Source organism: Nesoenas mayeri, assembly GCF_963082525.1.
Source record: "Nesoenas mayeri genome assembly, chromosome: 1".
Taxonomy (NCBI): domain Eukaryota; kingdom Metazoa; phylum Chordata; class Aves; order Columbiformes; family Columbidae; genus Nesoenas; species Nesoenas mayeri.
Window position 1 is genome coordinate 87,999,637 of NC_137541.1, and position 144,179 is coordinate 88,143,815.

Below are 144,179 nucleotides of genomic sequence, written 5' to 3' on the forward strand. Positions count from 1 at the left end.
CTCGCCCTCCGAAAGGACCCGCAGCACAGGGCCGTGGTGTCCCGGGGCTGCTTCTGCATGTGCTCCGCTGCCGTGCCCACTGTCTGGCTCGGCGAGTACACGGAGATGCAGCGCTGCGTTCCAAATTCAAAACTAGTCCCCACGGGGAGGGAGCCCGGCTCAGCCCCTTATTTGCGGGTTGCGTGCAGGCGGTCTCCCGTCAGCTCCGTGCCGCGGCGCTGAGCGGCTCCGCACAGAGGCTGTGCTGTGTCCCCGAGCTCCCCAGTGGCCTCTGGGCACCCAGCGAGCCTTTCCAAACGTCAAAAACGTTTAGGAGGCGTCTTGAAGATCAAGTTGCGCGTTGGCTTTCCGAGCCCCCTGTTGTCTCTTTCCCTCCCTTTGGGAAGATGCTTGCTTACTGCACGGAGCAGAGCCCCAGCACTCAAAGCCGTCCAGAGATCTCGGCGTCCTGAAGGGCCCCTTCCTCGCCCTCCTGTAGATTTCAGGGCAGAAAATAGGGCAGAGCTTGCACCACCTTCAAGGTAGTGAAGCCCTGCAGGGGAAACGAAGGTGGCTCGAGCCCCCCTCGGTCTGTCCGTCTCCCGACGATTGTTCCCCAGCACATGCCCTCAAGCGAGCCTGGGGATGGGACTGGGGCTGGGGATGATTTCAGTGGCCGACTGGTTTGAAAGCATGCGAGAGGGGACTGTGCGGGCGCGATCAAATCTACTCCTCGAGTGTTATTTGCGAAGCCCTTCCCGCTTCCCTAAACATGAAAAATACGAGACGAGGATGGGCCTGAGCCGTCACCTCTGTAATATGACGAAAGAGGGAGAAGCGTGCTGCACTGCCCAGGAAACCTTCCATTACTTTGTTTTCAAGGGAGGGCAATAGGATCGAAAGGGCAAAATACACCTAATCCCGCTACTTGCAGCGAGGACAGAATGAATATTTTGGCAGGTAAAGATGCCTGCCTTCTTTCGCTGTAGTACGAGCTCCAACGCACGACCTTTTCCTCTTGACTTTATTCGTTCCCCGCTGCCTCTGCTAAGACTAGCTAAATATACCTTCGAAAGAGAAACAGAGACCTGGTGTTTGGAAATCCACGTCCGATCCTGGCCGTGTATCCCAACCTTGAGCCTCTTTGAGACTTGCAATGTGATGCTAAACCTCGCATGGCCCTGCACCTCCTCGCCTCCGTGGGCTCGCAGGGTTGTAAGTGTCCGAGCCCCAGCGTGGCGGGGGAGGTGATGGAGGAGAGGGGCTAATCCGGAGCCCTTCGTCTTTGCCGTCCTCCTCGCGCCCCAAACTCGTGGGTGGGCAGAACTGCACGCATCTCTGTCCCCATCCAGAGGCTTTCAGGGGCTCTTAAGGCAACAATTGCCTTCATCCTATTTCGGCCGAAGCGAGCGTGTTTTGCTGAGGTACGGACTTAATCTACGAGTTGCAGAGCACCCTGTCATGTAATATTCCCCGTGGTTTGAGCTCTTTGGGATGAGCGAGAGGTTAAATTCCATGTTCATATGAAAATACCCCAGAGACAACGTGCGTAGGAGAGGCAGCAGCGACGGGCTGCAGTGGTTTTTTTTCAGACATCTCAGCGGGGAAAATTGCAGCAACTTCCCTACGACGAAAACCAATCTAGAGGGGGGAATTAAAAAAAAAAAAAATTTTTTTTTTAAAGAGGGTTGATATGTTTGGAGAAATGAAACCTTGAGCCCCCGGCACTGTTCCGTTGCCTTAGTTAACTGCAGCTGATCATTTTTATTCTTGTCTCGGCAAAGCCCGGAGAGTCCCGCCGGTCTCCCCGCGGTTTCAGCGGCGACTTGCGGATACTGGAGCCCGCGGCGCTGCGGTGCCGAGTGCGGGCAGCGCGTCACTTCTGCGGGGCTCGGAGCAGCCAGTCTGCCTCCCCTGCCCCTCCTAGTACTCAGCCTGGGCGGGAGGTCTCCGATACCGGCTTCTCCCGGAGTCCCAGAGGTCAGCGCCGCCGAGTATCTTTACTGCCTCTTCTACTTCAGGCGACTGAAGTGCCTACATCAAGGATTCGCGTTACGCCTAGCACACTCCTCAAACGTTGTTGTGTCCGAAATAAATTTTCTAAACAAACATTTGCCTCGCAAATACGGACATAATCTTCCTGGGCTTTCTTTTTAATGACTTCCATTGAATCAATGCTGCAAAGCTCTTTATCTTACAGCGCAATACGGAATGTGGCATTGTACACATATGGTTTAGTTTTTCCCCCTAATTCTTGCGACCTGGGCAGCTTTGAGCCGGGGAAGGCATATTTATATGTATTTGACTCCTTTCACATTCTAAGGCGCTGCAGTGTTATGGGATAGTTTGAGAGATCCGTTGAGTCAGAGATATTAAACTAAGTCTAGGACAAATACACTTTAAAGAGTATTCCGAGAAAGCGAGTCTGTCCTTAAGACAGAGCTAAAAATGCCCTGCAAAATCGTTTTTGCTGTTGCGGAAAATAGGCTAAGCACGGACAGATGACTTGTAATGGCAAACACATCAAGAATAAGAAAGAAAGAGAGAAAGAAAAGAAAGAGAGAAAGAAAGAGAGAAAGAAAGAGAGAAAGAAAGAGAGAAAGAAAGGAACGAAGAAAGAAAAGGAAATAAAAGAAAAAAAAAAGAAAAAGAGGTACATGTATAGCCGCTTATGAAACAGGATGCCTGCAAAGCTGCTGGACGTGGGTGCAGGCAGGGGTTGCTAATGCGAGGTCTGGCGTGCAAGGTGATGTGCAGTGCGAGCGGACCCCGCCGGGATGAAGGGAGTGGGGAAGGTGTCGGGCAGTCTGCCCGCGCCCAGGTACCGCCGCCCCGGAGCCGGCAGCCCGGCCCCCGCTGCCTTGCCACGCCGCCCTGATAGAGCCGAGGGTTCCCCGCCTGGGGAACCCCGCAGCCGGCACAAAATCACGCCGCCGGGTCCCCGCAAATCACTCCTCCAGGGCTGCAAGGGCTCTCTGTGCCACTCCCGAAACTCATCCCAGCTGGGAGTCTGCACCCAGGGGCTCGCCGGCCTCTCAAGTCGTGTGTGTGTCTGTGTGTGTGTGCGTGTGTGTGTGTGTGTGTGCGTGTGCGCGTTAAGCTGCCGTGTCCGTGCCTGGTTTCTGTTTGAATGCATCTAGAAGTGTTGTCTCTGGTCTCCACACTACCCGCGGGCAAGGCAGAGGAGGTGAGTATGAGTGATATAGCCCCTGGTTGTGACTCTTCTTCTGTGCTGTGTCTGAGCTGCCAGGCCATCTCGTCTCGAGTGTGATTTTTATCTTCGGCTGCTCAGGAACAGTTTGCTCCGCGTTCTTTCTTCCTCTGAACTTGACAGGGAAGTGTCGGTGCGGTTTTATTTCGTGCAAGGCGGTGCCTCTGAAAGCGATATATGCTTCTATCCAAATAAATATATCTGAGTGAACTCCACTCTCTGAACTCTGCCACTTCTTTCCAGGCTGAACTCAAGCTCCTTTTCTAGCTTGCAAAATCTGTGTCCCTGCCTGCCGGTCTGTCGCTCTGTCTGTCTGTCTATTTACCTTTGGGGTCGGGCTGTCTGGAGAGGCAACCTAGGTCAAACTAGTGAGTACTGAAGTATATGTCCAGTCCTTCAACAATTTGTTTTGGGTATGTTTCCCCTCAAGAGCTCCCAAATTCGTTCTTATTTGACTAATGAGGCAAAGACCTGTCTCCTTCCTGAACAACTAAGGCCCCGAAACCAAAACCCAATCACAGCAATCAAAATTCAGTGGGCTTCCTTAAAGGAAATGTATTTATATTTAGGTTTATATACGCGAACATAGACCGTTAAAAGCTCCCGAGCCGCGCCCGCATGTAAACGAGGTGTCAACCCCTGTATTTGTGAAAAGAGACAACACTCATCTTCTTCTAGCCGGATCTGAGATAGGTTACCTGTTTATTGATTCAGTTTGTTTGTTTGTTTGTTTGTTTTCTTTTGGAAATAAACACTAGCTGATTTCTGAAATCGTTTCTTCCCCTCGGTATTTGCCCCCTTTTTTTTTTTTTTGTGATGTAGCTGCCGTTGCAAACGGTAAATAAACGATTTCGAGGTCTCGGATCACGCTTAGAGGACGAAAAGAGTTCAGGCCGACAACCCAACTCTGTTTCTAGACAGACATAGTTTAGAAAATGTCAATATTCTGAAGAAAAACTGCTCTCCGAAAGGACGAGCCGCTCGGAGTTTAGCCGTGAAAGCCTGGAGGAGGGAAGCTCTGCAGCTGCGGAGATCCTGACCTCGAAACGTTTGCTCTGCAGCTCTTTATGATGATTATTTGTACCGAGTGCGCGAAGGTGGGGGTGTCGAGCTCTTATTGCAACTCTACTCAGGTTTACAGCCGCGAAGGGGACTGTGCTGTAAAGCCGAGGTACTGAGAGCCTCCGCTTTGGCAGGGAAACACCTCGAGAGCTGGTGGGACACCACGATTCATGTGGTACCGCCGAGGCGTGTTCTCTCCAGCGAGGCTTTGGAGCTTGTGCACCGGCTCAGTCTCGGTCTCTCAGGGATGGGGAAGTGTTTGCTAAATTGTTTTCCAGTGCCGAGGTTAAAACGAAAAGGCGGCCTTTGAAGCCTCACTTATGAGACGCGCCACGCAAAACCTAGAAACCGAGTCGCCAGGGATCGGTCGTGAAACTTAAAGAGGGGATGGAGAGCCTGGAAATCTTTGCAGCAACAAAGAGGATTAATCGCCTAACACGGACTAGACGGCGTCCACCCGAAACGTGCGTTTAAAAAATCAAAACGGGAAGAAAAAAAAAAAAAAGTAGCTACAATAAAAGCAGGTCACGTAAAACCTGCACTGTAGGAGCCGACCCGCATGCCCGGTGTCAAGGCGGAGGGAGGAAGGTATGACCCAGCCGCGTGGTATCTGCCGAAGCACAGCTGAGGGTTGGCACAGCTCCACCACCGGTGCAATGGGCATTGGGAGGGGAAGGGTCACCTCGGAGGCAGACCTACAACTAAAGGCCCGGGGCCCCGGCCCAGGGTGAGAACTGCTTTTGCGCTCCTGGTGACCCAGCTCGGCCTTTTTCAGTGCTGGAGGAGAGTTGCTCTCGGTTTCCTGAGCCGAGAACAAAGCGACGCAATTTCTCCTCCGCAGCTCTCTGAGGAATTTCTTCTCCGTCTCTGCTTTTACGTACGTGTCCACTAACTTTATCTTCGCGAAGGTTTCTGTTGCCAGGGTTCTAGTTACATCTCCTGAGTCGCCATCTGCTTTTTCCTTGTCGCGGGAAACCTTAAGTATTTCTTCTCCCCTGCTCCAAGTTGAAAGGCACGACCCTGAAGTTATTAAGGGGGCAAAAGGGACAAGTGCAGGGTGACAGAGGGTCAGGAGAGCAGGGTCGAAGCCATTGGAGCTGCCGCCTTTGCGGGCTCACCCTTTTCGGCCTCAGCCGGTCGCTGTGGGCATCACCCCGTCCTGAGGACTCAGGGACTTAAGAAACACAGAGGGAAAGGAAATATATTTCTCTTTGCAAACGGAATAAATAGATGGCACTGAGGGCCACCGAGCTCCCGAAAAAGTGACCCCAGAGGCAAGCTGGGCTTCGAGAGAGCATGGTTCCCCACCTGCTCTCTTCTCCCTTCCTGAGATCCGTGATGCCGAGGGCCCCGGGTCAGACATATCCCTCCTATCAGACGGAACAAACATTTCTCTGCCGCTCCCGGGACCTGCCTCTCTCCGTCCCCTGCATCCCCTATCAGGCCGAGGGCGTTTGCTGGTGAAATCTTCCCCTCACCGCCGCCCTCTGCTCCTTCCCTTCAACTCAGTTTCTGTGTTATATGGGGCATGTGCTGGGCTGTTAGAAGCCTCTGTAAAAGAATAAAGACTTAGTGGCAGTCCGAGCCTGAAACTCGTTTCCCTACACGTTATAACACACTCCGCAGACGCCGTTTAGTACCGATGGGCTTGGGGCTAGTAGAAAGACGAGTCTCGTATTATTTCTATTTGATCGCAAGAAAAAAAACCGTGTAAGGTGTTTCCTGTCTGCTCGAGATTTTGTACGGCCCTTTAGGCAGGTTATTTCTTTGGAAAACAGCCACTGAACCCATTGTCTTTATCTGATGCTTGAAAGATTGGGGAGGAGAGGAAGGAGAGAAGTCATTGTTAAAAACCACTTTGAAGTTGTGCAACTGTTGCTGCTCAAATTTTTTTCTCCAGTCTCCAGATGCATCAGAAATCGTTACTTTGATCTCGCGAAGCAGCAATTTATATTTTTTAATTTTTTAAGAAAATGGCTGGGTAACTCGGAGCGTAATGGCAAACATGCCGGGAATGAGGTCATCGGGCAACGCGGGGAGGGCCCGGGGAGGCGCAGAGGGAACGCCGAGAACGCGGGAAGGAGGTGGCGGGGAAGGAAGGGGCTTTTTCTCCAAACGAGCCTGGCTGCAGGAACATCTGCTCAGGGCTAGTTTTACATCCCACCTCGTTCACAAGGGATAAGCGTCTGCCAGTGCACATAGGGCTGGCTGGAGCGTGCGAGGACCTTCCCTTCCCTGCGCCTGCCAGGGGCTGGCGGCGGGGCGAGATGCCACGGCGAGAGACGCACACACGTCGGGTGATGAGGGGCTCAGGAACTGTTAAAGGCGCGGCTGGGGACATGGTGAAGGCCAGGGCTCGGCATGGCAGAAGGGCCCGTTCTCTTTTCGTCAGAGGAGACGGGAGAGGAGGGAAGTCCTCTGTTTTCTCTGGTCAATAGCCAACCCTTTTTGAGCGTTCCTAAGTAATGGTCGCCCCATACAAAACCAGGAGCCTATGGTTCCCTGCAATGATCCGAGCTCGGGGCTGCGTGGGGTGGCGTCACCAGAGCCAACCTGACACGGTGCCCTGCGCCGTTCTCTGTCGTCTGCCCCTTCCTACCCGGAGGCGCAAGAACGAGATTCCCGTTTCCTACGGTCACGGCCAGGGCTGGGCCCGCGGTGATGGCAAGGGCAGTGCCTAGAGTGCCCGGACGGGAGCAGCAGGCTGCCAGCTGCCTCTCCAGGAGGGCCTGAGGGGGCTCCTCGGGACACTCCCGTCTCTGACCGCCCCACAGTCACCTGCCTAAGGGCCTGACTCCCGGGAGAGTCTCACCCACGCGCAGGTCGGGAGTTTATTTTGCTTAGAAAAATCAAATGTGAGGAAGGAGCGGGGGGACGGACCCGAGAGTCACCGACTCCATCACTCTGCCATTTAAATACGAAGCAGCGCCGTGTTCCCGAAGGGCTTGCTGGCCGTGAAGTGCCAGAGTGGGCTGTGTTGAACCTGTCCTTGAACGCGGGTGGTTTTTCTGCTGGTCAGTCGCTGCCTGGCATTTCTGTCCCGAAGGTATCTACTCCGGTCAGCCTGCTCTCCCTCCAACCCACGGCAGAGTGTGAAGTGGCTCCCTCGGGACCCTGTCGTGGCCCCGGGAATTTGTTTCCAGACCCTGTCCGCGCTGGAGGGAGCTGGGCTCAGGGTCTGCCGTGCCTGGGGGCACTCTGCTCGGGATGCGCTGAGGATGCGCCCTTCTCCCTCGGCGCGGCTGGAGACGGACCCCCATCAGGATTTCGGTGTGAGGCCGCCTGGGCCCACGCGAGTCACCAGCGCCACAAAGACCTGTCTCCGACCCCCCTGCTGCGAAAGGGTGAGATGCCTCCAGCTGCCGGTCGCTGGCTAAAGTGCCCAGGCAGCTCAGAGCAGACACCTTTCCGCAAGCTGGATCTTCGCGTGGGCTGGCGTGTTTCACGGCGACGGATGCGCGGCCCGGAGCGATGGGCTGACACTGCCGCAGCCCTCTGCTCCCCTGTACGGTGCCGGCCGCTCGCTCCCTCCCCCGCAGGAAACCTCATAGCCCGGGTACGGCGGGGCAGAGGTGCGAAGCACACGCCACCGGAAAGCCGAGGTGCCCACAGGGGACAGACCCGGCAACCAGGCACACCGCCGCCTTCCATTACAGCGTCGGGGAGGGGAAATCTGTAATCTCCAGGGGAGTGGGCAGCCCGGTACCGGCTGCAGATGGCTCAGCCTTTGGAAATGGGACCGCAGTGACCCACAGGTCAAGTGACAGGATCTGTCACCACCGTTCCTAAACAGTATTTTTCAAACGGGAGAAACGGGGGGAGGACAAAAGTGCCAGAAACGAGACGCTGACACTGAGGAGTCGCAGGGAGAGATCAACAATTGGTGCCTATAGACCACATCAAAGGACTGCAGAGCAACAATAAAATGCCTTGAAATACTTCTTAATGCAATGTTTGCATTGGGCAAGTCCACAAATGACGCCGAATTTGCCATCAGAGGGGAAAGAAAGCAGCAGTTGAGGAGGTTTAGCCAACATTCCTCTGAAACCCGGCTTCAGAGGGAAAAGAGAGGAAAGGAGAGGGAGAGATTTTTATAATCCTGGAAGGCAAGAGGAGAAACCACATCAACGGAAAGCCATCAAATGCGGCAGTGGAGGATTATCAGGGCACAGAGGGATCTTAACAAATGGACCGATTTGCAATAAGATTTCTGTAAAGAAGAAATCTTCCAATCAGGATTGCTACGGGGACATTTTTGAATCTGAAGCTATTGTTCGGCCCTGCTATTTTAAGAGGCCACACTTGTCCCCCTTGCGCATGCCCGTCCCCTCGGGTGGGATCTGGGGGCACCCACAGCCGGAAGCTCGTCCTGGTCGCTGGAGAGCTTTCCCTCGGCGCGGTGTCCCGGTGCGGGACGTCTCTCTCACTGATGGAGAGGGAGGGAAGCGGGGGCAAATATGTGTGCTGGCAAAGGAAAAGGTTCTAGGTTCCGGTCAGACTCTGCCAAACAAGCAGTCACACTCAGATGAGCGCTTAATTGCTATTGTGTTTTTGTTTTCCAAAGACAGAACCCCTATTCCCCGAGCGCGGCTGCAGTGTGGCACAGGCTGGCTTTGTCTGGTTGCAGTGCGGCCGCTGTCGTCACGCTGATCCCGCCTGACTGCAGCCAAAAGTCAGGAGCACCTATTCAGCCGCTGCCACCCACGCACGAAAGAACCGCTGGACGCAGGCGGCTGAACACCCCCTACACGGGCAGCGGGTCCGAGCCCTGGAGCCGAGTCTCCTTCCCTCGCTGTCTGCTCATCCCTGGAGTAACGAAGCCTCTTTGCACTCCGACCTGTGCTGATCTGCCAGATCCTTCTCTAATGCGTTGCCTCTTCTGTCCCCTCCGCATCCAGCTCTCCCACCTCACCCGCCCGAGCTCCACCGCAGCCAGCCGGCCGTGCCAGACAAGAGCCGGCGCCTGCTGCGAAAAGCAGGAGCCCGGTGCGGCTGAGCCGCCCGCGCTGATTTCACACGAAACCTCTCGGTTGCTGCGCCCACCTCGGGCCGCCTCAGGAAGCGCTGCCGCGCTGCCTGCCCTCGCCCGGCCGGCCAAGGGGCTCCGCTCTCCCCTGCTGCGAGGATGTCCGTGCGATTCGGCCCCTGCGGACAGGAGCTGGCTGCTGCACACTCCACCCCACCCCCTCGTCTCCCCTCCCGCAAAACATTGTTCTGCGAGGGCCTGAAAGGCGATATTGCGGGAGGGGGCGAGTGCAGGCTCCCATGGCGGGCTAGGCACGCCGGCCGACGCCCTGCTCACGCCTACCTCCCCACCAACCCCTGATCCCCCGCTGGTCCCGGTCTTGCTTCTCTGCGGCTGCCGAGCCCCATACCTGCCTCACGCCTCCAGCCCGGAAAGTACGCGGGAGTGGGCTTTCAGCTCCCTGGGGGTGGGCTGCAAGCTCGATCCTCCGAGGATGCCACACGCCGGTCGCTTGACCCTGGGCGACTCGGTGCCCCCTCCGGGGGCAAGACGCGGGTCGGGGGTACATGGACAGGTAGAGGCCTTGCAGCCGGGGGAGCATCTCACATGCTGCCGGGATTGCGGCTTCGGGGCAAGGTCTCGTCTGCGGTATGAAGAGATACATTCACTCATAACAACAATATCGCGATAGAAAGTGACCCCAACAGGAAAGCTACCAGCACTGAGGCGGGAGCGGGGGAATCTTTGTAGGTTTCCCCGCGTTTTCTGCGATGTGTGTGGCAGGCGAGAAGGCTGCGCCGAGAGAGGGATAAAGGTCCAGCTGAACCAGGTGGTGCCACACGGCGGCATCACCCGTCGTCCTGTGTTCGCTTCCAAGGTTTCTGTCGTCCAGCCGGGAGAAAGCCCTGCGAAGAGAGCAGGGTACACGGCAAACGGGAGACCGCAAGCACTAGAAGCAAATGTTCCCGGGACAGCCCAGCTAGCCCAGCTCTGAGATAGCCCTGTCTCCAGTAGCGTTTTGGTTACTGTAAACTAATAAAAACAGTATTAGAAACTAAGAAAAACTAGCTTGATAATAAATCTGGGTAAATTCCCAGTGCGGAGCAAAAACGGGCGAGGTTTGCGATGCAGAAAGGGAGCCTGGGGCTGACAGTTCATGACCGTTTTGTGAGGGCCAGAGCCGGGATTCTGGGGCGCCTGCTTTACACTGCTGTCGTGTTTCACGTGTCGCGAAATACGTCGTGTTTGAAGTTCCGCGGGGATGTGCCATGTACATTGCCCACCGTGGAGGCCGGGGACCACTGTCCTGTTTTTGTGGTCGTGCCTACCGCTGATAGGGCAGCGAGATACACGCCTGATTTCTGTAGCAGACTGATCACATCCCGCAGCTACTGCTCTTTTGAATAGTCCCATTAAAGTCTGATCCGTTTAGGATCGACCCTAAACGGGATTGTTTACAGTATAACACATCATGTACGAGGTAGAGCAGCGCACAGACCTCTCTTGGTTAAAAGAGCTCTACTCTGAAGAGAAAAAAAAAAACCCTCTTATATTTATTTTTTTGACTGAATACACATTGAAATGTTGTGCGCACCTCGGCTTTCTTCCCTGGAAAAGCGAACTTTGAATCCCGTCTCGGTAACAAGAGGCCAGTTGTCCGCCCACAGCGCTCCATACGAGAACCATTGTGTGCGAGACCCGCAGCGTTTTCCGGTGAATGCCGCTTTTTCGGCGTGTGCGAGGTGTGGGGACAAGGAGGGGGCACAACAAGGGGAGAGTGTGACTGCCCGGTGGGTCCAGCCTGGCCCGAGGGGAGGAGAGAACAGACTGGGCCGCTCCTGTTCCTCCTCCCAGCCCTACAGTCTCATCTGGGGCGGCTGCAAGGTACCGTGACACCCTGTGCGGGTGAAGCCCCAGATCTCCACACCCATCACACTCAATCCCGCGGGTTTGGGAGCCGAAGGTTGCATGTAGGCTGGGGAAAAACAAACAAACAAACAAATAAAACAAAACAAAACAAAACAACTCCACCCTCCGAACTTCAAAACCCTCAATCTATCCAAAATTCGAATAGAGGCAATAATCTGCGAAGAAGTAGCTCTTCAACGCGCCGACATGTATATGCTGTTTGCTACCCGCGTGAAACCGATTTCTTTTTATTTCCCAGCAGAAAAGTGGATCCAGACGCCCTGCTGGGCAGAGTCATCTTTTAGACAAAAATTTCCCCTCCGGGACTCGCGCGTGGGCTGCCCCACGCCTAGCCCCGGCCCGGATTTCCCCGTGCGTCTGGCATCCCTCCGGCCGCGCCGCGGCAAGGCTTGGGATGAGCGGCATCCCAGCGTCGGCGGCCCGGCCCGGGCTCGGAGCAACAGCGGTGCTGACCCAAGCACGGCAGGTCTGAGTCCTTCGGGCTCAGGAAGATGCTTGTCGCCTGGTGGACAGCCTCACCGGGACCGGCTCCTGTGCTCTGGTTCTGACAATCAGTCTGGTTAAAGCTCCTACCCTAGAGCTTGTCTAGGTACAGCCCTGGAGGCGGATTTCCTCCGCTCTTTCCGAGTCCCCCTAACCCTTTAGATCTCCTTGGAAATCCCGTAAGGGAGGTTTATTTATTGGAAAGAAAAAAATACATCAAAGAGCCGCTCTGAGATCTCTCAGTCCCTTCCTGCCGGCCAACACCACCCCCGAGCCCACCTGCAAACGGAGGCAGGGTCAGGAAAAAAGGAGACCTCGAGGAAACACCAGCCACCCACTGCAGATGGGCCCCGGGGAGCGCACAGGGGGGCGGCAGAGCCCAGGATCCCCCCTTTCCCTTCGACACCAGCTTTCCCCAGTGAGCGACCTCGTCTCGCTTTGACACCTCTTCTCGCGGGGGGACATATGGCTGTCTATAAGGTAAAGTGGCTGGTGGCGAGCTGTGGACAGGCTGACATGTCTGATTAAACACCTATTTTCCTCCACGCCCCTCTCCTGCTCGGAAAAGCCAAGAGGACCACAGCCTTTTTGGGGAGACCTGCTCTCCAGTGGCCTTGCCAGCCTCTGCTCTCCGTGGAGGTGCCTCCTGCCTCTCGGCACCCGAGAGCAGCAGCCACGCGGATTCACCTGTCAGCATAATCTCAGCATAAGGCAGGGAGAAAATCTGCAGGGGAAGGTTTCTTCCCGAGGAGGAAAGGAGCGGGGCGGGGGGGGGATGGGGTGGGGGGATAAATATACTATAGAAAAGCAGGCGTCAGGAGCAGCCGAGAGAGGGTCCCAGGGCGCCCGTGGGTGTGAAGTGGGGTGTCCCGGGCAGGCGCACCCCCAGGCTGTGTCCGGGGACTGCAGCGCACAGGGACCGAGGAATAGACCAAGCGCGCCTGTGTGTATCTGCGGGTTTTGTGCATGCAGGGAAAGCCGAAAGCTGAGAAACTCGGCGACTCTGCTTTCACTCACACGGAGCGGGTTTGTCGGCGGCAAGTGAAGAGATCATCTAGACCCTTGCTTATCGTTCTGGGTTGTTCCGACGTTTGGAGTGCTAAGCTCAAAATGCATAGCTTTTAACCCTGCCTGTGTTATTCCAAGTTGAGAAGTCAGAAGGGTTTCTACCCGTGATTTTCGTATTTGTCTGCGGGGGGAACGTGTTTTGTTTGAATTATTCACCATAGTTGCCTAATTCCAAACTGTTCCACGGGTAGGATCCGAAGTTCAGTCAGGTCAGATTAGTGCATGCGAAGAAGCGACTCTCGGAGCTGGAGGAAGTTTCAGGGACAATTTAAATTCTCGATTCGCTTTCCCTCCGGGAACGTTGGGGCCGGGATGGAGCTGAGCAGACCGGGGGGAACATATCTAGGACACGGAACATTTTGTTGCCTTAAGCCGGGGAAACCTGCAGATGCGTTTCTGCTTTGCCTGGTCTCCTTCTTCTGTGCCGAAAACAGGAAAGCCAGAAATAATGTAAGCGCATTGGTTTGTGGTGCCGAAACAAGCGGTGGAGAAGTCCTGGTAAAATGGAGGGAAACTAGTGGCTGGTTTTTATAGTTGAAGTGTATAATCGGATTTTTTTTGTCTCTCTCTCTCCTGATAGAAAGCAGATAAATTTATGAAGGGAGAGCTAAGAGAATAATTACAGGGTGAAGGTAGTTAAATTTTATTTCGAGTCCCAAAGGCAAAACCTGACATTTTATTGCAAACATCTGGAAGGCTTAAGAGACTGGCATGGTGTTTGTTTAAACACTAATACATATTTTGATTCTGTAAAACACAAACAAAGACCATTTAAAAACACTTGAGACTGTAAATATTTTGTGGTGGTTCAATTCTCAAAAACCGGGGGAAGGGGAGGAGGGGAACGAATCGACGGCATAATAGGGGTATAATTATGAATTAGTTAATAATACGCAACAATACCGTTTGTGCAGACCATAAAAATAAATTGCAGGCATATTTTTTCGCAGTCACAATAACTGACCCCGCGCAGTCCGGGAACATCACCTCGCTGGAGTTTCCAAGCGGCGACTTGTGTTCGCTTTAAGCTCGGCTCTTACGAGAGCACGAGCCTCGAAATCCTCTGGTCCGTTTTAAAAGATAATCGACGTTGCATTAAAGTCCAGTAAATCACTCGCTCACGTTATCAGACAGACTTCAGCCTGCACTCGCTGTCTAGTTTTAACATTGTTTTCAATTACTAACTTAAAAAAAAAAAAATCACCGTGCTAGGTCTGGTTAAAGGACATTCAGTAAGGTTTTCCTTGCTGTGGAGCAGGGTTTGAAACTGGCTGGGCTCAAGTCCTTGCAAGCAGAACATCTGGACAGCACTCCCGCCCCACAGCCGGCTCCCCTTATTTATCTTTTTTCCCCCCAAATATTTCCATATATAAACAAATATTTTCAGGCTCGCTCTGCGACAACTAGAAATCAGGAGTGAATGATTTCTTTATAAACCTCGGGGCCTGGCCCTGCGACCCTTGCTCCTGCCACTTTATTCCAGAGAGCAGTTTCCTGGATTTAATGGGAACTACCCCTGCGAGTAAGGGTCTGGACTAAAGACCAGACAAAATGACGCATTCATCTCTGCCTGCCGGGGGTCAGAGTTGGATCTCAGTGGCTGAATTCAGATTAAGCCTAGGCCAACTCCAGATTTACACCACTTGCGGGGAGCGAGGACGCGGTCCCTAACACTGATCCGCCTGAGAAGAGTCCCGGGGACCTGTTGCCGGCGGCGCAGCGCGAATGCGAGATTTTGGTGCAAAGCCTGAATCGAAATCTCATCCCTCGGCTGGAGGAGCGCGGGTTTCTCTGGGCGAGCCCTCTCAGTGCAGGTGGCAGAAATCCCTGTGCTGGAGCAGCGTTGTCTTTCCTTCCTCCGCCCCATCCCTCGCCTTCTTCCCAGCACATCCTCCTGTGCCGAGGGCCGCAAGGTCGCCGCAGGGGCTGCCCATTCCCTCCGCTCGCACTGAGAAGCAGCAATGCCTTCGTGTTTATCGCTTTTGCACCTCGGGCAGAAGGAGGGCAAGTTGTGCTAAATCTCCCGGGCATCGGCGTAGCGGCAGGGAAGAGGGAGAGGAGCGGCTGTGTCTCCGCGCCCACCCCGAACACCGCTCCCGACCACGGGGAAAGGCTCTCTCGCCTCTGGCAAAAGGGTCTGCTCCCTGGGGACTGCCAATTAGGGACCGTATTGGCATGGAAACTCTAATGTGTTTCTGCTTGCTGCTGTGGGGGCTGTGTGCCGCTGACAGGGCCGGCGTGGTCTGACATGGGCTTACGGACCTCGAGCGCCGTCCTGGAGAGCCCCCAGGTAAGAGAACAAAAAGGGGCCGGGGATGCTTTAAACTGTCCACCCGTAAACCCCTACTTAAAGCCGTGGAAAACGTGTGCCTGGGCCCTTACATCAGCCCCCAAATTTTGTTTAAATCGCCATACTTTTCCGACACAATTTCCTCTCGCTAAAACTCTATCAATAATCCTGTTTTCTTGGGCTCCCTTTCTAAAATCTCCCTCCACCTCTTTAAAAGCCTTGATCGGTGTATCCGGGGCTTTTGGAAATAGATAAACGGATTTTTTTTTCTTTTTTTTTTTAATATTCCTTCGCCGGGGGAAGGACATATAGCCGGGAGACCCACTGGAAAACGCATATGCCCTCTCCGGGTAGCCGCTCCTTGGTCAGTCCCGCAGCCGGATCCCTTCCAGCCCCTGCCTCTGCCGCTCCCTTCTTCCCGCTGCTCCCGCCTCAGCACTGGTCCCCGCGGAGCCGGCGAGCGGGGCAATGTGGGGTAGGGTATACACGACACCCCCTGTGGCAGTCCCACTGTGCCCGGCGCTAAGCCCTCTGCGAGTGACCTGTCAAAGGCGATATACAAGAGGGGAGGGGAAAGGAACGGCGGGGAGGGAGGGGATAATGCCCTGTTGGGGGGGTGATGAGTACGTACAAACCCTGCTCCTCGGCCTAGATAACAGGGCTTAGCTTTTCCGGGAGTTCCCGGAAAAAAAAAAAAAAAAAAAAAAGCAAAAAAAAAAAAAGCGACTTATTTCTCGCTTTTCATCCGAAATCCCTTTCCGTGCGTGTGAACCCCGGTGGGCTGTTGTCACGCTGGCGAGAGCCAGAGCTTTAGGCCAGAGAGAGGGGTCTGAAGGGCCCCGCCATACCACGCAGACATGGGCACCGTGGGATCACTCTGGTGAAGTCCCGCCTGCCCCCTTCGCTTGTGTCCAACCCCATAGAAAAACCTCTCTTAAGAAAAACCTCCTTCTCCTTCGGCGCTGCTCGAAGCAGCTTTGTGGCTTCGAGGGGGCATCAGAGAAACAGCAGCGAAAAATAATCCCTTCCTGAAATTTGGTGTGTATCCTCGCTCGTTTTTCCACCGTGCCTCGATCCATATTAATTCTCTCCCTTATTTTATATATATATCTATATATCTATATATATTTTTTTTTAATTCTTAACCTATATTCTGTTCTCGGGGTCGAATTAACCCCCGTCGGCTTTCCCCGCTGTATTTTCCCTAGACGGTGTTTTGCTTGACTTTACGTATTTTTCTGTGGTCCTAGCAGCTAATGAAAACACAGGGTGCTTCCTTCACCTTCTCAAATGCAGCCCTTTTACCTTGACCCCGCGAATCCCCCGCGCCACTCGCGACCGAGGAGCATGGGAGCAGCTGCCGACCCGCCGCAGCCTGGAGGGTTTCAGGGCAGAGGGAACAGGCGAGCAGAAATAAAATGCTGAATATCATCCAGGCAAACGGCCAGGATCTTTAGCTAGTGCGTTTGTTTTCGCTGAAGCTGAAGTGGGAAGCGGGAAATACACACACATATATATATATGTATGTGTGTGTGTGTGTATGTATAAATCCCTCTTCCCAAAGAGAAGGCGCTCCTCTGCCCGAGGGTGTCTGGGACTATCTTCTGCCTCTCTGCCGGTGCCAGCCCACGCCGCCCGCTCAGCCCCGCCGCTCCACGGACACGCATCGTTTTGAAGTGAAACTCTCCCGATACGTTGTTGTTGCCGCGTCAGACATCGATTCCGCCGGCAAGCGCAAGTAATACATAGTATGAATGACGTTTTAAAAATAACCACTCACCCGGCACCCCCGGGTGCTAAAACCCCTCTCGGGTATTTTGCGTGGGGATCCGCTAACAGAAGCCCCTAGGGACCGGGGTTGCGGCGGAGAGAGTGCGGGAGTTGTTACCTCTCTGCATTTAGAGCTATGGGTTTCCTAATGGCTCCCCGTTCTTCAAACAGTTAATTCTCGCGGCCGGTGCTCCAGGACTCACATGGCCAAAATTCCTCGCCCTGAAGCCCGAGTCTCCCTCCCCTCCCCATTGGGTCGCAGCTTTTGGGTTTCTCCCGATCTCTTCCTCCTATTGGCCGGGGACATTTTTTTCTTTTCTCTCTCTCTTTTTTTTTTTTTTTCCTTGACAGGCGCACGCAGCCTGCCCAACTCTTGGAGAAAAAAAAAATCCCAGAAGTTTAGATCAATCAGAGAGAGACAGAAGGAAAGGGGAGAAGGAAAAAAAAAAAAAAAAAAAAAAAAAAAAAAGATGAAATCAAGCCTGCAACCCCTCTGAGCGAGTGCTGGGGACCTAGGCTGAGCACACCCTCCCGGCTCTGCCTACGGAGTATCTGCAACCTCATGTAGTGCCTTCAAGAGACTGAGGGCTGGTTCTTCTGGGGGTGCAGCTGGGGAGGAGTTGGGGGAGAAAGAGGCGAGAGGCTCTGCCTCTGGTCCCCGAGCTCTACACTCCCAGCCACTGGCCGCTCATCTGCCCAAGGGTCTGGGCTGGGGGATAAGATGAGTGAGAGGCGAAGATCGGCGGTGGCCCTCAGCTCCCGAGCTCACGCTTTCTCGGTAGAAGCCTTGATTGGGACAAATAAAAAGAGGAAACTGCGAGACTGGGAGGACAAGGGGCTGGATTTGTCCATGGAAAGCCTCAGCCCCAACGGCCAGCTAGGGGACAATGAAGACCCGACTCAGTGCCTGGACCTCAACCCCGGTTAGTGCAAATCCTTTCTGTTTGGGACCCCCCCCCCCCCGCCCCGCTCCCTCCTCGCCACTCGCCGCTAAGCCCTGCCGGGAGCTGCCCGCCGGGAGAGCGGCGCCGGGCAGGGCGGGCAGCGCCTCCCGGAAAACATCCGGGACTGAGGGTAAAGGAAAAAGGGGGGTGGGATTTTGCGGAGATTCTTTGGATTTTTATTTTTTTCCGATTTACGAGGACTTTTCTCTTACTTGCTACTGTTCTTTCCACCCCAACTCCATGATGTCTCGGGAGGGAACCCGTTTCCTACTTTTCCCTCTCTCCTCCCTCTCCGTGCCTGTCGATAGCGATGATCCTTCCCGGGTGCCTCGGGACACACGTTTAGCCTTGCTCTGGAGCTTCCCGACTACCGCGGGAGTGCCATGTTGAACGGGGGCATAGGAGTGGGGCGCGACTTACATTCCCGTAGGAGGGATCACCCCTCTCCTCTGCCGCGCGGCTTCCCGACACACTGGCCGCCGCGCCAAGTCTGCCCCGCGGAGACGGGGCCACTCTAACCGGAGGTTTCGGTGGAGGAGAAGGCGGGCCACTCAGATCAGCGTTGCGCCGAAGCGAGGGGCGCCGGCTCCGCGGAGCGGCGGGAACCGGCTGCACACGCACCCCTGCCCCACGGCGAACTCCCACCCGGGATCGGGCCCACCGGCGCTCAACGGCGCGGCCCCCGGTGGCAGCGCGGGGGGGACGGGGAAAGGAGATCTTCCCTCTTCACAGGGACATTGCTCCCGGCAGGGAAAAGGGCCTCAGTCAGCAGGAGGGGCAGCGGGTGAGGGCGACTCCGAGGAGTCCGGCCCCTGCTACCGAGCCCGGCGCCTCCCGGGAACCGGAGCATTTGGAACAGCGCCGGCGCCTCGGCCCCTTGGTCGGCTGCACGGTATTCGGGGAGAGAGAGGGAGCGAGCACGAGACTTTCCCCGTGATATTTTTATTTTTAATTTTAAACTTTTATTAGATTGTTTATTTTTATTTAAAAGGGAGCTGGTAGCTTGGAGTGATCATTTGGCTCAAGCGAAGCCCTCGATCTGCTCTTATCCTCCTGGCCGTTTCGCCCCGGCCTAAAGCGACCGTCCCGCAAAAGCAGTCGCGGACCCACGGCGACCCCGAGGGGTGAAAGGGCGCTGCCCCTCTCTGCCCCCGCATCCGCCCTGCCCCCTCGCCCTTCTCGCCGCCCCCCCGCCCCGCTTTCCATCGCCTTAAAATAGGACGGAGCGGACAGCCCCGCTATCACAATTATAGTGTACAGAGAAAGCGAATTTTAGGTACTTTCTCTTTACTTTTTATTTTAATATTTGAGTGTGTGGGGGGAAAGGTCAAACGATTTCCGTGCACGACCTAGCAAGAAAAAGGGCAGAAACTTCCTCCACTCGTCCAAGTCCACCCCGCTGCACTTGGAGAAGAAAACACCTTCTGTTGTTGTTTTTGTTTTTTTTTTTTTCTTGACGTTCTCCGCGCTCTCAATAAGCATCAGCTGCCCAAACTCCAGCATAAAACAAACAAGCAAACGAATAAACAAACAAACAAAAAAGGGGAAATAATTAGAGACAGAGGTGTAGAAAATATCTGCTAAATTTTTTTTTTAAGTGCTTTTGAAGTGAGCACAAACTAGGGAACTCCGGAGACCTCATCCCGTTCCGCTCTCAAGGACCGCATTTCAATTTTCTTGTAACAGCAGCAGCCTTTCCCGGTGCGGATCCTAAGGAAAGTAGGTAAAATCTGCTAGCTCCCTCCCACCGGAGCGACGGGCGTAAAGGAGAGGGTACAGAAGCGACCACTAAAAAAAGAGCTCACGAGTCTTATTCATTCAAAATAATAAATACGCGAACGAAACGACAAAAATACTTTCCAATAACAGAGCGTATATGGGCATCCGTTTACTTTTAAAAAATATTTCATTATTTATTTTTAGAACCGTTTCTCATTATTTTTTAGCCACAATAAGAAATAGTTCTGGACGGTCTAGAAGTTTAATTTGCCCATTTCTCCATGAATTTGGAATAGAAGACTGTAAAACTCCCCCTGCGCCAGACTGGAGAGTGAGGGAGAACGGCTACTAATGCCTGAAACCTTAGAAAGCAAATGTGATGTTTTTCATAAAGCAAAGGAAATCAAGAACAGTTTGAGAAATCATTTTTTAGAAGGTTGATAGACTTTAAATAAAGTCCGCGACTGTAATTTGCACAGTCACTTCATTAAACTTAAATCCTTCGCGGTGTACCTTTGCTGCTGGGTGAAAATTGATTAGCGGCTTTATAATGGCCACCAAATTCCATCTTTACAAGACCCAATTAAGAACAAAATTACACCTAAAGTATTTTAATCTTGCCAAATCTCCAGCGATATAGCAAAAAAACCCAAACCAAACCAAAACAAAAAACATAAAAGGTTTTTGTTGCGTCCCAAAGGTTCAAAACTCAAACTCGCTGCCCTTGTGTAGCGTAGTCAATAACACAGGGCTGCTCCTTCTGCTGGGGCGAGTGTGCTTACAGAGAGGCCACAAATATTGGGGAGTTTGGGGAGTGTGCGGTGGAAAATTACGTGTTGATTTTGCATGTGATAACGTAAATCCGTCTAGCCCGATTTATCTGTCATTTCGCATAAAACCCCTCAATGTCAGCCCAGGAAGTTCTGAAAGGCTGAAAACCGTTCGCCGCGGGCAAACAAACACCGCCGAGGGAAGAGTAAAACTTCGCTCTCCTTCTTTGCAGCTCTTTTCCATGTAGACGGGTATCGCGATTTCTCCCCCACACGTTGGCCACGTCTCGAGGGGTTTTTCCTCTCCGTTCCCACCGCGAGTGGCGCTCGGTGGCCCGGGGCGGGGGGCGGCCGGCGGGGCGGCCCTGCTCCGCTCCCGGAGTGGGGGGCTTGGCCGGCCTCTGTGGAGCTCTGAGCTGGGCTTTTACAAAACCCAGCCTTCGGCTGGACGTGGGAGGCAGCGCTTCTCGTTTGCCCGTTTTGGCGAAATCCGAAGAATTTACATCCGTGCCCGAACCCTTCGGCCACAATATTGGCAATCCCGAGTGGCTTGGAGTGCTCAAGAGACCCTTGCCGCGGCCGCATCTTCCCGGGAGAGGCGAGGGAGGTGTCGGTCAGGGGGTGGCGTGGGGAAAGGTGAGAAAAGCCAGAGGATAAATCTCCAAGGTTTGTAAAAAATATCTCTTGAACATCCGAGTTATTTACGTCTCAGTCATGAATCTTGTCGCCAGAGTTAATGTGCTGTTTTACGAGACTCATTTAAAAGAGGGATAAAGCTGGATTTTAATAACGTGCGGGTTTTAATCACGAAGTTGTGAAAAGGAATTCTGGATTACAGTGGCACTACCCCCTCTCTTTTCTTCCGCTCCCACTCGAGGCGCGCTGTGCGTGGGGCCGGGCAAGCGAGAGGCCGAGCTCGCCGCGGGGCTCGGTGGAGCCTCCCCCGGTCCTGCACCGCAGCCGGGCCGCCCCGCATCCTCCGCCGACCCTCGACTCTCGCCCTCGCCGCCGTTGCAGAGGGGAGGAGGGTGGTGGGGCGCAGGGGGCGGTGGGCACCCCTCTGTCCCCTTAGCAGGTTTGGTTTCAGAGGGCAGCAAAACAATGGGCTCGGATGTCTTCGGGGTATTTATAGATTAAACCTGAGCAGCGGAAAGGTCACCGGAGACCCAGGCGTTGCTTCCCTTGATGTATATATTATTTACCATCGTTTAGAGCGGTGGCTTTCGTCGGCCCTTCCCTCTCTCGTCTCAGGCGCGCAGGGACAGACCGAGGCAGAGCCGAGCGCGCACCTTTGCTCGTCGAAAGTTTAAGACGAGGGCTTTTTGGGGAGTTTTCTCCCCGCGGACGGTTCCCCCTCACCGCTCGAAACACAGCTTCTCCCTTAGGTAGGGGGTCGCTACACAGAGAGACGCTACACAGGCGCTTCAGAGGCAGAGCAAAACGGTGCGGCTAAAAATTTGTAATTTCTCGGCTTTGGGAAGGTCTTGCTCCTCGCAAAGGAATACGCCAGAGAGTTTGCAAACGAATTTCTCCAGTGCAGTCCTCATATCACAAATCACATCGGTGTTTTTGATCGCATATATTTAAAATGCACACATCAGTTACAAACAAAACAAATTTTCGCGAGTTTTTTTTTTTTTTTTTTTTTTTAATCTGTCTGTGAAGGCATCGCATAACGAATTGTTTTCCGTTCCGTGTACTTTTCTGAAGCTATGCTAACAAACCACAGCAGAGCTTTGCAAAGAGAGAAAACATCCCGGCGCATTTTAAGACCTACAACGTGTTTATTACAGTTGCTTATCCATAAGATTAAGATCCGATACCTTGACAAAGCCTTCCGTAGCTGGCAAGTGTAAAACCTCCCTCGCTTTCACCATGGCATGCAGTTTTTCTGCCTAACCTGGGAGGAGGTACGAATAACCATTTCAACCCTGCTCCACCGCAGGGTATCTACTCCTCCTTGCCCTCGAACAAACCCCCTCCAGAGGGGCAAACAAAGTTTAAGAGCGGGAGAAATGCGATTTTTTTTTTCCCCCCTTCCCTTCTTCTACCACTGCTTCTGAATGCAGAGTCCCACTTTTTGAGCAGTGGTTGTTAAACCCGTGAGTGGGGAGTGACTTAATTTGCTTCCAGACGTGGTTTCTCACTTCAGCTTTTGTTTGAGTGCTCTGTGGACGGGACTACGGTTTCAAGAGCCTGCGGAGAACTTTTTCTTGCCCCTTCCCTGACGCAGGGTGAGTTGTCGTACACCATCCTTCGCATGGTCCTTGAGGCTTGCCGATGAGCAATGCTCCGTAATAACGAGGTGTAAGACAGAGAGCGTCAGTTTTGCCTTCGGCAGAAGCGCTTGGGACTGGGATTTATTAATGCGATGTCTTTCTAACAAATGTATATGTGAGTGGGATTGTATGAATTCATTCCACCTGCTGGATCATCAGTTTCCCTCCTAAAGAGGGGATACTGAGCTCAGATCCATTGCTCCCTTGTGTATACGATGGAAGGAAACACGAAAATCTGACCCTTGTAATGCTCCCTCTGTACTCCGGCTACAGAGCTGATGCTCTTGCCCTTCCCCGAGGAGAGAGTTGCAGGAGGCAGATGGAGCTGTCCAGATGAGAGCCAGGAGAGCCCTGTGGGGGCTCAGGAAGGGGTTGCCTTGGTCAAGTTCGTATAAATCTGAACTTGGAGCCGAAGGAGACAGAGAGTGAGAAGGATTTGTCTCTGTGGTAATATGTGTCTTACTGAATTGGTGAACTCCTGCTGCTGGGCTTGTGAAACTTTTCCTGTGGAGAGGTAAATCGCTCATGCTGTATTAAGAGGGCAGGTAATAGAATAATAGAGACAAACCTTACAGTACAGCAGAGTATTAGAAAAAAAGGCAGTGTGTCAAACAACTTCTTCCCTTCTTTTATATGTGTTTTAAATCTGCAGCATTTTTTTTTTTACACAGGTTTATTCCATCTGCTGGGAAGGGGAAAACTGCTATTTCAAAGGCTTTTCTTGTCTTTGACAAGAACTTTGGGAGAATCCAAAGAGCTTCTGTTACAAGCAGAAGTCAAGTAATTCCTTACAAACCATCAATCACTTATCCCTCCTCCCACTTGGGACTGACCGCTTATATCAAATATCAGCCCAGCTAGCCTCTCCTCAGGCAGAAGTGTCCCGCTTTATCTGTATCTGTCTTTAAGGAAAACTGATGCTTTTTTCAGATGGAAAACTTGAAAGATGTCTTCCAAGAGTTCTACATTCAGGAAAGAGCATTTGCACTGTTTTACAGCACAGTCAGTGCCACTGAGGTCACCTCTGTTCACACAGAACATTGTTCCTGTTTTAATCAGTTGAACCCTTGTACGAGAATCTTAGCTTGCAGTCTTATGTCTTCGAAGTTTGAAGTGTGGATTTTCTTTAACTTCTTCTTTCTTTCTTTCTTTCTTTCTTTCTTTCTTTCTTTCTTTCTTTCTCTCTCTCTCTCTCTCTCTCTTTCTCTCTTTCTCTCTTTCTCTCTTTCTCTCTTTCTCTCTTTCTCTCTTTCTCTCTCTCTTTCTCTCTTTCTCTCTTTCTTTCTCTCTTTTCTCTCTTTCTCTCTTTCTCTCTTTCTCTCTTTCTCTCTTTCTCTCTCTTTCTCTCTCTTTCTCTCTCTTTCTCTCTCTTTCTCTCTTTCTCTCTTTCTTTCTCCTCTTTCTTTCTCTCTTTCGCTTTCTCTCTCGCTTTCTCGCTTTCTTTCTCTTTCTCTCTCTTTCTTTCTCTCTTTCTCTCTCTCTCTTTCTCTCTCTTTCTCTCTTTCTCTCTCTCTCTCTTTCCCTCTCTCTCTTTCTCTCTCTCTCTCTCTTCTCTCTCTCTTTCCCCTGCCTTCTGATCTAGATTAATAAGCCTTCAGTAGTTTAAAAACTGCACTGAAATCAGTCTACAAGCACTTGGAAAATTCCTGGACATACTGAAACTGGCTCATATGGCATTTACATGAGTTCCTGTTGCAAGTAAAATCTAAAATCTGAAGTGTGACTTAAATCACCCCAAGCATCCATATTGAGATCTGTAGTTTGCACTGGTGATGTAAAACCAAGTTCAATGAAAGAAGCTTAAATTTTCTAAAACTGACTCTGTTTTAGAGATCAGCAGAGTCTCCTGGAGAGGCTGAGCTTCTGAGTGCCCATTGATGGAATTACAGGATTTTGTGCTAGTCCTTAGCTCTCTGATATCCTCCTGCACAATACAATTACTTTGCAGGAATGGGCTAGGAAGTTAGGTTCAAATCTTGACAGCAAAAGCAGGGTGGATATATGCATGAGTGATCGGTATCTTTTAGCCCAGAAGCTGTGGGGTTCCACCAAGAAGAGCAGCCGTGGGCACCTGGGTGTACAGTGAAATGGAGGCAACTGGGGGCTTCCAGAGCTCTGGTGCCTCATCCTGCCCAGAGGAGCTCTGCATAGCAGGACGCTGAAAGGTTTGGCTTTTTTGGCTTATTATTTGAACTAGAGTTTCCACAAGTGGAGAGTACTGGGCAGAAATGCTGAGACTTTTTTTTTTTTTTTTTTTTTTTTTTAATTTTAGGAAAAACATGTGTAGCTTGTTGGTGCTTAGTTTCAATTCCGGTTAAAATAGGTTACAATCCCAACCTTTCTGCCTGTGAAAGATCTATTGTCTCAAAATACAATGCCATTGCATTTCTTGTTCTAAAAGCCATAGCATGCTTTGATGAGAAGGGCTAGGGAAAGATAACATGGTATTACGGTAAAATCAGATTGAAATATCTTTGCAAGGAGATTAAGAAAGTTTGAAACTCTGCTAGGAAATGCAGTGTCAATTCAAGTTCTAGCAACAATATTCATGCCAGGGGCAACTTTTCATTGTGCATTCTGCAGGATCAGAAAACAAAGAATGAGTAAATCAATCCAAGAAGTGACAAAAGCACTTATTATAATAATGTTTACAATAATATTTCCATATACCATTTGCTCAGTTGAGCTATTGATTTGACAATATTGTGAGGATGGTGAAAGGACTGTCCCGCCTGACAGTGGGTTACTCGGTGTTTGCTGTGTATTTGCAAATGCAAAGTTACAGCTGCTAGAGGGAAGGCTGCACTTAGCAAATGTTGCTTTTGCTGAAGAAAAGTGTATTTTTTTTGTGTGTGTGTGTTGTTGTTGTTTTTTTAACTTTATTGAGAAACAGCAAAACTTAGGTTTTGGCCAACCTTTAAATATTGTTTTTGTATAATCAGACTACTTGCCGCTTTTAAGATACACAACCATTTAAAATACGGGTCTCCAAACCTCCTTGTTCAAATCAATTAAAAAAATTATAAAATGAATTTGCATTTTAAAAAATAAGACATTTTGATTTAGATAATAATTAAATCTAGCATTTAGACATTCAAAACTGCGTCCCATTTTGTCTTCTCTGACCAATCAAAGTTATGTGCCAAATTCTGTAGAATTTCACGAACAAGTTTTCATTTCTCCAAAGCCATATTATCTTGGTTACTTCCATATGTATAAATAAAGAAAAAAAATCAGCTAAAATCTTTCACAGCAGAATTCAATCCATGTCACAGTGGACAGTTTCACTGCACTGCACCTACACATTCTTTCTAAAGCTTTTGCTTTTTAGGAAGGAAGTACAGGAGATATTCTAGAATTGTTAAATTGACATTTTCAGCAATGTCCACATTTGTAGCTCTTAGGAAGGAGCTTGGGAAGAAATTATTACCAACTGCCTTTAAAAGAACTGATTTACAGTTTCTAAAGAGTACTTAACCAACTGGTTATAAGCTGACACAAATCATATTATTAATCAGCACATTTATATGAATGCAGCCACAGCAACCTAATTGTTTGAAAATCAGTGGGCCAGGGCACACAAAACATGAATGTCTCACAGTTCTTTGACTTAAGTCAGGGACTGAATGCACTCTTGGTTAGCATTAACATTTTCCCTATCACCAATGAATTAACAAAACCAATCCTCTACTTTTAGGAGCTTGAGGAAATAGAGAACTGCCTGATGAAAAATCTACCCCAAAAGCAAGGGGAAAACTGAAGACACCAGAGTGTCTATGCTTGTAATGTGTGAAGAATTGTACATCATAGACTTCTTAAGAAGTTGCATCAGTTAATATCAGTATCCCTTATACGACACCAAAACAGTTGACTGACTATGTGGATGCTTATGGACAGAAAATAATTCTGAGAACATGTTGTAACATTTTGAGATGTGTGGTGTATGCCATGAATAGACTAAGGAGTCTTCAAAAATTGCTGTTTTATCCCTGACTTGCCTCCAGAGCAGTTCTGTAAGTTTGAATTTGCTGAGACAGAAAGGAACTTGACAACAGATGGAGAGATTAACAGATAGACTTTTTTTTCTTTAACCTACTTACTCCACTTGATTGTCCTCAATCCTACTCAGAGGATCTTGTTAAAAGGTCAGTTATTAAATATTGATAGGAGTTATTGTCATGACTTCTACAAACATCGCTTAGTTTGATGAAAAAATTATCCCAGTGCTGCCTTGTCATCCCTCTTTCAGCTCTGCATATAGATGTACTTTGCAAGGATAAAATACCAATGTATTTTATTGTGCTTTAAGCAATCTTTCTTACTAGGGTGGAAAAATAGTAGAAGAAGACCTGTGGAGCATGCCCTTGTACTCCCTCAGACCTCAAGGGAAACACTCCCACTGGCTTTTTTAAAAGAAAACTTCAGCCTTGAGGTTGTACTGAACTCTGCTGCTACCTTAACTTGTGATAAAATACCATGCAATAGCTGGGATTTGCAATCCTACATTTATAGTTGACATATCCTCTTGCAAAGCTGTGTATTGCCCCTGAATTTGTTCTGTTATTTATCAGGTATCTGCCCAATTAAAAACCAAAGACACTGGAAGTGTACCATTAACGTTGCAAAATACAGTAATGTGAAGCCTGCCTGGAAGCACATTAGGAGGCAGCTGCTAAACTGTGGCCTGATTCTGCAAGATGCTGAGCATCTTCCTTTCAAAGGACTTTATGGTGCTGATTTTCAAAGGTGAAGCTTTTGTGACCTTATTTTCAGTGGCCTTAAGGATTTGCAATTTCCAGGGAGATCTTAACCTCTTGCTAGCTTTCTACTGTGAGATGCCCTAAATAGACAGTGATAGCCAGAAATTACCCACCATGCCCCTCCCCTGCACAACTGTCAGGATTGGAATAATTTTGACTTATGTATGGGGATTTCTTTTTTGTCTGCTGGAATACTGTGCAAGTTTGTGTAAATAAAATAATAATGACAGTGAGGTTAATCCCTTGGTGATCACTTTTATGCTATAGAAGGATCATGTATTCCTCTGCTCTTCAGTTTTTCTGCAAATGCCTGATTGTATGAAAACTATGAGGTTGGATCAGATATCAGTTTCTGGATTATGCCCCTATGCAATTTCTAAGTGCTCCTGCCTTTCCATTGTGTAATACAATAAAATACTGCTCCATACAAGGCAACAGGGCCATTATTTTTAAAATGAGAAGCTGTTTTTCACTTCAGAAAACTTCATCTTTTATGCCAGAAGGTTGTAGGAAGCTGGGAAAATATAGAATACAGCACATGGCTGTGGGTGCCTAATGGTTTTTATTTTGTTCCAGAATTTTAAAGATAAATAGAAGATTTATTATTGTAGGATTTGAGGGTTTCCTGTGCCAAGCTCCTTGGAGCAAATAAAAAAACCTCTTCATTTACCATCAAACAACCCTAGCAAAGTCTCCATCTGCCTAGCAGCAAGCCAGTCACGTTATTCACTTCAATGCTTGGGAGTGTTACCCACATAAGACTGTAACATCACAGTTTGTTATGCAGGTCCCTGCAGCACTGATCATGCAGCAGAAAGCCTACACTTCCCTGGTAGAGACCGCTCAGAGTATTCTGTGCATCGTAATTCTGTTTACTCCATAACTCAGGAAATTGTGCCTGGGCTGGGGAAAGGGAAAGTGGCTGTGGAGGTGACTAGCAGTATGCTGTTACCGAAATGGACAGTAATTAATAGCTTTTGTGAAAACATATAATGCAGCTTTAGGAAAAAACCTCCCCTTCTGCCTCTTGGAATCAAAGATTCAATTGTGAAGTAACTGCTTATTCAGAGTGTTTCAAGACTGATTGCTTGAGTTATATTAAGGTGCTGAGCATCATTTATCCAGGGTAATTCAAGAATAATTGATTTTAAAAAAATGGAGAGAGGTTTGACTGGGTACATACAGGACTCAAGAGCAAGTAATTCAGTATGACTGGAGCCTTTAAAAAAAATAGCAGTTCAGTCCCAAAAGGGGATGAAAAATGACTGGGGCATTTTTTGCCTCTGTCCTTTTACCATGTCAGATGCCCTGTCCCTGGTTGTGACCACAGACACTGATTGGACTGGGATGTTCCAGGGCTTCTGCAGGTGCTGACTTGTCCTGGGACTGAGAGGTGGTAGAGGAATAAAAAAATTAAGGAGGAGTGCTGCCACTGCTGTACCTCAGCCCGGATCAGGACTGGGTGCCCCACACTGCTCTGAGGAGCTCCCTTGGCTGGAACACGGAGCATAATGCACTAGTGAACGGAACAGGTCACCACTACGTTAGCTTCATTTTCATGTTGAGTCAGGTGTGTACACTGTCCTCCTGAGGATGAAATTATGGTGAAATTAGGAAAAGAAAAGTTAATAGGGTCAAAAAGGAGTAGAAAAGCAGACAGAAATGGAGATCACTGTGGGGGAGGACAGAGGAGAAAGAGGCAGGAAAAGAGGTGGTTCAGGGCCTCTTCTCCTACCCACCGGCTGCCTGTGGCATCAGGAGGAATTAGAAACTATTTTCAGACACTATCCCTGCATCTGGGTAACCTCATTTTTGTTTGTTTGCTCTTTTCCTTTTCCTTTTCCTTTTCCTTTTTCTTTTTCTTTTTCTTTTTCTTTTTCTTTTTCTTTTTCTTTTTCTTTTTCTTTTTCTTTTTCTTTTTCTTTTTCTTTTTCTTTTTCTTTTTCTTTTTCTTTCTTTCTTTCTTTCTTTCTTTCTTTCTTTCTTTCTTTCTTTCTTTCTTTTTTCTTTTTTCTTTTTTCTTTCTTTTTTCTTTTTTTCTTTTTTTTTCTTTTTCTTTTCTTCTTTTTTTCCAAAATAATAGATGGCATGATTTCTATAAATGAAATAGACTGTTCAAAATAGTTTATGAAGGAAACTGAGTACATTATACCACACAAACACATAATCGGTTGGTATGGTTTTGGTATATAGGAGGTCTGGGGAAAAAAAAAAAAGGGAAAACCTCTCAATCAAGCAGAATTTTTCAGGAAAAAACCCCAGGGTTTCTTCTCATGGTCTTTGTTCTCCAAGTTTTGATGTGAAGAAAAACGATAATTTCAGGAAAAATTAGAAAGAATCTTCTAGATGAATTTTTCTCTCTTATAGTGAACTCCAGAAGATATTTTAGAATAATGTTTAAAATCCTATTTGCTCCTGTAGGTACTTTTATTCAGGACTTCAGCCTTTTTATAAACAATAGATGTTTCACGTGGAGTTGTTTTAAGTTTATTTTATTATACAGTTTCATTGACTGTACATTATTGATTTCCATTGTGTGCAAAAATCAGAGTTTTCAGTCCTTTATATTACTAATATTTAAATTGTTGGTATACAGAAGTTTTTATGTGCCTGAAAGAACATGGTAGTCATTATAGCAATGACTATAGTTATTTATTATATAGGTACACCTAGAGGCAGTTTGTAATTGCTAATTCAATTACTCATAACAAGTTTCTTATTGTTAAGGAAGTAAAAAACCTGTACTTGTGATAATCAGCTATTGTAGATAATTTGGTCACGTGAATTATCTAACTGATATTTCGTTGATTTTTGTGTCTTTCTTGGGGATCTAAGTAGAGGGAAGAGGAAGGCAGCTTTGCACAGCAGCAAAATTTATTAGAAATTTCTTGTTCTTTTAATTAAGACTTATGAATAGTATTAATGGTTTCTTATTACAATTATTTGTAGTTGAATGAGAATATTTATTTGTGAACTGACCCTTAATCATTATATTTATGAATATTCAGATAACTTCTGAGTATTCATGAAAATGCTTGACAATCATCAATTAAAATATAAATAATTACATCTCAGATACTTGTATTCACTCTAGTATTTACATAGTGATGTTTGCTGTGCGAAAAAGTGGGAGGAAGAAGCTTATTATTGTTATGGTCATCTAATGAAGTGTATACTAGTTATTTTGTATTTCTTTCCTGAAAAATAAAACTATCTCTTTTTTAGGCTTCCTCCACCCCATTTTCCACTTTCTTTTTTCTTTACTCCAGATTCACGGTTGTGGGTTTTTTTTGACTCATTTGAGTCAAGACTTTTCTCCTGTAAATCAGGATGCTTATCTGGCTTTATTTCTGAAGCAAGAGATGATTCCTGGTTAGCACTTGGGTTGTTGCATGTGCTTGGAGTGTCAAATCTTTGGGACAGCCCGATTATCTCCTTTCATTACGTTTAACAGTACAGTGGAGTGTCAATCCACATCCAGGGCTTCAGGATATTGCAGTTGTACAAAGAATAGTATTTTCAAGGTGGTGTTGGTTAGTCACCTTCCTTTAATAAGACAACATTCACACCAACCGTTTACACTGCAGTTGGCTAAACTTTTTCCCATGTACATACTAAGATGTGACTGTAATTGCTTATGCTAGACTTAGATTCTTCGAGCATAGGTCAAATGCTCTTAACTCTTCCCTGGTATCTCTATCATTAGGGAAACAGAGACTTCAGTAAGGATCTGTCGTCATTTTACTTGTGGTCTGATTTTGACATAATTTAATAATAAATTAAAAGGGATGGTCAACAATATTGGAGTAGGAACTCAACATTTCAGTACAGTTTCAATCCCCAAATGAAGGATAAAGAAATAGCAAAAGTTTCATGAAGTATAACAGGGGTTTTGTGTTGTTTCAGTGCACAATGAATTATAGGTTAAATCTCCATTTTATAAAGAAATATTTTGTGAAAAATAATATCGAATTTCCTGAGACATGTTTCCTCTTTCTCTGTCTAGGATGTGGGGAGAAAATCCCTTGCATCTTGTATATCTTAAAAATAAACAAGAGAAAAGAAAGTAGTAATTTTGCACTTGTGGATGCAGAGAGGAAGCTGAAGGCTTAGCTTGCAGAGTTTGCAGAGAAATTAAAAGTAACAGAACTTCCATTTCAAATTTTGGCTTGAAATGCATACTGATTTAACAAGGAAAGGACAGGAATCAGACAGTGATTGAATCCCTTACAAGTGATCTGTAAAATTGGAGATCTAACAGTTTCATTTTCTTCAGTTAAACTTTGGCTACCCTCGCATAGATATAATGGCTATTTTTTATGAGGACATGACTTTCAAAAGTAATTTTAAATATTTGTTTATTTGTTTCTCTCCAGAAGAGTCTGCAGATACCTATTTGGGGCCAGATTCAACAAGCAGCTGAGAACTCTAGCCCATCCTGTCTGTTATGTTATTTAAAAAAAAGCTTAACAGTGACAATGACTTATACCAAGTATCTAATATTCCCTAGTTTTAGTGAATATAGTTCTCCTTCTCTCCCTCTCTTTCTTTCTCTTTCTTTCTTACTTTCTTTCTCTGTCTCTTTCCCTAGAATTTATTTTGTTTAAGAATTGGGGATTTTTTTTTTTTTTTACAGGGAAGAAATAACTTCTGCTCTTACTAGTTCAGAAAAAGTGACTTTCTAATACTGAATAGGAAAGAATTCGTGTTCAAATTTCACTTGTTATATACTTTCTCCATATTGTGTGCATGTATAAGCCTCTCTAGGTAGATAGATTTACAATATGTACATGTATATATTATACTAATAATACTTTGTACATATATATATGTATATTAATAAGAATGTAGTCTAATATTTTTCTAGATCCACTGAAATAATGAATTTAAACATTTAACATATTTGAAATATTTTAAAAATATCAGTCTTGTCTGATCCTATTTTGCATTTACTGTTTGTCATGGAAACAAGTATTAGACACCAGTGTTAGGTTTGAAGATTAGAAGTAAGAGAATCATGCTCTGCAAGAGGTTTCAGGCATTTGGTAAGAAAAGCTACTTTCATTTTACTAAGGAATTTAAACACCTGCGTGTGTATAGGACAGCAAAAAAATGCCTTGCTTTTTAACAGGAGAAGCATAAGTTTATGGATTGATTTATCCAGTTAAGTTTGCACCAAGTACCTAATGTTTAGAAGACGAAGGCTGAACTGTCTGCTGCCTTTGGTGAGAGCCACTTGACAACAAGAACTTCACAATTTATCCAGCAGATATATTAGTGATAGCAAGGGTTTCCCTCCAGGCAAAAGTGGAGGTGAAATCCTCTCTTAGAAGGGCAATTCAAGGAATTCCCCATGTTAAACAGAAGTGCAAAAAACTCTTGTAATGAAAGACAGATTGCAAGCATTTGCCTAAGATTATCACTCTGCTAAACTGAAGCAGAGCAGCAGAAATTCCTGCATCATTTACATCCATGAGCAAGGCAAGGGCAAAAGCTGGAAAGAAAATATTCATTAGCGTGGGAGCAAGCAGTTGTGAAGAAGAAGCTGTACTTTCAGTCACTGCATCTCTTAACAGAAGAAAATAATTATTTAGTACAAGCCAAACTAAGCAAACACTGAGCTGTGCCATGGCCATGCCATAAATCCTTAAAAGGACACTCTCAACTTGGATTTTAAAAAATTATTAGCTCTGAAGTTGTCCAGTTTCTGCTCTCTTTAAATACTTTGGCTGGCATTTGAAAGTGTATAAAACTTTAATTTTTTTTCCTGGGATCTTTCCCTCTTTGTGTTTGCAAAGGTGGTTTCTGTTAGCCAGTTTCCTCCTTGCTATCTGAGGCCCTGATCCCACCAAAATGTATTCATGTCCCTTATTGCGGCGGGTCTCCCATCAAAATCCCTCCCAGCAGGAAAGGTGAGCTCACAGTTATGTGTTTGTAGGATCAGGGCCTAATTGTAGAGGAAATGGAAACTGCACAGACTTCTGTCCGTGGCACAAAGTAAACAATGTGGAGTAAAATATATTTCTTTAATACTTCAGTTATAGAAATGCTAGATGTGATGTGTAACTCTGGTAAGGGACAAACCCTTCAGAGAGGAATGTAATTTTTCAATTTATAAGTGTATACGTTTAAGCAGAAATAGCTATTAATATGGCATGTATTGAAATGATTGTAGTTGTAAGGTGAGGAATCAGATTCTTTATTGTCATTTTATACTTTTCTTTCAATCTAAAACTGTCAAGCCCTTTTGTTGTTTGCCATTGAACTCCAGTAGGACTTTGCTTTTATTTCTCTGGTGCATGATCTTGTTTTGCATATTTAGCAGTTTTAATGATGGAACTTAAAGATAAATCCATTTAGAAATTGCGGGTTTTATTAAGCCACTTGTTATGGTGGCAATGCAAGACAGAATGTTAAACAAAATGAAACTATGATCCCTCATACATCCTTATTCAGAAAAATAATTTTACTGAAGCCATTGGGAGCTGGAAAATCTATTGGATGCAATTCACACACTCACTTGAATCTAAACTCTTAAACTGTGTTTGAAAGTGAAAAAGATGTGTGCTTAAATGACTTATATGCTTTCAAAAATGCCATCAAGATTTAAACTATGATACTGGCATGCAGGGACATAATTAAAAATCTCATCTAGCCACAGCTTGTTACTTTTAACTTGTGATAGAGCTGGTTGAGACAAAGACTGCAAATGCGCCGTTATCTTACATATCTAGCTAAGTCAGTGCACAAATATCTATCAGGCCCAGCATGAAGGATGGGAATAATAGGGGACTGAGCTGTTAGGTGAGAAATCATTTTTCTTTCTGGGTATCAATCTGAGCGAAAAGTTGGGGAAAGGTGTTTTGCTTTTACTGATTTTTTTTACTTCAGTTGCAGAAAAGTTATGGAGAAGAGAGACAATCTTTATTACTTGTTCTCTCTCCCCACACAGTGGTGCAGCTATTTTACTAGGAGCCATCTGCAGAGCACAGGTGAGATGTTAGTGTTTAGATCTTATAAAAAAACCAAACCAAAACAAAACAAAACACGAACAACTGCATAGCAGCACTCTAGGAACATTTTATAAGAATTTTCCACTCCAAAGGCCTAGTTTTGTTCTTCTGGGCCCTGATCTCTTGATGACTTCCAAAGAGCATTTTGGTGAAAGAAGCAAGCTTCTTGCAAGCAGATAGACAAATGACTTGCATTATGTCCTGATGTCCCCATCACTGAAATGCCAGTTCCTCCTACCCCTTCCCCAATGGCTGTATCCTGTTGTTTATCAACATTTTCAGCGCCACATACTTGTCCCTTAATATACTAGCAATTTCTGTCCCAACTCCTACAGCCAGGCAAAGGGTAGCATTTTCTCTGTATGGCTCCTGGCTCAAGATGTTCTGCCTGGACAAGCACATCAAGCAAGTAGCTAAGTGAACCTCTTAGTTGGAGTGCTAATTTGGATCTCCCTTTTCTGTTTAGCCATTGATTTTCACAGAATTTGTAGAAATGTAATTTCTTTGAGACCTCTATCCCTCTGTCAAAGTTGGTTGAATATGAATTTAGATCAGTCAGTCCAGAATATTAAATGGAAAGGTAAAATTGACCAGCTGATGGTCTACTGTGAGCCTAATATCCTAAGAAATATAGCTAAAACATTTGATACACAGACAGACAATCTACCCCCATACATTTTGGTAGGTTGGACCAGATAACCTCTAGAGGTCCCTCCCAACCCCAACCTTTCTGTAATTCTGTGATTTTGTGTTCCAGTATGGCAGAGGGTGTGAACAGTAGGGAGCTGAACTTGGCGACAAGTCTTGCTACTTACTTGCAGCTTAACCTTAAACCAAACTCAGGACAAGTTGTATTTGATCCTGTTCATTTTGTTTCAGTCAGTATTTGAGTATCCACGACAAATAAACCTGTGTGTGTGAGAGACCCATTATCTGATATCTAAAGTATACTAAAGATGAAATAAAGAATGCCATTTGAATGCAAAACTACAGTCCTAGCTCTTGTTTTGAGAAGTTTTGTGGGTTAATCTGCCTTTTTTTCAAAAACAGTTTGGGGTTTTATGAATATCATTTTACTAGCTTGATTTTTCTGGAAAGAGATTTGAATTGTAACTCATTCAACTGTTGTACTGTAACATTACCTTAATGCTGACTCTGACAAACCATTCAGCAGCATTTTCCTGGAGATCATTGTGCCTTTGCCACTGTCTCTTCCATTGGTCTATTTTAGAAGCCTTGGCCACTTGTAAGAAAACATTTCCCTTATTTGGTAAATGTTAACATTTTTCTAATGGTAATTAGTACAGAATTAACCTTTCATAATTTTTTTCAGTGGTTTGATATAAATAGTTACGTCCTATGAGTGAAAATCTTCCTGGCAGGGAAATCCAGATTAAGAACTCATTTTACTACATAAGACTAATTTAAACCCCATATTAAGGGTTTAGTATAGTTTGTTGGCTTTTGTGTGGAACACTGGATATGAATTACCAGAATATTTATAGATACAACATTCCTCCTTTGTATCACCATCTGCTCGCCACCTCTATTTCTCTAGCTGAGCTTCAGGGTCTGTACCAGTGTCAGCGGAAGCTTTAAAATCTGCCATTAAAATAGCAACAACAGCAGAGATCTGCTGTTAAAATAATAGCAACAACATCCCTCTGTGGGATGCTAGGGAACACTCGACTATGTACAGACCTGATCCAGCATTCCTTTCCTGCCCTGGGAGCCTTTTTTGGGGGGAAAAATAGTAAAAAAAGAATGCATGGGCTGACTCTGTCTGTGTATAGCTAGATGGAAATGTGGAACTACTTTCTCCCATTGTCCTAGCTGAACACTGGGGAGAGAGTGGAACAATGCATGGAAATACTATGGAGGGAATATAAAGAGATACTCAGCATATGAATTCAATATTAACAGAGCTACAACCACCAATAATGTTAATTTATAGGTTTTTCAAATGACTCTCCATGTAATTGTGACTGAGCTACCTTCCATATGTATTATAGTTAATGGTAGCGAGATTACAGTTAATGGGAGCACTCCTTATACCTGATAGCAGTGGGACTGGACTTATGGGTCATCCTGAAAACACAGGTACAGTTGTGAGCAAGAAAAGAAGATATGAAAATATCAGTAATATCAGTAATAAATAAAAATTAAATATTTGGTAAACTTTTATCGAATTGTAAGGGGAAAACCATTACGGCAATATCAGCTGTTTTGATCCATGAGTGGTTCTTTTTTGAAAGGGTCTAAGTGGCCAATGATGTAAAAAAAGTTGAGAAATGTTCCTGGATAGCATCTCAGCATATGCACACTTCTAATGAATTCACATTGTATTCTACAACACAACCTTCTAGCACATTTTAATGTGTTTGACTAGCAGAACTTCAGGTATGAAAATACGATCATGGTGGCTAGTGTGAAGGAAAAATACGATCACAGCAATCAGATATATATTGAGAGGCTTTACTTTTAATATTTTGATGCTGCTTTGATAAAAAATAGCATAAGACTTTAAGGGGACAATCTGAAATACAGTATAATGAGGGGTTTTTTTATTAGAAAGGAAGTAAGGGGTTTAAAACTTTTTTTTTTTTTTTTTTTTTTTTTTTTGGTAGAAGAATAATTCAGAATTAAAGGAAACAAGGCAACCATAAAAAAGGGTAAAAAGGACAAAATCTCAGGACAGAAAGTGCCTTTGTGCGATTTCTTATCCTGAAGAGTATGTGTGTGACCATTTGCAATGGATGTTAACGGTGTAAAATCAATGGAGTCTTTAGGTGTCTAAATACCTTTGTGGATCTAGGTATTAGTGCCAGTCACATTCCCTGCTGAAGATGTTGCCTGTACATTATTTTGTGTAAGTCCTAGTTTAATCACAATAGCCATTAATGGGTCTTTGCTTGGTTTTTGACTGTTAGAAGGAGACTTATGTTAATAATTCCTAATGGCTGGCATCTGGGAGTGGGATAGGACAAAAGACATTCCCTGTGGCAGCAAAACCTGTGAATTTCTATCCTTCAAAACAATAAACTTATTTTAATCAGTTTACATGGAAGTAGAAGGAGGTAGATTCATTTTGATGCAAATATTTGTTGTATAACTAGGCAGAAAAACAGTTCTGTGCCTTGTGCAGTCACTGTGAAGAGTAATGCTCACTGGAGGCAGCATAAGGAATAAAGTCTGGAGTATCAAGACTCTTATTAAGTATCAGCTGTATGCCAATAAAGTGACCACCTGGAAAATATTAGTGATTATTGATTATTTCAGAACAGCAACATTGTTATTGGAAAAGTGTTCAGCCTCCAAAATGCTCAAGATCCTGCTCAGCTATATCATGATACAAATAGACACTTGCAGTTTGATGACAGAGTAAGAATATACACAAAATAATTAACAAAGAGCAACACAAAATGTCGGTGTATTAAACAATTGATTAATGTATTAACGATGAAAAAGGGTAGCAGGAATACCATCTTTGTATGGAATTTTATTTCCTCTTGTATTGTGCAGGATTTTTTACCTTACTTTCCTCACGTGTTCAGACAGTGCTGTGGGGAAAGTGGATGGTGTGAACTGCTAGTGTCACTACTATCAGAGGGAAAAAGGCTGCTGTAATTTGTTTTCATCTAAACTGTGCGAGTCTGTCAGCAAGACTATGTGGAAATGGACAGGAGACCAAAACAGGAGGAAAAAATAAGAGATCTCCATAAGATAAGGGAATCCAATTTATTATTTTTAATGACAGGCATATGGAATAGACACTTATCCCACAGTAGTAACAAGAAACAGTCTACCATTTAATAACTGTAGAAGATAGCATTAATTTTTATGGCAGGTCAAGAGCCTGATCCACAAAACAGATGAAACTGTGCTTTCATGAACTCAGCAGGCGAGACCAATACTATGCAAGCCACGACTGCAGTTGGACCAGTCTTTGAAGTTAGTTGTATCTCTCTTTGCAGTACCAGGCACATAAAGCCCAATAATATTAGGGAAAGAAATCTTCAAAAAATTACTGTAGAGAAAAGGGGAAAGAGAAATAGTGTAAAGGAAAACAAAGACAAAATCCACATTCTTGTGGCTATAAATCAGTTCCAGTGACCTGACTGAATTTTCCATTTTTGTTACTACGTGAGGTTGACCCAGAAAGACAGAAGGAAGAATACAATAGCCAACTGGGTAGAACAGCAGTGAGATAAGCATTGTCTGTGTAATTAATTCTTTTTATTTTTTGTTCAATAAAAGCAAAAATTGCACAGTACAAGCCATACAAATGAGGTCAGACCAGGCTTTATCTTTTCTGTGTGCTGATGACTGCCTGTCAGTAATCTACAAGAACTTGAGATGTGGTCTTGAGGCTTTAATTTGGTCTTGCACATCTAGTGCTTTTTGCTTCCTTGGTCTATTAAGGCACTGTAGGATTTCTTGTACACACTCTGTTTTTTTTTTTTCAGAGAAGCAAATCAGGATGAAATGCTTAGAAGAAGATTCCTGGCCAGAGACACCATTTTGTCAAGGGTGTACCTGCCTGGCTAGGAAGAAGTACCCATCATTAAACAGTTTATTTGGGTACATCAGCCATACTCTTTCTTGCTTATTCCTGCATACTTTAAGCTACTTTCTGTTCAGCTAGTTTCTTAATATCTCTTCCCCAACCGTTCAGCTTCCCTCTTTTGTTTCAGAATCCTCCTTCTTTGCTTCTCTCTAGAAAACTCACCATGCTTATACTCTTAGACCGTCTTGCCTACAGCAACATTACTGCTAATAATTTTCTCCAGATGTTGTTTGGCACAGGATCATCACATCAGGCACTTCCTAAGCTATTTACCTTCCATTAAAGAGAAAAATAAAAACAAAACCAAAGACAATTTTCTATCTAGACAAGCGAAAAAAATAAAAAGCCCCAAACACAGCTAGAATATGCAGAAACGGAAAAACAAGATATTAAAGATTCACAAAATCATTAACATGATACAATTAGCCTAATGGAAGAATTACACTTGTTAATAAATATAGAGGAAAGTAATGTGTGAATAATGTATGTGCAATACGTAAATATTCAATATTATTAATGTAAAATATCATGGCCGGGGACTTTGGCTTATTATCTGGTGAATTTCTGCCTTTCGTGTAAGTAAAGAACAGAATCTGGATTCACAAGCACTTTTTCCTCTGCTGACTAATTCCTGGAAATGCGACCCCTTGAGGTTCTCCATCTGTTACCAAGGTGTCCCAGAATTAGCAGGCTGCATCTTTAAGGCGGAAAGGAGGGGGCCAGTTCAAGGAGGAGTCTTGTTATCTTCCACATGTGATCATTTCACACGTATGATCTCACAGCAAGAGGGACATCCTCTCTTCCTTCTGCACCAAGTGAACTCCATGTGAGCAGCAGGCAGCCCAGCAGATCCGAGGGGATGTTGCTGGCTGCTACAAGAGCTACAGCAGCTCTGGTCACATCCACTCCTGGTGCAAACCGGGATGACAGAAAAGGAGCTTGCGTCTCAAGAGGTTCTCCAGCGGGAAAAATCGTTGCTACAGAATATACATTAACTTGCAACTGGGACAAATACATAGATGCAACTATATATCATTAAAGTTGTTTTCAAGCAAATTATGCCAGGAAGATGAGTAGCTCGTGTGTTCTCTCCCGTTCCCTGCATTGATGTATGTATTTGTCCATGAAAATTACATATATTTTAGAAATCATTCCATCTTGCCTTGATTTCATCTGTGTCAGTTGCTGAAAAGGTCAAAAAAGTCAGACAAGAGCTCTTAAGTGATTATTGCTAGTTGCTATTGGTGATAGAAGAGAGGAATTCTTACCTTATTATCAGATCTTTTTGTAAGATTTGATATCCTCCTCAGAAGAGTTAATCTAAATGAGTGACAGCTGTTGTAATGCTAGTAGAACTATACATTAGATTGAAGTAAGAATTCTTCATTTTTAACCAAGATGGTAAATGGGGCAAGATGAAGGGAAAGCAGCTTTTCCCGTTTATCTTTGTATATAAAGGAAGGCTGAATAAAGAGGTGGCTTCAATTTGTTTTTGTCCTTAGTCTCCTTTTCTTAGGCAGCAGTCATCTCAGAAATTTCCTCACAACATTCTCATTCTGTATCAGTCTACAAACATGGTTTTGCCAACAAATAGAAAACATTCTTCAGCTGAGCTTTTTATTTCAGCTGAGCTCTGTAATAATGTCCCCCTCTTCCAACCCTGTAAGATTTCCCATTGTGGGAGGCCTCAACAGTACAGAACTGTTTGGTTTTGGCTCTGTCTGTTGCCAGATGAAATTCATGACAACAGCTTTTCAAGTCTGTAGAATGCTGTCTGGTACACATACAAGTAGTGAAAATGGAAAATAATGTGAGTAAAATTCATTTCCACAAGTTTTTTTAGCCCATCTCAGAAACCTGTGTTCTTGCCCCATTTCTTGAAGCTCTTTTTTTTTTTTTTTTTTTTTTTTAATGTATTTTATACTTTGGACCAGATTAATACACTATAACATATTAGAAGACCTGAGATATCCAGGTAACTCATTGAATCTTTAGGCTGTGATAATTTTGTGTCTGAGATTTTTTTTTGGCGAAATACGGAAACCAAATGCTTTTCTTTTATCTTGACTAACAATTTTATGTGTAGCAACTGCAGAAGCTGAGCTATATGGGCATGTTTGGAACACCACTGCTTATGAGGCATCCTGTGCTACAAGTTTCACAGTCATTGCGAGTTTTGTCTCTGATCTGTCCCCCAGTTGCTTTATTTTGAGAATTCTGCTTAATTCCTCATGCCCAAAATGAAGAGCTATCAGCTGTCAGCAGGGCCTCATCAACTGTCTTCCTTTCAATCCACTAACAGATGAGCTGTAAGATCTTCATAGAGCATAAGGGCAAGTCCTCAACATATCTTCAGAATCATTACTTAATTCCTGCTCTATTTAATCAAATGTATTTCTACACCCAGAGACAAGAAGTCCACCGTGTATAATTTTCAAGCTTTGCAACTATCTAGGTTTTAAAATTTTAGTTTATTTGTTTCTTCTGGAGGAGAAACTACATCTTCTTTGTATGAACTTGATAAAAAGGTCTAATGACACAGTATTTGGTCCTAAAAGCATCTTTTCCTGCTGCTTTCTTTTACACTCAGACTTTTGATGATAGTACTCACTTCCTCTTTTTAAGTGAGTTATCCAAGAATCCTGTATTTTTATTATGGTTCTGTGGGAAAGAAGTCCTTAAAGCAATTTAAAAGTTGTTGGCATTTGGAAAGTCAACCTGAGATCAATAAAATCTTTTGGTCTCAAATCGCCCAGCATCTCTTCTCAACATGTTACCAGATGTTCCTTGCTGTCCCTTTTGAAGAAATTGCCGTATTATCATTTTTTTATTTTTTTAAAGCCTGTCCACCATCTTCCCTTATATAATGTTTTGTTTTTCACATTTTTAGTTTAACAGATTTGCAAGAAATCCAGCCCCTCCAGCTCCTGTGGATTTATGCGTTTTTAAAGTACCTTTCTGCTTATCTCAGACTGAAAGAGATCCACCAGGCCTTTCTCTTCACTGTTTCTTGATTTTTAAAGATGGAAAGCTTTACTGGTGACTTTACCTTTTATCCTCACCTTACAAGCTTCCCACAGAAGTTTGTTATCTCTGTTTTCTTTTAGGTGATTCTGAAAAGCTATAGGTATTTCTTTTGCCCTAAGATATAAAGATATAAAGAGTTCCATTCATTTGCTATCAATGTAATTTGTTTTAAATTGCATTCTTTTAAAATTATGTACAGGGAGTGAGTACACTGACTGATTACACCCAGAAAGATCAAAGGAACAGGATTTAACAAGCTACTAGAGACAGGGAACACATCAGTGCTGAATATACATCACCTGATTGACAATAGTAAGAGCATCTCCTGAGTTATGAGCTTACTGCCTTCAAACATGACCAACACCTAACAAGGTGACTAGCTTTAAGTCACCTTTTTACCTGTGAATCCTGATCACCTTGTTCTATCAAAGGCTGGATTCATTAACTGATTAAAATTCTCTTGCTTGTCCTAAATTTTATTTAAACATCTTTAAAAAAAGAGAAAGTGAAAGGTAAGAGGCTTTTTCCTTGGGGGAACAGTATGAATTATACACTCTTTTAAGTTAGCTTTTTAGAGGTCACCTATCAGAACATATCTGCCATGTTCAAACACCAGTCTTTTAAGATGTAAAGGAGGTATCTGATTAACAAAACTGCCACTCATCTTGCTTCGGATGACCTGAAGGGCAGTATGGTGTCTGTTCTCACATTGCATCTCAAGCAGCTTTCATTGTTGGTCTGCGAAGGAGCTTCTTATAATTGTACAGTTGTGTTTTTTTTTTTTTTTTTTATTACTTATTTTTTTTTATTGCTTGTAAAACTATTTTCCCTAAGCTGGTCAATCATTTCACATTTAAAGATGTAATTTGAACCAGTTCATCTGTTCTGCTGGCTTTCCAGCTGTTGCTTTTCTAAAATTTAAAATTAAAGGCTGTTATTGTACTCCTTTTAGCTGATAATTTTATGAACAATTTAATGCTGCCTGTTGCAATAGCAAGTATGCCCTTTAACTGATAGAGGAGATGACTAATCTTCAGAAAACTTTGCGAACTTCTTACTACACTTTGGTTACTTTCTTGCTTTCTGTGTTTAGTACTCCATATTGCTGCCCTAACATCCATTGAGTTAACTTCAGTCATTCTGAATTTCTCCTGTCCGTCACCTGTCTTAAATACCTTATTTCTACCCTTCTGATCACCAAGCACTGCTGTGTCATGCACCCTTTGGAGCAAAACTGCAAATGTGAGTGACGAGCAATTACTCGTTAACAGAAGATACTGACCACTAAAGTGGAAGGTGCTTGCAAAGTGGAGAGAGATGTTAGGAAAGTGGGGAAGAGAAAGAATTATTATTTTAAAGGCTCTGTTGTCCTGGCCAGTGGGGTTGATTGCTACCCTGCCTGACAGCCTACACAAGAAGCAGATGTTTGCTTGCCAATCTGTGGCAAATAATTCAAATCAAGGAAGAACAGCATTTAAAAGGCTGCCTGAACCTGACCGGCAGTGTGCCCAGTTCAATATGGTGTCTTGGCATGTTGTGTGCCCACTGTCAAGAGGAGGCTGTCTGCTCAGAATTTTATTTCGTACATGTGGAGGGGCCCTCACCATCCGGGGTAACTTGGCAGTGCAGAAGACTTTGGGTGTCCCCAAAGCTTTTGCTCTCTTTGAAAGTCAAGGCAAGGAAGGCACCCTGCCTCGCTAGAGAGATTTCTGCTGCCCAGACGGGGGAAGTGCTGCTTGTTATTAAGTCTCGAAACTGTGAGCAGTTGTGAAAGCATGTTTGGAAGCAGGATGTGCTCAACAGTGATATCCAGGGCTCAGAAGAGATTTTTAAGGAGTTTAAAAAGGAAATCAGACCTGATCAAGAGAGCTGGAAGATGGTAATTTAACAGAGGAACTCTATATAGTTTGAGGGTGTTGCTTTCCTCTGTATTGATTTTTCAAGAAAAAAAAAATGCATTAGAATATTAAAACCAGAGCTTCTGGAGTATAGTTTGGATGAAATCATGAAGTGGGAGAATGTGGCAAATTTGCCCACACAAAGCCTAGTGTAAGCTTTTCCTTAAAAAGTCACATCAAAGCCATAAACATTGCAAGATGTAAAGCCCAACAAATGTGCAGGCAGAAAAATACCTCTTTCGATCTGAGCCTACAGAGGAGGGTATAGGATAAGTTAGAACAGTAAATGCTCTGGGATGCGAAAGGAAATAGCAAAGCAACCTCATTCAGAATCTAATGCAAACATTAAATTACTCTTGCAGGCTTTGCTGCAAATTTACAGTCATATCCATCTATTTGAGGGCTGTCTTTAGCACGGAAGCCAGTGCAGACGTGTGCTCTTGATAATACCTCTCCTGTTAACAGAGATCCTCTGGATTCATGCCATTGCTGGGGGAAGGCAAAATGCATTATGGAATTTGGTCCATCTGCATTGGAGGAAAAGGAACTTGCTTTACATCTCAGGGTTTGGTTTTTTTTTTTTTCCAGCTTTATTTCTGATTCAAACTCCTGCTGGTCTTGGAGCACGAAAGAGCTGAATATAGTAGATAACCGATCAGTCCTGTGATGTCTGCATCCTTTTTGTAGTGAAACTCAAAAAGGACTTTTGGCTTTCTAGCTTTAATAGCATTCTTTCACAGGACTGGCTTTTACTTTTAATGCAAGTAAACACAAACACATTACATACTTAAACGCTGGATCTCAAACCTTTTTGACTAGCAACAGGGATATGCTGCAGATCATAGACAGCATAGACTGAGTAACCTACTGAGGTTTCCTTGTGGGTTTTGTAGGATTTTCTTGGTATTATGCTGATTAGCTACAGTATTTTACTGTTTTCTACCAATAAATGACATTAACAGCTTACATGTTTCTTTTACAGTGCAAAGCAATATGTATTTGCTGTCACATGGTATTAGGAAAAATGCACATATTGACTTTCTGTTTGTTTGTTTATTTGTTTGTTTTTTAATATTAAGAGGGTCAAAACCTCACACAGAAAATGGGCCATGAAGCCCCCTTGAAGTCATCATTATCACTCAAAGCCAACAGCTTTTTCATTGTTCAATGCTTTCACACAAAAGCTTCCAAGATGAATGAGCACAAGGACTAAAAGAGTTATTTATTCCTAATGAAATAATCCAAGGTGCCTGTAACTGTATGGTAAGCTTGTGTGGAGTAAGGAATGGTCTGTATTTGGCTCTAACAACATTCTTGGTTACTTTCACGAAAATCCAGAGAGATCCTTCTACCTTCTAATCATGATAAGTAACAGCAGTTTAGATACATGGAGTTTAAGGACCAAAGAGACCATGAGACTGTCTCATTACCTTTCCATGTGTCACAGATTACAGCATCTTCCTCAGTCGCCTTTTTATTTGTCTAAAGAGTGTCTTTTAGAAAAGCACATAGGCTTCATCTGAAAGGTTCAAAAGCAGGAGAATTCAGTACCGCCTGCAGCAGGAGTTATCACCCCACTGCTAAGAACATGTCTTCTTTACCTCAGAAAAGGGCTTCACCTTCCTGAATTGGTTCTTGTCATTCTTTCCTCCAGGAAATTAAAGAATTATTTTGTATTTCATGTTTTGTACTGTAAGGATATTCCTGCATTGTAATAGACTCACCCTGTCTTCCTTTGGTATATGAGGCAGGCAGAGCTCCTTTCATCTTTCGCTGTAACACATTTTTCTCCAGACCAGAAGTAATTTTGCTGTTTCTTTTCTCTATCTCATTGAACTTTAAATATCCTTGAGAAAATGTGTGCACAGGACTGTATTCCAGTAGCAGTACCACTACTTCAAAAAGCTATAAAAATCTAGATTAAACTATCTCAAATCCCACTTAATACTCTCCAGTTTAAATAGTTATTTGGTTTTTTTTTTCCCAGAGCATTGCACTGGGAGTTCATATGGTGTTGCTTGTCACTGTGACTCCGCACCCCTTTTCAGACACACTACTGTTCAAAACACAATCCTCAGTTTGGAGGTTTGGCTCCCATTCTTGGTTCCTAAATATATAACTTTGTATTTCCCTGCTTTATCATGCCCTGTTTAACAAGATTTATGTTCCATAGAATTATATGACATAGCTTTATTTATATCTTTATTCTTTGGTTATTTTATGAATGGGATCCCTTCCCAGCTTCCATGTTCTTCTTGCCCAGAAAGAATATCAGGCTCATCAGCAGAGCTTCTCCGCTCGTCCAATTCACTTCATACTGAAACCGTTCTAGCCTTCTAGCATTCCCCTGCATTTCCAAGATATATTCAAGACCATCACAGCAGGCCAGAGATCTCTTCAGCCAAGTCTCTTAGAATTCTTGTGCACAAGTGGTCTCAGCGTGCCAAGTTGAATATGCTTACTCTTAGGGAACTGATCTGAATTTATCTAGCATTCTCCTCTGTTACTAATAAATATAAATGTTCTTCATCATTCTTACATTGTGCTGTCTTACTTCTGAGCCCCAGGCATGAGTAATTGTTATTTTGTATTTACATTAATGTATCTGAGTGCACTGATCTTATTAATTCAACATTCTCAGTTTTATAGTCTAACAGCTAATATTTATTGCTGTCTTCCGGTGAAGAATGTTATGCCTATAAATTCTCTGATAACTTTAACCAATGTAGACTTCCTTGCTGGTTTTGGCTAAATTTACCCTTGACTCATTCAGATAACTTAAAACTCTAGCCAAAATTGCCTCCTTTGTCAATTGCTTCCCTCAAGCTATAGGTTCCTATGGTCCTCTACTTTTTTCCTTCACAAATCCAAATTGTACTGGGACACTGAAATGAGTAATTTCTAAATACAAATATCCATGCACTTTTAACCAGCTTTTGCATCAGACTTGAGAACAGAATTTGACCCTTAAACTGTTTACCACAAAAAGTGTTAATCTTCTTCCTCCTCCCTCAAACAAACTATTTTTATGAAAGTGATTATCTCAATGGAAGCTCTCACACCTGCTATCAGGAAGCCTTGGTGCGTGCTAATACTTTGCTGTAATATTAGAATTGCAGCTGCTTCTAGACTAGGGTCTCTTGGTCCTGCTGTCATTCATACAGACACAGGGCTTTCATTCTTTGGTCTTGTGACCTGGGGTTGGTGGCTACCAGGTCACCCCTGTTGTATGGCAGGGTTCTGCCTCCATCTTCAAGCTCTGGAGGAGATCCTGATGTTTGCTCAGTTCTGAGAACAAAACATAAGTTCCATAAGTTTGAATTCTTCCTGAGTCTGCTTTCCCACCTGCAATTGAAAATCAGAGTATTGCTATAAATGCATATATGTAATCACTTATGGGAGGGAACCATTTTTCTTCAGGTCAGTGCTAGAAGAAAATGACAGGGGAAAGGAAGAAATAGGAAGAATATTCACTTAAAACTGACTGCCATCTAGGAGATGTATGTTCATTTCTAGGAGTCCCCCACAGAAAAGTTGGTGAACAGAAATTGTGTCTGACATTCAAGCCTACAATTCAGAGTAGACAGAAAAGATAATTACCAAGAAATGAATTGGAGACAAGAGGTAGATTTTGGTTCTAGTAATACAAAAACATGGAGGCAGATTCAGGAACAAAATTCCTGGTGCATGTAGCAGACATCAAATCTGAATCCAAGGCTCCAGGTGCTTCCACAGTTAAAAACACAAAACATGCAGAGAACACAGAATACAATATTTTTCCACTTGAAATGGTTCAAAATGTGGGCCTACAATGGTGTGACATATATTATATTATATGAATGCTTTAAAATGTAGCATCATGGTTTCTATTGTAATCCTAGAGAGCTGTTCTGAAATTTAATGTACTTGTTTTTTGCCTGGGAGTGATTTTTTTTAGTTTTCAAAACTGAACTAAAAATGGTGCAGCTGTTTGTAAGAGACAGGATGAGGGTCCAGTGAACAGCCTAAAAGAGAAATCTGCCCCCTTTCATGCAGAACTTCAGGATGTAAAAAAGAACTGGACATTTTGCGGAGAGATATTTATATTCCAATCAGATTTGGTCCAAATTACCCCTGGCTTATGTTGATTTAAGGTTTTTCCAGTTTTGGCCCACCACTGCTGTGGTGGGCAGACTCCAGTCATAGAGCTCCTTTATCCTGCCATGGGAAGGAGCTTGGGAAGATGCAGCAGCAGCAGGGATTACTGCTGTTTCTCATTTTTCCTATGAGAAGGCAAGAATTAGAGAAGGGGAAAACAGGAGTGATACCAGAGCTTCTCTTGCATTCTTTTGAACTGTCAGTGCCTACACATATACATACATTTGCATTTGCACAGAATACCGAAATATAGAGAAAGATAGATTTTCTGAGATTGCTTCCTTTCCTTCATTAAAAAGAAAACACTTTCCGAATAATCTCCCATGAAAAACACATCGCCAACCCCCCTATTGAGTTTAGAAACAGGCACATGTTCTGCTCAAATTTATTAATTTTGCTTAAGAAAACAGCATACTCTAAAACTGATCTAAAATGTGAGATTTTCACAACACACACCGGCATTACCTCACAAATAACCAGCACAACCAAGGTCTTACCTTTAGCCATTAGAGATAGTTACAGTGTAAAAAGCTGAAAATCCTGATATTGACAAGAAAAATATAAGCGTTCCTAAGTCTGTCAGAGTAACAGTGGGCAGGAATGAGGCAGAGGACAGAAAGAAAAGGATTGAAATTTTGCACGTGCAAATATAGATTTGCCACCTTCAAGGTGCCCAGTATTTGAAACTTGAACATTACTCCAGTTCTTTCTGTACACATCATTGGTATACAGACAACTCTGGATGCAGGGATTGTGTTCACAATGTGGTGGCAAGAGATGGTGAAAAAAAATCAAGAAAAAAGTCAGACATCGAAATGTCAGGGGTGTGGGACACCAGGAGCAAAAAGCTTGATGTGGATTTGTAGTGATGCATGGCTGGACTGGTCTGATGCCTTCTCCACAGAAAACATGCAGGCATGCTGCATGACCAAGTTGACTGAGGTATGTGGGAGAGAGCGCAGAAGTGGTAAACTAGTTTATATAGGGTTTATCAAACAAATATGGACCATCAGAACAGCTGACGATTCTGTATGAAAATCCCCCACTGCTGTTGCTTTTCCAGTGATCCCGTGACTTGGGCAGTGAGCGGGCTGCAGATGAAATGAGCTGTTTTGGCAGCTCACCACTTCAGTCTTCTTGTTGGACCTGTCTTCCTACTGCTGCCATCCTATGCATTTACCTCATGAGATGAAGGGCCTTCTGATCTGCAGAAATATGTTGGGAGTAAATGTAATTCCCACTAGAGATGACAGGGTTCAAGGGCTCTTTTCAATACTCCTGGTTAACGCAGCGTGATTAGTCTGTTACAGTTTCTCTTCATTGACACAGTTGGTAGGTATTTAATTAGTTACTTAGGAGCTCCTGAAAGCTTTTGGAATTTGTTAATACTGGAAGTACATTAACCAAGGACTTTGCTACAGACAGATATCCTGGACTGTGAATTAATTTTACTGTATTACTTAACTGACATGGAAATCCTGGGAAGCTATTCTCTAGGGACGAAGTAGGTAAAATCAGATCAAGGTCATCTTAATTCTCAGTAGAGATTTCCATTTAAGTGGCTCAATGCATTTTAGCCAATCCACATTAAATTACCAACTGCATTGGTTTAATATAGTTTTCCTGAATGTCTCTATGTAGATAGACCCTTGAAGATGAATTCCTGTAAAGTGGTGTGAATATTTTTTTTTCCAGTTTTCTTGGCACCGATTAAAAAAATAAGGAGCTTACTTAAGGTAAAGTGAAATAATCTCCTCCTCACCTAGCTTGGAGAGGTCTCCATAAGGTTTAGGATCGGCTTTCTTAGTAACATTGCTTAATTAATTATTTCTAATAGAACCTTTCTAAAGCTCAAGAAGGAGCATCCAGGCAAGCTTCTGGTGATAAAAGATGGGCTCATGAGCAAGAGGGAAACCTGCTCAGACTGCATGTGGGTGGAGGGAGGAAGCTAAAAGAAACATTCTACAGAAAGCCTGTCTTTTGTATGTGCAGTTTGCTGACCTGATAAAGTAGGAGACGCATGAAAATCACTGTAACTAAAATGTATGGAATTTTTCATGATGAAAAAAAGAAATCGTCATGAAAGGAAAGTGTTATGAAAAATAACGTCATCATAAAAATAATGGAAAACAGGGGCTTGGGAAGATTGAAGAGCAAAACTTCTCCTGAAAAAGGAAGGAATCAGGAAAGCATAATTCAGGTCACATTGACTGTGTGAGAGAGAATTACAGAGCAAAACCAAACCTGAACTGGGAAGGTTTTCTGTACTAACTATACCAGTGCTAATGGCTCTAAATTGGAAGTCAGTTTCAGCTAATATGTTGATAATTTTTTCTTCTTCTGTTAAATGTTTTTAATTTTCTCGTGTGCTGAAAATATCTCTGAATAGGACCTTAAAAATGTATGAACTTTTACCACAACCAATTCAGGCAGCAGCACGAAGAATGCTGGAGAAAATTGCTTTTGGCTTGAGGGACTCAGAAGACAATGAGAAGCTTCTGAAACAAAAACCAAAACCCCCAAAAAACAAACCTAGTTTGAATTGTGTTGTGGAGTGGACCACGGGACCTGGTTATGGGAATAATTTCACACGGAAACCCAATCACCATCTCTCACTACTGGTTTGCATTGTGCAGCAGAAGATGGATGAGTATTTTCTGTGTGTTGGTGGGGAACAAGAACTGTAAAAGAACGAACTACTACATACTGCTCTGCAACGGGAGGACAGCTTCACTGCTTCAGCTTTTGAAGACAAAAAAGTTGGAATCCTTCCATCCTCCAGAAGAAGAAAAATTCAAGGGAAAGCCTGCCTGCCACACTAGAGCTAGGGAAAACAGTGTGACCCTGGAAATAACAGGAAATGAGCAGTTTGTAGCCAGGCTGCACAGTATATGGCCTGTACAGATTCTCAGAACTGAACATATTTTGTCAGTTTTCACAGAACAACTATTATCGGCTATTAATAAAGAACAAAAGCTATTTGGGATAACTACCACACAGACACTAAAATGTGCATAGGTTTAAATCCAGACCTCAGCACCTGTCTAGAGCAGTTGGGGCAAGAGGTGGACAGGGAAGTGGGGTGGAAGGACCAGAGGGAAGGAAACTCTGAGAACTGCTTTGAACCTTCTCCACAGAGTCCTCACAGTCTCTTTTGTACCAAACAGCAACTGAGCAGGCCCTTCTGCCAGTGGCACCTCTGTTTTCCTCCTTGCCACCTTCGTCTGCTTTTCTGCGGGGCCCCATACAGACCCAGGTAGTGCACTTCTCTGTTTGGGCTCCTTTGCACTGAACAAGTGTCATGATGATACTGGATGTGTATTTTGTCTAAGACTCATGAAACACATTTACAATTCATTAAGTTCTTTTGAAATTAGACTTTTTTCTCTGAAATACTCTTATGACATTGTTTATTTTTGCTACTTTTCTGCTTCCATTCAATCTTTTGATTTGGTAACATACCTTAAGCAGCATTTTGTCAGCGGCGATAACAGTTGTTGTCTTTTGTATGATCCAGGACTTCATCCAATACTATGTGTATTTTGCTGGTTTTCATCCAGGTGTCCTCCAGCATTTTATGGAAGGTGAACTCCCCACCTTGCACACACTAGCCTTCATACACAGTCCTGGGACTCCTCTTTGGAGGTTGAAAATCAAAAAATGAGGGCAAAAAACCTCCTTGGAAACAACTTCCTCAATCAATAAATCAAGACACATTTTTAAAACCTACCTGCAGGATTTTTTTTTTTTTTTTGGAAAAACCTCAATTGCTGTGTGTACTTATTTGTTTTGCAAGGTATTTTACAGATCTCTCAGTATTTGCCTTAAAAACCTGTTTTAATTGAACACAATCACAAAAAAACATTCAGGCAGAACACCGGGTAGACATTAAATCCCAATTTTTGCCTGAACAGCCTTTGCATGCAGTCACATGAATGACAACTACAAATAATTGTATGGCCAGAACACTATGCAATGCTGAGAATTCAGAATAAAGGATTCACCTCTGAAACTCTCAGACTTCCCATTTTTTGGTTAGACAAAAAAAATGAAAGAAAGGAAAAGAAAGAAAAGGAAGGAGAAGAGGAGAGGAGAGGAAGAAAGGAAAAGAAAAAAGATAAGATAAAAGAAGAAAAGGAAGAAAAGAAAAAAGGAAAGAAAGGAAAATGAAATAAAAGGAAAGAAAAAAGAAAAGGAAAGAAAAAAGAAAAGGAGACAAGAAAAAATAAAAGAAAATGAAAGAAATAAAATAAAATAAAATAAAAGAGAAAAGAAAAGAAAAGAAAAGAAAAGAAAAGAAAAGAAAAGAAAAGAAAAGAAAAGAAAAGAAAAGAAAAGAAAAGAAAGAAAAGAAAAGAAAAGGAAAAAGAAAGGAGAAAGAAGAAAAGGAAACTGTTGTTATGTCTATGTTGCACTTCTAAACTGTGCCTTGTTTCTGCCTTGGAGTCCGTAAGTGTAGCCTCTAATGACATTGCTCCAGCTGCAGGAATCTGCTCAGCAAAAAAGGAGGAGGAGAAGGAGGATGGCTGCTGGCCATTTTTGTTTCCTAACATGCATGGGTTGAAGAAAGAAGAATTCCTTGTGGGATTTGATTTAGATGATTTTGGCAGCTGTAAATTACTCACAGCATGCTGTGGAGTTTGTGTTATGAGATATTTTCAGTTCCATCGAAATCTCATGCTAAAAAAAAAGCAAACACCCCTCACTAAACTCGAAGGAAAATAAGGCAGCAGGACAGGAGATGGCTGCAGACAACTTTCAGCTGGCTTGTGCCTGCCTGTTCTCTAGGAGGAGTTTTAAGGAGCTGGATTCACCACATAGGGGATCCTGAAGAAATCACAGTGGCACTGAAACTTTTGTTTTCACTGTTAATGGCAAAGAAAGCACTTTTCTTTAGACTTTGCATTACATTTATGTGCACTTACAGAGAATATTGTCTGTTAGTTTTAAGATTATGCTGCAGCACAGGTTTTTAGAGGAATTGGGGAGTAACAAGTTAGTACTTTCTAAAACATTGTTTACTTCTGTGGTTATGTCCTGAAGGCCATTTAAGAGTGATTCTTAGTCAGAGGGCAGAGCTTATGCTTATAAATTGTATCTCCACAAATAAACAAACAAACAAAGACCTGTGCTAAAGTTAAAAATCTCTTGTAATCTTAGGAGCATTATGTGCAAATACCTCTATTTTGTGGAGGGGTTTTATTAGACTAATTTCTGGTTTAAAAAAAAAAAAAAAAGTGTATTTTTACAGCTTCCTATTTCTGCTTCTGCAGCACAGCCAGAATAGTGAGAGAAATGAGATTGTGTTCCATCAGGAAAGGTGTTGCTGCAACTAGAAGAATAATATCTATTTCAGTGGCGGAGAATCTCTTGGAAGGAGCTCAGCTTGAGTCTCAAATCCCAGGCCAGCTTGCAAGGTTACCCACCGCCCCCCGCCCCAACCAAGAGAAACAACAACAAACACAAAAATCTCCCCAAACTTGCTTTGCTTGCCATTTGAGCAATTAGCTGGATTTAACCTAGGAATGATTGAAGAGTGGGCAACACAGGTGTCCTTGCTGACCTTTCAGTTTTTCAGAGGAGTCATGCTCTTCCAGGATGTTTTACACTGTAACAGGCCTGTATGTGGCTGTACAGCCACACCAAATGGAGCCTGCAGCAGAGCACGACACTGAAAAATCAAGTGTTATGGTGGAAAGGGAACAAGAGCTGCTTACATTTCCTTCCATCAGCTGGATCCTTCCAGCATCTGTTCTTACTCCACCGGTCTGCCCAGTATCTACTTTATTTTTCTCTTTCCTGTATCACTGTGTATACTACAGAGTAAAATATTTTAGTAAGTGGGAATACACAAGACATTTCAGAAAAATATATGGACATGATAATATTGACATTTTTACAAATGTTGGTAAACAAAGCATTGTAATAATCAAAATGAAACAGGGAATTAAAAACAGTTTCAATTATGAAACAATAATAACACCTCTTTGATATTCTTATACAAAATTGGATTTTCTGAAGAAAAGCTATTCCATCAGCATTCTTTGACCAGCTTCAGTTACAATTTCATTTTACCATCACTATCTCAAGTGGGCTAGAACAAAAAGAGTCAATAAAACTGCTGGTATCTTGTATGAGTAAATTAGTGTTCATGAACTTCCAGCCTCCTTGTGGCCTTCCTTCTCTCAGTGGATCCTTTGCTGCAGGTACAAATGCACACCCACAGCCACACATCCCCACACACCCATCCCTGTGGCTGGCTCATGGGCAGCTGACCAGGCACCTTCTGATCTCGGTGGATAACATGAGCTTTGTATCATGGTCCGTCTATTTCCATCTCCACCTTCCAGTGTGTACAGCCTCATAAGGCACTGATATTACAGGCTTCTGCTCAAGAGACCGATGTTAGAGGACCATGGGATCCAGCTAAGCCTTCTGCTGGCGGTCTCTTAATCTCCTTTGACCAAGAGGTATTGGTGGAGGTATTGCAAAAAATTCTGTTGTTACTGTTCATTTTGTGTAAGGTGACGTGACCCACCCTCTTTTGAAGAGGAATTTTGAAGCCTGTGCAAAATGTTTTCTCCTGTTCCTCTGCTGGATTAAGAGCTGCAAAAGCTGGGACAGCTGGGCAGTTTTAATCCCTGGGTTCCTGTGAATGCTTTCTGATATTGGAGGCTTCTGCTGGTGGAGGAGAGACAGGTCATACCTCAGTTTGGGGCCAAATTATATAACAGGGGTGTCATGCAGTCATCTGTTCACTTACACATTTTCTTTGCATGTTTTCCAAGTAAATCTATAATGGCTTCTACCTGAGCTTCCACAGGATGGCAGGGGAAGTCCTGGCTTTGGCTGTCTGAGTTGGTCCATTCCCAAGGTCCTCTGCAAGATCTTGCAAGAAATATTTCCTCAAGTATATTACAGTAGAGAGCTAACTCTCCTTCAGTTCACTGTGTGATCAGAAAGAGAGCACAATGGAGAATAATTAGAAATCTCTAGTATTACTAGAGATTAATGAGGAAAAATGCTATCGAAGTTGGTAGGTGTAGCTCTTGTGATCAAGAAGAAAACTGGAATTACTTTGCACTGAATTAAGTGCACACAAAGAAATACAGTAGTGAGTTAAGATTCAATATTAGAGGAGTTTCATAAATTTCCTCCATAATCTAGCATATGTAGCTTTGTGCCAACCTGAGTGCAGCTGTCTCCTTCATGCAATGTGGGCAACTCACATAAGTATAGAACTTATACCTAGGGAGCACTGGGAAGCTGTTCAAACCATTCAGCAGTGTCAGAGTAATTTCTGAATTTCAGCTTGCCTTGCATTTTCCACAGTGTGTTTTTTCCTTTGTTTTTCTTTCCTGTTTTAATGTCTTTTTAATGTCTTTTAAATGTCTTCATGTTTATTTTGCCTTATTATTTGCTTTTTTTTTTTTTTTAAAAAAAAAAAAAGCTGTGCTGCTACAGCTCATTTTTGTCTTCTAATCTCTTCTTGCATGGATCTCTTTAGCCTTTTCCCATTCTTCTTTTCCTGCACTTTCTCCCCTTTCTTTCTGATGTGCAACCTGAAGTGTTGCTACCTGTTTCCTCTGAAAACATGTGGACTTACAGCAGTCTTAAGAGTTTTGGGGGCAAATATGAGCCAATAGGCCTTTCAGGGAATCCTACAATCAAAGCCTTAATTTTAATAAATAAAAAATATTGTAGCCTTTCCTGTGGCAGGAGAGGTGGCTCCTGAGTGCTTGCTTTGGCTTCCAAGCCATGAAGGAAATTCTTGGGAAAGTTTTCAGTGATTCAATTCGTTGGTTAGTAAGTCTGCACTCATTGAATTATCTTTTCTATGTGTGGGTAGATTTTTCTCTTTTTGCTTTATTTTCCTCCTTTTATTTCATTACAACTTTGGCTTTTGTTTTTGTTTTTCTTTTCTCCTCCCTTAAATTATTTTTCTCGCCATAACACCACAACATCATCTATTTCCACACACTATGTCTTTCCAGGTCCTTTTCATCTTGCTTCTTCCACCCTTTTTGTCCTTGTATTCTTCTTGTTCCTATTGACCCATCATACTTTGCTTGCTCCATTTAAAACTACTGAGAGCAGAGAGCCCTACCTGTCTAAGGAACAAGTTTTTATGATATTAAAAGTTAAAATTTGGAGTGTTCAATGTAGGAGGTCTGAAGGTTACCTTTCCTGAGACAATAACAGAATTGAACATAAAATTCACCTGTGTTTCTCCTGTAATGGTCCCTGCTGGATGCTCTGACTTTAGGAGCAGAGCAAGGAAACTGCCTGATGTGTCTGTTTGCTTTGCTGAGCACTCAGGTAGCAGGCAGCCACTCGTCATTGCCTGTGGCAAGGAAGTGGGGAAGAGTGAGAAGGGATATAGCCTGGGAGAAGGGATTTGCTGCCCAGATTCCTCATGTCCATGGCAGCTTTCAGATCTCTTTTCTGTGGAACCTGGCTTCTTCCTTCCACAGCCAAGATAGCCCTGTGCAGGGTGGAATGTCCTTTCTCAGCCAAATGTATGCGTGTGAAGACTATTGAACTGGTGCTAGCATTAACAAGGTGAAATTGTTTTAAGACTATGTGGTGGATCTTCCTACTATAAAGCCAATAGCGATGCTGTAAACAATAACTTGAAGTGGTTCGTGCAAGTCCTTCAGGCACCATGAGTGAGCCTGACTCAGCATTCTGTGCAAGGGTTTAGTGTTTGTATAGGAAGGCAGTCTGGTTGATGGTGAATCTTTATGGATTTAGTCGTACTTTGAGGTAGTAACTGCAAATTAATCATTGTCCCTGTAAGGGAGTGGCTCAGATTTGAGCAATTCTGGTAAGTGTAACTCAGTTTGGACTTTCCCAGGATACTTTCTATTAGAACAGCTAAGCATAGGCACAGGGAAATATTCCTGGCAGGGGTCTAAGGGCATTGTATGTAAGTAGATGTGTGTGTCTTTGCTCTTATGTACGTGAAACCCTTGTGTAAACACCCTCAAACCAGCCTTGGTCTAAAATAAATACGAAATTGTTCAAGCTCATTGAAGAAGCTGAAATATGCTAGTTTTCCATGAGAAATTCTGCACAGAGTTACTTTAAATTGTATGCAGAAATTAAAACATCTATTGAGATACTGGGATCTGTACTAAATCAGTCTGTGCTACCACAGAGGTTTTCGCTTTATGGTGGTTTGTACTATCAAGGCAACCATGCTGCATTATAAAGTTTGAAAGCTCTGTTCATTCTTAGGCAGACTGTGCTGGTCTGTGTGATTGGTTTGTATGAACTGTAACACGTTTTTTGCTCAAGACCTGTACATTTCTGGCAAATTCTTTCGAGTGCTTTGCAAACCTTTGAAATAAAAAGCTGTGGAGTATTTGAGTGCATAAATAAATAGGAGGAAATCACATGCAATAAATCACCAGGAGTGCACAGTCTAAGGATTGTGAAAGAAAGTGTGAAATAGTGATGATACTGTAAAAGAGATATAATAAAATCAGAAAAAACAGGGGGGCAGGTGCTAAGCAGCCTGAAGGCTGCTTTGCTCCACTCTAGAAGCTCAGTATAGCAGTTAAACAAACATTTTATAGCTGGAGGTACACATATTTTAGTTCCTCTGAAGCTGAGTGCTGTGCTACTCTCACTGTGAAAGTGAAATAGCAGCACATAGTCTGTGGGACTTGTTCAGTGGGTCAGTGTGTGGGATTGGGACAGAAGCAGTATTCACTGCATGTAGATTTTCATGTTCAGAGCTCCTGCTTAGTTCCCTGACAGTTTCTGAGCTGCTCTGCTCAGTCCTGTATACAGTGGGAGTGGGGGAATCACAGATTGATGCTGAACTCTGTGGAGCATCTCCTGACTTAACTGAGGCAACTGGGAAGTTGTTCTTGTCTTCTTAATACAATGCCTCCTGCAAGCAAATATTGGTTTTCATGCATTAGTGGAATGTCACAGCATATTAGGCTTTAAAAGTAAGAAACACAGAAGTTTGTAAGGTCGATTGCAGCTCTGGTCCCTGGTGCTTGTGTGTTATAGCGTGACCCCAGCACCACTGTACTTAATTTGTCAACTAATAAGACAAAGTGATGAGCTTCTTGCAGTTCATCCACTTCACTCACAGTTGCTGGTGTGCATGTGTGTTTATGGAAATTAAGCTTAAACTTGACTGTAGTAGTTTAATTACAGGGGCATCGTTATGCTTGAGCATTTTCCCCATTAAATGACATTTATCAGTGGGTGAGAGCGGTGAGCTCAGCTGTACTGTAACTGTTCCAAAATGGGTCTGGTGGGGGTAAGTCTGAAGGAAGGGTTGGAGGGAGAAGAATGACCTGACTGTGTGAAAGGTCCCATAGGAGAAGTCATAGAGATGTTTGCTGAGACCTGCAGCACTCTGGGAATAACTGCTGGCACTGAAAGCCTTTCAGTGCCTTCTGTGGGTGTGAAGGGAGGACAGAAAAGGTTGAGCAGGTCCTTGAAAGGAGATATTTCATTTTTTTGTATCATGTACTAGAAAAAGGGAAGAGAGTGCAGGGATGTGATACAGCAGAGGGGTAAGCTGACAAGCTGGGAAGTTTAGGCTCACAATGGTGTTTTACACAAATGCAACTGTGGCAAGACCGTGCAGTGATCTTGTAGTAGACATGACGTCAGTACTGACAAATCATATGAATACTGGTGCTGACAAATCTTAAGGATTTATCATAAAAAGGCATAGGTTTTGCTCATGCTACATCAGTTTCTTAATGCAGATACAGCCTGCTAGTTTTACATGTGTTTTAAGAAATCAAGTCAAAGAGAAAGGACTTTTCAGAGCTTTGTAGAGAAATGTATTATACAGCAAACCCAGAGGAAACTCCAGCTCTCTGTGTAAGATCTGGTCTCGCACCTCTAGGCATGGATAATCTTTGGTAATGACTCATCACAGATCTCACAGACAGGGTGGGCAGCTGGCAGAGTTGAAAATAAAGTGAGATGTCTGTCCTAGCAATGTTCAATCTCATTCCTTTTTTCATGCAGTTTTTCAGAAGAAGGATTTGAGAGAACACGGGTTTTTTTTTTATTTGTTTAATTATCTTCTTGTCTAATGGCTGTTAGTACTGTGTAGCACTCTCTGCAAGCTGACCTACACAGGGTTTTCTTGACTCTTCTATCACTGTTACAAGAAAAACAGCTGATTCTTTAGCTCAGATATAGACCTGAGACTTTTTTATAACCCCTAGAGGGGTTATAAAGAGTTAGATGAAAGTAGGTGTAAGTATAAACATTTTTGCTTTAAGTCTTGCTGCTCCTTCTGTCCTCCTGAGTTTGATAAAAAATGTAGGTTCATGTGAAAAAAAAAAAAAGTGTAACATTCCTGCAACAATTACTGGTATGTTTTTGTGTCATAAATATATGAATGTTGTACCAGGTGTTTTAATTACCTGTATGCATGTCCATTTAAAGTTAAGAGGGTGGAAAACACAGCATTTGGATCTAAAGATGATGCTGTTTGTTATGCACAGAGAATGGAAGAGCATTTGGGTAGGCTTTTAAAATCTTAGCTTTGCTTCAGTCAATTTATTTCCACAAAGCTAATTTCAGATTTGAAAACACAGCATTAGCTCTAGCAGGTCTTTAGAACATAGCTAGTGGGTTACAGAGTTTTTCAGCACCAGATCAGAATCTAGATCAAGTGCAGCTCAGGGTATATAACAGTTATCCCCAGCTTCATGGATGCATAGTGGTCGCTCTTTAAGATGAGTTTGATGAGTCTTAGTTCCTCCTCCTGCTGCACAAACTGGCTGCTTACTCTTGTCCTCAGCAGCAAAGATTGTCTCTTTCTGTGTGTTTCTTGGGGGTTTAGCATAATGATTACCTGAGTCCAGGTAGATCCTTATATAAGAGGTCCTAGCAGGGTCAAAATTGTTCCATGGCAGATGTGATGTTTACAGATAGCTATTTACACCAATTTTAGTGTATTTGAATCTCTGGCCTGGTAAATTATGAACATATTATGAGCTAATTTAGATAAACTGTGTCAGAGAAAAGCATTGGAGGGTGAATTCTAAGGGTGAATTTTTAATGCTTTTTTTCCCAGTCAGATAATGTTTTCCTGTAGTACCTTGTGGGTAGGATTGGGTGTCAGGGAAGAGGTGCACTCTTGCTGAGAAGAAGGCTTGTGGTGGACCTCCAAACAAAGCTTTGTACAGACTTGCTGAAGTCTTTTGAGAAAGACTTTGAAATTTGAGTTGTACCGGTTTCGTAAAAGAAGGGGAACCTTGCAAAACAACAACTAAAGAGTACCTTTACTGAATGGCTGGAGCAGCTGTAGCACCCTCTGGTATATATTCTTATTTCTCTTAAGTATAGCTGACAACACTTATTGCTGTATAGTGAGTTAGGTGCAGGGTAGCAAGGGAACAGCATGACGCCACATTCAGAGGTGGACCACAACTGGCTAGTTGCAGGAAGGGTGTGCCGATGCATGTGCCCTGTGCTACGTGCAGGAGAGAACCATGGTCTTTCCTGGGGTGAGGGAATGCTCTTTGTCACAGACTTTCCCGAAGGAGAGGATTGCTGTGGCTCAGGTTTCACCAGGAGGGACAACGTGTGCCTTCTGGTTGTGTCATGGCGTGGGGAGTGCTCTGCCACCTGTCCCTCCAGGGAGTGCTGCATGGCCACTTGCTGCTTGAAACCCAAGGGTCCTGAGCAGTACAAATCTTAGGAGTGTGAGGGTGGATGAGTGTAGTGGTAGTGGGTGGGGTAGATGTGACTGGGACACCACAGGTTACCTTAGCAATGTCCTGTGCTTCAAGGGCTTCTCTGCATGGCCGGTTCTTACCGAATCTTTTTGATTGCCAATCAGTGTAAGGTATCTTTTACTCAAGAGAAAAACAAAGCCGGAATCATGCTTGATATTGAAGTAACCCAGAAGTATTCATGGCCTATAAGTCCATGTGGAGATGCCTTGCTGGATTTAGAAACACCAGAGTTATTACACAAAGCATGTCTCATGGATGTGACCTTCTCTGGTCCTCCCACTCAGTAAACAGTGGATTCAGTTATTCTCTAGCTGTGTCTTCCCTGCAAGAAAAGCACATTTTTAACAGTAATATATACAAATGGAAGTTAGCAGTCTTTTAAATACTTGATATAATGAACTTGTGAGGGGTTTGCTACATTTGCAGAGAAAGTAATAAAGAGGCAGGGGATGTAAAAGACTTAATGTTGCATTTGCTTTGCTGACTTCTGAGGAAAATGTGTTGCTCCTATTTTCCAGTGGGGCAGCCAAAGTGCGTTTGCCTTTCTGTAAATATCCTGACTTGTTTTAGCAGTAAAAAGATACCTGTGGCTGCAAAACTGGCATTTTGCAAAGACACCTTGAGATTCAACCGAGGAAATAGCTGTTCGATTTCAGCCAGCCACTTGTATTGTATTGTATTGTTTCGTTTAGTTTCATTTTATTTTGTTTTACTTTTTTCCTCTATGCTTCAGTGGAACTTGCCTACAACTATACCATGTTGTTAGCGAGGAATACTGTGAGATGTGTTGTCTGCTCAGAGCTGGGAGAGGAGTCTGCAGGTGGTCAAAAGGCTTTTTAATATTCGTTTCTTTACACCTAAACACCATAAGATTTAAAGAAAGAACAGACTCTCCAGCCAGAATTCTGGATGCCTCATGCAACAGAGGATCCTGCTGAAGCAGTCCCACATTTCTCTATTATGTTAATATTTTCCTCTGACATGAAATGGAAGTGGGCAAGCAAGCTGCTGAGATGGGTTAAGAGGTCTTTACTTACCTGGGGCACACAGAAGGAAATAATCTGATCTGCTTGAGCAAATCATACCTGCAGCCTGCAATAGAAAGCAAGACTGATGAGAGCTGTGGAAAGGGAGAAGAAGAATTGCATGGCACTGAGGACACTAGCCTTGCTCACTGTCATTCCTTCTGCCTAACCTCTGAGGTGTTTTGTGAGAAGGTGTAAGGTGTTGGCTGGTAATACTTCCTGCACCGTCCTCTCTTTACAGCATTCACTGTCAAGAATCCCGTTCCAACAAGCTGCCCTAGTTCCCAGTGTCTTCCTTCTCTTTTCTTACTCTGTGCATTTGTTCAACTTCAGTTTTAGCCTTGTTCCCTTCCCTTCCCTTCCCTTCCCTTCCCTTCCCTTCCCTTCCCTTCCCTTCCCTTCCCTTCCCTTCCCTTCCCTCCCTCTCTTTCCCTGCCTTCCATAATGCCTCTCACTGAAAAGCAGCCCAGCTGCTTCTCAGACCCTGCTGGGCTCCAGGCTGGAAGGGGTGGGTCACAGTTTTGCTTTGAAGCATCACTGTGGGGCTTCACAACTATGAGAGGAAATTGCTGTGTCCTCCTGTAGCCACACAGTCAAGCTCAGCAGCATTAGAGAAAAGCTTGAGCTGCTTTTCACATCAAATTTTACCACACAGGAAGAAGGTGACCAAAGTGTGATTGAAGTGAAGGTGAAGAGATGGCGAGGAAACCATGCTGTTTTGAAACTGTCTTTGCTTTGCCTTTTCCCTCATGATGACTGGTGGATCTCTTATCAGTTTAGTGCTTTTCTCCAACCACCACATGCTGTAGGATGGGAAGGGCTGAAAGGAGCTTATGAGCCACAGATGGCAGCATTTCAGCAACAAAAAGGGCATGTAGAGGATGCACAAAAGTGCCAGAGATTATAAATTAAGTGATGAAATAATATGTTTAGACGCCCAACAAGGGATGTGCTAACTGGCTGCTTGTGCATTTATACTCCACTCATCATGAAACCCCAGTGACAGTTAAAACTCTGCTTTGCTTCTTTGGTCTTCCAAGAGACTTTAGAGCTGACCAGTAAGATAAATCTACAGCAACACCTGGAAAGGATGTGAGTGATCACCTGTATATCAGAAAAGTTGCATACTTTTTCATTAAGACCTTTCATGTGCAATATGCTCAATGGTAACAAGAACTTGTAGATATCTAAATTCTTGGTGTGTTGGTGTCAATGGCTGTCTTTCCATCTCTGGGCTCTAGTTGGATGATTTTGATTTTCCATTGTGTGTATTTTCTGCAGTAGCACACTATCAGTTTTTTCTGTGCCGCAGTTGTTTCTGATGGAAACCCCTAATTGCAGGAGGAGTTTCTCAGTATGCAAGCTCTAATGCTGGACAGAAGAGTCATGTTCAACAGGGCTTTTTGGGAAGCACAAGAAGATTGCAAAATCAATGTCTTACCTCTACATCTGTTTAAGAATGGTTAATGATCTTATCACTATATTTACCCTTCAATTTCATAGTTAACAGCATAGTGAGATATGTAGAACAAATCACATCATTCAGAGCTGATACTCCAAGATGCCCAGAACCCTGAGAAGCTGTTGTTACATTAATGTATATTCTTTTAGCTGTCAGGGATTTTTGCACACTTGAGATAGGCAAACTTAATTTTAAACTTATGTTATGAAGGCTAAAGTACAAGTTAATGGTAAAGCAATTTCTTCTTGTTTTCTACTTCAAAAATACATGGAATATTTGCATTTTTACCTGTAGTTGAGATTGAAAATTTTGAGAATTTTGCAGTTTTCCTTTCCACAAGAAAATTTCATCCTCATTTTCTAACCAGAAGTTCTAAAGTAATTTAGCAGAATACATGATATTTCTTCTCATCTGCAGTAAGACACAACAAGTCATTCTTCCTACTGTCAAAACTCTGACTTTTTCAGAGAGAAGATGACTGGAAAAAAAGCTCAGTAAATTCAAAATATGCATCTAATTTTCCAAGTGTACTACGTGCTTTTTAAAGGTTTTAAAAGAATGGATTATGAAATAGTTTAGTTCTACCAGTTTAAGAGTACATACTTCTTTCAGTGAAGTGGAAAAGGTTATGCACCTCTTCAGTGGATTTATAGATGAAGTGCTTGTGAGTTCTGTAAAGACAAATGAAATTTATGGAATTATTAGAGTAAGTTTGTGATTGCCGAATGTTGGAAGATGTGTGCACATGCATGCTGGTACATCTATTGTTTGGATAATAGGATAGACATGTGGGACAACTGTGCAGTGTAGGTGTTATTACATTTGGGACCATAGCTTCAGCAGGTGTAAATCAGGATGGTTCAGTGGAAGTCAAGAAAGTCCAGCAGTGTGTGCTTCTTGGAATCAGTACCTGTGACTGTGTGTAGGGATTTTGACTTGTGGGGTCACGCTTGGCAAAGTGTGTCGGGATGTGACTTTTGGAGCTTGAGCTCAAGACAGTAAAATAAAAGAGAAAAAGCCAAGCCACAAATACACGTCCAAAGAGCATGTATGTTAAGGGAAGAATACATGCACTGGGACTTATCCTCCAGGCTAAACAACTAGTTTCGTGCTGCTATTGCTCTGTGGAAGCTGTGAGATTGTAGAATATTGATCTTTTATGTAATTCAGTTGCTGGCAACACCTGCATTAACAAGTCATGCAGCCTGACAGGAGCAGATCTACAGAGTGAAATAGTTGGTGTTCAAGAGCTGATGTCCAGACTGTCTGGCTTTTGAGTAAGGTTAATTTAATTTAATTGCTGTGGTGGAGCTGGGGACAGCCAAGAGTCTCTTTCAGCCATGACCTCATTCCTTGTTGCACTGTTGCTTACACCCACTGTTGTGCCACCTCTGAGCATGGGTATGAAGCTTGTGCTTCTCTGTCCCCGCCACCTTCCTCATCCTGACTATCTGCTGGATTGAGGCGGAGTGTAACTCAGTGTCTCCTTCCTCTGCTGTACATTAAATGGCAATCTCTGGCTACAGGGCTTCCTCCTACCCTGGCTGCTAAATGCAGTCACAGCTTGGCTCACATGGAAGCATTGTCTTTGTATGCGCTGCACAGAATGGTACAGGGTTATTTTTGTCTGACCAAATGCCACGGTATGGAAGTCCACTCATCTGTCCTTTCTTACCCCTAGGTCTGTTTCAGCATCAGTTGTCTTCTGACAACTACAGCTGCTGTTGATGTGCTGCATACCTTGATTTTTCAGCTCATCTGGACAGTGGTTTAATTTTTATGTTCTTAAACATCAGTGCCTGGTACAACTCCCTGGATATAGAGTGAAGCATCAGCTTTTGCAACATTGAGCACTCCTAGAGTTTTAACACTTTCTGTGAATAAGCTCATCTTAAGCATCGTTCACTTTTGCAAGTTATCTGATCATTTTCAAGTTGTTAAGATAATTGTTTCAAATTGGTATGAGGTACATTATTGGTTTTAGTGGAAGGGGAGATTCCATTTATGGCTTGGCATGTGTGTCTGATATTTCAGATTTCAAATTAAATTTTTTTTATATGACACAATTGCCTTTCATAGCATGGGCTGGAATAAAGCTTCTAATGCATCCTTTCCAAGTCCATGCACCATACTCTCGTAATGCAGTGCTGTAGCATATTCAGTCTCTCGTGGTTCTGTCTCCCATTAACTCATACTAACTCCATCCCATTTTCTCACATCACTTTTAAACATATTTTTTTTATGTTCCTGGCTCAGCCTTGAAACAGCAGAAGTTAAAATCAGCATCATGCTCAGGTGCTTCTGGAGAATCTTCTCTCTCAACCCTACCTGCATGGCTACATAGTCAAAGGCAGGAAAACTGGCTGGTTTGGATGTGAATCAGGCATATGTGAAGCAAATAAAAGGAAGAACATGTTTATCGTTTGTGAAAAATGTCCCAGGCTCATTGTTTAGTAAAAACATCTGGTCACTCTGCAGAGGTGATCAAAACAGAAAACAAAATGTTGGGTTACAAGAAACTTCCCAACGGAAAGTACCATTGAAATTACTGTAATTTCTACTATGTGAGCTAGTGGCAGATCACTGATTTAAAAGCCAAATATATTTTTAAGAAAGCAATCCCATACATACAGTTGTGTGTTTTTGTGTGTGCGTGTGTATGTATGTAATAAAAATAGAACATATTCAGAGAGAGCAATTAAAATGTATAGAGTCAAGGAGAAGGTTAGTTATGAATAAAATCTGAAATGATTTGGAATACAGTCAAGAAGTTTAGACAGCAATCAAAATTGTACTAGGGCAGAGAGTCTTCCAAAGTCTGGTTCAGGAAAGGGTGTAGGGGGGTTTGAAAGACACCCTGGCTAATACAGCATGTAGATGAAAATAATGTAGTTTAATGATTTGTTGAACTATTATAAACCCAAGCATCAGTTCCACAGGACTAGCCTGATAATTACTGTTTTCCCAAAAGAAACTTGTAGATTGTGAACAAAACAAACAATTTAAACTTGAAACTTCAGCTTAATGGAGCTTCATTTTTATTGTAAAACCTTTCACATGGAAACTTCCTGATTAATTTCCTTTTGAAATGGTTTCATTTAGAAAGGAAATACAAGTAATACATAGAGTGGTATTTATTTTGTTATGACACTGAAGAAAATGAACACTCATACTAAAAAGGCAATGCATTTTAAAGTGAAAAAGGACTCTTTCTCCTCTTGTGTGCACAGTTACACGGTGGAACTCACTGCCGTGTGACAGCAGTGCCAGGACCTTGGTAGGACTCAGGAAAGTGTTGGACATTGCTAAGATGCCAGCTGACTCCCTGATACTGCTGTCATGATAACCAACATGGTATAGGGAAACATATGTAATGTATGTAATGTAACGAGTTGTATTCATACCTGCAAAAATATGGCAATATTTTCTGGACATTGCAGTAATTTTGAATTTCTTGGTGATTTCACACTGGTCTCAGGGAGAATAGGTACCTCTGCAACATTAATCTTGTGTCATATTTTCCTTTATTACAAATGATTGATTTTTTTTTTTTTTTTCCTGGCTGGCAGAGTGCAGTCCAAGCCGCAGAATCCAGAAACAGACTGTCCCAGAGCTTGTGTCCACTCCCATCAGGGCAGGGCCTGCCACAGAGCTGGGATCTGGTTTCAGACTCCTGCACAATTTGTGGTTATTTAGAACCAACATTTTGGTTTAGGCTGGTCTCTAAATATTTGTTGTATGGTTTTATTTATAAGAATAATGATTCCATATTTATGGGCTACAGCATATAGTGCATCTAATGCCTGATATCTTATTTTTTTTAGCTTTTCCTAACTTTCAAGTGCATTTCCACTCTTTAATTTTACACAAACTCTTGGACATTGGCCAGAGAAATTCTTTGTAGTCTGTACAGTTCAGGATCTTGGCCAGATTAAAGTTGTCATCAATTTCACCTCCTTCTTCTTTTAATAACATCCCACTTTCTCCTTTGTACTTCTCATCTTTTTAAAGGTTGCCATTCTCTGTTTTTCATTTTCTTGAATGATATGCTCTTTTATTTTGTCTCCTGATTTAACTGAATCTTATTTTTCTGCATACTCTTTTTAAGCCCTTTACCATTTTAAGTATGGGCTTTCTGAATATTTGCTACTGAGTAGTTATTTTGTGAGATTGTGCTGGTGATCCCTTGTCCTACAGCAGCCCTGACTGACAGCTGCAGAGAATTTCCTTGGGGAATTTTAGAAATCTCTTGGTTTCTTCTATACTGAAATTTCAAATTGCATTTTCCTCTAGATTCCTTCAGTATCTAGTCGGAGATACTGAAGGCTCCAGCTATTTTTTTTTTTTTCTGGAAAGACAACAGTAAAACATCAAACAATGACTCCAAGTTTTGCTACTTCAGTGGGGCTTGTTCTCCTGAAATGTGATTGGTAGAAGTCTCTGCTGGGGAAAGGTTGTGCTTACAACATACTTCTAAGCAAAGAGGTTACCTCAATCCAGAGATGGGAGAGTTTTTAGAACAGGTTTTTGGTTGACATCCATTTGATGGGATATTTTTAGTTGTGATGGATAGTCTAAAGCACAGACTGAAGAGTTGCAGGCAGTTTTCCTGAGAGAACATGGTGAGACTGGGTATCAAGTTTACGAAGAAATCCTGTTCTGTGACACTACTCAGAACACTCTTGGTCACCCAGCTTACACTTCTGTAATAAGAATTTGTATTTGCCAAGGATGACTTCAGAGCCCAGCAGCCAGCATCTCCATTTTTAGCTGATGCAGCTCAAAACTGGAGCTGGTTTCTTGAATGTCTGGTCCTAAAGTGTATGTTGGCAAAATGTGTAAGTTTTCTTTTTCTCAGTGTTTTAAAAAAGTACAAAAGATTGTGAGATTAAAAAAATCACTTTAAACTTTGACTCTGGCTGATATTCTTTCTCCTGGCTGGAGGAAGCACTAACTTTTGAGGGCAAATCCCCAGGTCTAAGTATACTAGTAAACCCCAGCTGCTTTGTACTTCTTTGCCAATGCTGAGAAGCCATAAACCCAATTTAACTTGCTGGTTAAACTAGACTTACAGCTGTTTTGCATTGCTGAAGTGAGGCAGAGCAGCTGGAGCATACCAGTGAATCAGGGTGATTTTTTATTTGCTGGGTCTTGTGTCCCTTTGTTGAGTTTAATAGTTGTGTTTGCCATGGAGATATAGATGTGTAGTATTTCCATGTCCTGCTGGCCTTATACTCAGCCCTTGTTTTGGTAAGGGCAGCCATCAGCTTGGGTGTATTTTACAAGCTTTGCTGGTTCAAGTAATTTCATCAAAACACCTTATAAAACTATAATTTAGGAGGATGAAGAAGTCTTTGAGGTTAAAGTGTCAGAGGAATTCTTCACTTCATTTTCTGCTTGTCTCTCATTGATTTAACTCGTGACAGTTTTCAAGTCCCTGGATTTGTCTGTGCCATATTTCCCCACATATGCAATATCTTCCAGTTTTATCTTTTTAAGACTTGCTGATATTTATGCCATTTTGTCCTGTTGTGGTTTCATAAAAGCGTCTCAGGCTGGAAATTACTCAAATGCTTCTTTTGGCTGAGATCGCAATGCAGCATTAGTATGTATGAAGTTCTGGGTCTAGACAAACTTGTACTGTTCTCAGATCAGTAAATTCTGATATTGGTTACAACTTGTAGTCACTAATGTAATCAAAAGAAATATTACTGGGGATTTGACTACATGATCTTCAAAAGGTCCCTGCCAAACAATTCTATGACTATTATCAGCAATAAACACACTACAAATTCTAGCTATATGTAGTTGGTAATGGGCCTAATGCCAGATGAAGGTACAATTAATATACTAGGATATGTGAAGGAATGGAAAACAGTTCAGGGGGACAAGCCAATATATAAGAAAACCTGCAGAACTCTTTTTGTGTTATTTGTTGTGTGAAGCATGTGCATATGGTTATAATCACCTGGGAAGTGTTTAGAAACCTTTACTTACAGCAAGAGCAATTGCCAGATCAGCTGTGTAAAAGGCTCACAACCATGCTAATCTGAATGGCTCTGTTGAACTCCACACTGCCTCATCTCTGCTGTGACTGCTGTCTTTACCATAGCCAGACATCTTGTGTAATTTTGAAGTTACAGAGATCTTTGTTTTAACTTCTGCCCAATTATTAATTACTGTTGGAAAACAGCTGTATGCCTGAAATAGTTGTACCAGCAGCCACCATACCATGGCAAGATGAACTACCACCCTTCCAAACTGTTCAGACTTAGCAAGTTTCTGTTCTTTCACTTTCATAGGGCCCTGATGTTTTATACCCAGATTCCAGTAATGTTATACTGCTATATGCATTGTTCCCATGCTGCTGATTTTGTGGAGTGGCAGTAGCCAGTTTGAAACTCAGAAATCTAAAAAGAACCATGAGATCTGTCTGCAACCAGCAGCAGAAACAAGGTGTCTGTTCTCTGTTAATTTCAGCTGAGTTCACAGGAAAAGAGAAAAAAGCAGTGTCCCTGGAATTTTCTCTGCCCATGCATGTCCAGGATTTTGCACCTTCTTTGTAGTCTGCAGATCCTGATTGCCAGCAAATCGACTGCAGGGGAGAGGGAAAGACCACCTGTTGCACTACATGTTCACAAACCTTGCAAACAAAAATAAACAGTTAAAAAAAAAAAAAAAAAGAAGCCTAACAGCTTGTAACAGCTGCCACATTCCACCCGGGAAAAATCTTTATGCTACTGGAATCTGACAGGATTGACATTAGATATCTACATGTATGCAAATTCCAAAAAAAAAAAACAAAAAAAGAGGAAGAGAATAAGTCTTTTGGGGTCCTCTGGGTAGGTAGTTGTTTATGTATGTCATATTGTTCTCACTCCTCACTCCTGCAGTTTGCATTCTTTCGTACAACATTTCTTGAATGCATGAGCTACAAACTGAGTGGTCCTTTTTTTTTTTTTTAGTGGTTAAATATGGGGCACAGTATCCCTGCTGTGCTCCAGCTGCAGAGAAAATTCTGCTGAAGATCCATGTATGAATTTGCTTAGGAAATTAATATCTTTTAGTGTCTCGCATACCAGTTTGCCTCTTGTACCGGACTGACAAAAAAGCAGGGAATGTACATGAAGAATACTAGGCAGCTGAGCTGTAGTAGGAAGTCAGACAGTAGCAGCTTGCTGTTTTGTACAAGCAGGTTCTGATCCTAGAACACATTGTGTTGGTGCAGGAGGCTGGTTGGAGTTATTTTCCATCATCTTGGGGCACTCAGTGGGGATGCTGACCTCAGAGTCAACATGCCTGTGAGAATGGTGTTTCCTTCGTATCTGCCAACAAGAAGCCTGGGAATTTCTGGATGAAAAGACATCATGAGCTGAGGATTTCCAGGGCAATCTGGAGATAGTAAAAATAGGAAAGGGATTAAGAAAGAAAAAATCTGAACTAGTTTAGTGTTCTCTTTGTAATCTCAGCAATGGCCACAATATTCCTGGGAGCTCTGAAAGTGACCCTGTGGTCTTCTTGGTAGGCTCAAAGGCTGCTGAAAGTATTGAGAAATTTCCTCTCCTCCAGGTCCAACACTGTTAAACTAAAGTAGCAGGATACGTGGTCAGTGTGGCAAGAAGGGATTTATGGGAAGCCATCTAGTAGGGTAGTAGAAAGGGAACAGTATTTTTGCACACAGACAGTGAAAGAGAGCTACGTTCTCTTTTGCAAGAGCCTGCCTCTTTTTGACAGATCAGGGGATTTTATGATGAGTGTGATGAAACACTGTCATGGGTTGCCCAGAGAGGTGGCAGATGCCCCATCCCTGGGGCCAGGCTGGATGGGGCTCTGAGCAACCTGATCTGGTTGAAGATGTCCCTGCTCATTGCAGGGGGGTTGGACTAGATTATCTTTGAAGATCACTTCCAACCCAAACTATTCTGTGATTCTATCAGGAAAAAAAAAAAAAAAAGAACATAAGGAACAGAGAAAATGAGCGGAAATGAATGGGTTTAGAAGAGATTTGCAAGAAGGGGGAAGTGAAAGAGGCAGAGTGATATGAACTGTGTGATCAGCAAGAGCTTTGGAGATGTTTACCTCAATAGCTATGGTGCAGCAGGAAGGGGTCTTCTTCAAGCAGACAGGTGACGGGAAGTACTTTGTAAAGAAGGGTAGGTAAGATCAGAAGGTGCAAGTTCATGGATGTCTGTAAAAGCAATGACGAACACTTTGTCCTGAGACTGTCTCAACTGAAAGTCCAGTGGAATACTGTAGGTTTAAAAGCCTCAGTTGCATCTGCTCTCACTTTCGCTAATTGCCAGCAATGGATGAGCTTGGTTTTGAACTGTACTTTCTTAAGAACTGTACTGTATCCTAGCCAGAGAAAAACATAGAACTGTTTCAATTGCTACTTACCTAAGATATGCCCAAAAGCACCACAGATTGCAACCTAGCAAGGTTGCAAAAGCAGAGAATCTTATATTGTCACTTTGGGGTACTGCATGGTTGGTTAGAGACTGATGTATCATTAATTAGTGAATGTCTTTTGCAATTTTTTATTTGTGCCAGCATGGCAAATTATATCCAAGAATGTGGCTCTCCCTCCACTTCTGTCATTGTAAAGAAAACCCTCCAAGACTCTGTTAAAGTCAGTGAAGTGACATTGGCATACAATCAGTCAGAGGGGGCTTCAGTCTCTGATATTTTTCTGCAGCATGCAATTTTGGTCAATTCCCAGGGTTCCCCAAGACTCCAGCTACATGCCCAGTTTGAGAGGCTGTCCAGGAAATGCTGGAATGATGCTGGGACAGCATCTAGCCAGGTGCCATCTATTGGCCATTTACCATACTGCTTCAGAGGATGCACAGTTTCTGAGTGCCTGAACTAAGCACAGATGATGTGGCCTAAAAGTCTTTTTAAATGCAAACCTACAGGTTAGTACCTCATGCAGGGAGGAGGACTTCATGCTGGAAGCTTTTCCCTAGGTCCAGTCTCTTCAGACCCCCTCTGTAGTTTTCCTATACTTTATTAGTACCTCAGAGAAGATGTAAGACTTTTGGTTAATGCTTCAGCTCTTACAGTGATCTGTGAAGTAGTCTTGCTTTTTGTTGAAGTAAAAACTGGTTAATCATCACTAAGAAAACAAATGACCTAAGCATAGAGACCCTTACTCAGGCTTACCTGTACCAACATTTTCAGGTGGAATAATTTGAGCTAGAGGAAACAGATAAGGGTCAGTTAGGTCCTGCATCATTGGGCTCCTGAAGCAGGGACTAAACGTCTCAGCCCTTCTGTACTCTCAGATTAATTCTCTCTCGTGGTCACAGAATAATCCCAGCAGGTTATCTCATATTATCTGGAATCAGCTTGTGTCTAGGATATCAGTTTTTGGTGTAGTACTGGTTGCCATGGAACAATCCTCTGTTGGTAGGTTTGTTTCCACTCCTTTAGAGGGTTGGACCTATTATTGTTCCAGCCCAACTTGGAAGTCAGTGGGGGACATAAAGGACCCCATATTTGAAGTGAATTGGGAGCAACATATACTGAACCTTTCTAATGTCCTACAGAATTTATGCTTCGTACAGCCAGATTGTCTAAATTGTTGGCAAAGTTCACTAAAAACATCCTTCAAGCAAGTACACTATCCAACGACATATTCACCTGCAGTTCTCATAGAAGATAAAGGCTTCCTGATTGCACCAGGGCTGTAAGCTTTTCATATACTATCAGCCAAACAGTTTATGTCCATACCACTGCAGCAGTGTGAATTTTCCAGAAATTTTCACATGTGGCAGGAGGTGGGGCTGGTGGTTCTCCAGGTGGCATCTTCAGCCCCAGCCACTTCTTTACTATGGCCCTCTGCTCTGGTGAGCACGCTGCTCCAGGAGATCCTGTCTCTCTGAAGCACTGTAAATATGACGCTCAGCCTGCACATCCTCAGGGTTATTAAAACGTTTCTGGCACTTCATTGTACAGAAGGAATTTTAGCTGGGGTGATTTGATCACATTTTTAACACAGTTTGTTACTTTTTGTCTCCTTGAATTTCCCCTTCAAAGATATCTCTTTATTTGTTGAAGTGCAGAGAAAACTTATAAATAGCTGTTTTCTTACTTCACTATGATGCTTGTATTTAGGTGATCAATGAGGACAATCTAAACTACTGTTTCTGTATCATGTTTGAAATCTACAAAGCTCTTCTTGAACCATTTGACCGAGTGCTTCACATCACTTTATTCCTCTGTCAATCCTCTATACAGTGCTAGTGCCAATGTGTTAAAAATCAGGTTCAAAACATAAGCACATTGCCTTGCAGAATGTATAGTGAATTATTTTGATGTAACATCGGTGTGTACTGTGTTGCAAAATAACACTGCTATTTGCAAAATTCTGGCACAGTTGTACTGTATGAGAGCTAGGACCACATATATACCATATCTAACTAATCCATAGATTAGCTATTTTTGCAAAGAAATGGCCATCTAACTCAACATGCCAACCTGGACTTTTAAACTAGTCAAACCTCATGTTTTTGTTTGTTTGCTTATTTTTTGAGCAAGATTTCTTCTTCGTCTCCCCCATAAAGAGAGGTGGTTGTCTCATGTTCTTTTCTGCAGTTTGCTTCAGTTACTTTCCTTGATAACCTGTTCCATATGTTTACTATCTCCCCTTTTTTTCCTTCAGTAGCCTAGAGCATTTTCCTCACCAAAAGCTGCATGGTTATTTTCTCAGGAAATATCATTGTTCCAAAAAATATGTTATAGAAGCAAACAAAACACATCTCCAAAATGGTGTTGCCAAATAACAAAATTAAAAAATGCTCATTATTTTTGATGATAAGGATATTAAAAGGAAAAAAATAATGTTGTTTAAAAATAACCATCTCTTCAATAATAGCATGGGAGGATATTCAATTTAGTGGAATGTAGTTTTCCACTGAGCTCATCTAATCTTGGATTGAAAAGAAGGGTTGAATTATTTTTTTGATTTCTATTTTATCATCTGTATTTTTTACTCCATTCCTAGCATTGTGGTGATGTTTGTTACTATTCACATTTTATGTGGAGGGTCCTTTTTTCAGCTGTTTCTAAAACTTCACAAAAATGCCAGATGTCATGGTGGGAACCCAAAGCCCCAAACCAGACCATAAATCACAACAACCTATAAATTTACATGCGTGTGTACATATATATATATGGCCATTACACTGTTCTTTAGCACCACCCTTGTTGGTTTTCCTCTTCCTGCCCTTTACCACTCACAGCAGGTAGAGCTGAAGTGTCTTACCTGGTATGTTTACTTTGCAGATTCAGAGCAGAGCACTGGGTCAGACACAGAGGTGCTGGCAGAAAGGACATCCTGCTCATTTGGCTCCCATTCGGACCTTACGTCTGGTGGCTCAGGCCCTCAGCCTCCTCCACCTTCATCCATGGAAGAGATTCAGGTAGAGCTGCAGTGTGCTGACCTCTGGAAAAGATTTCATGATATTGGAACAGAGATGATCATCACAAAAGCAGGCAGGTAAGATACCTCTGTCTGTCTAGTTAAAAACAAAACAAAACAACAACAACAAAAAGCAAAACAAAATCAACAAACAAACCCCCCCCACCCCAAGACCCCCCAAACCCAGGTCATAACAAAAGAAATGTTTGTTTGTTTGTTTGTTTTTTCTTCAAGAAAAAGAGTGCTTTTTTCTTCTTGATAAGCCAAAGGCATAAATATGTAGGAAAAATTAAATGACTGTCAGAGTTTCACAGCTGTATCTCCTACTAGCTTTCCTAAGACAGGTATAGTCATTTCATATTGCTGCTTGAATCAGTGGCTCCAAAGGAGAACTGGCAGCTGCAGGAAACTGTTGAGGATAGCCTTTCCTCTGAGCAAATAAATCAGGAAATGATCATTGTGCTGTTGGCTGTACTGAATTTAAGATAAGTTATGAATTTGGGGGTGAGCCATTTGAGTTTCCTTTCAAGTTCCTATAGCACTTCATGAGCCAGTTAATTTAATCCCAAATATAGCAAAATTCTAACTCACCTTTGCACCAAATGAATTTCTTCCTGCAGTTCTAAACAGATAAAATGTTAATGACTTCCTGTATCAAAAAAATGTGTGGGCTTAGCATTTCCCTCTGCTATTGCAACTGATACCATAACAGCAGATGTTAGGAAGAGCCACTAATAAGCCAGATTATTTTAAAATTAAAAACTCACCCTGCCATGCCGTTAGCCAAAGGTAAGATCTTCATTGCTGTCTGCTATTGAAAAAGGCTATAAATCTGTTCACCAAAATGCAACTTGAACCTAGCTGTAAATGTCTATATTTCTCAAACTATAAAGGATCCCAGACTTTTAGACAAGTTTGTGTTAACAGGTTAGCCCCTGTTTTCATCTAACGATGTTTTAATTCCACTTGATGTGGCACAGAAGGAAGTCAGCACCACGGACAGAGGCAATTAAACAGAGCAAGCCACGTGACTGTCCCAGGAGCTGTTCTGCCCCTTCCGCAGACGTGCAGAAAGGAATTTCCAAGTTTCGGGGAAAAAAACCCAGGGGTTTCCTATTGTTTATAATTTTGTTTCCTCTCTGAGCTCTCAGATTTTGCCAGGTCAGCTAGACTTGGTGTTTCGTGTTCTCGTGAAGTGAGCACTATTCCCAAGAAGCGCAAGTAATTTGAGCAAATTTGTGTTGAACAAACAACCTAGATAATCACTGACAAAGGTTATCAGAACCAGATCAGCTCCTGTTTTTAGATATATGATATAACTGGCACAGAAAACACCTTGTATCAGGACAGAGCAGGCTGCTGGTTTTTCCCTTTTGCCTCAAATGGAAGAGACAAAGTAACTGGAATTACAACATTTGCTATTACACAACACCTTTTCTCTAGACATGTCAAGGCAGATAAAGAGAAAATTATTATTATTATTCTCATTTCATGGGAGGTGAATTGACACCTAAACAGATTAAGCAATCTGTTCATCATCATTAAATATCCCACTGGAAGAACCGAGTTTCTTGCTTCTGAGTTCGTTGCCCTGGTGCCTGGGCCATGCTGTCTCAGAAAATCAAAATAATATATTGTTACTTGTTGGACTGACCATAATTAATTCTCTTGTGATACATGGAGTAGATAGACTTAACAGCAGCATAAAGCTCAAAGCCCACCAACAGCAGTGCACACTAAAATCCCCAGAGCTCAGTGGCATGAAGATGATCTCAGCATCTCACATATTGCTGAATGAAGAATCTGACCTTTCTGAGATCTTAAAAAGCCATACCTTGACTACAGGTTTCTTTTAAAAAGTCACCAAAAGAGTTGCAAGATCAATGCCACTGCAATTTTGCAAATAGCTGAACACAACTTCTTAGAAAAACCTTGGCAGTATTGGCAGGGCTCCTGGAGAAGGAAGTGTTCATGAAAAAAATACCAAAACACCACAACAACAAAAAACAAAAAAACACACTGTGAAATATTTGAGGAGATATAACATAAAGAAATTAAATACTTTGGATGACTTCAAAAAATGAAAAAACTCTATTTGGTCAGACTGATGCCCACATACAAAAAAGATTCTATAGATCCTTGGAAGTTTTTAGGAAATTACAACATTGACTACATTGCTGTTTTTTAAAAACAAACAAACAAAACCCAAGCAACTTTTTTTTTTTAAAAAACAAGTGTCTCTGCTGCCTTCAAGCTATAAACTCTTATTTGTTGCTTGGAACTGTCTGAAATGTGTATTTTGTCACTTTTCGTACAAAACTGTTGTTCTGACATTCACGGAACTTGCCATTTGTGTTGCCTTTCTGACAAATACAGCTTCCCACATCGCATGTTATCATAGGAAACAATAGATATACATCCCTAATCACACAGTAACAAGAGGAAGCTGATTAAGAATTACTGTGAGAGGTACATAGTTTCTTCCATGTGGGTACACAATGCAGCTAAACTACAGTTCCAGTGAAGTACTGCACCAGGAAAAATGAGCCCCATTTAGTGAAGAAGCATCCCAGAACCGAACATTCAGATTCACTTCCCCTGTTCAATTTTTTCCTCTTTGCTTCTACCTGCTCCCCCCCCCCTTTTTTTTTTTTAAGCTTTTGTTTTCTTAGATTTTGGCTCAAAGGTTGTGTTCTTCACGTTTTGAAGGAGAAGTCGATTAAATCTCTTTCCCTATTTATGCAGCTGTCAGAGGTGCTTAACAGCACATGGTAAGAAAGATACCTTAACTTTTTTTTTAACGATTCCAAAACAACATGTATTTTCATAATTTTTAGTAGGGAATAGATGTAGGGACACCTGTAAGGACTGTAATAATATTTGTCTTTCCAAGTTTTTTTTCTGCAACACCAGTAATAGCATTCTCAATTGCCTTTGCAAGCTCCAGCCTTGATAATTTTTTCTCTTACAAAAGGCTATGTATCACAGTACAGAGTCATAAATTACTGTGCAAATAATATATTCTTTACAATCCTAAATAATATTCTTTCTCCCTGAAAGGAGATGCTTGTAATTAGTTGAGTCCTGATGGCCAACTGGCTCACCACTGGCTGCCCACACAGAATCTATATCACTATTTTATATATATATATTTATATATTTATATATATATTATATATATATATATATATATATATATATATAAAATGTTTTTTTCTGCTTGATGATGTTCTTCTCCTTTACAAGATCCCACCCTGCAGGGTGAAACAGAAAGGCATCCTTCCCTTCCCTTCCCTTCCCTTCCCTTCCCTTCCCTTCCCTTCCCTTCCCTTCCCTTCCCTTCCCTTCCCTTCCCTTCCCTTCCCTTCCCTTCCCTTCCCTTCCCTTCCCTTCCCTCTGTTTCTCTCCTCATAGGTTTGTTTTCATAAAGAAATAGATTTTTGGCACCAGATTTAAATGCAAGGAAATACAAGGTATAAAATAGCAATGAGAACTTCAAGCAGCCCTGTAAACTCAAGCATATTATAAACACTGTGCACACTTAATCTGCAAACCTAAATCAGATTATTTTGCAGTTTCTCAACCTCATTTTTTATGAGTGTGAAATGACTACTCTGTTACTGTCAACAGATAAGTTGTCTTTTACTACGATTGAAAAGCACATCCCTTCATTTTAGGGTTTACATTTAGCAGATGCCACTCTTAAGCAAATTTACTCTTATTTAGGTTGTTGTTTACACAGTGTATAAATCATTACACTAAACGGTCATGAAATCTGTACATTAAATTTTGTCAGTCCTTTTAAACTATAATCTGACTTCTGCTCACTAAGCTATATGTACAGGAATATTTCCAATGTCTGAAGAGTTTCAAAGAACTGCATTTGTGGTTTGAGACAACCTGCCTGGTACCTCTTAATTTCTTGTTCCCTAATGGGGAATTGCCCTCTCTAAAACTGAAATGTGAAACAGAGAACAGATTTATATTGGAAGGGATCTTTGAAGATCTTCTGGCCCATGCTCCTCTCAGAGCAGGCCAACTTTGAAGACAGATCCAACTTGACAAAAACTTCACATGTGCTGGCTCAAGGGGCATGGATAAGAGTTGATATCTTGAGACTCCTAAGGGTTAGAAAATGAAGCTTTATGCTACTGAAAAAAAAAAAAAAAGATAAATCCAGTTTGGGAATAGGCATGTGATCCTCCTTCTTTGAACAGCTTTCTCCTAGAAAAATTGAAAAGTTTAGCTATACTTTTGTGTTAAATGAAAATAATAAAAAAAAATCAACAAAAAAATAATGCTGGCTGCCACAATTCAGCTACTTACTTCTATTCCTGAAAGTTCTCAAACATGGTTCTTAATATCAGTACACTACTGTGCTGGCAAATACTATTTTGATCAAGTTCTAGAGATCATTATATATAATTTCATATCAATTTTCTTCACATTTAGAGTTTCAGAAACATCATTCTTTTTATGGAAGAAGACAGAAATTGAGTGGACTGAGGCACATGGCTGTTACAAAAATGCTTTTTAATATACTTCAAAGTGGTGCTAAAATAATTGTAATAACTTATTTCATATCACACCATATTTCCTCTAAAGGGCTACTGTGTGTAAGTTCACAGTCTAAGTTTAGGAAGACTGTTTTCCTGCTGAGTGGTAAAGCTAATATATAAATAACTTGATCATCCCAAACTGTTGTTGATATAAAACCTCCTCTTAAACTATATCAGATGTCATCACCTGCTCCCTATGAAAACAGACGTCCTTGGTGTCTGTAGCCCCTGAATACAAAGCTAGCTGATACCCTTTTAGACGAAAGGCTCTTGACTCTATATTAACACAGCCGTATTCAAATGACCTGAGTGACTTCCAAACCGTTGAGCCTCCATTTTTCTATAGGGTTAGTGCCTCCAGGGGGCCAAGAGCCAGCCAAGAGGAAACACAGGGCACAGGGGCTTAACTAGGATTACACCTGAGTACCTCCCTAAGTCACTGCTACTTGCCTATTTCTTTACCATTTTCCCTTTTCTGCACAGCTGTGCTGCTGGACACCTGCTGTGACAGTTCCAGGCCACATCCTTATGGCAAAGAAACTAGAGTTACTTTTACACATGCAGAAAAAGAAAAACAGTAATAATTTAGAAAACTTTAAAAGGACACTGAAACCTTAAAGAAAGCAGTGGGATCAGCTGAGCCCTCTCTGGTCATTTTAGAGATTAGCTTCTAAGCCTGTTGAATGGTCTGCGGTAATCTTTTACAAGGTATTTCATAAGCAAAAACCCAATAGGCTATACTGCAACTTTACATTGTGCTGCAGATTTGGAGAGAGCTTCTTGGAACACACAGTGTTCAGTTTTCCCAATACAGTGCGCAGATTTAGACCCAAAGAGACTCAGATTTAATCCTGGGTTTCTCATCAACCCTCTGAAATGTGACCTACCTCTTAAGCTTCTCCCAAGCCACCTCTCTCCAATTAAGGAGAGCTAGATTGTAAAATGCCATATCCTGTACCCATTTGGCTTGGCAGATTTATTGAGCCATTGTGGCAGAAACAAGGTAATGCCCTCAAGCCACTGAAGATTAATCTGTTATTCCTTTTATATCCCCGAATTGTTCAAATAGCAAAATTGCACCATCCATTGCACAGATCTGCTCTCTCCTTAAAGGGTTTCTGCAGATAATTTTTCTGACAGTTTTATGTCTCTTGTAACTCTGAGTAGCTGTGCTCCAGCAGCTGTAGGGTGATGCTCTCCCACCCCCCGTGATAATCACCCTTTTTCAAGGCAGATGCAGTTACTAACAGGTCAGAACTTTCCTTCGCAGTGGCCTGAAATGGAAGAGCTGTGTGTAGAGCAAAGGCTAAGCACCAACCTCCTCCTTTCCACCTTCTTCCACAAGTGGCTGTATGTGCCCTGGATGGGAAAGAATAAAATAATTTCTCACGGTCGCATCCCTTCAGTGTGAATGTTTAGAGACATCTTTGGAGATGATAATGTAAACTTTCCTGTTTTCTTCCTCCTCCAAGCTGTGTCCACTGGTAATATTTTGAGAAACAGAAATGTTGGGCAGAGATTTAAATCTTCTTCCCTGACATTTCACTAATCCTCAATAGATAGAAGAGAGTGTGTCATAATGGTTTCTAGGGATGTATACTTTTCCATGACTTCTGCATTGGGATTTTAATTTCCCCTTTAATATCTTCCTTCCATCCAAACTACCTTCACTCCATAAGAATATATCTACTTATCAGAGGAGCAGGATGTAATTTCCTGTGAGCATCCAGTACTTTCAGAGTTTCTCTTACTTAAGACCTCTATTTTCTGGGCAGAAATCATGCAATTGAGCAACATACTCCTGTAGGACCTCAGCTAAAGTTTTGCTCATATAAGGGCTGAGAAATCGCTCAAGTACAGATCAACTGGATACTGGCAACTGGATTTTTTTTAAAGAGAAATGATATTGTAGCCACACTAACACAGACAAGTTTTGTCATTAAAATAGTTCTGAGTTGTTCTCTTCTGAAACAGTTATCTAGCTACAAACACCTTCAGAATAGTGACTAGTACACAGCAGAGCTAAGCTTGTGCTCAGAAAAGAACAGGCAGGAATTCCTTATTCATAATTTTCTTCCATACTTCTACTCTTCTTTTCCCAGGAGAATGTTTCCAGCCATGAGAGTGAAAATTACAGGCTTGGATCCTCACCAGCAGTATTATATTGCCATGGACATTGTTCCTGTGGATAACAAGAGATACAGGTAAGCTTTTTAGGTGCAGAGGTAGGAACATTGTGAAAACCCACTGTCAATGAAAACCACATGCATACAGGTATGCAAAGGTATGCTGGAGGAGACCACGTTGATTTACACCAACATAGGTGATTTGACCAGAATCGTAAGACATAAAACCAGAGGTTTAATATACTCTTTTCACTTTCGGATTGAAATCTTGCTTTTTTCAAATAGCAGTTTTTAATCAGAGAGATCCCTAGCATGTGTTTCACAATCAACATAAATAGCAATGACTGTCTGTCTGATGGAACTGATAACTGGATTTATCAATGGGGAGTCTGGAGCCTTTAAAACTACTTCAGCAGTAAAGGAACAGGCAAGTGGCAGCTCAGGTCTGGCCTGAACTGAATTGGGTGATTTTTGTTTTAAAAGCATTCACTGTCCAGCACAGCAGCCACAGGGGATGTGAGTCCTGACCTGTAGTACGGAGACACAGAAACCTTCTGGCGAATCTCCATCACCAAGCTGGAAGACTGAAGAAGAGATTTCTCTGCTATTAATGGGCTCCCAATCCTAAAAAGTACTCTGAAAAACTCATGATCCTCTGTATCCCAGAAAACTATCCAGATAGAGGTGATTTGTCTATATTAATTAAAATACCCCTGAGAGCAAGTCTTTTCCCCAAATAGTCTGGATCACAACACATTTCAAGGATTCAAGAATTGTTCCTCTGTTTCAAATGCTAAATATTACATTTTTTCTCTCAGATTAGGCAGAGTGTTTCTCAAGAAAATGCTTTTCCTGGGAAGAATCAAGGTAGTTCCAGATATTCAGCTACATGTTTTGCCCCTTTCTTTGAGTGCGGTTCTGGCTGCATTAACATGAAAAATAAATATATAAATAAATATATTTCTGTTCTTGTTAGTTTGTGCAGCCACATAGAGCAAACCAGTAGTGAAAGGAATGGATCCTCTCCTCTCCTCTCCTCTCCTCTCCTCTCCTCTCCTCTCCTCTCCTCTCCTCTCCTCTCCTCTCCTCTCCTCTCCTCTTTCTTTTTTTATTTTTTTTAATTTTCTTTTTTTTTTCCTTTTCATTTCTTTTGAAAATACATGAAACAAGTCACTGTTTGTAGGTAAGGACTGAAATAGCTTAGGAGATCTAAGTAGAGACTCAATGAAGGGCAGCACACGACAGAACTGAGAAGTGTGAAATGGCTTAGGCTGAAGGAGCTGTGTGACAAAGAAAAAGTGTCTAGGCAAAGCAGTGTTAGAGAAATGCATGGCATGTATAGGATGGCTAGATCAGGTTCACAAAATATCACAAAAGACCAGGAACAAAAAAATATTTTTTCCTCTAATCCAAACATTTGTGTTAATATATGGAATTTCCTATTTTGCACCATTTCAAACCAGAATTCTGTTTTACCCATTGTTGTAGTAGTATCTATTTGGTTTTACTCTTTCTGGGTGAAGACACACGTGTTTTGCACAGTGCATATATCCAGAAACCACAGGGAATTTATTAATATTTGCAGAGAGGGCTTTGTTTGTGTGTACTTTTCAGCCTCTTACTCTGGCTCAGAGAGGGTTAAGGAGTTTAGAAGGCACATGTGGCAGAGTTTTACAGGAAAAATAACTGCAAAGGTGGTTTTAATAATGAATCAAGCCTGAACAAGTGGCTCAGGGTAATCTGGGTTTCATTTAGAAGGTAGGAGGTTGCAATAAAGCACATTCTCCCCTGACTGCAAATGAGAGCTTGGGGTGCATGCGGTAGGGTGGCAGGGAAGGAGGAGCCCTGGAAACGTTCCTCCAGGGAGTGACTGACAACTTCACTTGGCCATTTTCCCTTCCTCTTTCAGGTACGTGTACCACAGCTCCAAGTGGATGGTGGCTGGCAATGCTGACTCCCCAGTGCCCCCGAGGGTTTACATCCACCCTGACTCACTGGCTTCTGGAGACACCTGGATGAGGCAGGTGGTCAGTTTTGACAAGCTCAAGCTGACCAACAACGAGCTTGATGATCAAGGCCATGTAAGTTAGAAGCTAATAGTGGTGCCTTCTGCCCCAGCCTCCCTGTTCTCATGCTCAAAAGGGTGATGCTACTCCTCCAATGCTCATGTGTCCTGCTGAGCATGCTATAGCCACTCTCAAGAGTTATGGAGCTTTTTTCCCTACTTCAGCACTTTTCTTCAAAATGTTGCCTGACCCTATAAAGCAATAGAGCCCCTTTCTCCCTGTACATAGCACAAATTTAATCTCATACATACTTGTAAGAAAAGGGTAATTTTCTTCATGCTGGTCCTTAACTCCATCCCTGCTTCCTTGTACATCTGCATGTAGTGTAGAATATTTGAAAAAAATAAACAAGTTTTTCTTCTTCTTTTGTTTTCTTTTTAGATAATCTTACATTCAATGCATAAGTACCAGCCTCGTGTTCATGTCATTCGCAAGGACTTCAGCAGTGATCTTTCTCCTACAAAGCCGGTTCCTTCAGGAGATGGGGTGAAAACCTTCAACTTCCCTGAGACTGTCTTCACCACAGTGACAGCATACCAAAACCAACAGGTAAAGCTCTGTGCCTTCAGGCTCCTTTTATGTTGTGTGTTCATCAAAATATCAGTGTACTCTCTGTGTTTGAGACATTAACTTCTCTAAGAAACATAGCTCAAGAAAAGTGTACATTTTACAGGCTCACTGTTTTTTCTTCTGCACAAAAAGAAAACGCTTGCTATGAGCTAGCACATAGACATGCGCTGTCTAGCTAAAAAATCATCTTGCAGATAAGGTGCCTGCAGTTTTTATTGTGAAGTAAGGAGGTGAGATCAACCATGAAGAGATGTATTGTGTTCACTTTTTCTTGCTGCCTTGTGGTACAAAATACAGTGTCCTGTTGTGTAAGGCACTACAAATTAGTCCAGATCTGTTATTTCAGAGAGAAAACACATAGGAGTTTTTTCACTGCTAAAATGAAGGAAAAAGTTTTAGACAAGAGGAATCTCACCAGTTTTCTGACAAAAGAAGCCTTTGAGCATAAGCAGCAGCAGTCCATGTATTGCTTATGAACTAAAATTCTCATGCAGAATACACATTTGATTCAGGTCTTGTGCAGTTCCCAATGGAGAGTGTCACTGTTGACTCCAGATACCATAAGAAGACATTGTCACAGCAGAATCCAATCTGCAGAGGCCTTGACTACTGAGCTTTGTTACTGATCTACCCTTTTCTTAAACTACATGCTATTAAGAAATGTAATCTCAGTCCACAGTAGTGTTTGATTGCAGAATTCCCTGTCTACCACTGTTTTCCCCTAAGATATGATGTGTCTTAGAGGAAACTAATTGCTAGGAAAATATGATTATTTGAGAATGTAAGCATTTGAGGAATGGCAAAAGACTATTGGAAAGGTCTTGCTGTGGATTACACGCATTTGCTCCCGCTTCTTTGGTGGCCAGTGAAAATTGGTTTCCTAGTTTTTAAGGAAGAGGTGGCCTGCTTCATTCCTTCTGCAGGCATGCTCATTGTACACATTGAGAGGTCCTTATATCTACCCATTCCCTTTGCAGTCCCCTTATGTATTGCTCATCTGTGGGAGTTCTCAGGAATTCCCATTAGACTTCATACCACCTCTTGCCGTGCTTTCATCTCAGTGTACTCCTCTTCTCTTGTTCATGTACACACATTCCCTGTCTTACTGGCAGGTGAGAGGGGCTGTGCACATCCCATTTCCTCTTAATGCCACTCTCTTTACTAGGATGGGGGTTGTGATAGCATTAGAAGGGACGTGTAATGTGATTTTTCCTAGCCATGTGAAACAGAATCTCAGTTTCTGAAGGTTTTTGTTGTGTTAATAATGTGTCTGCTTAGAGAGGTACTCTTATTAACTAGAATGAGGGTACAAACGGGCTTGGAATAAAAATAATCTACTATCAAGCCTGTTAGGAAAATAGTTTATACATTTTTTCTGCCATACATTGCAGAGGAGTCTTGAGTCGTAAATGGTGTTTCTGGAGAATAACTTCACGAACTCAGTGAGCATCATCATATCTGGTATTCTGGGACTGATGGACAGGCCCATGTCAAATCAGTTTAGGGCAAATTGTCATATTTAGCCTATTTGTAACAGTTGTGAATTGTAACCATTTAGTGAATTGTTACCATTTAGTGAATTATTACAGAGCTTTATTTTGCAACATATAAGAGTGCACACTTGCTGACAATGCTCCCACAACTGCTTCTGAATACCCACTCCTAACATTTTCTCTGTCCGATCCCCTTGAATAGACTTAAATCAGGATCCAAAATGGATCAACTATTCCAGCATAAAAAAATATTGCAGCACAATGGTGGATTTGCTGTCATTCCAGGACTGGAAATTTCCTGTCCCCTACACCCAAATGTGTGTAGTCCACAAACTTTTAACTATAGACCAGGCATGGAAAGAGGATAAAGAAAGGAGAAGAAATGACAGGAAATAAACCTGTCATTCTTCCCTGATGACCTGATCTATAAGACATAATTACACAGGTAAGGGAGGGATCTCGCGCATCGACACTGTAAGCCACCTCACTGTAAAGAAGCACTGAAATTTCTTCCTGTGTCTCTGAATTCCAAACACTTGGGAATTTTGTGGAAAAAAAAAAAAAAAAAAATGCCCTGCTCCCCAATTTATATATATATAATACCAGTAAAGGAGATTCTGATGGCTTGGAGAAACTTCTTAATTAAAAATAAATTTAAATCCCCTGAATCTGCCTGCGTGCCCTCCAATGGCTGTAAAGCTTTGCCTTATTGGAAGAAGTGTCTCTGGAAACAATTGTAAAATGTTAGCAAATCCACCACAGGGATTCCCTCTGCTGTAATTCCATCCTCCACAGAACATATCTGTCTCTGTACACACAAGTCCCAGGACAGCTGCAAAGTCAGGGTAGCGGAAATTAAGTTCACAAATTAAGCTTCTGCAAAAATAGGAGCTGCATTCCAGATCTGAGGTTAATATCCAGAGCAAGATCTTGGTTCTGACAGAAGCAAAACACCTGCAAATCCACTTCAGATCGGTCTGTATGAAACCAGTATGTTTTGAGAAGTTTCAGCAAAAACACCTCAAATTTGATAGTATCTGGAGATATTGTTCTCTTCCTGCTCCAGAGCCATGTTCTCCAGGACAAGGTGAGACTGGCAGGGAGAAGGTCTCGTGCTGCACTAGGTTCAGGAATAGCCAACAGAAGAAATGATATCATAAGCCTCAAGGTCAAAATCCCAATGTGATTTCCATATTTATCAACATGGAATTTGTGTTTAAAAACAAAGCAGGAAGGAAGATTCCCCAAAAGCACTCAGTCTGTCTGTCTTCTTCTTTGTTTACAGGAGGGGAAAAAAAGAAAAAAAAAATTGTTTCTAGACCAGAAACCCTTGAAGGCTCACCCAGATGCTGATGAGAACAGCAGCACTTGGTACATGTGACTGGGTGGCCAGCTGCTGTCTTTAGAGGCTGTAGCCTGTGCTCTGCTTCTTCGTTTCTCCTTCGCATTGTTTGAAAGTCCATGAGTGCATCCATCTGCTGGTTATCTAGTGTTGAGGCTGGGATAACCCAGATACCAGTGAAACCTGCCTGCTTCCCAAACCACATGGCCCTTGATGACTTATATCTCCTGCGGTTTTGTACCTGGGTCCAAGGTGTGCCTCTTCCTTGGGAATAGCTTCTCAGCCCCAACGCTGCATCAGGTTTCCCAAAGTGCCAGATCTTTCCCTCTGGCACCATTCATTTGCTAGGCAGATAATCTGTTCATAGTTAACAGAAGAGCAACTTTATATAAGTCTGAGGAAATAGGTACGAAAGATCATAATGTAGGTGGCTTGGGCAAGAGTGGTAATCATCAGTAATTTTCATTTGTTGAAAGAAAAAAAAATTGGAGAGATCAACTAATTCTCTTTTTCTTCCTTTGTAGATCACCAGATTAAAAATTGACAGAAACCCATTTGCAAAAGGTTTCAGAGATTCTGGAAGAAACAGGTAAGAGGAGCTTGTGTTTCCTGCTCATTTCTTCTCTGATGAGTGCACAGGGCATGTGTCTAAGGCTGAGGAAGGCGTTTTGTGATCCTAACTTGATTTTACAAGAGAAGTTTGCTGTAGACTAGTTCTTAAAGGAGTTGGAAGGACTGTTTTACCTTGCCTAAACAGAGCCAATGTGTAATGATGGCTCCCTGAGAAAATACTTCTCAGGTTAGCCAGCTAGACTGACCCTGTTTGTTTTCTGAAGTCTCCTTCAGTGCTGCTCCTAACTCTGCCTGGATCCTGCAGTCCCAACCCCTGACAGGGTTTTAGATATTCTCAGACATCATATCTGCAAAGACAGCTTACCCCTTTCCTGCTTGGTGACATTTTTCTGTGACTGTAGTTTTTTGCTGTCATATATTTAATTTCCTGTTCACTGCTACCTCAGTACTCCTTCTATTACCAATACTTTCAAGGCTTTTTTCTTTGGTACAAATGTGTGGGGTTTTTGTTTTTCATGCTGAATAATTAATTTATGTTCTTTTCTGTTATTCTGTTTTTCTGTACTTTTCCACTCGTTGTTGAGAAACACTATTAAAGCTTTTTTTAGCATCTCTGATAAGTTCTTAGTAAACTGTTCATATATTACTGATATGGTGCCATGATATTCAAAGAATAAGGAAAAATAAATGAACTTGCAAAGATACTCTAGAGATTTTGTTGGGGTTTTTTTTGTTTGTTTGTTTGTGTGTTTTTTTTTTTGTTTTTTGTTGTTTTTTTTTTTTGTTACTAAAATTAAGAGAGAGAGAAATGGAGGATTGCAGAATTGCAGATTATAAAACAGACAAATTGGTCACAGGCTAACACTCTGTACAATAATGAAAGAAGTAGGAAAATGGACCTAGAAACTTTTGCTTGTTCTTTATTATATGTAGAGCTGGCCAAAGGGAATTTTTAAATTTTAATTTTCACAGAAAATTCCAAAACTTAGGGCACAAATGCTTCATTTATATTAGAAGAAAAAATAAGTTTCTGATAGGTTTTCAGGATAGAAGTGCAAAAATGTTCTAGATTCAAACAATTTCAGCTTTTCTTCCGTGATGTCAAATTATTTCATTCTGTGTCACTTTTGTCAGGATTTTTACAGAAACATTAAGTAGAACACCTTAGACATTATTTAGAATAAGTTATTTTTTTAACAATACAATACTAAGACAGGAAATTTAAGAAAAAAACATTTTGTATTAGTAAAATACATTACAGAGTTATCACAAAAGACTAAGAAAGTTGAAACAAAAAGTTTCAACTTTTTCTGCCATTATTGGATTCAGCAGAGTGGGCAGCAGATCTAAATATTTCAAATCTAAATGACATGGGAATCCCTTAAACCAGTGTGATAAAGGCTTTAAACATTAAGTTAATTATACAATTAGACATATATAACTACATTACAAGAAGCCTAGGGTTGTAAAGCAAGGCTGTGAGCCTGCAGACCAGAGTGAAAGTTGTGTGCACAACTCTCATTTGCTGTCCTCATGGGCACTGTAATTCAGTTTTTACTTGCATGCTCCTCTTGTGTGTGTCCACGAGGATGACCACCTCATTTATGGTTTAGTACGGGAAGTATTCAGTGAACGGGCGATGGCTCCGTATTTCCCATCATCCATTCAAATGCCACAGCCTTGATAATCACAAAGAGGACATGTTATTGACCTAGTGACTTCCTAGCTCAGCTCCTCTTCTCTCATCTTACTGTAGCTATGCAAAAAGATGTTACTGCCTTTATTTAATCCCCACTGTGAGCATTAGTTCTGGTGCTTGAGGCATTTGTGTCTTTTACTCTGCTCTCCTCTATTGCATGGGTGAAGAAGAGCATGTGCCATGGGTACAAGGTCTTCCCTGTCTGCAGAGATACAGCTGCAGGGGAGGCTGGGCTTAGAAGAGGGATTGATGCAGTTCCAGGTACATGGTGGGCGAGATTCATGTGGAAGGCATTAATAAGGTCCTAGCCCAGTGAATTTGGACAGCTTCCTGAAAAGACTGGGAATTACTGATCTTTGTAGCTCATTGATTTAAGAAAGGGCAGGAAATTGCTATATGGCTGCAGCTGTGGGGAAGGCTCTCTGCTGATGTAAAGAGGAATTAAAATCTTTAAGGTATTACACATCAAAGAGAACCGCCTGAGGCTTTAGGAAGAAAAAACAGGCAAAGGTATTTGCAAGCATATATAGCAGTCAGGCGCTTGCCTCACAAGCAGTGGTCTGCCTAAAGCTGCACTGCTGTTGTCAACTAGCAGAGGACACTAAAGGCTCAGCTGCTCCCTTGAAAGAGGACATGCACATAGATGTACACATAGGGAGGAGAAAAGCACTAAGGCCCAAGCCATGTATGGAAAGGACTCTCCAAATGAGACTTTTCTTAACTCTGCTGGCTGGCTCCTCTTCCACTTGTGAATTTCTAATCTCATCAGGATCACTGGCCAACAGAATTGAAGACTGAGATGCTCTGTAGCTTCCCACATCCTCACAACAGCTTTGGTCAGCTATGGTGCAGTGGACTCTAGCTGGAGAACATCCCACTGAAAATGTAGAAACAGGGTAATAATTTGAGAAAAGGGCCATTTGTGAAGGAGGCAAGTGTAATATATGTCTAAGAGGTTTTCTGTATAAGGTCTTAAAAGGAAAAGTATGGCAGCAGCAGGGGCCACAGAATGCCTGAGGTTGCTCCAGAGCACCATATCCCAGAGTAATCTGGATAGAGAATTAGAGCCATGGTTAGAGTTTGCCAGCAAAAAATGAAGAAAAAAAAAAACCAACAAAAACCAGCAACAAACCCAAAACCAAACCCCCAAACAAACAAAACACCAAACCAATCCAACAATCTGCCCCCCCTGCAATCACCACCACCACCAAAAAAAACCCCAACCCAACCCAACAAACAAAAAACAAAAAAAAACCCCAAACAAACAAAACCAAACACTGAAAAAAACAGAACGTGATGGGAAAAGAGGGACTCTTAGGCCACTTCTTCCCTAATACATTTCCTTCTGCTTTGTGTTGAGGCTTTTCCATGGAATGGAGATGGATATTTTTTTCTTCACTCATTTCTTATTCTGACATTGTTTCACTCTTGTTGCCTGCTGCAGAAATTATAGGGTTGACTATTGTTTTTAGAACGAGTTTCTCCTTTAAATCTTCTACTGCCATCAGCTCACTGCCTTCCTTCTGAGAGCGATCTGACTTCATTATTGCAAGAGATTGCTAAAAAACTGCTGCTTCAGGACATTCCATCATGGCATAACTGCCTGTATTTTTCTGGGAGAGCGATCTTCTCAGGCATCCCTTCTTGGATCTCCCTCAGTAGTTTTCATAGTTGTCTCCCTTTCACAGCTGCCTCAGTCCTTGCACTGGGAGAAGGAGCAGTGAGGTGTTTCAGAGTGAAGGATGCAACAGCTCAGCAGCTGGACATTGTTTTACAGTCTTTGAACACTCAAACTGTGTTGACTAATGGTGGTCAGCAATCAGACCATGAACCTTTAAAGATTAGGGAGTTAGTCTGTGTTAGAAGGCCAAGTCTTATTTCTCACTTTTTAGAGATTCCCTCTATGTGATTTTTGGGTCCACCTTTGCTTTATCTGCAAAAACACAGGAAGCATCTGTAAAAGTGAAACAACAGAACTGGTCCTGATGGTGAAAGGATACCTAAATAATGTACATATGAGGCAAGTATTACTTGGTTGCTTTCCTGAACTTCAAGAGACTGAGAACCAGAGATTTTGACACATGGAGTTCATCTAGGCAAATGTTTGGGTAGTGAGGGTGCAGGTTTAATGCCATGTAGCCTATTTTTGGAGACTGAGTAAAGTTAATTTGACAGTGGGATGCTTGGGGGAGCTCCTTATCCAGGAGGAAGCCAGAAGGGACAACAGTCAGGAAACCCAGCAGGGCGATGGGAGAAAAAACCCTAAGATGAAGGCAAGCAACACCACTTTCTTTTCAGATGTGGGCAGTTGAGGTGAATAAAAGCTGTTTGTGTTGGAAATGCTCTTTGAGCTTTTGTCTAGTGTAAGAAAGCCTGGAGGGCGCTTGGAGCCAATAGTTTGGCTTCCCCAGTGAACAACCAAACGATGACCTGAATCCTGCCTGCAGTGGGAACGGGAAGGTCAGCCGTATGGCATGGATTATGGAGGTGCAGAGATAGCTTGTACATATTTTTTCATTTTTCAGACAATGGAACTGTTTCATTTATTGCCTATTATTAAAAGTTTATAGCACTAAAAATAAAAAAATGAATGAAAAAGAGAGAGCAAATTTTGGATACCTTTTAAAGGACTGACCTTATTAAAATAAAGCTGGCAGTGAGTCCTCTTCTGATACTTTTTTTTACTTCCTTCATAAAGATGGTGTGAGAGGGGAGAGTTTATGGCCTGATAGACAGTTTGAAGTCAATTTTTCAGTGCATTTCTTTGGAAGAGAAAGTGGATGCCACATGGATAACATTCAGCACACTTGGTACCAAGCAGCCCTCACCAAAGCCCAAAAGAAGTTGTTGAGCTGCTGAGACTTCAGAAATGCTGAAAACAGCATTTATTACTCTCCCCAAATGTTTCTTAATTGGCCAGGTGGGCTTTGTTTCCCCATTTGGGGCTGGAATACACACAGAATAGCACTCCAGTATTTCTGCTGACTAGGACAGTGCTGCTGTTCTGATGGTGGAAGTCTGTGGTGTGGTACCACACTAATACCATAAAGTGCTGTGGGAGAGAGGGTAGTTAGAGTTGACAGTGATGGAATTTCTCGATTCCCACTCCCTCACCCTACCTATTTCTTACAAAAACAGCAATGCATCACACACAGAAGAAAAAAAGATACTGAAAGATTGAGGACAGAGTTATAAAATCACTCACACAAAGGTGTTCTGACCCAAGCTGTTTTTGCATGGCTGCATATTGTTTATGAGCAATACTCTGTACCTGGGGTAGTAGGTACCTATCAGGGTAGTACATGAGGCTGCTCTTTCATGGATCTTATCTGATGCATAGAAGAATGTGAAAGTTCAGTAAGAATGTATTCTGCTTAGATATAATTTCAAACCCCCCCACAACATTTGTTCTGCACAGGTTTAAAAAAACAAAACAAACCAAAACCAAAACAAAAAAAAAGAAAACCCACAACAAAACCCCCCACAAAACCAAAAAAAACCCCAAACCAAACAACAGGAAATAAAGGATGATCTAGTATGCAGGGGCCTATATTTTGTGTAGGAGAACAGGACATAACTTTGAACTCTTATCATCCACATACTTAGGGTGTTTTAAAATGGATGTTCAACATGTGCACCCCTCTGAGGAACTCTCACTTGGGGCAGGAAGAGGAAAGAGGTAGTTTTAATCCAGCTGTGGAATTTGGCATCCATTCTGCAGGTACCTGTGGCTGCAGTGCTGCCCTGAGCATGACATGGCAGTCTGCGAAGCTGCACTGTTGCTACTGTCAGTGGCAGTGTGGAACGTGGAGGGTGACAGGAGCCATGTCTACAGCAAAAGGTTCTAGGCCTCTTGCCCTGGAGGTATCTGGGAGAAGCCTGTGGAGAAGGTGGATTGCTGGTGACATCCCTCCTTTCCCTGTTATAAGGGGCAGGAAAAGAGAGAGGGTCAATTTGCTTTTCAAGCTGCTTTGGTACACTCGGTGCTGCCCTTTACCCTTTGTCAGCTTGAAGGCAGAGTGGAATCCAAAACCCCGAAACCAGTATATTATTTCTAACTTACTCTTTTATTTCTTCTTTTTGTTATCTCCTGACTATTTTCTATTCTCCTTTTCTTTTAGAAGTACTTATTATATGGTACTTGTGAGAACTGCATTAATACAGAGGAATGTTCTTGATGTAGGGCTAGAAACTGTGAGTCAAACTGAGCTGTGAATGGTGTAGGCTGCAGTCAGAGGCAGGGGTAATTGCTTTAACCTGCCTTTACTGTTTCCCTGAGTCAGCTCCTGTTAGGGACTGGAATTTACTGGAAGGGAGTCATGAGAGCAGAGTTAGAAATTAGATGCTGGTGCAGAGTGTGCTTATGTGCACTGAGATCTAATGCCTGAGCCAGGCTGTGTGAACACTGGTTTTAGTGAGCTGGCCTCCCTGCTTTCCCTCACAATCCTTGTGACAGACACAGACCAGCTAGATTAGCACAGCTGGAACTTTCAGTCTGCCTTTTTGGATGTATTACTTGGTTTAAATAATCAAGGCAGGTCCTTTCAACAGCAGGTCTTCTTGCATTGTGACTTGCTCAAGGCATTTTATGCCCCCTGAATGTACCAGAAAGTCCTCCCTCAGTGGTTGGGCTGGAGATTGTTCCACTAGGCTGCAAAAAGGTATTGTTCTCTTCCTGACTGTGTGTGTCAAGAAGCAGATGGAGTCTGAACATGTTTGGCTTTCTCATACAGGGAGCGGAGGAAATCTTGAGGGTGGTACAGGTAATCGAAGAGCTGCTTGTGCACAGAGCCCGGCTTAGCAGATGGGTTCACATTCTGTGCTGCCTTGTTGTCTCTGAGCTCCATGAGCTGGCAGAGGCCACTCTATTAACCAAATAGTTTTGTTGTAATGTGCTCAGCGCTAGTGTGAGACTGCTATGCAGAGATGTCTTCTGTTTCTACTTCTAACAGCTTAGCAGCTAATAAACACCATGCGACAACCTCTCTTCTAAACCTCCTCTTAAAATACAGAGTTTGGTTTGCCAACTCCAATGTATTTAAAGCATCTGAGCTTCCGGGGAGACTTTGGAAAGTTAACTGAGTGAGTGGAGGCACGTGCAGAAAGACATTTTCAGAAGCAAAAGGCAGCTCCAGTATCAGCTCAACATCTGATGAGAGGCTCTGGGGATGTTAGAGCCTTTTGCATTGAAAGGCGATATGTTCTTGCATTTGACAAAGCATCTCTAGTTGTGTTCAGCCAGTGTGAGGGCTGTAACCTGCTGCTGGGGAAGAGACAGGGTAACGTGAAGTATGGGGAATGGAGCGAGATGCAGCTTTCACAGAGGAGAAGCTTTCCTGCTAACAAACTCTAGGGAATTGTCTCACAAAGAACATGAGGGTCTTTTCCAGATACTGCACCTGTGTTCCCGCTCAGCCCACAGAGTTAGAGACTCAGCAGAGCTAGTATTCTGTGAAAATAAAACCAAACCTGAGGTGCCAGCCCTTGAAGATGAAAAACTGCTTTCATTTAATTTTTTTATTTTTCTCGATGATACTGTCTTTGCAGTGAGTTAGGAACCCAAAGCAGAGATGCCACTGACATTTTTATAAAAAGCCTCTTATGCATTTCTAGTTGAAGACCAAAGCTAAGGAGAGTCCTTTTTTGACAACTTCCTATAGCACTTCAGAACAGTGTCTAGAACCAGGAGGTGGTAGGGAAAGGCAATTTACAAAATCTCTCTGATTCTGTATCCTGAATCCCAGACCTCCCTCATTTGCATGACAGCTTGCATCCACAAAGTGTGAAAGCCTGCTCTAGTATAAAGCATGCCTTGAGGTCATGTGTCCCCTGCAAAGCAGACAGAAAGTTTGTGATCCTTGTTAAAAAGAAGGCAGCACTGGAAAACTGTTAGGAGCTTTTGAAATTCTGCGCTGGGGAAATTTCGTTTTACTCTGGTGGTCAGCACCTGTGCAGGAAGGCTCACTTGAGGAATTCACAGATGCCAAGGTGACCTTTCAGTGGCTGCTGGCAGCCTGTTAAGTGAGGTCAGAGCCCTCTTCCCCCAGCTCTGATACCCTTGCCAGCTGACTGACATTCTTCTCTCCTTGTTTTATTTTCATTGCACAGGACGGGGCTGGAGGCCATTATGGAGACCTACGCCTTCTGGAGGCCCCCTGTGCGCACTCTCACCTTTGAAGACTTCACTACCATGCAGAAGCAGCAAGGTGAGTGTGCAAAGGGCTGTAGAAAGAGCAGGAGAAGAGGGTGTAAGAGCAGCAATGTGGTCTGCTGTGTGTCTGGTGGCCTGGGGAGTTCATGCACCTCATTGAGCTCTTGACTGCTGTGAAGGAACACTGAGTAGAGAGGATGGATGGAACCAGGGGACAAGCTGTGCCTTATGAGGCGTAGTGCAACCACTTCACCTCCCTGGTGTCCCTAGTGCACCTAAGAGCTAGAAGGAGGAGCAGGAAGGACTGCAGGGTTGGGAGAACTGGTCCAGGTACATGGCATGAGTTAAGTGTGAAGAGAGCACAGGGAGTCCCTGAGGAAATGCTCCAGCATGTCAGGCATGTTGTTCTCCATTTATATTTAGAGTTTGCCATTTGTGTGGCAACACAAGGGGAAGGGAGATGTATGTCCTCTGGAAGGTTTAGGAGGCCAGAAATGTGCCTTCCTATAGGATCACGCTGCCTTACTTTCAAAACCTGGTGGCCTTGCTGGAGAGACTTTCTGTTGGTAGGAGGCTGGGAGGAGTTATTGGGTAGGCCAAGTGATTTCCGCTTGTTTGTGCTGTGTCTTTTGATAGCTTCTGCCCTTTACATCTCTCATTTGTTAAGTAGGGCTTTCATCTCTAGTTTCAGGCAGTGTTACTATTTTTTTTTTTCTTGCATGGCTAGGACTTCCCCATTCATTTCTTTGCAGCTATTTCTAATTAAAAACACAGTGATCACTGGGAATGGAACTTTTTTTCTATTCTAATATAAATGCAAGAAACAGAACAATCAAAAACTGTGTTCAAATGTTTCACTTGTGTTGTTAAACAGTCAAAACCAAATGCATGTGCTGTGTAGCAGATTCTTCATCCTCTCACACTTGAGCTCGATGTCACCCCAAAATTTCGCACCAGGCCTTAAATCCACCTGAGGATGGCACGGTCTCCTTCAGAGGATGGGTAGCAGCAGTAGGTAGCGGCCAGGGCTGCCCATCACTGGGACAGGATCAGAGGTATCTCTTCTGACTGTCAGTCCCCAACCCTGGTTTCCTATGCAGATCTCTCGAGCCCAGGTCACCTGCTAAATCATTTTCCTGATGGCACAACACCAGAGAAGGACAGGCCACACTCTTGTGGCTGTGTTAGACTCCCCATACATGACCTTTAAACAACTGCCTAACCCTTCTTAAACAGCACAGCATGGGCCAGGAGAGGCTTTGCATAAGCTCAGGGGCTTGTGTCGATAAGCACTTGCGGTGGGGTATGTGGTCAGAGATGGGTTAAAGCAGGGATTCAGGAACATTTTCATCACTCACCTAAATAGAAACATAACAACCTCTTTTCCTGGTCATGATCACTGAAGCAGCCTCCCTCTTCTGTCTCATCCCCTATCTGGGCTCTCACCCTTCCCCTCCCATTGGTTATCAGATAACATCCTAGTGGCAAGTCCAGCTATTGCTTATGTGGTAAGGTAATATTAGGAAAGGAAAATATTTAATGTATTTTTAGCTTGTTTTAATATAGTTCATCAACTGAAAAAACAGGAAGCAAGCCAGTATCCTGTGACCAGTCAGCTCTGTGCAGACCACCACCACTGCACCACAGACCATGAGATTTAGGGCAGCCCTTAACTAAAGTTGTGTCCATGGCTCAGTCTCCAAACTTTGTAACTCATTACAAAACAATACTCTTAGCTTTTAATTTAGCCATGCAAAATGACCTCAAGATAAGGGATCATAAATATCCCCTCCCTCCATCATAGTGCTCAGCTCTCCAGTGACTGCTGTAACTAGCTGACCTCTGATCTCAGCGATAGGTGCAAAGCCAAGGTACAAACACACTCTGTTTTAATTTCTGGCTGCTGGCACAGCCCCCAAGGGCCAGCAAAAAGATACCAGTTTGGAGGCTTTGAAATTGCTGGCAGAAAGAACAAGAAATGCTGAGGTAGGTTTAAGCCACATGTGATTCTTCCCCCCAAACGTAAGATGACCAGGATGTGCAGTGTCCATCTCCTATTCATCTCTTTGCTTTCAAGCACATGAACTCTGTGACAGATAAGTAAATCACCAGTGTTTAACAGCTGACCTCAGTGTAAGTTATTGCACCTTGGATCCTCTGAGCTTTAGCCTGTCTTTTCATGTAAGGGTCCATTGCCTAGGACTCAACTCCTCTCCCCCGACCTGAAGTTTCAGTGCTCTGAGCTGCATGCTGTTATCTCATACCCCTGCATATTTATGAATTAGAAGATTTCAGGGTATCATTTTAATAGACACACACTTGAATTCCACATCATGTTGCTGTCTCTAAAGCTGAGTGAATATTTGGCATTTCCAAGGAATTGCGAGCCTTCATTTTATCACTTGAATTGTTAGCTGGGAAACTGCAATGCAGCTACAGGAGACTTTAGGGAGTGTGTCCCACTGCAGCTTCAGAGGAAGGCATGTTTGCTGCAGAAGCAAGATAAGAGTAGGAAAAATTGCCACATGCCTAGGAAGAAACATCAATGAGGAATGAGTTATGGTTGTTCAACCTGGAGGGGAGTGAGACAGTGCAAAATAGTAAAATAGTACTGGAATAAGATGCTGTCTCTGCTGGATAGGAAAAAAGAAAAAAAAAGAAAAAGGCTGCAGTCATATGAAGTCTTGTGACGTGATGGAACAGATCCTCTGTAGAAACTGTGGAATTCAGCTCTGATTTTCAAGAGATCAGTCCCTCTCACTGTGGCAGGAAAAATGATGCTTTCTGGGGTGGAAGTTTGGGACCTAGGCAGTATAAATATGATGCCTTTTCTTCTTTCCAGATGGATTTTCATGTGCTAAGGATTGCTATGGGTTCTTAGCTTTTATTTTGTCACTGGGCAATTTTTTCATGAAATAGAAATGTTATCTGCTATTTCATCAAGCAGATCTAACTGAATTACTGGATTAGGTTAGATATTTGACTGAGAGAAGTAACTGTAGAGGTGTAATAGATTTTTGGAGAGCATGTAACTTGTTCCCACATGTGCCAGCTTGGAAAAATTAGCATTAGCCTGTATTAAGAAATGAGTAGCTGACTGATCTCAAAGCTGATGTGATAAATGTGAAAACACCATCCAGTGAAGATAGTCCCTATGTTGCTCTGCAGAGACTGGTTTCAGTACTAACTTGTCCAGGACTAAATGAAACAGTGCAGTTGCTAAAAGGTACAAATCTCATAAAGACTTTAAGGTTGTCAGTAATGATGGGGACAGAGGTATGAAGAGTAATACAGATTGCTTGGTAACCTGTATACATTCAAATAAAGCATGACTTTTAGTTCAGCCAGATACAATATCATATGTCTAGGAAAAAAACTTTGGATGTACATACCCACTGAGCGTGCTGGAAAGTGTTGGCACTGACAAGAATTTGGACGTGTCAGTGGATAAGCCACTGCACAGGCAAGGGACAGTGTTCGTAATTCTGTGATAAAAAGTGACATGCAATCTTTGGTGTAGGAAAAAAAAAAGTGGTAAACACTGGGGAAACAATTTCCTAGCTGCAAATTGACGCTACAATATGATCTTCCACAGTATGTATTTTTAAAGAATGGAAAGAGATTGAAGAGGATTAAGCAAAAAAAAAAAAAAAAGTAGAATGAGCTATTGGATAGATGAGAGGAGATACCTGAGAATGAAAACTTAGCTTACAAGGTTAATAAAAAGAATATAAAATACTGAATCTTTATGGCTTATACTATCTTGCAGAGAGAAGAATACCTGGTAGCATTGTGTCATCCATCCTCAATAGACTCTTGTGACTGCAGTTTTCATGTTTCTATGACACAACTGTATGGAACATGCTTCCTTCAGGTGGCTCTGATTTTTCTATTCTAACTGAATGTTCATCCCTTTTTTGTGGGATGTTAAGAGATAAGGAGAACAGAAGTTCCCACTCATCCACCTTCTTCATGCAATTAATTGTTTTACAGGTTTTTATGTCCCTCTTTGCTTCTCACTGTGAATAGCACCAGTCATTTCATTTCTCTTAGTGTGGAAAGTTTTCCAGGTTCTTCACTGTTTTTTTTTTTTTTTTTAAATTTTAAAACAAGGCTGCACAGAGTATTCCAGATGCATCCACATGATACAATTATCTAAAGGTGGTATAATTTTTTTCACATTATGCTTTCTTCCATTCAACATGCTTCCTAGTGCTTTACTAATTTGTTTGGCCCAAGCTATATGTTGAGCAAGGGCCACAGTGACAAACCAAATCGATACTTGGCGCACTGGATGCAGCTGTTTCATACAGGGATTAAATAACTTTCTAATCTGTACAATGACAGGCTTCAGCTGCTACACAAACTGGGGAGCCTGATATCATGACCAATCACACAGATGCCTGGTGAGGCTGACTCTAGCGGTCCACGAGCTTTATTTGCATGTGTTGCTGTTGAAGTAAAGTGCACCAGTAAGTCTCTGCAGGTCTGTGACCATAGTGATCAGTGTTTCATCCTACTAAGGAAAAAAAACATGCTGTGAAATCCTCTGGCCTGAGTACAAAACCTGTCTTTTGGAGCACAGAATCAAAAAGTCATCATGGCTTTACAAAAACAAGCACCATGTTTGACACAATCAAAGCAGATATGCAGCCAGTTTGAAAACAAAAAAAACCTAACAAAAAAATACCCCCAAACAAAACCTTTGCAAGACTAGGTGATCTTTTGAGGTCCCTTCCAATCCCAAAAATACTGTGATACTGTGAAATGTGCCGAAAATGGCAGTCCAGGAGAGGCTGACCTTCTGTAGAATGATGTCACCCACTCTGCAGTCTACTTTTTACTAGGGAAAAAGGGGGCTTGGGATTATTGAATGCACATGGCAATGAGATGTGGGGGAAGCCAAGAATCTATTAAAGTCTTTAATTGGAATATATTTTCAAAATCTAGATTGAATCTTGTCCAGATTCTCATTATAAAAAAAAAAAAAAGTATGGCCCAGTTTCTTGATTTTAACAGGGAACATAAAAAAAAAAAAAAAAAAAAAAAAAGGAGGAGGAAGGGAAAAGAACATAAGAAGAAAATAAGAGTTCCAGTAACTCTGGGATTGTGTCACTTTCCAAGAGTAAAAAGAGCCATTGCTGGCTTTTATGTGATATAGTTTCCCATGGGATATTGAGATGAGCAGATCGCTATCAGTGACTAAGTTTTCACAGAATCGCAGAATGCTAGGAATTGGAAGGGACCTCAAAAGATCATCTAGTCCAATCCCCCACCAGAGCAGGAACACCTAGATGAGGCTACACAAGTACGTGTCCAGGCGGGTTTTGGATGTCTCCAGAGAAGGAGACTCCACAGCCCCCCCAGGGCAGCCTGTTCCAGTGCTCTGGCACCCTCACTGAGAAGAAGTTTCTTCTCAAATTTTAGTGGAACCTCTTGTGTTCCAGTTTGAGCCCATTATCCCTAGTCTTACCATTTGTTGTCACTGAGAAGAGCCTGGCTCCATCCTCATGACACTCACCCTTTATATATTTATAAACATTAGTGAGGTCACCCCTTAGTCTCCTCTTCTCCAAGCTAAAGATACCCATCTCTCTCAGCCCTTCCTCATACAGGACATGCTCTACTCCCTTAATCATCTTTGTTGCCCCGTGCTGGACATTCTCCAGCAGTTCCCTGTCCTTCTGGAACTGAGGGGCCCAGAACTGGACACAATATTCCAGGTTTGGTCTCACCAGGGCAGAGTAGAGGGGGAGGAGAACCTCTCTCGACCTATTAACCACCCCCTTTCTAATACACCCCAGGATGCCATTGGCCTTCTTGGCCACAAGGGCACAGTGCTGGCTCATGGTCATCCTGCTGTCCACCAGGACCCCCAGGTCCCTTTCCCCTACACTGCTCTCTAATAGATCATTCCCCAACTTATACTGGAACCTGGGGTTGTTCCTAGCCAGATGCAAGACTCTACACTTGCCCTTGTTATATTTCACTAAACTTTTCCCCGCCCAATTCTCCAGCCTGTCCATGTCTCGCTGGATGGCAACACAGCCTTCTGGCGTGTCAGCCACTCCTCCCAGTTTGGTGTCATCAGCAAACTTGCTGATAGTACACTCTGTTCCCTCATCCAAGTCGCTGATAAATATATTGAACAGCACTGGTCCCAGTACAAACCTTGAGGCACTCCACTAGATACAGGCCTCCAACTAGACTCTGCCCCATTGACCACGACACTCTGGCTTCTTTCCTTCAGCCAGTTCAGAGTCCACCTCACTATCCGATCGTCCAGACCACACTTCCTCAGTTTAGCAGCAAGGATACTGTGGGAGACTGTGTCAAATGCTTTACTGAAGTCAAGGTAGACCACATCCACCACTCTGCCATCATCAAGTTTTGCCAGGACATAGACACTAGCAAGGCACTGTGACGATGCTAGAATAGTGATCAGTATCTGATCCCATCCATAAAAGTTGATGACTTATGCAAGAAGTAAAATTGAAGGTACCATGGCATCTAGTAAAAAGAATTGCCTCCTAAGCAAAATTTCACAATGAGTATGAGAGTCACACAGTGTGGTATATTGACAGGTTGGCAGCACATAAAATTTTCCTTCTCCCTTAAATTGCTGTTTTGATATATGCACACCAAGTCCGCAAAAGTCAAACATCTTAGCTTTGACTGCTGAGTTCTCAAGGCAAATTTCCTTTCAAATGGTTCTTCTTCACTTGAATATGTGTCTTGGCAAGACAACTGCTGCTGTCTCTCTTATCAGCAGGTATCTTTGGTAGCAGCAGAAATGCTGCTGTCTCCAGAGGGTGTGAAAACTGGCAGTTGAGTACAGCTCTGTCTTCATCTGAGAGGGAACATCGTAATGCTGCAGTCTTGTGTCGACAAGGATATGCAAAAAAGGCTCTGTCTCCTCTGTGTGGAAGAGGTTCAATCTGCTCATTTACTGCTGGAAAGGAACAATGTTTTCCTGTAGTAGTGATGAGTCCAGACAGACCCTAAGGCTGCATGATATATCAGCAGATGGGAGACAGATACCCTGAGCTGAGGTGTTGCTGTTTTTCCAGATTCTCTGTCGGTAAACATTCCCCTTTTTGGGCAGGCATCACCTCTGTCTTGCTAAAGTTTGTCTGTACTGCTTGTTACTCATTTATTCTCTGATATAATACTCTTCTCCACATTGGATGTGGTGCTCAGAGAGCTGCCCTGATTGCACCCATCTGAAAAAAATTGTGGATGCACAAATGTGTATTGGCATCAAGTAGAGGGAAGACTCAGCTCTCCAGAACTTCATCTCAAGGCATCAGATGTGCCTTAAGGCACAAAGAACCAAATAACTGCTAAGATCCTTTTGGCTTTATCTGATATTCCAGATCCCCAATATAGCATCTCCCAGAAGAGTGGAGCTGCTGATGTCAAAGGAGGCTGAAAAACCTGTGAATACCTTTGCTTTTCCATTTGCTTTCTGACAGCAGCCGTTGGTTCTCCCAGCCATGCCATGAGGATAATTCAGATGCTGCTTCCCCTTCAAAATCAATTGTGAATGGTCTAGGCTATTGGCAGAAGGTTTGGTCTCAATTACCTTCTTGATTTTTTTTGACCTTGAAGAGGAGACTGGAAACAGACCAGTTGTTGCCAGCGTTATTGGGATCAAGAGCTGATTTCTGCTGCGTGCTTCAAATGGCTGGTAGATTGTTTCATCTAAGCCAAGCAATGGGGAACAAACTGTTCCAGCTTCTTGGTTGAGCTGCAGACACTTTTCTTCAGGGTAGGGGTGTTTCTGGTGCTTCAAAGTCTCATCTTTCACAGTGAAAAGCTAAAATACTCCCCGTCAGTCTGTGCTGCTCCCCAATGACCTGAAAGGAGCCCAAAGCACGTTCTTACTCCAGGGAGGTGTTTGCACCAAAGTCTAATTACTGAAGCCTAAATTCTGTTATCTCATGGGTGGTGATCAGATTTCACATGAACATATGGAGAGGGACAATGATACTTCAAAGATTTACACAATTTCCTCAGGGTGGCATATCATTTTGTCATGAGTGGAAAGTGGTGTGTGCTTTGATCTTTCCACAATACTGCGACATTTTTCCTCAGTTCAGAAATTTTGAACCATGGTGTCTCTGGGGTTTTACGGTTGTTTATTGCATTTTTTATCTTTTAATGTGCTGGAGCTTCCAGAACCTGAGTTGACCCAGAGTAGACTCCATCAAGAATGGCAGAAGTTTGCAATTTGGTTTACTTTTGTCACCACCAAAGAAATTGCCATGATTTCAGTTAATCTTGGCTGCAAAGTTTGCAGCAGCTTCTATTGTGACTTTCTGAAGGATTTGTGCCACAAGGAGTCCTTTTCTGCATCCTGTTTCCATTCAGTGTCATCTCCTGGGGTAGCTTTCATTACATGACCCCTTTGTCAATGTCGGTCCCCAGTTGAAGGTTGTAGATGAGAAGGATAGTCCATAATTATCACCAATGAGCAATTTTCTCTACTAAAGTGGGGGGCTCACCATCCCCCAAGCCTGAGTTGGTTTGATCTGTCTGTACTTGAAGATGCAGAACAGGTGGGAGCTGGTGTACAACTCACCGTAGTATTGTGTATGCCACAGTACAACTGTTTACACACAAGACAGAAAATCACGTCCAACCCGCCTTCTCCTGAGACGGCGTAGAGCTGGCCCAAGATTACCATGTGTTTATATGGGGAGCAGAAAGCCTTGTATTAAAGACAGTCTGGAGGGACTTACAAGGGGATGTTGTGTCTCACTTCTGGGAAAGATCTCTTGGTGCTCTGGAAATAGGTGGGAAAGGAAATCAGATGTCTTGAATTGTACCTTTTGTCCACATTGGAAAAAAAGGGTTGTTTTTTACCATCAGATCTTGAAAGTATTTTATCTTGGGGGTGACTGAGGCAAGTTTTATCTCTAATGTTCTGACTGCCCAGTTTGTGTTGCAGAAATCTGTAAGAGCTAAAGGGAAGTAAAGTGTTATTCTGAGTTATTCTAAATTTACTATTAATCCCAGTGACTCTTGTAATTTGAGGCAAACCTATAAAAAAGATCCTTCTCTATAATTCACTAACATTAAGTATAATTTCTTTTCATTCCTCACTTTTGTGCCATACAGTACATACTTTCCCCCTTAAATCTACTGCTGTAACAATCTTTTTTGGCACTCTGTGACCTGTATCTCAAAGAACTACAAAGCACTCTTTATATTTCCGCTACCAACCCAGCAACTTGGCACGAGGTAAATTTTGTGTCTCATTTGGGCCTTTTAAAGATTTTACCAGCGGATTCATAATTTGATAATTGGCCAATGGCTCTAGAGAAAAAACAGGCAGCTACACTCCGTGAAGACAAAAATGGCTCTCATTCCTATGAAAGAGGGAAGTTCTCATTCCTAGAAATGGGGAAATAATGAAGAAATAGTCTAGCATGTAACAAATCAGGTGTCCCTGCCCTTGCTTGGTGAGAAGACAAGGAAGAAGCATCAAAGCTGTTTAGTTTATCAAGATGGTGAAGAAGAAACTCAGAGGGGTAGTAGTGGCACAAGAAGGATGTGATAAAGAATCTTTCAGTCCTTCTGAAGGTTATAGGTTTGAGTTTTGGAAAACTAGAAATGGGAAGAGAGACCTCAGGCTGTCAGTTACACTTGCAAGGCAAAAGTTGTCATGACATTTGAGAGCAGGAGTGACACCTGATTCTGTGGCATTTAGATGCCTAGACATGCAAGTAGGTGTTGAGCAGGACTGAGGCATGTGCTGCTCAAAGCAGGAATGAATCCAGGTTTGTACTAGGCCTGGCTGTTAAAGGACATGAGATCAGATGAAAACAGTGGCACTCTCTGGCCTCATAATCTATCAATCAGATCACCTGGCAATCTGCACAACCCCTCCTTCATTACCATCTAAGATTTCCACACTCATGCAAGTACCTAATTTTTGTCCTGCAACCAGAAGCTGCAGTAACTTGGAAAACAGAGACTAAGTTTCATAAAGCCATACCTGGGGTGCATGTATGTGAGAAGTGCACAGAAGAGGAAGAAGATTTAACCTTTTTGTTCAAATTTGTTTTCCTGCTTGCATGCCTTTACATTTATTTACTGCTGTGTCTAAGGATAGAAGATCACGAAAAACTAGGAAAAGATGGTCTCTCTCATGCTTTAGAAAATCCCTTTACACATGCGTATGTGTCTGTAGAGCCTTCACAAAAATCAGACCTTTCAAGAGTGACTTACAGTACACCTGCATGCACAGGCTTCTCTGTGCTCCACGTTGGCCAGCCATGCCAGCTCCTGGCCAGCTCCATTTGGAAAACTGGAGAGCTGCATTAGCATGGCTCTGTGCCTGAGTGAATATAAGCTGCCTCTCAGGAGGGCTTATTAGCTCAAGCAAAGCACAAAGAGGAAAGCCATGAGCCAGATGAATGACTAGTGGCCACAGCCCATCTTTTCCACACCCTCAGGTGCTCAAACACATGCCTATCACATGGTGCAGATGCTGACGTGTTGGGTGTGTGTCAGAAGAGGGGCTGTGGCTCCCTCAGGAGACTGATCAGAAGGGTTTTGCACTGATTGCTCCCAAACATTTGGCGTTCAGGCTAGGTCCTGCTCACATCTGAAGGTGAAAGAAGATGGCTGGTCTAAGGCTGTGGGCCAAACACTGTCCTACTGGGCTGAGTAGAGCCTCTAAGCCATAGGCTGGCCATGCTGAACCTGCAGCCCATATCTGCGTCCATGATAAGTGAAACTAGCTTGGAGGTGGAAGTGGTCTGAACTGTTTAAGAAGTGACTGCATGCAAAGAACAACTTTATGCTGGCTGATACATCAAAATCTGAAATCTTAAGACAAATCACCTTGTGGTTCCCATCCTTGTTAGGAAGTCAAGGCACAAGCTCTGAGGACCCTCAGCCACGTCTGTTCTTAATGAGACTGTGAATACCAGGTTAGCATTGTTGGAGCCCAACCATGCCAAGAGCTGGAGGCAGCAATCGAGTTGTCCAAACTACTCTAAAGCTCTTGCCTGTTGCACAGGACATGGAATTCATGTTCAGATATCTTGTGTTGACCGCAGCTTCATCTTATGCTTGTTCTCTTCCTCTGCACTAAGCAAGGATTTTGAGGACTGAGAGGTTTCTATGGAGGCACTGCCGGTGATGGTAGCAACCGATGCCTGGAAATGTTAGCAAGGAAAGTAGGCTGCTGTTGAGTCCAACGTGTGATATATGTGCACCTTTCAGATAAAGGAGGTTGGGATAAGTTGCGGGTCAACTGGCTAGTGTGATGTTGTTCATGAGAGAGATCCTAGAAATTTTTCCATGCGCAATTGCTTCAGGCTCACTTGGCACTTATGCTCTCTCCTTTACCTCCCTGTTGCCAGAAAACTCCCTTGGCTAACACTGGCTGCTGACAAATCTGTTTTCCATTTACACAGCAGTGTTAGAAGTTCTCTACGTGACCTGCCCTGTGTGGAAGAGGTCCTCTTTGCCTTTCTGACACTCTGGAATGCTGAATGCTTTAAGAATACTCCAGCCCCTAGCTTTAATGCACATCATACCTGTGGACTGGGTATGTTTGGGCTTGCAGTTAACCCTGACGTTGTGGTAAACACAAGCATAGTCTAGGTAAAGGCAAAGTAGGGGTGTGTTGGGAACATACAGAGAGTCAGCACCATTACCAAGGCTTAGAAGGACACAGGTGACAGGAAGTAAAGACCAATCATAAGCTACTTGAGATGAAATTTTAATGGCAGTTCTTATTTGTATCCAGATAAGAAGCTGTAGTTTCTTCCCTAAACCTTATGGGCAGGTATCTGATATTGGTGCACAGCCAGCATTTCTATATGGTGTTCACAGGAGGGCATGCTGGCTTGGGGAACAAGGTTTGCCTTTACATCCCACCATATCCACAGGCTTTCCATTTTCCACCATTATTTCATTCTTCTTTTTCCCACCTCCTATCTTTACCAATAATTTCTTAGTTCTTGGTCCAGTTTGTGTTTTTTTTTTAGCATTCTTGCACTAGATAATTCTCCACTTCCCCTCTTCAGAAATGTTTCCCTCTGTTTGATAAGGTCAACTTAGTTACCACTTGTATACCCAGTCACAGAGCAGGTTCCTTTCAGGATAGCACCAGTACTTGGCTAAACCCTGGACATAACGGCAGGACACTGTGAAGACAGACACATCCATCTGCCATGTGGGGTGGGGTTCAGATATAAAGGAGAGGTGTTTGAAGTTATGGAACTTGCATTTTATACATATATGACTTGCTGACTGTACATATCTGGCACTGATGTATGCAGGGCCAGAAATGGTCTTCAGAAGACTGGACATAACTGTGATTAATCACTCTTGAATAATCATAAATGTTGAGATGAGAGATACTGTGACATTCATGGTAAATGTTGTTGGTGTTGGCAATTATTTCTGGGACAATAGCAAGTAGAGAAAAGGAAAACGGGAAAATTATTGAGGGATTCATTTTGTTTTTCCTTAAATGTGGTTTCACTTGACTTAAATCAGACCTAAATGTAGCCTTGTGTATCAGTTTAACTAGATTGGTTTGTATCCATGCCTTCCTTTAAAACGACATACACATCTGCGTATCTGAGACTGTAGTATGGTATGGATATATTTGCTGGGCTTGCTGCCATCTCTAGGGGTATTTGGCTGACTTAGTAACAACTACAGTCCAAGTCGTAACTTCACAAAAGTCCGGGTTGCATTTGGCCCACACTTAGTGCTGCCAGCAAAGATGAATCAGAAATATTGTTCAGAGCAAAGTAGGGCTGTTTGCCTTTTGAAGAGAGTGAGCTGAGATGGGCCTTGCTTTGTGTTGTTTCCTGATCCACCTAAAGATGTATTCTGCAAATGATCAGAAACTTCAGGCTTCTGCATTATGCTCTGTTGCAGCAGAAGTCTGGTGTGTCCCATGCTTATGGCTGGCATTTGCAGCAAAGCATTATTGAAAGACAGTAATCAGGTCTGGCATTTGTTCCTGTTGATAGATCTTTCACCTCCTCATCATTTTAAAGTTAGGGAGAAAAGAAATAAAATCTTTTGTTTCCTAGTTACCGTGTTGTCACTTCGAGGTTTTTCTGTTGGCCTACAAATAGGAGCAGTTCAGAGCAGAATCACGTTAGTGCCCCTTTTAGGGTAACCAGGAATGTACAACTCAGTGTTTCAGTTTCAGAACCATTAAGAATACATTGTAACTGCTAATCAGAGATCTGTAATTCCTCTCTGGAGACAAATCCTCAGTTGTGGGTAGGACAGAATTGTAACTCCTCAGAGGATGTTTAAAGCCTAATGCTCAAGGTAACTGCTCTGTGTGCTCTTCTCCTGCATAGTTTTTAAAGGTTAACAATGGGGCAAAGGATGACTGAAACAAAGACATTGTTGTTAATAATTTATTCTACATATTTTTCTTCAAATACATCATTAAATGCTCATACATCTATACATATGTATTTTTACTTATTCGCCAAACACTGTCAGCCAGTTAAGTCACTGTTTGAACTTTGCTTGTGAAATATATGGGATAAAAAATCAAGTGTGGAATTACTGTGGGTTAAATACATCTCACTTTGTGCTGTGTTTGTTTTGTGATTATGTGACCTCTGTATTTTGAGCTTTGATAGTGAAGTGATAAGAACTCACCTGTCTGCCTGCCCTCTCTGTCAGAGGTTATCCTCTTTAGTGCAGGGCTAACAGGGAAATGTGTGTCTATACTTGTGTATCTCAGTTCAAACTCACTTTTATCAGCAATTTGAACTAAAACAGAGTTTGCAGTGACACTGCTTGTGTAGAGGCAGATGTTCCCTGATCCTACTGCAGTATTGACAACGTATAACAGAGAGACAAGGAGAAAGACTGGAGAAGGTACCATCTTCATTTACCACAACAAAATTAGGCAGAGATTGTCTGTCAAGGACTTTTAATGAACCAGGGAACTGCACCTTTTAAAATAAATACTAAATTAAAAAATTAAAAAATCACACAAAAAAAATCTTAGAACTTTGGAGCAAAAATGGACTAGCAAATTCGAGTACTTCAGTGTTGTCAATGACGGAATATAGAGAGCCCCTTATGCCATTTCAAACTTTAAATTTTCTCAGTAGTCATAATGGAGATTGGACTAAATACTTCTCTTTTATGCTTCTGAATGAATGTCAAAAGAAATCAGTGGCTTAGCAATGAGCATTCATCCCGACAGTTGGTAATGGGAATGACTGCTTCGAGTTAGCAATACAGAAACATGCATTTTCCTGATGCTGCCTGAGTCAGTGGCAGACAATCCAGACTGTGCTTACCCAAGGCTGATTTTCTTATTTTTCTGGCTCTTATTTCTTTTTTTATTTATTTTCTTTTTTTTTTTTAATTAAAAAAAAATCCCAAATATTTTAGTGTCTTCAAAGTTGTATTTTCACTCTAAAGCTCCATTTTGTTTAATCCTAGATGTGTTAGAAAGAGTCAGATATCATAGAACCATAGAAGAGTTTGGGTTGGAAGGGGCCTTCAAAGGTCATCTAGTCCAACCCCCTGCAATGAGCAGGGACATGTTCAACTAGATCAGGTTGTTCAGAGCCTCGTCCAGCCTGGCCTTGGAAGTCTCCAGGGATGGAGCATCTTACCACCTCTCAGAGCAATCTGTTCCAGTGTTTCACCACCCTCACTGTAAAAAATTTCTTCCTTCTATCTAGTCTAAATCTACCCTTTTTGGTTTAAAACCATTATTCCTTGTCCTGTTGCTACAGGCCCTGCTAAAAAGTCAGTCCCCATCCTTCTTATAAGTCCCCTTTAAGTATTGAAAGGCTCCAATAACATCTCTCTGGAACCTTCTCCAGGCTGAACAATCCCAAGTCTCTCAGTCTTTCCTCACAGCAGAGGTGTTTCAGCCCTCTGATCACCTTTGTGGCCTCCTCTGGACCTCCTCCCACAGGTCTGTGTCTTTTCTCTGCTGAGATACAATCTCACATTCTCACCATAATGAACTGACACAGAATCCATCTTTCTAGTGCATCTCTTAACCATTAGCATCACCTGTTCTCTTTTCATCAAGCAGCACTACATTTGGTTCCTCCCCATTTTGCAGAAGACCTAGGTGGCTCTCAAAATCCTGCTGATTTTTTCCCACAAGGTGACACAAGAGAAAGCTGCCCCTTACTTTTGAGCCTCAATGTGCAATCTTTGCCTTGCTTAAATTTTATCTGCACACTCTCATTCCCCCTTTTCCAATCCCTTTGCCTCTCATCTGTCATCTTCTAGCCTTACCAGTTGTATTCCTAGTTCCTCTGGTTCTACTTATCCCCTGGTCAAATCTCTTCACCAGCACCTCTTTGCTCCTTTTTAGAAGAATATTCAGTGTTAGTTGCCCTAATGCAGAAATGTGATTTCATACAATTTGAATCATTGGAATGAAAAAAGTTTCACACCAGAAAACTACATTCCTTTTAGCACAGAACTGATTTTCCTGATTGACCAAGGAAACTTCCTCTAACTGAAAATCTTGCCTATAAATAATCTCTTCTCAAACTTAAAATTGTGCCATCAGCTTGTTTATATAATTTTCAGTTTGTTACTGTTCTTGGTAATATTACACAGTATTGTTTTCCCAGGTCAGAATATGTGAGCATTCCTGCTGTGAAAAATTATCAATTCTATCATTCATACTATTAATAATGTATAATACATTGATACTACCAATGTGCATATATATCAACATTTTGTTAACACCAGTACACAACATATGGAATTCCTTTTAGAGTTAAAACACACAATTTAAAATCCTGACACATCCTCCTTCTCTGCTTAGAGAAACAGACAGATATCTGGATTTACAGAGTGGTGCTTTCTTGCAGATTTCTCACTGCCTTTGATTACTCTATGGCATGCTTGCTTCCTTCTCCTCTTTTAAAAGGGAAGAAAATCTCTGTTGAAAAACAAAATCATAACAAAAAAGCAGCAGGAAAGACCAAGGGATGCTATTAATAAAATGTGGTGTCTTGCCAAGAAAGGCTGAGTTTTCCATCAGCCATTTTTACCACCCTTGTTTCTTTATTAAACTAAGCTGTTCTTTAATGAGACCGTCTCATTTTGCAGATGTGGTCCCGGGCTCTGAACATCCTCCCATGTGTTTTGTTTTACAGGAGGCAGCACAGGCACCTCCCCGACCACCTCCAGCACGGGGACCCCGTCACCCTCTGCTTCCTCTCACCTTCTGTCTCCATCCTGCTCACCTCCAGCCTTTCATCTGGCCCCCAACACTTTTAATGTTGGCTGCCGGGAGAGTCAGCTTTGCAACCTCAACCTGTCTGATTATCCCCCGTGTGCCAGAAGCAACATGGCTGCCTTGCAGAGCTACCCAGGGCTGAGCGATGGTGGCTACAACCGGCTGCAGAGCAGCACTGCTTCTGCCTCGCAGCCTTCTGAAACTTTCATGCCTCAGAGGACTCCATCCTTGATCTCAGGAATGCCAACTCCTTCCTCCCTGCCCAGCAACAGCAAGATGGAGGCATACAGTGGCCAGCTGGGGTCCTTCCCCAGCTCCCAGTTTCAATATGTCATGCAAGCAAGCAACCCTGCCTCCACCTCCTCCTCTTCACACATGTTCGGTGGTGGCCACATGCAGCAGAGCTCCTACAATGCTTTCTCCCTGCACAATCCCTACAACCTCTATGGATACAATTTCCCTGCTTCCCCCAGGCTGGCGGCAAGCCCAGAGAAACTCACCACCACCCAAAGCACTTTACTCTGCTCTTCCCCATCCAGCGGGGCCTTTGGAGAGAGGCAATACCTTTCTACCGGGATGGATCACGGGATGCACATGATCAGCCCACCCTCTGGCAACCAACAGACGGCCAATGCCTGTGACAACAGACAGTATGGTGCCGTTCAGGGCTCCTCCTCACAGATGTCTGTGCACATGGTCTAACAAAGGGTGCCTCTCCTTGGCATCGAAGGCAGCTGGACCTTCATTGTTTCCATGGGTAAATCCATCCCAATATCTTTTTGTCTTCAAACTTATAGTGGAACTAGTATTGTAATGATAAAAAAAGAACACAAGTCACCTATGTATGTGCCACCGAACCTTGTGGAAAGCCTTGTCTGACAGCCATTGAAGCTTGTTGCAGCCCAGGTCCTCCTGAACGGGCATAGTGTATTTGCTCTTTCTGGACATTGCAGAGAGAAGGGTATGACTTTAATGGGAAGCTGGAAACAAGCAGGTGGACATACCATTTATGCATTAACTCTCAGCTTGTGTGGGCTCTTGGAGTGGAGGGAACCGTTTTCCTGTGCTATCTCCTCCAGGTGCGGAAGAAAGGCTGCCTCCCAAGGCTTCATCCTCTGAAGCTGAATTGCCCATAGCTTTAAAGACCTCTGCCTTTCCAGACTGTCCCTTACTGCTGAAGCAGCTCAGCCCATTTCTGAAGCCAGCAGTGGCCCATGGCTCCTTCTCCCTCTGTAGTGCAGGAATGGCATTGCTGGGCTGGAGCTTCTCCTCCCAAAGAGGTTTCTGCATTTTCACTATGGCTCTGCCCAGCTGGCAGTTTCTTTGCAAGGGTTGAGCTTAAGAGCATCCAGCTGACAGACAGAGATGGGAGAGAGAGAAGAGAGACAAAAGCTTTAACCCACAAGTGAGCCTCAGGCATAAGCAGTGACTGATCTTCAGAAAGATGCGTGGAGGTTCAGCTTCTCTTGGCATGACCAGAAGTGACGCACACAAACCAAACGGATGACAGCCTTTGAGGGGAACATGTGTCCCAGAGCACTCGACCCAATGGGAGGAAACTCTCCAGACTGAGCTTATGGGAAAGAGCAATGAGAAAAGACAGACCTGCTCTACAGAAGTGAAGCCGGCTTTCCTCACTTTGCATGCAAGAATTGCCGTAAAAAACCATTAGCATTTCAGGAACAGTGAGGCTGAGTATTCGCCAGCCTCCTGCCTGCCACATGATCTCTGTTTAACCAAATAGATCATTGCCTTTTGACATCTTTCTTTACTCTTTTCTTCTTCTTCTTCTTCTTTTTTTTTTCTCTCTCTCTTTTTTTTTTTTTGTTTGTTTTGTTGCTGTTTTTTGGTTTTTTTGATCTTCAAATCCTTTAAAAATAAGAGAACAATTGTAGCTTGGTGCAAGCTATGCATTTAAGTTGTGTGAAAATGCAAATACCAAGTAACAGAATACAGATATTATTGAGATTTGTTGTGAGGTGTTGTAGATAAATGTATTTATATGCCTAGTGAGGGATTCAATATTATGAATATAAAAGAGGGCAATAAAAATGGTATGTAAAATATGTATGAAGAAAAAGGTGTATAAAGATTTGCCCTATGCACGGAACTCTGTTTCTAAGTGCCAAGCACAGAATGCGCTAAATAAATCTTTGCAATTGTTTCCTCTGTGTTTTTCTCTCTCTCTGTGAGGCTTCCTCAATGGTCTTCTAGAGACAGACATTTTCAAAAAACTGTCACGCGTGTTTGCACAACAGAGGAAATAAAGACACAGTGCTAAATTGTGAAGTCCAGGCAATATTATAATAAAAATAAAATCCTGTCTTCTCAAGAAATTTTAAAAATTGAGTGGTTGGGATCTGTAAGGCACCTGCCTTCACGGGAAGTGTGTCTTATGGATACTTAGAGTTATTTTGATTGCTGAAGTCTAATAAAGAGTAATTAAGAGTAATTTTTCACATTTAATATAGAAAATAATACTTAAAAATGACAGTAAAATTTGTGTCTCATTTTCAAATGTCATTTTGGGGTATGTGTTACCTTTTCATTTGCACTACATTTTCTATATGAGATCAAAACATTAACACTGAAAACACTAGGGAAGCTGAAGTTCCCTCAAACCTGGCTGTAAGTTATATCTGCAGAGTTTACAGCTTTCTTTGTGTCAATAAACTTTTTTTACTGAATGGAAAAAGCACCAGGAAGGCAGAAAGACCTTGAAAGACAAATTTTGCAAGCATTTCTTCATTTTTATTTTTACAGGGGAAGATAAATATACCAATGCTATTCCCAGCTCTGTGCCTAGTCTGTCCAACTACATTCTGGCTTTTACTGTGTCTAGCCCTGGATGCTTCATAGCAGGGTTGGAGACACTATGAATGCGAGTGAATCTGTCCCTCCTTTTGCTATCTTCTGTTAAACCCTGTCTTTACTGAGGTGTACCCTGCTACATTTGGACTCCTCCCAATTTGGCATAACTGAAAAAAGTAACTTTGATAAGTCTATGAGCCATTCAGTCTTCTATCAGTATCCATTGCTTTATATTTATTGACACCAAATGTCATTACAGTTGTGTTGCCTGTTTAGTTTGTTTAGCTCAGTCTTTCAGATGTTTCCTATAAACTTCACTAAAGCTGACTTTTACTTGGTTTCTCCTACAAGAACTGCTACATTATTGCTCAAGACTTCTCCAAGTGGCTGACAAGTTTACTGATTTTGAACCATCTTTGGGAATGAATTGATCTCCAATGTTAATTCTTTTCCATGATCAAAATATGTAAAAAGCAACACCAGCATCACTGGTGCCTTCCTAACCCCATCTGGTTCACTGCCTTCCAGACTAGTAAGTTTGCTCCTGTTTGCTAGTAAGCAAACTAGTAAGTTTGCTTCCTCATACATACAGATCGTGCAGCCCTTTGAATACCAGGGAAAGAAATCACACTGCTCAAGAGCAAAATATTGCTCTTTCTTTTTTATTCTGTTTAATTCTTTGTGAGTCTGTATTGCACCTAATAAGAAAGTGTGATTTAATGAAATCTAAATAATTCTCAGTACCAAACTGTGTGTTTCTTGATGAAAACAAGAAATCAAAAATTATCACTGGAAACAGTCACTGAAGAAAGGAAAAGGTATAACCTTCAATATTAGCATGAATGAATTCCTAGTTTATATGCATTTTAGTAGGAAGCGCTGGCAAATAGCTTTTGGAATTGCCACCCAGAATCTTCAGCAATATCATCCTTCAAGTTACTGAGCACCCTGTCCCTGTCCCAAAAAAACTCTTCAGCATACTGAGATATTACTCCATTTGATTTGCTTTGGTATGAAACTCATTTACCTTAGGGTGAGCATTTATTGACCATGTTTATTAACATATTTATTTAGCTCTTATGTGGCATATATATACAATGAGAAACCTTAGTTAGATAGACAGTTATTCCTTCATTTTAGCATATGTTTGTGTGTTTTGTTGATGCAGGATCAGAATATTCATCACCAGGACTGAAAAAGAACAGGAAAAAAAGAATGAGAGAGGTTTTCTGGTCCCAAGATGTAAAGTTGTAAGTACACAAATATGACTGTGTGAAAGTTACCCCGACAGTATATGAGGATTAAAAACAAGCTAACAGTGAAATTGGGAAAAAATGGTAAACTTTTTCCTTGGTTGTCACTGTGCAAAACAAAAATAGAGCAGTATTTGGAGGGCAGTATCGAAGATAAGAGGGTAAAGCATGTTAAAATTATGTACTTAGTGTTCAGTGAGGTGCACAGCTGAAATCCTCCTAGGATAATACTGAGCAGAAAACCTGCTTAAGGCCTCAGCATCCCCCTCAGAAACACCAGGTAAGTACTGAACTTGAAATGGACCCAGGTATGACAGAGGCATCCCATGTAAAGCAATGGCTCCTCTCCCACCACCACCCCAACAGGGACACAAGGCTCTGAGCTATTTGTCATTTTTTACCAAGGCTTCCCAGGTCAGAGGTGATGGCAATGGGTAATGGGAGAGATGCACCTGTGCCAGTCTGCGGGATCCGCTTGGGACCAGCTTACCTGGTGGGTGGCCCAGGTTGCAGTACACACAGCAGCTACCCCTAGAAAGCTCCTTTTCCTTGGGCAACTACCCTAACCACAGGGCTTGAGAGCCCACGTGTCCTGGTCATGCTCTCATCCAGGAGCCCTTTGATTGCTCGTTTGAAAAACATGTGTGCATGGTAGGCAGAGGTGGCAGCTGTGTGTTTCCTTTCTCCTTCCTTTCCTACTTCACCATGAACATTTGAACCCTTTGGCCAACTTTAAGTAGCTTTGATAGTGTGGTTACAGTCACAAAGATTTAAGTTCTTACATGTTTCTTTAGATGACACAGCAGAGGAGGACAGGGCCCTTATTAATTTTCCCAGTGCAGAGAAGGCCACCATGTGACATCTCCTCATTCAAAGAAGCCACACAAGGAATAGGTATCCTGTACTCCTCCCTACCCCAAATGTCATCTGGCATATGCATGTTGTTAGACACAATAGGATCTATTGAGAGCTGCAGAAATCAGGGGTCTTTACTTCACCACTCCTAGGCTGACTCATTTGCTATTAGCCCATGTAGGCTTCTGGCTTCCAGTCCCAGAGAGAGAGATGCTGGAAATTTAAAAGGTGAAGCATCATGTACCTCTTTGAAGAAGTACCCTTTTTTTAAAAAAGTCCAATCCAAATGCCAGGAAGAGTAGTGGAAATCTTGATGGTAGGAGATCCCTCAACTTGCAGCACTGGCTGTTCCAAATGCAGACCTGGCAACTTGTTACACAAACAGAAAAGATGGGGCAAAAATAATCAGAGCAGGTTCGTCAGCTTTGCAAAATTTATTTAGCTTCATTCCTTGACGCACACTGACAGGCACAGGACATAAATATTACTGTGACCACAGTCAGTGCAGCTCAGCAAAACCAGGACATTGCACTCCAGTGCAACATAGCGTTCTTGGAGGGAATGTAAGCACTATGACCTAAAGCAAAATGCTTAGGTCACAAACATAAATAAAAACTATGACATTATGTTAAATACACTACAGCAAAAATTACAAATAACTTGCTCGTGTGGCTGATTTATTGCATCCTGGGTGAATCTTTACTAATGCAGGTGAGGGCTGACAGTCATTTGCCATTAAAAAAACCCAGGCATTCAGATTTTTTTTCCCCAGCACAACTAGGTGTATTGACCTAGAACACACATTCTGTGTTGGCCTACCACTAGCAGATGAGTTTTTCTGGGTGCTGTTTTTCGGCATCATTCTAAACAAAACAACAACAACACGAAAGTGCACCCAAGGACTGAGCAAAGGAATGCCTGAGCATGCCAATTACATGCTATAGATGCACTAGAAACGCAGCTATAAAAGCAGTTGCAGAACTTTGTAAGGAAAGTGCTGGTGTGGCCAAGAGGTAATTTGCTATAAATAAGACAGTTCCTGTTGGAAGACCATCTGACTCCTTCAGCACTGTTTCTTCCTTAGAGAACCAGCCTGCAGGACCAGGAGTTTTGGCCAGGTCTGTAACCCAGCATTTTGAGTCCACTGATGGGACCATTTCTGAGAACTTGTCTGTTGGTCTGCTGTAGGCTCCAGCTGACCAACAAAACTTCTGCTGGAAAAGCGGCTCACTGAGTCTTCTGACTGCTCCTTCTAACTTGTCTGTAATTGCTATCTAGGAAACTGTATAGAATACAGCTAAATTCCCTGCAACTCTTTTCAAGAGTTGTTTTTCCATGTCAGTAACTCTTGCTTTATTACCTCTGAAGAGTAACATGACTACAAATGGCTGGAGTGGTGTGTGGAGCACACCTCTTTAAATATTAGCTCCTTTCTACAATAAAAATTTCCAACAATTTGAACGTGCCCGAAAGAAGGACTGGACTATAAAAGAACATTTCACACAGCTACTTGCTGTTGTCTTGCGATAGCCCAGTGGAGAGCGTGGCTTCTGTGTTGGCAGCAGCTCATTCAGGGAGGAGAAACAAACCTCCACAGTAGGGTTAATTGTGCAATAGTCTATCTCTGGAGCTCGTCTTTTTTTTCTGACTCAATGTGGAACTCATTGCATGCTGTGGGGGAGAAGGATTAGGAGCCTGTATAATTTTACACTGGTTGAAGTTCCTACAGATGGTGTTCTTATTCCAGTAATGTTCTAAATTTGTTGAGCATTTTGGAAGCTCTGACATTCAGCTGGATAATGACCTTCTCTGCTGAGATAGGATGACTTCTGTGGGCTAGTCTCGGGTGCTTTCACAAGCAGTCCTAGGCTTTCTTAGGTCATGTCTCCCCTTGAGCATCCAGAACCACACGCACCTCAGGGAACTATTTTCCAGCTGACTGGATGCAGCAGTTCTGCAGAGACACAGAGCTGGCTCGGTGGGGACTGTGAGCAGAGACCATCAGTCCTTCTCTTAGGATTATGAGCAGGGTGGTGCTGGTTTAGCCAAAAAATAGAGTCTGCCTGCAGGTATTTGCAGGGAAGGTGCCTGTGTCTGGGGTAGGATTTTCCCTCCAGACCACACAGATGACAGCCCTGGGGATGTGCTGCAATGCCCACCACCTTTCCAGTATTTCCTCTGTAAGAACCAGGGGTGCCTTGTGAGGGGTGACATGGCCTTGAGCTCCTCTCCTATCAGAGCTGGTTTATAACATTTCCTCTAATGCGCCATCAGGTAATTGCACATTAATAGAGTTGCATTTTAAGCTGGTGTCACTGGGCCAGGAACAGGGGCAGAGGAAAACTCCAGTCAGTTTGTTATATTAAATAGATAATGTGGTCTAATGACTGGAGATGTGAAGGAATTACCTCCATCTGCCTCTCCCAGTAAAGGGGGAACAAGTTGCAATGCAATTAACCCAGCATAAACTTAAGTACAGCCTGCCAACCATCCAAACCGGGGCTAGCAATGTACTCCATGATTGCTATGCAAAGGTCTGTATATAGAAATATTAAGATTAGTTAGAAAGAAGTATGAACACAGATGTGAGTGTAAAAGCCCTAGAGGAATGTGAGATCTAGGTTTCAGAAAATGATAGGTACTGACAGCCAGGAACATGATAAACAGCATTGAAACTGGTAAACACTGAAGGATGTGTTGCTTTCACCAAAATCACAGCACAGATGATCCAACAGCAGAAAACCTGAAATCCAGTAATGGGACAACAGCAGCAAGGCTACAGCACACTGTGCCATTTCTCCCACTGTAGCCCCAACAAGAAGCCAAGCTTTAACAGCAACTACCCAAAAGGAGCAAGGAGAAGACAATGTGCAGCAATGTCACACAAGATTTACAATGGGTAATCAACCAAGATTCCAAGGTGAAAGCTCTGTACCTGTGACTCCTGAAGCATATACAAAACCCATCCAAACACCAATGTGAACAAACACCAGTGAAACAAAAGCCAGAAGACTAAGTAAAGGTTCTATGGCAATTGGCTCTTGTGTGCAAGTTACTCCACCCAGAATACATAGAGACATCAATTTTGGAGCTTGTGAGTCCCAGGTGTGTGTTGACAGTGTCATGTTTTTAGAAAAGGAAATAAAAATCACTTCAGCTTCTCTACAGTCTTGCACTTTTTTTTTTTTTTTTTTTTTTTTTTTTACAGGAGTTCCTACAGTTGTAGTACTACCCTGAAAATACTCCAGCTCTGAACTCTGTGAACATGACAAAGTCAAGTTTTACAGAAGAACAGAGGAAACCAACCAACCTCAGCTAGTGAACTGAGTGGAAAAAGTAAAGATACAGCAAGAAAAGGGAAAATCAAGGGGAATATTGAGTAAAATAGCTTGACAAGCTGAATTAGCTGTGGAATAGAGTCACAGATCTAAAGCTTGAGAAAGTACTTCAGGAACAGTCCTGGGTGGGCTGTGAACTAGATGCCCAGTTCTAATGATATTTTCCATTTCTAAGTCCAACACTTCTACAACAAGAGAAACATACACCATCCATGAATTGCCCATACAAGGCAAGTGGGGAGTTCACAATTTCAACTGAGCTTGAATCCAGACCTAAAAAAATTCTCTAGGTTCATCCATCCATAATATCTATGTTTTTTTCTCTCTTCAGCTGTTGCCACAATTGTGCCACTGGGAGGTTCTTTAATTCAGTTCTCTACTACTTTTATCCATGTTTCCCAGAATGCTAACAGCTGCAATATGAGATTATTTATGATTTCTAAATATCATCTTCCAATGTATCTCCCAGGCCAGCAAAGCAGCAGCCCAGCAAATCTCACTGAACCAGAGCTGCCTGTAAGAATCCCAAAGTGTCCAGCCATCCATTTCCATTTCCTGGCTTCACTGACTTTTCACTGCCCTTTTTCAGATTTCCTTCTGGATTTTTTTTTCTCAACAATTAGTGAAAGAAAAATGTTATTGTCTGCTGTTGTTCCATCCCTGAAGAGTCATAGCAGCAGCCCTCTCTTCTAGGACTATTTTGGTGGTGTACAGAGGAAAGAATAGAAGTTCTGTCCTGATGTATTTTGGTGGTGTACAGAGGAAAGAATAGAAGTTCTGTCCTGATGTTGTCCACAGACACAGGCATGGTGTCCCCTGACCCAGCAGCCATTGCAAGAGTCTGCAGTGACTTGGTTGAATGCCCTCGCACAGCCTTCTGGTCTGGTCTCAACAGCTGGCATTCTATCCATTCCTCCATTTTTCTCACCCGCTTTAGGTCTTGTTTTTTCAGACAGGTGTATACTTTAGCATGAACACATTTCTAGTGCTGCAAGTGCATATTGGATCTCTGTCAGTGTGAGAACGAGTTAACTGCTTTCAGCAAAGTTGTTGGGCATTTATGTCTAAATAAAGACTTTCATATAGTGACAAAATTCAATTTCAGATTTTCCATTAAATTCTATTTTATATCAATCAATTTTTAAGAGGCCTGATGCTTTATGTAGCCAGAAAAACACATACAGACTCCTCTTTGTGAAAGTTCTTTAAAATTTATCCTCTGCTTTCCATGGCCAAGGTAGTTAAGAGAGTAATCATGTAATCTGTGTACCTCCCTTGCTGGTCGAGGCAGTGTAGTCCCATTTTACAGACAGTAAACTTCCCCTTGGCCATGCATACCCTATACCAGTCTCTTCTCCATTTATTGCAAAACTCTAATGACTGGTGAAAGCAATGACAAAGTTCTTATCTTTGCCAATTTGGTACTGTATTAAAGGCAGTGTTGCTTGATTTATAGTTTCAAAATTTGTCAGATGGAGGGAAGAGCTTGCCATGTGATGACTGTCACCAGGCATAGGTAGCCTGAGCTATATTTCTCATGTCTCTGTTGAAACATCACCCAGACATGCATGCACAATGGGACCAAGCTTTTTTTGTTTATTTGTTTTTACCATTGACCCACGACAAGATGGTGGTGAAAGAGTTTCCAGCAGAAACTGTGAAGGCTGTGGATTGCACAGGCAGGAAATCTTGACCATTGCGCACTGCTCCAGCTCAGTCCTGCTGCTGGTCAGTGGAAATCTCCAGGGCACAACTGCTGGCTCCTTCCTAGCACATAGAGACAAAAAGTGCACCCCTGGAAATGCAATACTTGTGCCGACACTACTCTTCAGTTTGGTTTTACTCCCTTCGTCTATGCATGGATAAACACAGCCCTGTGCCAGCAGCCTGGTCTAAGTGCACAGAGAAAAAGAGACAGTTGTTCAAACAATATGATGTGGAGGGCTGGGGAAAAGGCGTGTTGAAAATGTAAAGGACATTTACGTTACAGGAAGGTGTGAGAGCTGCAGGAAGAGCCAAATTAAAATTAAAAAAAAAAAAAAAAAAAAAAAAAGAAAGAAAGAAAAAAAAAAGAAAGTAAGTACTTTGAGCAGCCAAATTAAACAAGACGCAATAGGGGCCAACTTTGCCTCCCAAGCATTTCACGAGCCCACACCCCAGAGTTCAGGGGGTGCTGGCGGAGCAGGGGGGAGAACCGTGTATCCCTCCAGGTCTTATTTAACTTGGCCATGTGTAAAGAACTTCAACTGTTTTGCAACTTTCCTGTTTCTATAGCATTCACATCTTCGAACTTTTTGTTTTATTTCTGGGTGCTTTTTGTTGAGTGAGTTTTAATTCCTTCTGAAGACAAATAATTTCTTTCTTTTTAGAAAAATAATCAGCAGAGGCAAAGCGTAAAGTCATTTTGGTCATAGTATCTTGGAGGAAAATAGATACAGTATTTTGGAAAGAATTTGAAATGAAAACACAAAGCCTGATGGGATTTAAATGTAGAAAACCAAAAACTCAGTCTCGCCCCCTCTTTTTCGTCCCCCTGTTCATGAGGTCACCATTTCTCATCTCACAGACTATGGCATCTTGCCGGGATGCTGAGGCAGCCACCAGAATAAGTGTTCTTGCTCCTGTGAGCACAAAGCAGGATCAAACTGGCCAAGGGAAAATAATCAGGGTGGTTTCTTGATGCTACAAAGAGAGAAACTTTGTAGAACCAGCAGGAAAAAGACATCCAGAAAATGCAGGCAACCTTTTTTGTCTCCTCAAAAATTTGGTGCTTAAGCGCTTGTGAAAAAGGAGACCAGAGGAAAATGTGTGATATAGTGAACGTGCACTGAAATTCAGCATTGTTGCTTGTAAACAGTTTGCTTGTGAAGAAAGGGTGGGGGGGTGTGTGTGTGTACAAAAGCTGAGAATCAGGAGAGGGTCCCTGTGTGCACAACATGTGGTGGGACCTCAGGGTCCTCTAATCCTGTTTGCTAGCACTTTGCTGCAGCAGGCTGACCCTCTGAAGAGGGAGGGCTGACACCCTTGACATCTCAGCCCTACTCCTGCTTCTGTGGCAAATGACTTTTCTCACAGCAACTCGTATTACCTCTGCTCAGACCTTGGGAGGTGAACCTGTGTTCAGCCCTGGCCTGGTGTGAGCAGCACCTAAGCTTTGCATCCCACGTATTATAGTTCTCAGCCCACCTGGAGAGGATGTGATCAGTCTCCGATACCGCATTGACCAAGTTTAGCTACAAATAATTCCCCTCTTTTAATAAATTGTGACCCACTTGAGGGCAAATTGAGCAGGGATTTCTCTGCAGAAAGACCTTGCAAACTCAAAGGACCTTTTGGCTGTGTCTATGGCTCCTACTTGCTCTGCTACAACTTCTGAGACAACATTCACAAAAAATGAATGCTCTAACTCTTACCAAGTCAGGCTGTAGCACAATTATCTTCAGTGTACATTTCTGAGTTATTTTGTTGCTACTTATGGCCAATGTGGACTTGAGTTGAAGATCCAGTTTAAAAATGCATCCTTATGACTATTACCCAAATGCAAGGAAGCAGGAAAACTTAATACAAAATAAAACATACGCCCATTACAGAGAAAGAGAGATTTCTTTGTTGGATTTTGCTTCTGAATCTGAATTGTGGAGTCAGTTTGTCTAGATAGGATACTCCTCTGAAACAGGGGAAAGTCTTAAACATGTGCTTAGCAGCAAGCAAATTCCTAATATTCTGTCCACACTAACATGGATGTCCATATGCCAAAGCCTCCGGCCAAAGTGTTCAGCTCAGTTAAAAGTATAGCTGCTGCCTGTGTGCATGAGTTATCTACCAATGAGGAGCACAGCTCCTGTCTGTAAACCTACAAAACTGAAAAAACACCATTTAGTGATTTACTGCCATGCTGACTTTCTTGCTCTGGACAAGATGAGCTTGAGCTCTCCCTGACAAGACTTCCAGCCTACATGTGATATTAATCACATAATTCCATGTAATGGCAGGGGATTCTCTTCTTAATTTTCCTTTCCAGTCTGAAGACTTCCACTAGCCATGTTCTTCTCAGCTACTCAAGAGCAAACAGGTGTTTGTTTCTGTGCAATGCCATACAGCACTTTGGTTTGAAGCTCTCCCATACACCTCCTGGACTACACACTGGGATTTTTCACCGGGTTTGCAGTTGTCTCTAGTACTTCTGAAAGCCAAATAATCTCTTTTTTATTCTTTTCTCATTGTCTGCTGTTACTTTTGCCCTGGATCAGATGGAGCTTTTCAGTCCTCTAGTGATAGTTTTTTTTCTTACACCACTTGAAGGAATGTAGGGATGAGCGCAGAGTGCCTGGCTCTGACACTGACAGATCTCACACTGCTCCCAGAGAGCTGCCCAAATGTTACAAAGATGAACCATATGGGCAGCCCCAGCACTTGAGGCCATTAATAGGAATTTTTAAGCAACCGTGATTGATGGGGCAGCTCTTACAAGTCTGAGATCAATGAAAATGCAACTTGATCTTTTGAACCCAACTCCTCAATTTTTTGTTCCTTTTTCTGCAGAGAATCCCATAAACCCGTTTCTGTGCAGACAAAAGCTGTCTGGGACACTTCATGTGGATTTGTCATGCATTTTCCTTTTGCTCCCCGCTCTGCCCCATTTGCAGTTTCACATGCAGTTTGGTTTTGAGTCTGTCTTTGTGATTTGCACAGTTACTTCAGTATCAGTTTTTTCTGTACTTGTGATTGGATATTGTGTTGAGGGTATTTTTTGAGACTCATTATTTTGCATTTGTTTTCAGCTTAATTAATTTACCCCTCATTAAAACTTGAACACCAGGGAGAAAAAAATTGGTAAGTAAAAAGAAAAGCAAAAGTCATTGAAGACGGAGGGAAGGCTGAATGACCTTCAGGAGAAAGCAGGGAGCTCAAGAAAAGAACAAGAGATAGGACCATGTCTAATAAGTCTTGAATTATCTGATGTTGATATTTTCCTCTCATGATCTGCTGACACATCCAAAACAGCTCCATCTTCCAGCATTCTCTATCAGGCTCTTGACCAACAAAGAAGTCACTCCCAGTAACTTCGGACTGAGCCAGTCCTCAGCCAAGATGTCAATAGTCTTCCAGCAGCTGGATGCTCCTGGAAATGAAAGTCTCTAAGAGGCTGGTGGGCCACCTACAGCTGGAGGAGAATGAGCCTAGAAAGCCAGAGGGAAAGGGTAGCTCCTTTGAAAGCCAGTCAGAGAAGTAGAGGGAGTCTGGGAAGAAAGAACAAGGAGTGAGAATCACGTGGAAAGCTGTAGCTAGCTAAGGCCACAGCCTGGGGACACACAAGAGAGTCCAGGGTACAGGAGGGAAGGGGCCAAAAGCAATGCAGGTGACATGGGTGAGCTGGAGGGAGAACAGAGAAATGTGAGGCATAGCAAGGTGAGAGGGCAGAGTGGTCCAGAGTGAGGATGTAAACAGCAAAAGGCTGCAGAGGCGAGATGGGCAGCATGACAGTGAGGAAAATTGTGAGAAAGGCAAGGGAGGAGCCTTGGGGAAGTTAGAAGGGATGTGGTGGGAGAGGGGGAAAAGAGGAGAGACAAACAGCAACTCTTTCTTCTACAGTGAGGGGAAAAGCAGGAAATGGAGCCTATGTTTTAGATAGTATTGACAGCTGTATTTTGAACTTGAAACAACCACATATATGTCAAGAGTTGGGTAAATGTCCCTCTGGGCACTAAAATGAAGAATTAGGTGAAAGCAATGAAAGGCATGTCTATAGTTACACAATGCCTAAATCAGTGTCAGTGCAAAAGGGATTTGGAGAAGGGGCTGCAGGGGTGGTTATGACTCATGGGTTGGTAGTGCCTTGGGTGGGTTATCTTCCCTTCGCTTGGCTAGCTGTGGGCTCAAACAACCCAGTGCATGGCTCAAGGTAGATAAGTTTTGGCAGAGTTTTGGGACAGGTTGCACATACTGGACTTCCAGGAAGAGTGAGGATCTGTTCCCAGAAATCCCAGTTTGAATGCATTTTCTAGAGCACACCAAGCCTTAATGTGGTAATGCTCTACTAAAAGTGGGGAAGAATTTTTTGCTACCCCTTCCTGCTTAACTGCTCAGCATAGGGTTGGGCACACTTACCAGTTGATTATGACACATGCTAACGAACAGGAGCATTGGTGGTAGAGGATGTAATGCAGTCACTTGGAGTTACGCAGCACTTCCGAAACACTGTGAATCACCATTCTTGCCTTTCTTTGTGGCTGTCAATGCAAGGTTCAGCTAACAAAGAAGCAGAGAGGTGGAATGAACCAGTTAAGAATGGTGTGAGTCTAGGAATTGGCATTGTTCAGTCTTAGTTGCAGGCTTAGCCCACCCTGACTCATGTTGCTTCCCTGCTCCTGGCCATGATTGTCAAGGAGCAAGTCTAGGTTCAGAGCACAAAAGCCAACTTGGAAAAAGAGTTGCTGATGACATTGATGGCATTGGAACTACCCTACTCTTCATCACCTATCAAAAGCATGAAGAAAACAGCTCGGCTTCAGACAGCTGATCACCAAAGTAATTTGGGAATTTACAGTATGTGAGAAAATTTCCAGTGTAGGCAGGCTTTCATTACAGTTCTGTGTCTCTTTTTTTGGTAGGGAAGAGTAAAATCTTTCCTCTGAACAAGACCTGGTATTCTCCCTTACATTATCAGGTTTCCAATACTAGTCCCTTCGGGATATAGTCCCTGACAGGCAGAAGGAAGGGTGGCTACAGCTGCAGGGTGGGAATGGCGGGTCCAGCACACTCCTCTGGAGCTTGCGCCCACTTCTGGGAGAAGGGTAAGGAACTGCTAAGTGATGGGAAGTGCTTGTGCACTCTACAGACCTCAAGTGCCCCAAAGTGTTCAAGCACTTTGATATCTTCTAGCAGTGGGCACAGATCCAGTTGCAGCTGTATGCAACCTGGAGACATTAATCTTCAAAGCCCTTCAGTGGTGTCACACAGATCGTTCACAACGTAGGTGACTTCCAGGAACTCACCAGGGTCTTCTGGAACACCCATATCCCTGATTTGCAGTTCATAGTGACAATGTGGTATCCCTAGAGATGCACTTACACTAGACAGGTTCTTCCGTTAAAAGCCTTAATATTTGCAAAATGCAGTGCTCCATCAGAAAAATATTACACTCATTTAGCTGGTGGTAATGACTCAGGCATGCCTTAAGCTCCAGAGTGTGCCAGTAACAATGCTACTAACCTGAGTGTTTTGGACTTTAGAGTCTTTTCTTTGTAACTAATACATGTGATTAACATTTTCTTTAAAAATGGTCAGTGGAGCAGTGAGACAGGCTGGCAGTGTTAAAAATTGGAGCTGTGTCCTCAAAGAGCAGATGCATGCTGACAAAAGACAAGGACAGCTTCCCACACCCACACAGGACTCTGGCCACATAGTTTGGCTTCACACCCAACTTAGAGTGACAGTGTTGAGAAGTGAATGGCGAGCTCAGTTGCCATGACTTTCTCAGATACTGGCTGCAATTTCTGAGGCTGCCAAAAGCCACAAGAAAGCAGCCAGATAGCATCACTGCATGTTGGCAAGGCTCATCTCTTGTGAGTATCTACTGACCAAAAGCCCTTTCATTGCCATTCCCTGGCTTTTCTAGGTCAACTGCAGCACAGCACTGGGTTTTAGAAGGACACCCAAACCAACCATCCATTGACCTAACTCACCTCCCCTTGCAGAGAGTGTGGCTCACCTGAGCACTACTTGAACCAGAGGCGTGTTTACTTCCTTGAAAGAGCAGCTTGGTCTTATACAGTCTCTGCAACTTGTCACATTTAGTTTTTCCCCATTATGAGCATTAGGGAAAGACTAAATGGTTGCAGGGAAGTTCATTTCAGGCCTCCTTTCCTTTCCTTTCCTTTCCTTTCCTTTCCTTTCCTTTCCTTTCCTTTCCTTTCCTTTCCTTTCCTTTCCTTTCCTTTCCTTTCCTTTCCTTTCCTTTCCTTTCCTTTCCTTTCCTTTCCTTTCCTTTCCTTTCCTTTCCTTTCCTTTCCTTTCCTTTCCTTTCCTTTCCTTTCCTTTCCTTTCCTTTCCTTTCCTTTCCTTTCCTTCCCTTCCCTTCCCTTCCCTTCCCTTCCCTTCCCTTCCCTTCCCTTCCCTTCCCTTCCCTTCCCTTCCCTTCCTTTCCCTTCCCTTCCCTTCCCTTCCCTTCCCTTCCCTTCCCTTCCCTTTCCCTTTCTTTTCCCTTCCCTTCCCTTCCCTTCCCTTCCCTTCCCTTCCCTTCCCTTCCCTTCCCTTCCCTTCCCTTCCCTTCCCTTCCCTTCCCTTCCCTTCCCTTCCCTTTCCCTTTCCCTTTCTTTTCCCTTCCCTTCCCTTCCCTTCCCTTCCCTTCCCTTCCCTTCCCTTCCCTCTCCCTCTCCCTCTCCCTCTCCCTCTCCCTCTCCCTCTCCCTCTCCCTCTCCTTCTCCCTCTCCCTCTCCCTCTCCCTCTCCCTCTCCCCCTTCCCCTTCCCCTTCCCCTTCCCCTTCCCCTTCCCCTTCCCCTCTCTTCTTCTGTTTCTAAAACTTCTTTTAAAATGACACTGACTCTCCTACTTACAGTCACTGATCTGGAGCTCAGTCAGCCTTGTTGATCCCTGCTGCAAGTGACAACACTTCTCACTGTCTTTTATATATCAGCTTAACAGCCTGATAACAACTGAGCAGGCCTGGATATTCCTGGCATTCTGTGCGGATACTGTGCAAGGCTTGTAATATGGTACTAGCTATATTTTGCTGTCTCTTGCTCTTGAACTGTTACCTTCTTATTCCTTGAAAAGGAGTCATGAATTTCATATGGTCCAAATTAAGTGAAGGGCTGAGCACTTGTGATGCTGTAGGTTGCCTAAAGGATTTTAGGCAGAATCTCAATATTTCATTGTATGCCTGTAAAGTCCAGAGATTTTTTTGTCAGGAAGCAAAACACAAATTTTGCAAACTACAGAAATGTTTCATCAGCTGAGCATCTGAACTCTACTTCCATGCACATTTAATACCTTTTTAGTGCACTATAGTTAATGCAACTATAAAGCAATGTTGTTACAGAAACTTACAGTCTCTCAGGGATATTTCTCCATTTTTATGCATTGGTTCAATACTATAATTGCTCTTCATGCAGTAGAGCATCTTCGACCAGGTGTTTTTTCAAAAAAATCTGTAAGCACCTATGGGCCATTTCCATTACCTTGGGTTGCATAAGATATTATGTGTATACAAATATTCACTTTGAGCTCTGCCTGGCAGAGTAATCTGTACTGTCAGCAGTTCTTTTCCAAGCCATTATAGCTTCTCTCCAAACCCTGTTCCTATTCTCAGCATCCCCACATCTGCAGCACTGGCTCTGCACTCCTGGTCCACCACCTGCTCTTCATCACCGAAGCAATGTTTGAGCATTTTCCAGAGAATTTTTGTTGATTTGAATTGCTGAAGAACAAGCAAATACTGCTCCTGATGTGCAAACTCTTAGTGCCTTCAACAACAGTTTCTCAGAGCTGCTGCTAAGCTTATTCTCCATTTGACAAGGATGTAGGCGAGAGTCAAAAAGCTGAAAGAACAAAAGTCTTGGCTTCTCTGTTCTCTATTATTGTAAAAATCAGACCTACATGCTGTTTTGGGGATTTGTACTGTTGGGGAGTTGTACTCTTGCACCCCAGAATTTGCTGTTAGAGAAAAAAAAAAAGACCCTTCTCTAGGTCTTAATTCTTTTACTCTTGAGTCTCCAGCACTCCCAAAGGGTGTTCAAAATGCCTTTAGCACTTGGACTGTCCTTTTTAAATTTTAGAAAAGGCTGAAGAGTTTGCCAGTGCTTTTGCTTTTCCAGCATGAGTCAAACATACCTGCCAGATTTCTCAAGTGGGGATGTAAGATTTTCCAATTTCCAAATAGGCCAATGAAGCATAAACATATCGAAACATAAAATGAATGTGTTTTATGAAAGGATTCTCTGTTGTCAAGGAAGAAGAGCTGGCAAACACCTGAGGGCACTGGGAACATTTTTTTCCTCTGTGACCTGAGACTCTTGGGAAATTACCCTTACCAGCTTGAAGGTGCAGGAATGTGGTGGTGTGAAACTTCCCCTCCATATGTTGTGGGCAACTTAATGGAAAAACCTGTAAGCACTGCAGAATGTCGTGAATTGTTAGTAGTATTACTATGCCTTTAGATAGAGGCATGTACTGTGCATTTTATTCCCTGTAACTCTCTTTTCATAACAGTTAACTACCGTCTAACAAGGAAAGAAAAGTCAGAGGTTTCATGCTTGCAGGAAGTATATAGTGTCAATGGATTTGCATAGTATTTAGAAGAGTTAGAGTTACATTGCAGTGACGCAGTTCTACAGCACTTGCTAATTCCCTCTTCTCCCCAAATACTTCCTCCTGGCTCCTGCTCTTGTTTGTTTGAACATACCCAGCCTGTTATTCCTCTCTCTACATGCTTAGCAGTTACAGGACAATTGCCGTTTAACATATTAACACTGCCTTTAATATTCTGCAGCAGATCTCAGACTGACAGGGCATCTAGATGGGGTTCACTGCTTCATCCACAAGCACCACATATAGTCCCCCTGACTTCCTGAATGGCAACCCCAGACATTTGTCTCTTGCTGTGTCTTTCCATCTTTCTTTCCATGTCAAAATGTTACACTCCATTCATAACATCTCTTCCATCAACTGCAGTAAACCAGGTCTTAAAATCCCACTTGATTGCCTAGCAAAGGAGAGCATGAACCATTCCCAGGAGAGCTTCTGTGATGGTGATCTCCATGTCAGAGGCAGGATTTATATATGACAAATTTCTATCCAGAGTTCAGGTTTCACATAGATATTGCCTCATTCTTACGCACACATGGCAGCTTGTTACTCAGCAAAGTGCCTGACCAGAAGGAACAGAGCTGTTACACCATCTTCAACTCTGATTTTGGTAAGGGGGCAAATCTCCCATGAACCATCTAACAGCATTGCAAGAGTGACCCTGGAATATTCCTTGGAAATGCCCTTTCTTCTTTCCACTTTGAGAGCTGGTTTCAATTGCCCTCCTTTCGTGGCAAATGGGGGTAGAGGTGGTGACATCAGGCCCTTCTTGTCAGCTCCCTTTTCACAAGGAAGCATGCATTCAATTAGAGGATTTTAATTAAAATAGTTTTCTGCAGCATCCTGTTTCCAGGCCCTGCTGTAAATTTAACTTGACGTTCTCTCATTTAACAGGTGGGTGAGATTATTCTGAGAACTGCCAGATGGAAGAAAGCAGACACAGGGCTGGCTGTTGAGATGGAAGAATGAAGAGAGGAAGAGAGAAAGCAAAAGTAAGGAATGGGACAGATAACTGCTGCATATCTGTCAATATTTACTATGTAACCTGCTATCCCTTTCTGTGATGGTTCTTCGTTGCCATATGCGTGCGACTTCTTAAATTTCTTTTGAAGGATGAAAGTGGTAACTCCAGGATCAACACAGTTGCATTTGATTTCCTTTTGGAATAGAGCAGTTCAGGAATAACTAATGAATGGCAATCAATGCAAAATTCAAAGTACGCTCAGCCTACCCCCCCCCAAAAAAAAAACCACCAAAACAAACCAACAAACTCAGCCTTTAACCTGGAAGCTGGAAAGCACAATAACAGCTGTGAGGCTGCAGTGGTAGCCATAGGAGCAGGCAGTTCACTAGCTGTCCCTTCTGCCGCTGCAGCTGTGTCAGCACCAGCTTCCAGATGCAATGGGTTAAAGGATATGGGAGAGAAGAGATTGTTTCCAAGAGGTTAAAACTCAGTGGCTAGCAGGAGGAAGGATGAGGAATGTGGAAAGCTGCCAACTGGGAGTCTGTGGGGTGGAAAGGCTGGAGACAAGGAGTGACTAGGAAAGGAAGTGAAAGAGACCAAAGGAAGAGAATAAAAAGGTGAAGGACAATCTGGGAAGGAGGAAACTTAGGGAACAGGGAAGGAAGGAAGGAAGGAAGGAAGGAAGGAAGGAAGGAAGGACAGACTGCTGGGAGTTGTTAACCACAGGGTGAAGACTGAGAAAGCCACAGAGTTGATAAGGAGAGGAGTGGGGAGGAAGAGGAACAAAGAACCTTATGCTCTCTTTTTTTCCTTTGAAAGCAACAAAACATAAGGGAATTGAAGACCAAACTTAAGGCTAATGTGGAAGGTTGCCTACACAGATCTCCTTTCACTGTGCTATGTAGGACTGTAGTAGTCTTACCCATCCACCACATGGCATGTGCTGCTAGAGGTGAGAACTCCAGAGTAATTCAGGGTAGAGGATGCCTGAGACAGTACAAAGCTATGATGCAAGCAAAGAGGATGTGATAAATCCTCAGACAGAAGCACTGTGCACTGCTGTCATAACTCACAGCAGTAGTGGAACTCGTCTCACTCTTGCATTGTTTGCTTGAACCAGCTGCTTTCAAAGGAGACTTTTGCAGCTTAGCAGATAAGGCGCTACTGGAGAAAATTCCTTGTAAGCCCTGTCTTTCTTCTTTCCTTTTGGTAGAGGTTGGTTTAGGCTCCAACTTCAGAGGTCTGGAGCTTTCAAAGCCATTGATTACCTCTTTAGATTTGCTGTTCTAACCCCAGGTGCCCTTTGAGCGATTCCACAGTAAGCATGATTTAGTTGTAGATTGATAAACTTGATATTGTCCAGGTAAGCACTGAGAGTCCTTATAGTTTCCTCACAAAGAATGGGTTTTCAGATAGAGGTATGGTCAGTCCAGAACGGACGCAAGAACATTTCATGGAGATGTAACCCCACTGAAAAGCCTACCTCTAAGATAGAATAGCAAAATACATAAGCATATTACACCTACATTTGTGATTAGACTTTGCAGTGTTGCGGGCAAGTACAACTTTGCTTGCATTTAAGAAACAGAAATATTTTTATACACACCAAACCCCAAACATATGAGTTCAATTCTCCAAATGGGAAAAATCCTATATAAAACAATATCCTATTACCAAAAAAAAAAAAAAAAAAATATTACTCAGTGGAAGATTCTTCACCAGCAAGCACAGCCAAGACATTTGCACAAGCTGAAGCTTACATTGGAAAGTCATCACACAAAATCAAGTGCTTTGGCCAGCAAACATACTTTTATCAGTCACATTGTAATCACTTTCTAAAAAGAGACCTTAATTTTTTCCAACAGGATCTGCTCTCCATATTATTGCATCAATGGTCTTCAATTGTATCAGTATCCTTTAATTCTTTACCAGTCATGTCTCCTATGACTCTTTCTGTAATTTTCCCTGGGATTGGTGCCAGGCTAACATGCCTGTGTTTTCTTGAGCAATCCTATTTATCCTCGTGAACACAGGAACAACAACTAGCATTTTTTCCAGTCATCTGGAACTGTCTCAGTGTTCCAGAACATGAGAATTATCAACAGGAATGGCTAAGAATGTTCTTCAGCAAGTCTCTTTTAAGCTCTGTGATAAAATGTACCTGGTCTGTGGACCTTGAAATGTGCAATTTTAGTAATTGTTCAGAATTTTTTCAAGTTACTCTTGAAAGTATTTTCAGAGATTGACAGGGAAGAAGGGCCCACCAGGCTGTATGCTGAAACCTCCTGTTTATCACTGACTTGGGATACAGATATTGCGCAGGTACTCTTATATTAAGTTCCATGACCCAAGCCAAGGGCAAGGCACACTAGAAGCCTCACAAGCCCTGTTCCCATATCCCTGCAGAAGCAAGGAAATGATTAATGAACAGAACTGACAGCTCTACAAATGAAGTGCACTCTGCCCTGTAGAAGAAGGTGAAATCTCCTCCAAGTCTATGCCAGTGTGACCTTGGGGAAGGCCCATCTGCATCTCAAGTAACTTGAGACCATGACATTGAACTAAGTGGCACAAGATTATCATCCCCAAGCATCTGCAGCAGAAGTGCTTTGGACCACAGAACAGCTCTTACTCAAAAGAGATGTCTTTGACTTTATGTGATTTCTCAGCCTTCAGGAAAAAGCAAAGCAAGAAAACAAATTCTTCCTACAAAAGCACACCAGAACATGTCTGGTCAGATGAGCACTGAAGAAAACTTCTCTTCTAATACCTGCAGGGAACTAGAGGAAATCCTGATGAACCACATTTGCTTTCAGCTGTTGCTTATTTAGAGAGTTTTACAGAACTGAAGGGGGTTTCAGCATACTGAGGGCAAAGAGAGATCATTTTTTTTACTGAGAACTTTGATGGATGTGAATTTCTCTCAGCTGTTGCCTATCAAACTGTGGGGTCTCATGCTGGAAATGACTCTAACCATTGTTAATCCCCTTAGAAAAAGTAAGAATTCCCCCAAACTTCCAGTTTTTCCCAGAATCCCAAGATTTGTGACAGGAGTGTGATTGAGGAAGTTTCCGTCACTACTTCAAGAATCATTGTTATTTAACTTAAGTAGCTTCTGTCTCACACCTTCCTTCGCTACAGATCACAAACTTTTTACTCCATCCGCAGTATGATAAACTCCACCCTGTTTTATTTTGTTTGTAGAACTGAAATACAGCATGCACTGAGCACCTCTGATTTTATAATTTTACTATTAAAGCTACCTGTATCCAAGCCAGGCTTTTTTCCCCTAATTTGCTTTTTTATTTTTATTTTTATTTTTATTTTTATTTTGTTCATAATGTTCTCTTTAAATCCACATTGGTCACTTTTATTTTAAAATCTGCTTTGTTTTGACTTCTAATACATGTATTTTTAATTTATAAATTATATTAATCACCTGCTACTGTCTTTTTCTCATTTTTTTAACCTCGCACCTTGCTGTTTAATCACTGCTTTCAGATATAGACTTTAAACTAGGATTGTTTCCATTTGGCTATCTCTCTATCCATAACCTACAAAATAGCATTTTATGCAAGCACACTATGAACTCTTGTGAGCATTCATCTGGTAGGGGATCTACAAAGGACTCCCAGGCCTGGCTAAGCTTTTCCAGGTTTTCCAGTCAGAAATACTTGCAAGCACTGGGAAATGGCCTTTGGAGTTTAAAACAACAACAACAACAAAGTTACTGTTTCATGCGATTCTGTTTGCACATGACAAATATACTTTTGCCATCACTGGCATTGAGGCTACTGATGACCCTTAGATTAGTTATTAACTCCTTTTCCAGCAGAAGAGTTGTTACTGAGACACCTCATCTTGGATGTAGGATACTACATGTATGAAAAATATCAGCTATTATTTTTAGAATCTCTTAGAAGTTTTGCCACTAGTAACATGTGAAGTCCAGCAAATATTCTAAGATGGACATCACCCTGTTTGGTTATTATCTCATGCACAGGTGGAAGTATCACACACATGGAAGTATCTTAGGACTTGGACCTCATCAACTGGTTTGAGATAGGTGCCTCAAAGTCTTCACCTCTACATGCCACGACTGAGTATACAGTCATCTCAGGTCAACCACAGCCATCATGGTCTGACTTCATGCTCACTCATCTCCTTTGGAAACAGATCTCAGTTTGTGGCCAAAGCCCATGGGGACACAACTGTGAAGATTTCTTATCATTTGAGATGTACATATGTGAGTTAAAATATTTTTAAGTTTATGTGAACACAGGTTTTAGTTATGATGCTATTAGAGTAACAACATGGCCTAAAGGATTAGTTACCTTGAAGGCTGCCAATTCTTGAACATACGGATTGTGTTTCATACCATTGACCACTGCTCAGAGTTCTACAACTCCCATAGCCTTGTTTATTCCAAGCAAAAAAACCCAAACAAACAAACAAACAAAAAACCCCCAAAACCAAAAAGGGATAAAGTGATTTAGGAAGAGTTAATGCCCCCGAACAGATGCATCAGCAAGAGATGTGACAGAATGTCAAGTGGAATGTGCCTGAGGGTTTGGAATTCGGCCATGGAGGCAGCGGATGAGTCCTCAGGATAGCATGTCCCCCAGAGGCCTGACATGCTTTGGTGACAGCTGTGATTTTTATGGCCCAGCTTCAATGACAGCTTGGGAGGGGTCAGTTCTGCTCTTTTCTGACAGGAATTTGGTTTGTCATCAGATTCTAAAATCCCTCTGATTTATGGCATCAGCCACTGCTGATATTTTGCTCAGATGCATGTTCTCTCCATAATCCTGGTGGACAGCGAGGTTAAGGTGCAAACATTGATGTTCAAATTAAACTAATTGGGAGGAAAAAGAAAGTGGTAGGTCATGAGATGATAGGAAACACTGAGACAAGCTGACTCCAAAAATGTCTCATTAAGAGCACTTAATCTAAAAACAGACAGTTCTTGCACTGCCATCTGAACACCAACTCTTCTGCTAACGTCCACAGTCCACAATCTGACATTTAATCATGTTTCAGGGAAATAAAAGATAACTGACGTCTATGACTTGGTACCATGTCCCTATTTGCAAGTGACAAAGCAACCTCCCAGAAAGGTGATCCGCTTAGGACAAAAGCTTTAAGAGTAGGTGTCGAATGCCTCCAGCCACATGGGGTAAGGGCCATGTCAGCACAGCACTCCTCAGCTTCTCAGCTCCCATTTAGTGTGACCATGGTGTGCATTTCCCTGCTCACTTAGCACCCAGCAGGGTACTCGTGTGGCACGTGCAGACGGTCATTTAGGGCACAGGTATCTCCTGTTTCCCTCCTGGGTTTTCTGACCTCTTAAACACCTTTTTGCAGGCCTGGTAAGACACAGCAGCACAAAAATTTCTGCAAACCAAGAGCCCAACTCTCACCAGCATCAGTATTTCATTCACATCCAAAGAGAAGATGTTCTAGAACAAGTAGGTCCATTGTGATTACTCTTTCAGCTCACACTACAGCTTGAAACAAGGGGCAAAAAAGGTTGCAGCTTCCAAACAACACCTTCTAACCCTTTACTTACCTTACAGCTCTGTTGTCAACCAGAGGTGTTAACTGTCCCTTCCTGGGGAATCCAGATTTGTTCAGGTTTCATAGAAGCTGGAAGATCCCAAGGTAAGGGATAATCTCTCTGGATGTGAACAGAGAAAGCTGAAGGTGACCATCCAAATGTCTGAGACAAGAAGAAAGGACAGTTCTAAAGCAGCCTCCCTGAAACAGTGAGAAACACTGGCCTCAGACTGATGCAGTTGTGATCACAGCATTGTAATTAAGTCCTAAAATGGGTACAAGAAGCCATGGGTACATCCCCATATAAAGGGATGAGGGTCTGCTCCAGTACTCTTCATGGGCTCTGATATAAATGTGGCTGCACAAGGTTGGGACCGAGGCTGGAGAATGCAGGGATTTCTTTTCAGGGAGATGACAACAAAATATTCAAAACCACTGAATATATTCTGCCTGAGCTGTGTGTGTCCTGTGGGATCAACGGCGGCTGAGTGTTGGGAATTCTCAGCATGGCACTTGACACTCTTCTAGCAAAACACATGTATTTCCTCCCGGGAGTACGTCTGGATACACCACCATTCTTGTCTGGCATTCTCCTACACTTGGGCATCATAAGTTTCCTTCCCTCTTTCCTCCTTAAATTCTGCAACATGGCACTTTTAGCAGTCTGATTATTAATAGAAGCTCCTTCCATTCTTGCTTACCCAGGTTTTTTGCATGTTTGTAAATGCACAGTCTTACTGATTATCTAGTGGTCCATTGGGTTTTTCAGGCAAAAGGTGTAAAGATGTAATTTTCTACTGTAAATTTCTAATGGAGCAAAAGTTAAAGAAAAAAAGACAAAAATATATTAAATCCTTTTTTACAAACATGAATCAAAGGAGTTCCAGGCTGATATTTCTCATTGGAAGTTATCTAACCACAGGGTTTTACAGGATAAATACGGTCTTTTCCAAACAACTAATTAAAGGTGTTTTACATCATCTTTCCCACAAAATTTGCTTGAGATGTTTGGTGAGTTTCTGTTTACCTAGGCAGGGGAGAAAATGCAAATATTCCCCAAAGTAAGAGAAGCAATTCAAATCCATCAAGTATTTTCTCATCAAAATGAAAAAGCCTGAGAGAATCATGGTAGAGCAACAAGGAAGCTCAACTCAGATCCTTGCCCGCAAGGGAGGCTGGGGACGCAGAGGGTCCCATCAAACCTTCTTGGGGTTTGGAAAAAAGCTGAACTGACCCTTGCTGTGGAAACATGCCACTTCATTTTTCTCATAAACCAGCCACAGTTTTGGTCTGCCAAAAAGCTTCATCTCAGTAAGAAATGTCAGGTAGAGGTTAGTCACAGTGTCCCAGTGCTTCTGCTGCAGTGGAAAACCATAGTAATTTTGTCATCTATCCATCAGGATGAAGTATATTTTGAAATATCAGAATTTTCTGGTGAATGACAGCTACAGATTCCAACTGTATGTCATTCGCCATCGCAGGCTCATGTTATAGCACATCTCACAATTAGCTCTGTATGAGAGACATATATGAATGGCAAGAGAAATCCATCCCAGAGGGACTATTCTGCTTCCTTCATGGCTATTTTGCTTTATGTTCCAGTTGTCATCCTAATACATAACTGGCTAATCAGATAGCAAATGCTCCCTAAAGACCTCAGGATGCTTCATGCAGTTTGAGGACAGCACTGAGACAAGAAAGGCCACATGAAATAGAAGAATATATTTTTTATTAATAGTCGAAATATTTTTCTGCTGATTTCCAGGTGTCTGAGTTCAGCAGGCACAATCATCCTGTTTCATTAGAAGGATAGCAATGCCAAAGTGCAGGTCTTGGGCCAAATGAATTGCCAAAGAATTGCAGGGAAAATAAAAGATCAATCCATTACAACAGCTAACACAATCAGAGAGTGTGAAATACTGGTCTGCAACTCTCAACTTCCATTGCCATTTGAATAAGCAAGTAGAATTTCAGTACCATCTGTGTTCCTCTAGACTCCACAAGACTTCACATATTTATTTTCCCTGAGAAATGTTTTCCAGATTTCCTCAAATTCTGCTTTTTGCCATTGTGATACAAATACCACAAGAACAGTCTATCTCAAAAGCATTCTGGCAAACAATTCAGGTACTGGCTAAGATTCTAATGTGCATTGGCCTCATTAGGCTTTTGTAATGTGTCAACTAGTCCCTGATAGCTACCATGTGGTGATAATGATTATTCATTCCAAGTCCTAAACAAGATGGAGAAAGCATGTGTGTAAGGTGGGAATCCATCTCTGCAACCATATTCTCATTCCTACACTTGCTATATTTCCTGGCAGATGGGTGAATTCAGAGGCCTGGGCTTTTACCATTAAAAGAAGCCCTGCTTTTTCCAGTCTCATATCTGTGGGTTCATCACCACTATTTGTTACCACTATGTCTTCATATTTTCTTTTTTTCCAGCTTAGTGATGAAGAGGTTGTGGAGACCGTAGTGCAACTCATATCTCTCTCAAAGCAGCTAATGGTCCCACAGTCCGCTAGAGAAATTCAGTTGTGTCAGAGCAAACAAGCCACTGCTGGGCTGATAAGCCTCACTGAAGTCAACATTTGCACTCAAGTGCTGATGTTTTAGAGTTGCATGTCAGGTATAATTTAACACTGGGAAATCAAAAGAGCCTAACCACTCTGTTCTGCATGTCAAATTAACTACCTGGTAGTGAGCTCCCCTGGCTAAATGATCACCCGTTGGCCAAATGCCACACCACAAAGTTGCCCTGTGAATACCCGTTCTGTCAGGGCTGGAGGGAAATATTTGGGGCAGGCAGGCTGAGAAAACAGAGAGGTGTTGGGTGTCAGAATTGATTTAACTAGGCTGCAGCTTTTCACAGGAGCCAGGAGCTCAGCAGCAAGAGGATGAGAGGTAGCCAAGGTGAGGGGCTCAGGGGCAGAAGAAAATGTGCTAGAGATAAGCCTCAGATGCCTGAGAGCATCATTTACATGAAAGAACAGAGCATTGTCTGTTTCCATATGATATGTGAGACGTTCCTAATCTTCACAACCTCTCAGAGGTAGAATTGTCTTCTGCTGCTGGTAAATCAGTGGAGGTTGCTTCCCAGGTGGCCTTGCAGGCTGAACTGTCAGGGGACCTGGTATGGCTGAGAGCAACAGATTCAGCCTCAGCAAATGACCTTTACCAGAGTCAGCTGTGGAGTTAAGGATGCACTGCACAGAGCAAGCAGTGACTGCTCATGACGCCTTTCTGGAGATCTTTTGAGGGTGCTGAACACTTCTTAGTGCTTCTCCCCACAAAAGGTTCCCATATCCCAAAGTTCCTGCATTATCCAGACCAGTAGACCTACTAGACCACACCATACCTTCCTCGTTCCAAAGGAAACCAGGATGGTTAGGGATTGGTGAATACCAGCTGTCATCCAGACATACTATCAGGACATAGTCAGAGAGTGCCCAGGAGTCAGGAGCTGGGAAGTGGTAAATTGGGATGCCTTGATAAAGATGTGACCATGAGCTAGAATCGCAGGATCCTCCCAACCTGAAGGAGGTCTCTAGCACAAGACCCTGCTGAAAGCAGAATTGGCTGTGAGAATAAATGAGATTGGTCTGGGCTTACCCCATCTGCGTTGTGTAACCCCTCTGGGCAGCCCACCTGATTTACTACCCTCATATAGCTTCAGCTTCAGCTATATGAGAGGTTTTCAATGCCCCTATGCCACAAGAAGGCGAAGAAGATGGTGAACATATCCATGAGGGATGATACAAAATGCACTACTGTAAGTCAGCTGTTTGTCCTATAACCTTTTCATTGGCCACAGGCTACCCAAACCAGGTAAAGTCAGCTAACATGACACAACTAGTCTACATCATATTTTTTCAGACTGCTGTCTGCATCACACAGACTTCATGAAGCAAGATCACTCATGTAAGCTTCAGGGTAAAGCATAGCTGCTTATGCACTGATAAGCAGTGAAACCCTGCTCTTACAACTTGCAGTCTCACATTCCCAGAGTTAAGCTAGGGGTACACCACCAAGGTCTATGCTTGCTTATCTTAAGATGCTAGAAACTGATCATTCAATGAGTCAGTCTTCTGGGGAGAAATGTCTTTGCTACTGTAGGTTAATCACCAAGAAATAAAACTCTTCCTCTAACCTCTGGAAGCCAGATGCTTCACTAATCCTACAGGTACAAGAGCCTAAACACTACAAGTGACACCAAGATGCTGCCATACTGGGACCAGCACGACACTAGCAAAAGCTATTCAGGTCCACAAGAAATCTGGAGAGACTGTTGTGTAGATGAAACCAAGTGGCAACACATTGTATCATTGTAAGCTAAAGTTCACAGGAGTGAAACTGAACATGAGGAACTCTTCCATGCCTCACGGTGTGTTGTCTGTCACACTGTGCAAGGAGCACAGATCTTGGAAACAGATACACGTATCTGTCATTTTGTTCAGGAGGCTATATTCTACATGTCTATTCTCTTGGTCATTAAGATGATATTAGTTCTTCTCATTTTCAAATTAGATTTCTACCAAAATTTCCAACTTCCAGAGAAAGTCACCTCCAATCTATGATACCTAAACAGAATTGGGACAAGCAACAGGCATCCTACATAAATATGTTAGTTATAAATATCTTTCACTCCTCTTCTAAAACTATTTTGAACTGTTTCCATGCTTGCCAACTTTACCTACATTAAATTGTTTCCTGCCTACCTTGCATTGAGCCATTTTTTTCCTCATCTTATACTAGTTTTCTCTTTCTATTCCACAGCCTCTTCCCTGAAGTTCTGACCATTTTTGGAATGCTTTCTGACTTACCCCATCTCACAAGAAAAAAGCCCTTATATTTTCTTCCTCTTCTTTATATCCAATAGCATTACATACAATAAATAATTCTAAAATCCATTCTATATGAAGATGGTGTAAATCCAGTTATACATTGTGCTATGTATTGATGTTATATGTTTGCATTTACATTGCTCATTTGTTTGTAATAAAAAGACAAGTTTATTGTAATTTATTTTTACTTTCCAAATATGAAGATGCTCAGCACTTTGATAATAACTTTGCTGGGCACAACCTATTGTGTGATTGTCTGATCTGTCACCGCATAGAGGGGAGCTGGTTTAGTCTTTTTTGTTACACAGCTCTGTTAGCATTCGTGGTCACCTTGGTTCGTCCTTTTCAAATACGTCACTCTGCAGGGTCTGTGAGTCTACAATAACAGTGCCATAACTTATCATGTCTTCAGCTTTAGAGAGTCCCATCACTGCAGACTTGATGTGACACCTCTGATAAATAATTTGGTCAAAGATCTCTTCTGAGCTTGTATATAGTACACAGAGGTGTATCAGCACTAGCAATTTTTAAATCTAGTCTGTTTTTTACATTTGGGCTGGCAGGCTACTCAGAAAAGATGCCCACAGATGTTTCGCTATCAACCTGGGCTTGCAGAGAATGTGAATGTTCAATAGGCTTGAAAAGGCCACAGTATTAAGCAGACATAGCGTCAGTATGGAGCAAGTAATAGGTTTAAATCACATCAGAAGTTAGGCAGTCTCACATTTTATTTGCTCTGTCTGTAACTAGAAGTCTAATGCTATTTTCATAAGTATTTCATAGAGTCATAGAATGTCCTGAGTTGAATGGGACCCTCAATGATCATCAAGTCCAACTCCTGTCCCTGCATATGACAACCCCACAGTTCACACCATGTGTCTGAGGGTGTTGTCCAGTCTCTTCTTGAACACTGCCAGGCTTGGGGCCGTGACACCTCCCTGAGGAGCCTGTTCCAGTGCTCCACCACCCTCTGGGGGAAGAACCTTTTTCTAATGTCCAATCTAAACCTCTCCTGGCATATCTTCTTGTCATTCCCTTGGGTTCTGTCATTAGTCACTAAAGAGAAAAGTTCGGCACCTGCCCTTCCTCTACCCCTTGTAAGGAAGCTGTAGACCATGATGAGGTCTCCTCCAAGCTGAACAAATCAAGTGACTTTAGCCGCTCCTCATACAGCTTCCTCTCTAAACCTTACACCAACTTTGCACCCCTTTTCTGGACACTGTCCAGTAGCTTTATGTCTTTTTTATCCTGTGGCACCCAGAACTGCACACAGTGCACCAGGTGAGGCCGCACTGGTGCAGAGCAGAGCGGGACAATCACCTCCCTTGCCTGGCTGGCCATGCTGTGCTTGATGTACTCCAGGACACGGTTGCCCTCTTGGCTGCCAGAACACACTGTTGGCTCATATTCACCTTGCCATTGACCAGAAGCCCCAGATCCCTCTCTACAAAGTTGCTTTCCAGCATATCATTCCCCAGTCTGTGTGTACAGCCAGGGTTGCCGTGTCGCAGGTGCAAAATCCAGCACTTGCTCTTGTTGAACTTCATGCAGTTGGTGGCTGCCCAGTTCTCCAATTTGTCCAGATCCCTCTGCAGGGCTTCTCTGTGCTCAAGAGTGTCGACAGATCCTCCCAATTTTGTGTCATCAACAAACTTACTTAGTATTCCCTCAAGTACTGAGTCTAAATAATTTAAAAAGACATTGAAGAGTGCCAGCCCTAAGATGGATCCCTGCAGAATCCCACTAGTGACTGGTCACCAGTCTGACATAACCCCATTTATTAGAACCCTTTGAGCCTGGCCCGTCAACCAATTGCTTACCCACTCTCTTGTGTGTTTATTCTTGTCCAGGACGATACTATGAGAGACAGTATCAAAGACTTTACTGAAATCCAAAAAGATCACATTGACAGGCTTCCCTTGGTCAACTAGGTGGGTAACCTTGTTGTAGAACAAAATTAAGTTTGTCAAGCAAGACTTTCCCCTCATGAACCCGTGCTGGCTGAGACCAATGACTGTGCTGTCATTCAGATGTTTCAATAACTCCATTTATGTATATTTTAACTACTTTTTTTATATGAGAAGATTGCTTTCCAGAAGAAGTTTTTTTATTTGTTATAAACACAAAATGATAGCTGACTATTTGATGAGGTGTTTGGTGTACTGTGTCTGTTTTGAAAAAACAAGAACTCTAATCTTAGTGAAGGTCTGAACAATATTGACATCAGAAGCTATGCCACAAAAAGGCTGATGGGAACTGCTGTGAAAGGCAAGGAGGCAGGAGGGTTTAGTATGGAATGACAAAAAAAATTTATGTGGATCACTTGCAATTTCTGAAGGTTTTGCATAAGGCTTTAAGATTATGACACCCACAACAATAGGGCTAAAGCAGAAGCAGCAAGAATTCTGCTTGTTTGCAAAAGGGGACTTTGGAAAGTGGCATCTTGAGGACCCACAAAATGGCATTTGGGCACTACATGTTAAAACTGTTTATTTTCTAGTTACTTCTGGAGGGACATGACAATGGTCGTATCTGACCAAATGGGAATGCAATGTGCCCCAGTGTCCTTTTTGTAGACAAGTCTGTGGAATTTAATGATGGCAAAAGCTCCTTCCTAGTTTCTGCCAATAGAAGTGGTTCATACTATTGCTTTTAAAAACATTATATTCTTCCATAATGTCACTATTATCCTCCACCACTCCCACTTTTGAATCTCCTTTAACTATTGTTCTTGTGACCACTATGGATTCATTATGAACTATGTAAAAAAAAAAAAAAATAAAATCTCTTTAGGTTACCTTTCTAATCTGATGCTGCCAGCCAAATTCAGGGATGCCTTTTGCTCTTGTTAGTGCTTCCCCTCCTCCATCTCTTGTTTCTGCACTGAGCAGATTTGGTCTCTTCACTCAACTGGAAGTCTGTCATGCT

At 42.7% G+C, this 144,179-nt stretch overlaps 1 protein-coding gene across 1 annotated transcript; it reads left to right on the top strand.

Annotated features, from left to right (window-relative positions):
• Positions 1–17,479: 17,479 nt before the first annotated feature.
• TBX15 (T-box transcription factor 15) lies at positions 17,480–112,024 on the top strand (the record flags this gene model as incomplete). Its single annotated transcript, XM_080349620.1, has 8 exons — positions 17,480–17,681; positions 74,377–74,590; positions 81,174–81,275; positions 83,107–83,278; positions 83,645–83,812; positions 87,193–87,257; positions 95,049–95,146; positions 111,240–112,024. 8 exons carry the CDS (start codon positions 17,480–17,482, stop codon positions 112,022–112,024), a joined length of 1,806 nt encoding a protein of 601 aa, XP_080205746.1.
• Positions 112,025–144,179: the final 32,155 nt, after the last annotated feature.